At 38.7% G+C, this 121,896-nt stretch overlaps 9 protein-coding genes across 12 annotated transcripts; 6 read left to right on the top strand and 3 right to left on the bottom strand.

Annotated features, from left to right (window-relative positions):
• Nucleotides 1-11,691: 11,691 nt before the first annotated feature.
• On the top strand, nt 11,692-24,632 carry LOC106636231 (uncharacterized). Its single transcript, XM_014348566.2, has 5 exons — nt 11,692-12,082; nt 20,238-20,513; nt 20,964-21,203; nt 22,014-22,290; nt 23,313-24,632. The coding sequence occupies exons 1-5, from the start codon at nt 12,031-12,033 to the stop codon at nt 23,572-23,574; spliced, it is 1,107 nt and encodes a 368-aa protein (XP_014204052.2). The 5' UTR covers nt 11,692-12,030; the 3' UTR covers nt 23,575-24,632.
• A 614-nt stretch (nt 24,633-25,246) lies between these two features.
• Nucleotides 25,247-28,202, bottom strand: barc (RRM1_TatSF1_like and RRM2_TatSF1_like domain-containing protein barc). The gene is made up of 7 exons (XM_014348565.2): nt 27,299-28,202; nt 26,895-27,202; nt 26,433-26,813; nt 26,183-26,349; nt 25,929-26,115; nt 25,700-25,836; nt 25,247-25,568 (listed from the first exon to the last, which is right to left on the bottom strand). Exons 1-7 carry the CDS (start codon nt 27,732-27,734, stop codon nt 25,391-25,393), a joined length of 1,794 nt encoding a protein of 597 aa, XP_014204051.2. The 5' UTR covers nt 27,735-28,202; the 3' UTR covers nt 25,247-25,390.
• A 2,709-nt stretch (nt 28,203-30,911) lies between these two features.
• Nucleotides 30,912-35,266, top strand: Pus7 (pseudouridine synthase 7). Of its 2 annotated transcripts, none has more exons than XM_014348601.2 (7): nt 30,912-30,996; nt 31,172-31,502; nt 32,259-32,705; nt 32,784-33,254; nt 33,348-34,089; nt 34,176-34,327; nt 34,425-35,266. In XM_014348601.2, the coding sequence occupies exons 2-7, from the start codon at nt 31,301-31,303 to the stop codon at nt 34,994-34,996; spliced, it is 2,586 nt and encodes an 861-aa protein (XP_014204087.2). In that variant the 5' UTR covers nt 30,912-30,996; nt 31,172-31,300; the 3' UTR covers nt 34,997-35,266. The 2 variants fall into 2 exon arrangements, with proteins under 2 accessions (XP_014204087.2, XP_089447511.1); XM_089591385.1 differs by having other exon boundaries at nt 30,912-31,027.
• Nucleotides 35,267-35,284: 18 nt separating this feature from the next.
• Nucleotides 35,285-36,246, bottom strand: LOC106636172 (uncharacterized; the record flags this gene model as incomplete). Its single annotated transcript, XM_014348491.2, has 4 exons — nt 35,285-35,489; nt 35,560-35,725; nt 35,835-36,004; nt 36,078-36,246. Coding segments are annotated over 4 exons (681 nt in total), but the record flags the coding sequence as incomplete, so codon positions are not given.
• A 6,615-nt stretch (nt 36,247-42,861) lies between these two features.
• On the top strand, nt 42,862-48,213 carry LOC106636171 (vascular endothelial growth factor receptor 1). Its single transcript, XM_089591328.1, has 13 exons — nt 42,862-42,999; nt 43,450-43,583; nt 44,062-44,233; nt 44,995-45,128; nt 45,207-45,500; nt 45,600-45,759; nt 45,838-45,955; nt 46,068-46,258; nt 46,338-46,522; nt 46,644-46,782; nt 46,866-47,006; nt 47,097-47,252; nt 47,866-48,213. The coding sequence occupies exons 1-13, from the start codon at nt 42,918-42,920 to the stop codon at nt 48,192-48,194; spliced, it is 2,235 nt and encodes a 744-aa protein (XP_089447454.1). The 5' UTR covers nt 42,862-42,917; the 3' UTR covers nt 48,195-48,213.
• Nucleotides 48,214-48,441: 228 nt separating this feature from the next.
• LOC149374956 (vascular endothelial growth factor receptor 1-like) lies at nt 48,442-51,965 on the top strand. Its single transcript, XM_089590745.1, has 7 exons — nt 48,442-48,456; nt 48,569-48,695; nt 50,141-50,365; nt 50,448-50,599; nt 50,828-51,109; nt 51,201-51,532; nt 51,614-51,965. Exons 1-7 carry the CDS (start codon nt 48,442-48,444, stop codon nt 51,963-51,965), a joined length of 1,485 nt encoding a protein of 494 aa, XP_089446871.1.
• Nucleotides 51,966-53,818: 1,853 nt separating this feature from the next.
• LOC106636248 (beta-galactosidase-1-like protein) lies at nt 53,819-58,176 on the bottom strand. Its single transcript, XM_014348591.2, has 10 exons — nt 58,011-58,176; nt 57,770-57,939; nt 57,535-57,685; nt 57,311-57,374; nt 57,114-57,208; nt 56,791-57,021; nt 56,541-56,712; nt 55,494-55,612; nt 54,557-54,973; nt 53,819-54,493 (listed from the first exon to the last, which is right to left on the bottom strand). The coding sequence occupies exons 1-10, from the start codon at nt 58,080-58,082 to the stop codon at nt 54,065-54,067; spliced, it is 1,920 nt and encodes a 639-aa protein (XP_014204077.2). The 5' UTR covers nt 58,083-58,176; the 3' UTR covers nt 53,819-54,064.
• A 5,772-nt stretch (nt 58,177-63,948) lies between these two features.
• On the top strand, nt 63,949-81,798 carry LOC106636353 (organic cation transporter protein). Its single transcript, XM_014348732.2, has 10 exons — nt 63,949-64,661; nt 73,913-74,039; nt 78,021-78,400; nt 78,930-79,033; nt 79,349-79,503; nt 79,876-80,186; nt 80,261-80,573; nt 80,645-80,826; nt 80,942-81,078; nt 81,169-81,798. The coding sequence occupies exons 2-10, from the start codon at nt 74,012-74,014 to the stop codon at nt 81,224-81,226; spliced, it is 1,668 nt and encodes a 555-aa protein (XP_014204218.2). The 5' UTR covers nt 63,949-64,661; nt 73,913-74,011; the 3' UTR covers nt 81,227-81,798.
• A 3,698-nt stretch (nt 81,799-85,496) lies between these two features.
• Nucleotides 85,497-91,084, top strand: Y-f (yellow-f). Of its 3 annotated transcripts, none has more exons than XM_014348736.2 (6): nt 85,497-85,570; nt 87,401-87,668; nt 87,756-87,964; nt 88,691-88,898; nt 90,368-90,703; nt 90,836-91,084. In XM_014348736.2, the coding sequence occupies exons 2-6, from the start codon at nt 87,401-87,403 to the stop codon at nt 91,021-91,023; spliced, it is 1,209 nt and encodes a 402-aa protein (XP_014204222.2). In that variant the 5' UTR covers nt 85,497-85,570; the 3' UTR covers nt 91,024-91,084. The 3 variants fall into 3 exon arrangements, with proteins under 3 accessions (XP_014204222.2, XP_014204221.2, XP_014204220.2); XM_014348735.2 differs by lacking the exon at nt 85,497-85,570 and adding an exon at nt 85,769-85,821; XM_014348734.2 differs by lacking the exon at nt 85,497-85,570 and adding an exon at nt 87,274-87,328.
• Nucleotides 91,085-121,896: the final 30,812 nt, after the last annotated feature.

The raw sequence follows: 121,896 nt of genomic DNA, 5'->3' as shown, positions 1-121,896 counted from the left end.
AGCGGGACTTGGAATTTAAGGCATCGTGTTTGCGAGTCGAGTGGTGCGTTATTGATATAATTGTGGGTATTTTTATGTATCGATATCTGAAAATAAATTTATGATGCTATCGATGGTGTATTTTGTCGTCCAAATTGCGGTTGAATAAATTACGTATGAAAGTCAATGTGGAACATGCTAACAGGTACGTGCAAAATTAATAAAGTCAATTTTTTTTTTTTACGCTATTAGTTTTTTTTTTTTTTTTTTTTTTTTTTTTTTAAGATGTCCATCAAGATTTGGAAAAAATTATATAGGTAACATTCATGTTACTTTCGATGTTAATAGAGTAATGCCTTGAACAATTTTATGTGGATTTTATATACAATTTAAATTATTATACAATGTAATATGTGAAATTGTTTAAATGTTTTAAGAAAAGCATTTCTGCGTTATTAAACGACGAAAAAATTTTGGGTAACAATTCAATGCTAGTATTAGAATTATTGTTGTGGTGCTCTTCTACACGTAAGAGTGTGCATTAATTTTTTTCGTGCCCAGTGTCTTAACCTTAAGTGGATTTTTATCTGTACCTATGTAATTTCATACAATTTTGTAAAAATGTAGATTTTCTATAAAGTATTCACTTCAAATATAATTAGAAAATTCTCTTTAGAAATTATTGTTAAAAAAGTAACCAACGTTGCCAGTAAACTTACTAGGTATGTAATCGTTACTAGGTATATTTATTTTTTTAGTATACTGATATAATACAGCCATAATCTGCATTGTTATATCAAACATCATGTTAAGTTGCTATCTAATCGTCGTTTAGATAAATCCTCTTAATATTACCAATATTATTCACAGATAGTATCCCAACAGTAAGACTATTATACATAATAATCAACATAAGCAGGTATACCGCTTTTACTTCCTTGTGTAGAAAAAATTTATAATCAATGTTAACAACGGTTATAAGCTAATAATTAATGTTATCTGTATTATAGAAAACACTACAACCAAGAATCATAGAAAATCAAGTTAGAGAGGATCCTTGTGAGTTGAAAAAAATTTCAAAAGAATTTTAAATTTAAAAAAAAATAATTTAGTAAAAAAATTACAATGAGTACAAATTAAGATTATTGCACTTACGTTTTAATGTATTTAAAAAATGTCTAATGCAATATTTTGATGTCTTAAATAAGACTTCAAATATTTACGGTTTAAAAATTTATTACAATTGATTTTTCAAATAACATGTGGCTCGAAAAAACTGAAAATTTAATGATTCCAACGTGCCAACGTAAGAAAACTAAGTTTCAATCAAAAGCATTTATAACCAACGTAAAAAGTAGGTTACAGTAATGATAATCATTGTAATGATACAAAATAAAGGTTAGGCGCAATTATAGAGCTTAGTACATGCCATTATTATGTATACTACCAACAATCTCCGAATTGATAATTTGAAACTACAATAAGATTGTTGAACGAGGGCGAAATCTCCGGAATACAAAAAGGTCTAATTGTTGGGCACAACAGTTGACCACGTGATCTCAAAAAGGAAGCGATTGTAAAAAGTTATGGCCACTCCTTAAATATGACGTACTAGTTCGCATAATTTGTTACCCTTCCAAAGCACAAGAAAAGGCCCTACAACATCGATAAATTTCGAATACTTGAACACAGAAAAATTAAAAAATGAATGTACGGTAATTATTACACGCATCAAGATTACAGTAGTGGAAGGTTAAATATAAACGTAAGGTTATAAGGAATGAAAATAAATCGGCATCATTAACTTATGGAAAATAATAAAAATGTCAATCACCATCGTCGAAATACTAAATCCCTTTGAAATTATTTTTTTTTTTTGTCTAAAAATAAACCATCCTAACTGCGAGTATACAAAATTAGTAAACAATCGCGTTTTGAACTTTACAGCAGAAACTATAAACTCCGTAAAAACAAATGGAGTATAAGGAAGAATCGGAAAAGACCAAAGGGGTATAATACATCAACTCAATAAATAAGGAATTTATTACTCAGAGCCAAGGAGGAAGACGAAGTAACAGCTGTAGGTATACATATAATACAGACGTCTCTCTGTTATTTCTCTTTTTTGATTTTACATCGGTTTGACTGGCCCGACGCGTTAGCCAATGGGCGTGTCACGCGTGCCCCGCGTGAAGAATAATCCGGCAAATTTTCGGCCGCGCTTTTGACTACACACCCATGCAGTTTGACAAATGGCCCACGCGTTTCGCAGAAACGCCTGGCGACGCGCGAATTTTTTCGAGCCAAACGAGACTTGACGCACAACAGCGTCGCGGAGCTCATAATTACTCACGCAAAACACATCGGAGGGCTCATTATGTGTTTACGCGGCCCCCACTCGCGGCTAATGTTGCGAAACAAGCTCCGTTCCGGAATCTGAAAATAATTTGTAGGCGCTTTGGTCACGTTTCGCGAAAAAGGTATCAGCGGTTTATAGGTTTCCGGAACACATCGACCCCATTGAAGCGCAACATAACCGAGCGAGCCGCCTCGTCGTACCCCGAAGGCAATTCGCGTAAGAAAAGACAGAAGGGCGAAACCGTAAAACGATGACGAGTGCGCCCTTTGCTCTCAACCTTCATTTCAACTTAACGGTTGTTGTGCAGGGCTTTAACAGTATATAGCTGTGCTCGCAAGTAAGAAGATACGCAAGGCGACTCGCCTCCGTGATTCACTCGGACATAAATCAGATGGAAAAGCGTGTAAAACAAAGAAAAAGAGAGAAAGAGAGAGAATAGCAAGGATTCCGCGTGTGCGAGCGATTATTCCGTTGTATCTGTGGTCGCGGTGGCTCCCGCGTTGCGACGATTGTTTACCGTGTGAGCAGCCTCCGTTCTGGGACATTTGCAATTCTAAAAAGGGCTTACGCCTGCAGTTTGTGCTGTCGTTTTCTAGGCCGCCGCAACGTATGAATACACAACAAATTAATAGTGGTCGACTGTCGTAAAAACGACATGTCCACGGTAGCAGCGCTAAACGCTCTCGTGTCCCCGGGATGGATAGACAATTCTCTTGAGAGAGAGAGAGAGAGAGAGAGAGACAAGAAAAATAAATGCTCTCGCAGGTGGTCGAAATTAATACGCGAACGTCGGGTCAAGGAAGAGGAGAAAGACGCAAACTTCTTCTCGCGGGGCCTCGCGGTTGGGCGAAAAACAAAAGAGGGTAGTAAATCCATCTTCGGCGCGCACTGTAATACCTTTATGTTTCAATGCGCCCACCGTGAGCCACGGAGGGTATTCAAAAACCCGCCACAACGCGCGTTGGGTTGAAAACTCCCACTCAAAGATGAGCTTTCAAGCGGATGTGTGTATTTAAAGCTTCGATGCTCTTTGTTATAGCGAAATTGTATTTCTCGTCTGTGAAATGTACAGTGACTTTGTGATTTTTTCAAAGTTTATTTCGATGAAGTAAAATTAATATGCTGGAACAGTAAACAGTAAGTTTAAAGGATCGGTTAATAAATTTTACTTCCCCACATGGTAATTTTTACTATTCAAACTATAACATTTACTGTCAAAACAATAATCTTTACAGTTAAAAATAATAATTTCTCCTTTTTGTGCTAATGTGCATTCGATTTACTGTGCGAAATGGTAATTTTTTCTGGAATTTCTTTATAATTTTTATAATTTTTTTCTCTCAGCTCTATTTCTCAGAAGTGCGGTCACTATTGAGGTCGTACGTGATGTGTGACGTGATTTTTTTTTAATTTTTCCATTAAAAAACGCAAGAGCGCACGCACGCCCGTCTTAGAATTTCGATGAGATAACGCATGGCCGAAGTAAACGCGGTGGTCGCTCAATCATGTCGGCTGCGAATATCACCGCTTACGTGTTGTAAATACAAGTTAAAATGCCGTTCAGCCAACGAAGACTGCGTAGCAGCCTCGTTGTATCGCACGCGTTTTCTCGCCAGGAAAAATCTCGGCCAAGCGTGGCTCGCGAATTAGGCGGTAAAATTTTTCCATTTCCCTTTCTGAGAACAGTCATCGAGAGATTTGTAACGTGCAAGTGTTGTTTGTACGACGTGTGAGGCATTCACGTCGGTGGTTGCGCAACGGGACATAGGTTTTGCAGGCCTATAGGCGCCGAGCGCGTCGAACAATCGTCGAGCAAGTATACATTGCACTGTGTAACGTGTGGCTGACGACGACGCCTTGGCACACGAAGATTAGAGGAAGAAAAGAAAAATGACGGCTAAATTAACGCGAGTGACATCACTGGGTGACTCTTGACAGAAGCTAGCTTCGCTGTATGTTGTGGGGTCTGTAGCTTTTAGACTGTACGGCTGATATCGTTGTCTACGTAAGGGCTAAAGTAATTCACTTTTTCGTATATACTATATGGGTCATTCTACTGAAAATGGCATATTTCGAGGGGCAGAATGGACAACGCAACATAAACTTTGCCACTGTACTTATATTATATATATAAAACAGCTAAATTTTAACCCGCCACTGGGATTATTTGGAATGCCCAAATTCAATTGCGTGCTTTTGTGACATTATTTTCCGTTAAAATGTTATATTTATAAAATTTCGGTCCCGCAACTTTAACAGCAACCAACTCTAGGATACAATTTTTTTGGCTGCCTGAAATACGTGTAAATATTGTTTGCGTTACTAACTGTAAAATCTCATACCGTAGAAAAATTTAAAACTCCATGTTTTGTTTCTAGGCGTCGTCAAAACTGCAAATTTTCGAATGAGACATGGGCCCGTAACGCTGATTTATCCCTTTTTTGCATCTCAAACTAATGGAATACTCTTTTATGGTCTGAATTCTGTTGTACCTTCAGTAATAAACATCTCTTGAACAATTAAAAAAGTTTCCAGATCGATATCTCCGTAAACGATTTTGTATTCGACTGGGACATTCAATATGCCATTTTCAGTAGAATGACCCATATGTGTATACAATGGGGACAAAATTCGAGGAAACGATTTAAATTTTATGCCATTTTTTTTTATGTTACCATTCGTTAAAAAATAGCACATAAAAGCTGGTATACTAGTTTAATTTACGGCCGTGGCCGCCTTCTAAGGCACTTGACATCGGTCAAGTTTCGTGTTCTACTAGGGATCATGACTTTCTGGGAAAAATACGTCTGATAGGCTCACATTAAAATTGTTCGAGACTGCAGTGTTAAAGACGGAAATATTGAGAATTTTTTAGATTGGATTCATGTTTAAACTGTTTTTCAAATTTCTTTACCTGCAGTGAATCATTACTGTCTCCGTGAGGCTATCGAGAAAAGCAATTTTTTCCAGACTTGCCACGCTCATTTTTTACTGTAATTTGTAAAAAAAAAAAAAAAAAAAAAAAAAAGATTGAACAATCTATCATGGACAAAAAAAGAATGCACGTAATAAAATCCGACTAAGACTCGGCTCGTAGCAAAAAAAAAGGCAACACGTATGTGACATTCGTGAATTAGTGATACCAGTCTTACAGCAACTCATTACGATCATCGCATCATCGTAAGCGCACCGACAATATCTCAAACAGCGCACACACACTTAACATGTATATATACTCGTCACGCACGCCACAGACTTATCGGACAGTCGCAGACACGCATCGGCACCATTCGTTCATCGACCGATGTTTCGACGATAAGACTTTTTTCCTCCGTGCGTATATATAACGCGAGAAAAATCAATCTATCGCGCAGCATCCGCGTCACGTGTGCTCTCGACACAGACCAAACGGTGCCTTTCTGTCTATACCTACAGCAAACTGAATAATGAGACTCGCTGCAGATATGCGTACATATACAAAGTGCAGTGGGTGTGCGATTACCACATGGGATATGTAGGTATAGGTACACAATCGTATGTGCTGGCACATGAGCGGTACCAATGGGAAATAACAGGGGGATTCTATAATAGAGGGGGGCCTGGCTGGGTAGATCTCCTAGCGAAGGGGGTAACGGAGCAGCGAGGTTCTCCCGTATCTTGCGCCTTTCCGAAACATCAAGAGTTATGCCCCCCGGGACTGTGGCTGATGTCTGCCTATATGGGATATCCATCAACGGGCTCGGGGATTGAGACATTTGAAAGCCGGCTTCAATGAAATCGAAGCGGAACGAGAGATCGGTTGGGTTTTGGTGCACCGCGGCCTCGTGTTTGCTGTACACTGCGCGTGGAGCTTTCGTGAATTCCTTTTTCGTTTGATTCATGAGTTTACGGTGCATCGAGACACACCGTTATTTGGTACAATTTGAACTATTGCTGCTGCTGACTAGAGCAAAGGTTCCTTACTTTGCATCACTTGCACCATCGTGGGACTAAAATCCCCTGCTCTCTTTTTACCGAAAATCACACTACAAATACAAATTTACAGGATTGAGCTTTGTTTTGAAAAAAATCGAGTCCATCTCTAAAAAATGTTCGAAAACAGCTCAATTGTTTTGTTATTAAACAAAAAAAAATGTACCTTGACGCGCACAACAGCTACGTGTCTTGATTATATTATCTATAATTAACGGTTGTTAAAGATACAATTATTTAGAAAAAAAAATTATTATTGTTAGGATAAAATATTGTTTTTGGTGAGGTAATTTATACATAAAAACCACGATTAATTTGTTATACATCACACAATTGTCTTGCAAACAACGTGTCATCTGAATCTCAGACACGAGTAAAATTGTCTTGTACCCTTTATTTTTGAGCTCGTATAAAATGTGTGCCACGATCGGTTACGGATTTCACATACATATGTAAGCTCACACCTAAATAATTCATCAAAGTATGAGTCACGCACCCGAGGATGAGAGATCGGAATTTTTTAGCACAAATATACCACCATGCGGTGCATGTACAATACAGATGATGCCAGCGTACACAATACGGGAGTGAGGAAGAAAAGTAGAAAGGCGCGTTCGATACGTGTGGCGGATTTAAAAAAAGCTGCGGCGTAGGAAGGAAGGAAGGGGCTTGCATGCACATTTACACTCAAGAGTGTGGATGCATCTCTTGCAAGTTGCGCAAGACTTTTCACTTGCTTCATCTGCAGACTCTCCGGAGCCGGTTAGCCCGAAGCGGTAGAAACGGTGGAGAGAGAGCACGCGGGCCCTTTTGAGGAAACTGAAAGGATTAATTTACCGATTGCCTCGAGCGGTTCTTATGCAGCGTGTGTACGGAAAGTATATCGATCGAGTAACATTTTTCGGATTCGCCTGCTCGGAAGTTTATAATTTCGGTAATGGTAGAGCCTTCACGCCGAGGAGTTGTATTAAAAATATACTTTACTTTCATATCCAGTGCTTGAATTCGTTTCACTGCAGATCTCTTAAAATATCTAGACTCTGAATTTCACTTTTAGTTTATTCGGTTGGTGAGCGAAGAAGTAACTTGAGTAATCACACTTTTCAAAAAGTAATAAAAATAAAAAAACCATACCCTACTGCCTGAAATCCTACTTCTTTTACTATTTCGATGGAATTCAGACAATTTTTATACTCGACATGAAATGACGTAATTCGAAGCTGAGGCAAAAAGCGATGACACGTACTCACTATGAGGCAAAAAGCGATGACACGTACTCACTACTATTAACAGCCATTCGAGCTATACTGAGAGTTTACCTCTAAAAGCGGGACCGCGAGTACAAAAGAATATAATATTAAATATAAAGAAATGAGTACAACTTTGAACTCGGGCATGTACTTTGTTTTTGTACTTTGAAACGTACGTAACACTCGAGTTAAAATGACTTAAAATCACATTCTAAAATTTTGAAAAAAGAGCATCGAATTTAGGAAAATTTATCAACAACCAAACGTTCTTTGACCACACAAAAGAAATAGAATCATGTGATACGGTTGATATTTTAGTCGAATTTTTACGAAATTGATAGATAAGTCATCAGTACTCGTCCGAAAGTAATATTGCAAGCACTAAAGTAACTTTTCTCTCGGTAGATGTGCATGTGAATAGAATAATTGCAGAGTAAAATGTTCGGTTTAATTAATCATCAAGCTAACATCATAATCATACTCTCTCATACGCGTATCCATACACGTGGTATCAAGATACCGGAATCTGCTTCGTTTGGGGAAGATGAGACTTGGATAAAAGTGTCCCGATAAGGCGAAGCAAAACAGCAGGCTACAACATTTTCTAACGAGGCTATGCACATATACATATACATGAAGTAGCGCCTGGTGGCTCTTTTGAGCGCTTTGTCTTTTGAAACAGGAAGTCGACGTGAATAAGAACGTCTTACTTGATTCTGTAATTTTAGAAACATGCGGGTTTCTTTTGATGATGCTTCGGTGCTTAATTTTTAATTTTTTCTTCCTTTTTCTTTTATGGAAGAACTACGTAAGCTGGTGAGAAGGAGAAGGGGTAAATTTTATGGGTGACATTATGACGCTTGAAAATTAATGTTTGGTGTAATTTACCAGAGTTATTAATTCAAAAATATACATGTACTCAAGTTCAAAATTTGTCTCGAAAACGTATACTAGAGTAACGGATTGTAAAAAAAACTTATAACCATCAGTAAGCATCTTTCCAAACAATTCTATGGTTTACAAAAGTTTGAACGAAAAATAAAAAAAGTTTCACGGTTACTAGCTTCCATTACCTTCTAATAAGTAAATGCCAATACTTAGAGCTCTAACAATATTAATCTTGGTACAGCTCGGAACTTTGTTAAAAATATTTTTGCAGTCATAGTCTTCTTTATCCTGGTGTTAAAAAAGGAATTTAGCATTGCATGTGAGATTAATAGCACAAACGATACTTTAATCAAATTCATCATCATATTTGCCAAAGTTTAACCATTAATTTCCACTAATGAGCAATTGTGAACAATTTTCATCATAACAACCACGATAGCTACTACTTTCATGTATGAGCAGCTATAAGCCACCTTCAAATCAAGAATCGAAGATGCAATAATCAAAACTTCAAAAACCAATATACTTAGTGGAAAGCTTCACCTTTCTCTGCAGCCTATGCCGCACACAATGAGACTCCCTGTGCTTGTCTTATTTTCCTCGAAGGTCCGCCAAAACGAGTCCTCCCGTTCATTCGCGCCTTTCACTCGGCCGCGCTCATTAAAAGCAAAAAAGTGAAAAAGAGAATAAATTGGAGAAAAAAAATGTGTCATTGATGCCACACTTTCAGCACAACAGAGGGAGAGAGAACGAGGAAGATCGAGATGCTATACCTACTTCCAAAAGTCGAGATCGAGGGAGGTCCCGCGATCGCGTGTGCGCGTAGCTTGCGCCGCTCCCTCGCGCATATCCATGAATAATCCAACGCAGCCACCGCAAAAGTTGCAGGCCGCTCTTATCCGATCGGCACACACAAACTTATATATATATATATATATATATATTTGTATATACACACGAGCTCGCGCGCGAGCCCGGAATATTAATGGCCAGCGCACTCTTTGCTCGTCACGGGCGTGTGTGGTAGCTGTTGCTCTCGTTTGCACATTTTTTTTCCGCTTTTCTGTGTCTCCTCCACCTCTTCCGTACACGTCTTACACCGACGCTGACACAACATTGCGCCGTGCGAAACTTAATACCTCTTATCACTTGGACGAGTGACGAATGTACCTACACAGGGTGTCGGACTGTACTTCGCGTGTATGAGCTTGCAAGTGGAGTCTCGGTTTTTATTCCATCCCTAATACCGGGATGGATTATTTTATGTTCAAAGTATACAGAGTAACGGTATGATACATGAGCAGAAGAGTAACAAAAACGTGATATTTTTTCGCTTAAATTGTATGGATGATTTTTTGACGCTGAAATTTTGCACGTCCCCAACAACGCAATACTGGGTATTCAATTTTATACAAAATGACAGAGTACCTTTTTTTTTTTACTATTTTCTCGACATGGGTAACAAAAGAAAGAGTACAAGTAAAACTATACAGTAAGCTGTGCCTAAAATAACATATCGCTTGCTTTTTCACAACTTTCTTATGCCATAATCCTAAACATTACCATTACCACAAAATAAGGTATTAACCATAAAATCACTGCTCTCTTGAATCGGTATTAAATAAAAGGATTGAATCAGTAAAACATGTTAATGTCGCAATAATAGAATATCGTTACGACAAAGTTGAAAGATTTGAAAAAGAATGTAAAGCAAAGATTTATCATGGGCGAATGATACATAAAAATAACAAAAAATTTACCGAACAATCTTTTAATTGTTCAATAATTTCATTCCAAATTTTTCATAATGTGGTTGTATGACTTAAAAACTATGGAGCTTAAGTTGAATAAAAAAAGTTACAAACATCCAATAAAATCAGCATAAGCTTTAAATTTTAAAGGAAAAAATCGTTTTTTACTTTCATAGTCACAAAACAAAAGCTTGTTTGAATGTTTTCTCTCTTCTATTATTCTAAATACGCTCACGTTATGCGCGTACAGCTTAACAGCGAGTTGTAAATATAGATCGGTTGTATATATAGAGTATGTGTACGTGCCTCGAACGGAATCATCAGATTATTTAATTATTAACAGAGCGAGCGAGGAATGCGCTCGAGTGTGCCGGCGTAAAACGTATCGGTGTTTGATGAAAGGGCGTCGAAAGATTTATCGGACGATGATTCACGCACAGCCACCGCCTCGCGCTTTTTCTTCGGATCACTGCACCGGTGGTCCGCTTTATCGATGAATTTTCAGTGCCTTTCCTGTAAATTGCAACACGATCAATATTTTCAAACTTCGAGTGTCGAGTAGCGCTAATATTCACTGGCTCGGCGTACTTATACTTTGTCGAACCAGAAATTAAGTTAGCTGCGAGTTTGAGGATCCGATTAAGGACTAGAAATTTTCCCAACTAAATATCCGACAGGAAAGTAACTTTGGTGCTGCGAGTTTGTGTGCTGTATTTTCCGGCTTGATGGGTCACAAAATGCAATTACGCCCTTGCGCGTAAGTGCACATTTAAATTAAAATTGGGCGCCAAGCGTTTCGTCGATGAATACATAGTTTCTCGTCTGAAGATTGCACCGAGTATACATTTTTGAGATTTTATCTTAGGTCAAACCCTCACAAGTCACGAAAATCAAAACGTACGGCATCTAAATGACAACAGAGCCGTTTTGACTGACGAGATTGTGTCGCCAAAATTTGCGATGATTCAACATCTCGAGAGAGATAATTTAATTTGATACGATCCAGTGTTCCCACACCTATCGTGTTCACGATTCGTTACGTAAAAACGTGCGGATTAAATTCGTCAATTTTTCACGGACGAGGGCATCTCCCGGTGCTCGATACCATTAGCACGACGTCTGCAATAAAACCGAGGGAGATAACGAAATTTTTTTTTTTTTCGCCCACTTCCAGCTGAAATCTTATCAGGAGCACATTGTGTCTTGTAGCGCTACGGCTAACGAAGCCCGACACGGTGCGAAAAATTTGTGCTTTAACCATCTCGTTTCCCGTGAAAAAAGAAAAAAACTTGGACGAAAGTCCCTGCATCGGTACCGTTATAAATAATTATCGGTAGCATCGGTATTAAGGCAAGTTATTGTACGTGAGAGATTGTTCGTGTGACAGGCAACGGAGCCACCTGAAAAAGACGCGAAGAAGAACAATCGAGTGCGGGGATCGGGAAGCGAGGCCAAGAGACGCTCCGTGTGCTATACATCGGTAGGGACGAGCCGCTGACGGCCGGCCACAGCCTCGCTCGTGTATCGCTAGTTCAGTTCAGCGCGAACCGGCATCGAGGAAGCACGCGTCTTCGCTCGCTTTTGTACACTTTTCAGTGCCATACGTGAAAAAAAAGAAAAAAAACAACAGTTTTCCCTCGCTCGATTTATTATTCGATCGACGGGACACCTGTTTTTTTCATAATTGGCAGTTTCGTCCCCTTTCCTTTTAATTGGACCAGCGGTTGTTTGCGGCGGAATTGAAATTCCACCGAGTGCCAGTCTGCTCGTTTCGAAGGAAAAATGCAAGGGGCCCAATTTTAGCGGTGATTGAGCTGTGCTTTCGTTCATCATGCTGGCGTATTGGGTCCTGCCGGTGCTGCTGGTGCTCACGACCACCGCAGGTAATTAATGCTTGCGCGCGTATACCGATATTCTTTTTTTATATCACGTCGCTTGTTCGTTCTCGTTTGTCAAAGGGTCTTCACTTTCATGCGGTGAAATTTGATGTATTTCATGACGGCGAGTGCTATTTTTAATTCGTTTGCAAATCATGAATCACTGATTCAAAATTATACTCTTGCCTCATGCGATACGTTTTCGCGGCATTGCATCGTTCGATGGTTGTCGTCTTTTGATAAGAAGTTACTTTTAATTTTTTTTTTTTTTTTTTTTTTTTTTTAATACGTTCCACGAGCTTCTGCGAATTTCGAGAAAAAATATGAAACACCGATGTCGTAAGGATTCTTTTATTGTGCGAAATAATAAAAAAGATCCAACGATAAATTATAGTATATAGAGATTACGTCCACTCTGAAAATGAGCGAAGCCCGACCGATGCGTCCAATCGAATAAATTAGAATACTTTGCCAGTCATCGAAAAATAAAAGAGCAACGCTGCAGCGAGCCGAGCACGCGTGGAGATGAAATTTTAATCCGCCGAGACACTAAGTCTACTGTGTACACACTCGAAGTATGCACATGGGTACAAACGTTATACCGATGCTCTAAAACATGTGCAAACTATGCGCTATAGGGACCCGAGTGTGCACTCATAGGAGGGCAGGGGGGGAAAGGATCGGCGCAAGTACGAAGACCTCGAGAGAGAGAGAGAGCGTGTACAGAGTTCGATTCGTCGACGACTACGCGAAGACACACGCCGAGTTGGCACTATACTATTTTAAGCATTTCGGCGTGTATAACCGCGAGTATGGGCTGCTGCCTGCGCGTGCAACGATTTCTCGCCTGCACTGCACGAGAGAAAAACCCCACAACGATTTCCTTTCCCCCGCGTACAACATAATAAGCGAAATTGCATTGTCCCGAGCACGCCGCCGAGCAGTTGGGTAGTTTTTCAAAGCCACCCTCCTCTATTTCTCTTCGATCGCCTCGGCTCGACGCGCCTACGACTGACGGCTCCAAAACTTTAGGTCCGTACACGCGCGGGCGACCATAAATCGCGCGCTTAATCCCCGTGACGAGCGAATGGGCGTATATAGGTGTAGTCACTGTATACCTACGCACCGCGGAGAAACGCGAATGGGGAGAGAAAGCGTTTTCGGGAAGAATTGTTTGTTATTCCGCTCCGCGGGATATTGGATTCCCTGTAATGACGAACGCGTCTGGCGGGGGAGGGTAATTGTGGCGGGTCGAAATGCCGATTCTTGCCAGTTATTTAACTGTGATTTAATACTCAAAAGTTGATTGGCTGCAATGTTTTTTTATTTGACAAATTAGTTGTTTCAACTTTTAAAAATTGATTGCGACAGGAAATCACGATTGATTGGTCGCATTTTTGCTGGGATTGCGAATTTTGCGATCATTTGTTGGTTGCGCCAATCAAATTTTTTTTTTGCGAGTTTGCAGTTTTATATAGCCGAAGGGGTCTATCCAAATATGTAAGTTAAATAGTTCATTGAGCCGCGTGAGAGCGCACGAAATTAAGAATTAACAAGAGCGGAATTTGCGATTGCGGCAACGATACGACAACCACTGCATTTTTGTAAAACAATAACACATATTTATTTACATAATCAACTTATTTTGTCATTTTTTTAAAGAAATATAGGGGTAGAAAAATCCAAAGTGGAGCAGTAAAATTCAAAGATTATTGATCGGACCATGTAGAAAATAACATTTTTTCCTGTTTTTGTTAAATCAATGAACTTTTTCATACTTTGCAATGTATCTCCTCTCTGCATATCTGTTTCGTTGTTGGGTAATTAACTCGACGTCAGTTCACAAACGGGGTTATCTTATTTTTGAATTTTAATGCGCTACTTACAAAACTTGTACAACGCTTCCTTAAAGTTCAAGCACCTTCTTTAAAATCAAAACAAGTTAAATTTACGTTGAAAACTCACACTGGTATACTCGTACATTTATAAGATTAAGGTAGATAATTCGTAATCATATGCAAACTCAAAGTTGAATATTTAAACATGGGCTTGCATAATATCAGCGATTGTGGTAAAAAAGCAAAAAATCAATATAATTTAGCCACTTTTATACTTTATTTCAAAGAAAACTATTGGCCATACAAAGATACATTTTATCAATGTAATTAGAGTTCATCGCCCGCTTGCAATCATCGCAAGGCCTCTCGGGAATAAGTATCAAAAATGATTCGACGCACGTACAGCAGCACGAAATACCGGTGTACCGCCTAGACGAAAGACATTGAAATCCAAGCGGGCCCTCGCGCTCCCGAGGAATGAATGGCCGGGACTATAAATACGATATAGCAACAGTACATATACGTACACCCGAGCGCCGATTCGAGAGGAGAGCAGATGCGATTTCTCCGAGAGGGTATTCGACCCCCGATGGCCACGCGCTCCATTTTCAAACGAATTCGCGCCCGATCTCCCCACGAGGGGGATTTCCCCGCACCGCGCACGGTTTTCATCGAGTGAAATCCGATAAACCACCGCCGGCACGTGCACACATCACCTACCCATGCGGCCGGGAGCTTTCGTGAAATCCTTTGTTATGCGTACGGATCGATCGTCAATGTGAAATAACGATTGAAAGTTGTAATAATTTGGAGTTCATCAGTGCGAGGCAAAGAGAAACAATTGTCACACTGGGGAAAAAACGCCAACCAAGCGAGTCGTATCTCGTACGTACATCACTGTAAAAACGCTCGCAAAACCCCAAAAGTGTATACACATGTCCGGGCTGTGTCGTGTACCGCGGGCGCGTTTATAAATAGTCATATACGCGAAACCGGTAAACGAGAGAGGAAAAATCGCCTCGATCGAAACGAGGAGGTGTGCGCGCGGGAGTCGCAGCCGCGATTTATCGAGCCGTGCTCTCTAAAATAGTTTTCCGTTTTGCACGGTAAGAGAAGAAGAGAAGCCAGACCCCATGCGCCAACTTCCTTTGATTCGACGATTAAAACATCTCTCCCGTTCTGTACATGCATACATCCTGTGTTTGCACATCATCCGTACACACGATATTACCACTCTCTCTCTCTCTCCCCCTATTTTTGAAATAAAACTCGATATGCAATTACGGATTAATTGCTGTTACACGCCCTGGAATCGTTGATCGCGATGGTAATGGCCAACTATGCGGCGAGATATTACGTAATTTGTATGAACACCAAAGAGATCCTTTGTACTTTGACGAGAGAGAGATCTGTGCAAGGATTCTGTCGATCGTACGCGCCTCAGACGACTATGATAGAAAAATCCAGATAATCCCAAAGTGGATGTGAAAAACGAGCATTGAAGTGTGCGGCTGGAATAGCACGAAAATCATTGACGCTCGCACGTATACGTGCATCGGACAGACCATCCATCTGCTGCGCGAGTGGCGAGGGGAAAGCGCGTTGTGTCAAATTGGCATATGGGGAATAGCAAAACGACGAGACGCTCGACGAAAATAGTTACAAGCGTCTGTGTATATGTACCGTATGCACCACAAGTGCAAGAGTTGTAACGCGGCAGGATACGCATGGGAAGATGAGCGCGCAGGAAATGGCAAAATCCGTCGATTGATGAGCCCATGGGCGTGTGTGACGGGTTAACGAGAGCTCGCGAGTGATTTGCTCCACATTTCATCGAGGCTCGAGAGTGACGCCAGCGCATTGCTTTTCTTTTTAAAAAAGGCACGCACTAATTTGGGACTCCTCAGCTACTTTTTTTTTTTTTTTATTTCAAGGGCCAACTGTTATTTTCACGAGATGTAATAAGGACCCTCGATTATTTTGCATGGGCGATGTGACTATGTGCAAGCACTATAGAGTTAGATAAATCATCGAGACTCGCGTGATAAAAGCTTTTGATGACTCATCTCACCGAGTATGGGTATCTAACTGTAATCATAGATAACGCGACTACGCAATCATAACAATATTCCATACTATCGTACACTTTGTGTACCATCGGAATAATAGGAATTAAAATGACAAGTGCAAAAATACTCGAAGAAAAAAAAAAAAAAAAAAAAAAAAACTGTTATAATACGTATAGTCAGTGGTAAAGACACACGGCGAGGTGCTCGAGAGCGCCTTTAGAAATTGTCACGTTTATTCTTGTCAATTGGTATACAACACGGCGGCGTTGACTCGAGTACAAATTTATATGCACAGTCAAGATAAATGTGGCGCTTATGTAATGTTTGTTCAAATAATAAGAATACAAGTCACACTCTACATATACACGTCACGACTCTTTTCTCGATTTTTTGCTCATATACACCTGTATAGGTATACCAACAACCGCGGCTATTAACATCCCCGCGATGCAGCATTTGCAGCTGTATATATACATTATATACCCAGGCGTTAGAAAAATAAACCAACGCAGAGCTGATCGAGTCGGAGTCACATGGACGATGTTATGACTGCCTGAAACTATGTAACCTTGTGTCCACGCGAAGATGATCCAATCGCTCCAAGTTTAGGATGCTCGACGCATCGCGGGAGTTGGAAAAAAAAAAAATGCTCGATGAATCTTATATGAAAATTTCTCACGAGAGCATTCGAATCGATCGATCTGTTGGTTCTTCCGAGAAACCCAACAGCATCGCGGGTCGAAAGGTTCGATTGATTATTCCGATGCGACGTCTGCTGCTTAGCATACGCGATATTATGCTCGGTTGGTGTAATTTTTACCGCGCGCCTGGGTAGGCATATAATATACGTAACATGAAAATTTAATGAATCGTCATTACAATAATAGCTTTGAAAGTGAGGCATGGCTCGCTGCGGAGGTAATTTTAGAACGCAAATACGAGCTACGGTGTGTACAGGGGTATTTGTATGTCTTTTGATGAGGAAATTTTCTCGGCGAAAGTTTTCACGTGGATGTGTCATTATTTTGCCACATGTGTTTGCAATCGATTAGCGTTACATTGTACAAGTGTTTTTTTATTTTTATGAAAACTATCCTAAACACGACATATTTCGAGTCGGAGTAATGTTTACTGATCGAGGGGATTAAGTGCTTGGGGCCGTATCTATTTGGGGCTCGTAAGAGAGAGAATCTTTGTTTATACTGATCGCGCGTATATATTTTTGGCTCGATGTCACGCGCTGATAACATCAGCTATGGATGAGGGAAAAATTAGTTTGATTTTCCCCGTATCTGAAAATACAAGCGCAAGAGCCGCAAAAAAAAACACAGCGTTTGCGCCTCCAAACCGCTTAATTTTCTCCTCATTGTAATTGAAGATCGGTATATGATAGAGTTAGCCGAAACAAGAAAAGAAAATTACTCTGATGGTAATCCGTTTCACAACGAGAGAGTCTTATTACCAAGACTCCAGATAAGTCCCTGTTTGTTGATCCGTGAATTTGCGACACAAAGTTGTTCTTTCGGTATATTTTGACAGTAGCGACGTTCAATTCGCAGTTGACCTGTTAATCGCAATACATATTTTGCCTTTACACGATCCCAGTAAATACGTGTATATGTATTATACAGAATATGTTTAACAATATGTGTTTGAACATTTGTCCAAAGTAGGTATGATCCTTGATTTTTCTGTGTTCAAAACATACCTAATCATTGATTTTACAAGTAGCAATTTTAGATGAGGTGCTTTAATTTTAATTATTTGCATGGCTACACTGACAGAGATTCATCATTTTATGTTCCTGGTTTTGCATGTAATATCATAATCATTATGTATGTTTATTAGACATTAATGATTATGATTAAAAATAAAGACAATCAGGGAAAAGATACACTTTAGGTAAACATTAAAACGTATATTGTTGAGCGTTTTTTTTTTAATTATTTACGTACAGAAATCGCGCGATGGCGAAATATCTCGTGATTAACCGGTCAATTGCGACGTGGTGTAAGCCGTAAGCGAATTGAACGTCACTGTAGTCAAAATATACCGAAACAACAAATTTTTGTCGCAAATTCACGGATCAACAAACAGAGACTTATCTGGAGTTTTCGTAGTAAGACTCAGTAATTTTCCTCCTTCGAATCGGCTAACTCTATCATGCCGATCTTTTCGTCTACGCACTATTTTTTCGGCAATTTCTCAAAGAAATCAGATGTTAGCAAATGATGACTTCCGCCATGTTAACCAGCACTAAAGAAGTAATTTGTAGTTGTTACTATTTTTTAAGTAAGGATATCTTCTCTTAGCGACACTCGAAAGCTTCGAACTACAACCATGTAAAATTTCATAAAGATCTGTCAAAAAGTCAGTTACCCTTGTTCCCCATTAAGCAGCTGTAGGTTGACGATTCCGAAAAAAAAAAGTAAAACCATCCGAACGAATTATCCAACGTAACTCACTTTACAGCTCTTAATGCGTGACAGCTAAATTATAATGTATACGTATATGAAGAAACGTACGCAACTCTCCACTCTCGCAAGGGGAAATAAACTAATGATTTCGCTCCACATGAAACGCTGACGCATCGCATCTTTGGATATGCACGATAAATCTTACACACTCTCTCTATCTCTCTCTTTTGCGCTTGAAAATTCTAAGTGGATGCAAAATGCCAGAGCGCATCGTAGTCTTCAATGTCTCGCTATCGGTGTAAATAATAGCATCGCTTGCCTCGCGTGTAAACGTGCGAGGTGGCAAAGCCCGTAACAGTATGCAAAGTATATCAAACAGAGACAGAGAGGAAGGGAACTTGAGCGCATATTTAGATCGCGTACGCGTTTATGTAGTACGTGCAGGCGCCCATGAATTATTGGGTGTTGGTGCGCGAGTGATTGATAGGTCAGTGCACCGATTGCACTAGATACGTTTGGCATTACGTTATATTTTGTTACGTCTCGAGTTGCCGATATTTTTTCTTTATAAAATGTATATCATGCGTCACGGTCTGTTTTGATGGAGCGTCAAGGGAGACTAATAGCATACGTATGTTTAAGTGTCACGCATTGCACGTCCCCGCACTATGAAGGAGTTTTAAACAAATTTATCCTTTGACATTTATTTTTTTAACCGTTTGGAGTCGCACACAGGTACACAGCAAATGAGCTATTTAGGGATAAAAAAACAAGTAGAAAAACATAAGAAGTGTACAAATAAAAATCGAAAGAAAAAAAACACATAGGCAATGAAATAAAGCCATTAGGAGAAGTAAAAGAATACTAGAAGATAGTAGGACGCAAATATAAAAAAAAATTTTTTAAATCTGCAAGAAACATAAACAATAACTTGTAGGTATAAATAGTAAGGGTTGAGATGTAGGATTTTTATATTTTATTGAATTTGAAAAAAGTCGCACAAATATTAAGAATTTTTTTCATTTTACAAGTTTCAGTATAATAGAAAAAAGATACGAGACAAGACAGAGGGACAAATCCCTACAAGTCTATCAATAAGTATACATGCAAGTGCGTAAGAAAGATGAATGATTGTGTGTCGATGGGGTACACTCTACACCGGTGTGTCAGGTTTTTTCGACACGCGGTCTTTTTTACTGCTCAAACAAGCAAATTTAAAAGCTAGAACGGGATTCAAAGAGACACTCGAACAGTAGTGACGTAATATGAGTTTAAAAGTCAGCAAACACTATAAAATAATGCTGTAGCTACTTGTACAGAAAGTTTTTCAATACGCATTTCGTTATGACAAAACAAGCATACTACATTTCATATACAGTTGACCTTAGCAACAGTGGTGGATGATTTAAATTCGTATTTGCGCGTATTGAAACTTATTCACAAAATGTAGGTGACACGATATTTGCCAAACTCATCAGGATTGTCGGATAGTGTTGGCTTAACGGTGGACTGTTATTTGAAGCTCGTGTTTGACAATGGATTTTAAAATTAACTAACATCGGAGTAACGGATTAGCGAGTTAAAATGTATAGATTGTGTGTGCACGTACTTCTTCTTCATCGCCATGAATGTAATGTAAATGAAAAATTTGTGTGAACGCAGGTTACAGTGACATGACGTATTTTAGCATTGGTTAAAGAAAGGATGAGAAAACCGACCCACAATTAAAAATTTTTAGTTACTCTTTAAATCTTATGATGCAATAAAAACACGTTTTATATACAGATGCATCGGAACACTAATTCCTAAAACTCTCTCTGTGTGATTTCTCGTACAGGTATCAGAGCAAGTCCAGCCGAGCCGCGAAGTTTCAACGCCGATACGTCCCTCCAGCAGCAAGTACCGGAGGACGGGACAGCCGACGTGCCGCGCCGTTTCGCATGTCCCACCGGTTTCTTCAGGCTGCGCCGAAACTGCTACTACCTGAGCGCTGGTACCGCGGCATGGAGGGAAGCCTACTTCCAGTGCACGGCGCGAAACGCCACCCTGGCAGTCCTCAACCGCAATGGCAAGGACAGGATACTGCGCAACTATCTCATGGGCGATCAGTTTAGTAAGTTTTTTTTTCTTTTTTTTTTTTTTTTTTTCTTTAGGTTATATTGGGTGATTTGTTTGCGCGATCGAGCTTTTGATTGCACCAGAAATATGTACATTTCATCTTAAGTTTTGAAACATTGTTTGATGACTCATGCATCAAGATTATCTCGTAAATGATGCGTGTCATCGATATGGAATCTGAGTACGCTTTTTCGAAAAATTATCATCACGTGTAAGATAATCGATTGTAAATAATGATTCAATTTGCGGATGAAAAAAAAAGGTGCATTCGAATACATATCGGTATCAAGTGTGGAATGATGCAACATCATCAGTCGATTGCGGTGAGATATCGATAAAGAAAAATGTATTTATCAGACGAAAAAGGTATCGCGAAAATCACAAAAATCGTCGACGGGACAAAAGTACCTTACACATATATATACAATAACAAACTCTGGCGCAGGACGCCTGGAGAGATGGATCGGGGGTATCTACAACTGGCGTCAAATGGACTGGGAGTGGGGCGAGTCGGGCAACAAGGTGCAGTTCCAGAACTTTGCCGACTCGAGCTCCATGGTGTCGGAGAACAACGTGTACCACTGCCTCGTGCTCGACCCGGACCAGGACTACAAGTGGAACCCCAGGCGATGCATCGAGCAAAAGTACTACATTTGCGAGGCCCCGCCTGGACGCATCGCTACAAGTAAGGATGACGCTCCAAATACGCGCCCTCGACGGACAGTACACATCGACTTTGTTTGCCTTGCACAATGGCAATATTTCCGCGCGATTGTAATGGCAAACATGAACTCGACGACCCCCTTTTTCAATACGCGACAGTGCTAATCAAAGAGGTTTTTTAATACGTACTCTCGCAGACGTGTTTACTTACTGTCTAGCACCTATACGTTTCCACGACGCGACAATAGCTGAAAATCCTCGGAAGAGCGAGAACCGCGTTGGGACTGTCGTTGTGCAATTGGAATAGTCATTTTTTTTTCTCTCCCTTTGTCTCTCTACATCCGATGCTTTTGCAAACGAGTTTTCTTCGACGCGACACAGTTTGCCGCGGTAAACTTTTTTCGCAACCGATTCGTTTGATTTAGTCCTTACTCTTGTTTCATCCGTTATCCGGGGGAAAGCCAATGGTTACGAAATCCACTGGCCGAGCAGGCACAGTTGCACAAGACTCGCTACACAATGGTATTGTGCACTCGAAAGAGAAGATGCGAGAGAAATTAAAAATGGACCAAAGAACCGTGAAATTGCGCGTTGAATGCGGCTCTATACCTACATATTATACTTGTGTATGAAATAATGCGCCGATAACGATCTCCCCGATTTACATAACGCGGAGCATTATTATACGGTCCGTAGTTGAGGCTGCCACGATCGCGTCTCGGAATCTTTAATTGCCGAGATCGAGCGCCGGTGGGGCATTTTTCTCTCCGCATTTCAATGAAAAAAAAAAAAAAAAAAAAAAAAAAACCCACAAGGGTCCGTTTAATTACAGGTAGGCGTCGCAAGAACATAACCGATCCCTTGGCGCCGCAGAACCAGCGGCTGAGGCCACCTTCGAGGCGGGACGAGTACAAGCACCTCCACCACAACCATAACCCGCACGGCAAGGGCGAGGCGATCCAGAGGAAGCAGCGCAACGGCACTGCCGCGAACAACCCGAGCGGCAAGCTCAAGTCGATGCGGAAAAAGAATTGGCACCGCCATCGGTCGCACGACGACAATCAGATTTGGGCCCACGGCATTAAGTTTGGCTCGAGGCCTCCCAACGGGTGAGAGCCAGCTGCTTCTTCTTCCTGCGCGAGGCTAAAAGGGCTTTTTTAATAGATCGATTCTCGGAAGCGTAAATTTAATCGCCCGGCACTCGCCTTTTGGCGCTCGCTATTGGTTATAACACTCTTACTCGTGATCGGCATTTAGCGCGCGCTTTTTTTTTTCACGCCTCCACGCGCGCGCGTGTCTCGTTACATACATGTTTTTTTTTTTTTTTTTTCCCCAGAGGACAGTTTTGACGCGATGGTTGATTGATGGTGACGAGTCGGGCTGTTTGAATTTTAATGAGCTGCTTTTTTCTTCTTTACTGCGATGACAACTTTTTTGTCACAGCCGGTGAGTTTTTACATTTGGGGAACATCATTCCCACGGACCATTACATGAAATATAATTTCTTTTTTGTGCATCAAAATTGACAATAATATCGTCATTGGGGAAGAAAAAGTTTATACCAATACAGTCCGAGCTGGATACGAAGCAAAAACGAATGAAATTTGAATGTGCTTGCATGGCTGATTAATTCCAGAGAAATAACGAAAGCTTTATTGGCTTGTATCATTGAAATTTTACCCTTTTGTGACCATAAACTGCGACAACATCCTCTAAAAGTAAATGAATAAAAATTTTCAGCGCGTAAATTTTTCTCGCGCAACGATGAAAGAGAAACGGTAACTTTTCAAATCCATCGAGGTCACAGCGACGCATAATCATTATTGACGCGGTACGGTGGTCGGTGGCCAAACCCAACAATTACCATTAAAACGTATAACAACGCGCGTACTCGGCAAAATCATCAAAACAAAGCCATCTAAAAGTCAGTATCCCATTGCATATATATATATAATATATATTATATACACGCGATGGCAACGAGCCATCATCATCCTTGGGCACACATGGTCGGACGTACGCAAAACATCCCAGCGTTAGCCCAGTTTCCCACGAGCGGCAAATTGGCCGTCGTCTAAGCAAACAAAAGCCCCCCTTCCCCCCCTGACTCAACTCTCTGATGTTATTCCAGATCGCGGCGTCTAAAGTCACCGAGCAAAGACAAGAAAGAAAGGGGCAATGGACGCAAGCACAATCCGCACCACAGCAACAGCATCCTCGAGCCGGCAGCCGCACCGGTGTCCCAAGTCTCCCCGAGCCCGGGCAGTTTGGACGCTTTCCCGGCCGACGGGCGCATCCTCACGGACGAGCGGCTCCAGAGCCTAGATGAGCGCGCCTACTCGCCGCTCTTCGGCAAGGACTACGTGCGCGAGGAGGTCCTCCTGAAAGTCTGAGCTTCGCGTCCCCCCGCGCCTCCTTTGATTGGCAAACAAACGACAGGAGATTAAAGCATATGTATGTACATACATACCTACCGTTGCACCGCACGGGAGATCAAAGGAAGGAGAGAGAGAGAGAGCTCGCGACGTGTGCGGTCGGCCGTGCTACGTGTGGGCCTTGATTATTATTTCCTTGGTGGGCCAAAAGTGTGTGCTGGGGAGCCCGATTGTACTTTCGGTCGGAACGAACATGCGGAAACCATTTTACCGAAATATCAAGTTCCACTAGTCGACTTCGTTTGACCGGATGACTCGTTTAATATTTCAAGTGCAAAACTGTGTGCCGATTCGGGGATTTCTAATTTATACTTACTTGCGCTGTATCCGGATCCCACGGTATGAAATTGGTGCAGTTTTCACGTGTAAATGAAAAACCGAGCGCTTTTGTAATCTAAATAATCAATGCGATACCACCATCGACCTAAGTATCAAAATTAGCTTTTAACGGTAGAAACCAATTAATATCGACTCGACTTGTTTCGTTTGACCCTTGATTCGAACGAAACAACGCAAGCAAGCGAGTTTAATAAAAATATAGGTATTACAAGACTTATCGAGTTGTACTCCGTTACATTGCGTTATTTTATTTTTGCATACGTACTTTTGAATCGTATCTCATTAAGTATTACATAATATTTATTTACAATCGGAATAGCGTGTAAGAAGACCAGTGGCTTGTTTGATTCGCTTAGAATTTTTTTATTTTTTATTTTTTTTTTTTTTTACTGTAATATAGGCGAGAAAATTACAATATTAATACAAAAGCTACTTGTATTTTTGTAGAAATGAAAAAAGAAAAAAGGAACCTTAGCATTAATCATGTAAACTATAATTTTGTTGATAATGAGCGAAACTGACCCTGACATATACGCTCTTCATCACGCAACACCAAAGACCATGAGTTTGATGTCACATTTTTTTTTCCCATTCCCTATATTAACGCAATATTATTGCTTTTTCACAAGCGCGGAATCTCCTGTACCACTACGTAATAAATATAGTTTTTAAATATGTAAAAAAAAAAAATTAAAAAAACAATTTAACTTCTACTCGTTTACGAGCACATTTTTTTAAAACTAAGTTACTTACAGCAATAACAATTAAAACAGTTATTTTACGCGATTTTTTTTTACTACAATGCTTGTAAATAATCTTAATTTTAATAACCTATTGTATCTACATCATAGAACGAAATGAAATGTATGTCAGTATCCTAAGTTCTAATCCAATGAAGTACATAAATACAATACGTAAATTTTAGTTATTAAAAAAATATGATGTTTATGATGATGAAACTTACCCTGTACTTTTTATTTAATGCTGCTTTAATCTCAGGTTAGGCTCAAATATTTGGGTATCTACAAATAAAGAAATATACAATGAGATGTTACTTAAATGAAACTGCATACTTGATGTCGTTGAAAAGTAACAAAAAACGTTTTTTAACATTAATTATTTAGATAATTTTTTTTTTCTTTACATATCAATTGTTATGATGCATCTTAATGTTTTCACAAAACCATCATGTATACTACTAACACTGTAGAAACATAAAAGACAATCCAAAGAAGATCATAACGTTTACTTTTTATTTTTATTAAATAAAAAATAAATTTTACCCACCATATTCTATTCGAATTAAATTGGCGATTTATTTTTCTTGAAATAGATGGATTTAAAATTTTTAATGTTAAAAATATTTCAAAAAATTTCTTCAACATTATTATAGCATCGTTTAAAATAGATCTCAACTATAGGTAACAAGAAAACACTAAAGTGCTTCTGCAACTGATGACTGGGAATGCAAATTTTTATTTGTATCGGCATCATCACCTGTTGTACTTTTTATATTTTCCGCTGCAGTTTTACTTCCAGTTTCATCCTGTCCATCCAAGTAATCATCCCACTTTTTCATTCTTGCTTCGATTTGTTCCTCTGTCTCTTTAATTCTAAAAATAAAACATGCGTATTTCAGTATTCATTGATAAATGTAGCGAAATTCTACAAACAGTTTTGAGTCAAAAGATGTATTTAACTGAGACATCAAAGCAAACTTTGATGCATAGCATCATAGACTTACTTATATTTAGTCCGGCCATCCCATATTTCAGCAGTTATTTTCCTCTGACCGAACCATCGGCCGTTTAACAGCTCTATGCAAGCTTGAGCTTCCTCGATTTCTTTGAACGTCACTTGTGCAACGCCTTCGGGATTTCGCTGAAATTAGGAAAACAAATTACGATCTTTAAGCAATTCAAAAACAAGTCGACAAGATAACAAATAGAACCGATATAAGTTCCACTACTTACATCATAAAGAGTGACTTTTTTTACTTCACCACATTTCACGCATTCAGATCTGATGTCTTGGGTGAATTCTAAAATCAACTTTGGATCTTTATCAAAGTCTTCGGGTTGAAAAAGATTCTTTAAAATGACTATACGTTCGCATTTGAGAGGCTCTCCCAACATCTTATCAGGCCGCCAGTCCAAGAGCCTGCAAAAGATGAGCATTGTTTGAAAAATAATTGTAACAAAACATAATACGATACAAAATAACTTACTTATCGTGAATTTTCTTCTGCTTATCTTTGTCCTTGTTTTTTCGTTTTGGCTTTTTTGATGGATCATACTCCCCTTTCAACTGGAATTTAGCTCTTTGTACACTAAGAGTCTTTCCTCTGATGTTCCAGCCATCTAAAATATCAAGTGCCAACTCGACTGATTCAAGCTAAGAAAAAACAAACATTAGATGCATAAGTGTAACTCCAACTATAAATTGATTTGTAATGGTAATGAATGGATTGTACATACTTTAATATATGTACAACGAGCATCTCCCTTCAGATCTCCACTTTCATCAGCATATAACTTGAGCTTATCAACACCTTTATCATCACGTGCAAGCAGTCCACATTTACAAACCAACTCTTTTAGTTCATCCATGGTTATGTCAAGAGGCAAATTAGAAATGTAAACTGTCAGATTATGTTTTTCATCTACATCAAACCATGTTGGAGCTTCTTTTGCTTTCCTTTTGTTTTCCGCCTTTCTCTCTTCTTTAGTTAATTTCGGTTTTTGGGGAGGCTTTGGTGGATCTTCGAAAGGTAAACTTGGTTCATTCGTAGAACTGGTACTGTTTGAGCCAGTGAAACCATAATTCATTTGATACCTTGCCATAAAGTCATCATCAAGCTACAAACGTAATAGGGAGTGTTTAATAAGTAAATTTACTTATAAACATGAGATAGAAAAAATGTATATAATACTACTCACCTTAGGGAACCACGCATTTTTCTCTTTATCCCAAAAGTATGATGTGCCATCAGCTGGATCAGTGTAAGTATGAGTATCATTTTCAAATCCATAAACACCTTGAGCTGTTGTCTGCTGATCAGCTTTATCCTTCATCACCACAGCACTTCCAGTTTCTACCTCATCATCATTCTTCACAACCCATTCATTCTTTTCCTGTATAAACTTATACGTAACCTTGGTATTTTTATCAGTGTATACATAATGTTTACCATCAAATTCATAATCCTTCATAGGATTCGACGTATCGCTATTTTCATCTTTAGGACCTATTTGCCAAAAAATAATCTCGTTGATTCAAAAAATTTCAGTAAACATTCAGTAGAATAAAAATGAGCCAGTTAAAAAAGTGACCAAGTACTTACACCACTTGTTTTCTGCACTATTCCAAACTAATTTCCTGCCAGTGCCTGGCTCAGTGTATACACATTGGCCACCCTCATAACTAATATTATTAGTGTAACTGTGCTGCTCTTTAGCATTCGTTTCCTCTTCCTCATCAGTATCAAATTCCTCAATGTCGTCATCGTCACGCTTTTTGTAAATTACTTTTGGAATTTCTTTAACAAGTGGCTTTGGTGGCACATAAGAAATCGTTAAAGTGGACTGTTCCAGAACTTTTGGTTCATCAATTTTATTTTCTTGTTTATAAGCACCTTCACCATCAACACTCTCATCCCTTGAGCTTACATCTTGGTTTAGATCATTACTATCACAGTCATTTGATTTGATGCTTTGACCATCCTTTGGGACTGTCGGTGCACTTTCACTTTTTTTTATATCAATTTCTTGTTCACTCATTTTTTCGATGCAAATACTCAACAAAATTGTGTAAGTTCTGAACACTTAGGTTAACTATACATTGTAGGAATTTACTGGAAAAGAATCACTGAAAAACTTCATGGTAACAACTTTGTTGATTAGCCTTTGCATTATACAATAGTTTAACTTGCACATCCAATGTTTCACTACTAAAGTAGCAGTTTACTTAATTTTTAATTTACAATTGTACGATTAAAAATGCAAAAATTTTCTCTGATCTCTGATGGCAATCAGATTATCAGATACCCGACCAAGTAACCAACGGATCTTAAGATATACGTCATGCTTTTATTGCTCGATTAATTGGTTTCATGATTTTATATCATTTTTTGTTCATCGTTGTAGTTATTTATTACCTGAGTACCGATTTTTTCGATATTTTCAGTTATTAAAGTTCTTCAATAAAAAGGTACTGACTAGGTACATGAATAAGAGTAAGTATTACAAAGATATCCGCAACTAAGCAAAGCCATATGGTCGATTTTTTTACATCATATAAGTTGGATATCTACACTTTTTTAGGTTAATTTTCTGATAAAAGATGAATAGGAAACTTGCCGCAAACAGCATAAAAAATGTCAACTAATTATTGTCTATTTATCAAATTAGTTGCGGCTGGTTTATAATTATTTATATGGCTTTACTGGAAGTATGTAGTAATGATTATTTGGATCAGCGCCATCTAGCGTTGCGGATTTTTGAACTAAAAAGTGGCCCTAAACTTTTCAACCAGAGCTTTAGCGCTTAGAAACACTTAGTCTATTATAAACCAGCCGCAACTTATTTTGTAGCTATAAAATGAAAAATAAACCGGACATGTGTTTTTGGCGGCAAGTTAACAATCTATTTTTCACCCAAAAATTGACCTACTATGTATTTGTACTTTTAAAGATCTATTTTCGAGTAAAAGGCAGATTGTTAACTTGCCGCCAAAAACACATGTATTGTTATTTTTTGATTTTATAGCTACAATATAAGTTGCGGCTGGTTTATATTTGGCTAAATGGCTCTAAGCGCTAATGCTGTGAGTCAAAAGTTTAGGGCCACTTTTTAGTTCAAAAATCCGCAACGCTAGATGGCGCTGATCCAAATAATCATTACTACATACTTCCAGTAAAGCCATATAATCAATTATAAACCAGCCGCAACTAATTTGATAAATAGACAATAAAAATTGACGTTGTTTGTGCTGTTTGCGGCAAGTTTACAATCTATCATTTACCCACTAATCGACCTCCTATATATTTATGCTTATAGAGGTAGATGTTGGAGCAAGAGTTTTTATCAAAATGTTAAAATTCTATAATCCTTTTAAGTATTTACTATATGTGTAACGTTTAGTGTTGATTTTTGTTAGCTGAAATAGCTAAAAAACAAGTAGAGCCATATAATGTCGGGGTTTTTAACATTTTTATTTGTTAAGTATTTTTATAAAAATATAAAATAATCTTTCCATTGCATTTATTGACATAATGTTGAGTACATGATAATCACAGCTACAAAAGAAAATCGAAGTTATAAGACCAATTACTTAGGAACATCCCAAATTTCAATGCACACTGAGTATCAGACTCAATAATGTAGTTACTACTGTTTGCAACTACAATTGGATTACCACCTGCATGAAAAAAATTGTAATGTTTTGAAACATAATATATTAAACGTGGCATATGGTTTTACAAAATTTACTAACTAAAATTAATTTTGCCCGGCTTGGAAAATAATGTAACCTTTGTGACTTTTTGTACAATTATTTTAACACAACCGAGTTTGACTAAAATCTGTAATAATTAAGTTTTTAAGTATTAGAGATGATGAGTTTAATCATATTTAAATACTTTTAACTTGTATGCAAGTAATTGCTCGGGGCCTTTTCACTTAGTCATATGTACCTAGACTGGATACACCTGCCTCTTGAGCATCTCCAGATAAATATTTTCATAATAAAATATTCGAAACACCATACCTTCATCAATCCTCTAGTGTCATACGGTTGCAATGCTGGTGAGAACCGATTTTGTACACTAGTAAGAAATAAACCTGGCCTCTCTACAATAACATAATACTGCTCCAAGCATACAATCCAAAACACGCATATTCAAAACTCCATCGATTCTTATCCAAGGTTTTATTACCACTTTGATTTCTTCTTTGCTGCTACAAGCAATTAATAAATTTATCTTGGCCAACAATGAGCGTTAAATATTTCAATGATACAAATTTCTTTTAATGGTAAATATTCGGGTAAAAGATAAATAGTAAACTTGCCGCAAACCGCACAAAAAATGTCAACTTATTATTGTCTATCAATCAAATTATTTGCGGCTGGTTTATAATTAACATAATGGCTCTACTATAAGTTACAGTAATAATTATTTGGATCAGCGCCATCTAGCGTTACGGATTTTTGAACTAAAAAGTGGCCCTAAACTTTTGACTCACAGCATTAGCGCTTAGAGCCATTTAGCCAAATATAAACCAGCCGCAACTTACACTGTAGCTATAAAATCAAAAAATAACAATACATGTGTTTTTGGCGGCAAGTTAATAATCTGCCTTTTACTCGAAAATAGATCTTTAAAAGTACAAATACATGGGAGGTTGAATTTTTGGTAGAAAATGTATTGTTTACTTGCCGCCAAAAACACACGTACGGTTTATTTTTCATTTTATAGCTACAAGATAAGTTGCGGCCGGTTTATAATAGGCTAAATGGCTCTAAGCGCTAAAGCTCTGGTTGAAAAGTTTAGGGCCACTTTTTAGTTCAAAAATCCGCAACGCTAGATGGCGCTGATCCAAATAATCATTACTACATACCTCCAGTAAAGCCATATAATCAATTATTAACCAGCCGCAACTAATTTGATAAATAGACAATAATAAGTTGACATTTTTTATGCTGTTTGCGGCAAGTTTACTATTTATTTTTTATTAGAAAATTCACCTACAAAATTGCAGACATCCTATATATATATACTAACATGATTTGATAAATTTGACCATACCAACATACCATTGACTTACCATCTGAGCTTGACATGTCTAACTTCTTACTGACAGTTAACATTGTCAGTTTCTGTGTTGTCAACGAGTTTTTTATAGTGCCGCGGTAGGGAGGAGGAAGCGGAAAATATAACTTTCACTAGACACTCACGATCTTTATACAAGAACGAGAGTATAGTCGCGAAGCGCAAATCTATCGCACTGTTCGACGTAACCTTCAACGGAAATCGGCATCTTCGTAAGTCTCAACTTCTTGATTCTTAACAAAAGTACGACACTTTTTTCATTACGTTTGCTTCCTTAGCTTTGTTAGACTCAAACCTTAAGCCTGTCACTGTCATCTCACCCCTAACTTTCATCACGATCCCTTGAAGATCCACACGTGTAAACATTTGCTCGATCTGATTTCGCAGGTATTTTCTCTACAAACCATCATCTAGAAGGAACATTCCAACTTTCGTGACCTTAGATCCCACCGAGACTAATCAATCCTGGAGTCGCGGCCGTCGCGATCGGAAAGAAGAAGCCGTAGAGCGGCTAAGATGCCTCGTGGTGGTGCAGATCGGGGTAGAGGCAACAGGCCGTCAACGCCGCCTCTGCGCCAAGACGCTCACGCCGGCGATGGTGAAAGAGCTTCAGGCGGGGGTGGTGATGCCGCAGACTACAGAAGGAGGCCCCCCAAGAATTTCAGGAACTACAACAGGTCTGGTGGAGGTCGAGGCTCCCGTTTCTATGGCAAAAGTCGTGAGTATTTTCATTTTCTATCTTACGATTCTCCTTTCTTGTTTCGCGTTTCGACTCGCGTTCTTAGAATTTCGCGCCAAACATGTGTTGAAATAATGAATTTCTTTGTTGTATTTACAAGTATTTCGTGACGACGATATTTGCGTATTTTCTCTGTGCTCTCTTATGTTTTGTAAATGTACCTAAATACATGGACGCCATGCATTCATCAATAATCAGTGACCGAAAAAGACGGTAAAGGTCATAATTGTTTATCCTTTTACCTTTAAAGGAAAGCGGGCGCGCACGAGTATACTGCGTTTAAAACTTGAAACCAAGTGTTTAGGTTCGTATACTCTCTTGTAATTTTGTTTACTTTCTTTTAGAAACACCCTTTTGTCTCGAGTAAGTAGTGGACGCTGCGTATACGCATTTTAGAAGTAAAAGTTTCGGTTTATGTTTTAAGAAAACATAGTCCTCGACTTTTTTTAACCGTTACAATTTTCAAAACTAAATGATTGTTTTTAAAATCGTTTAAAAAACAAAATAATGTTATATAGAGAATGCAACTATACTGTAGTACTTATATTTACGTAACATGATTATTGGTGTCCACCACATTAAAATTATTTCTAAAAACTTTTTCAAGTAAATTACTTACAATTATGCTTGTACTAGTGTTATGTTTTGAGAAAGAAAACAATAATCAGTTGAAAAATATGATTGGCTGAGGTATATAGGCTGAAGTATATATAATCATTAGTGATTTTTTGTCAGGTAATTATAACAACGAAAATGACAGAAGAAATTTCAAAAAGCCCAAGTTCGATGTTGGAGAACGGTTAAAAGAAGTTGATCTTGGCATCACAGAATACGTTGGAGACACTGAAGGATTCACAGGTACAATAAAAGAAAGGTACTCCGATTTTGCGGTACATGAAATTAATATGAAAGGAGAAGTTGCCAAGCTGACTGATCAAAGAATTCCTGAAGATCCAGAAGATAGTATTGACATCGAGGATTTGAAAAAAAAAATTCCGCAAGATGTATGGGAAAAAGTTGTAAAAATCGCCGAGTGTAGTGATGTTGAAATTGATGTTACTGACATGGACAGAGGGCAAAGAAAATGCATACATCAGTTGGTTAAAAAGATGACCACAGTTTACAGCGAAACCAAAGATGTAGGTGACAAAAAGCTAATGGTATTTACCAAAGAATATTCAAGTAAGTCTTGTAAAAATACAATTATGAACCAATCACGATTTCTACTATAATTTTTTTACGTGATAAATTTTCTTCTAGAGAACACACGTGATAATAGAAAAGATTGGTCAGCTAGGGGTGGAGATTACTGTCATTTCATTTTATACAAATCTAATATGGATACAATGGATGCATTAAACCAAATATCCGGTTCATTGGGTCTGAAGTCCAACATCTTTAGTTATGCAGGAACTAAAGACAGAAGAGCCACAACCACCCAGTGGATTAGTGTAAAAAAAATGAATCCCCAAAAAATCCTAAGGGCTGCAAAGAATATCAGAGGAGCATTTGTTGGAAACTTTAAATTCGAAAAAGAATCTCTGAAGTTGGGAAAGCTCTATGGAAACAAATTCACCATTGCTCTTAGAAATGTCACTGCATCCAACGATGTCATTGATAAAGGTATGATTTCATTGCGAGATAAGGGATTCATTAACTACTACGGCTTGCAACGATTTGGAGCCATTGCAGCCATACCAACTTACGCAATTGGAAGAGCTCTTTTGCAAGGTAGGTAATGTTTCATTGATGTAAATGAATCGTGAGTTATCAATTTATAGTTCAAAAAATTGACAATGAAGTAACGTTAACAATTTTATTAAGGTAACTGGGCAGAAGCAGTAGATTTGATTCTCAAGCCAAGGGAAGGTGAGCAAGACCCTCAACTCGCTGAAGCTCGAGAGGTATACAGTAAGACAAAGGACGCTCGCCAAGCACATGATAAAATTGGTCGCACTGATAAGATCGAAGCTAAGCTTCTACAGGGACTTAACATTCGAGGACAAACTAACTTTCATGGAGCACTGGACGAAATTCCTAGGAACACACTATTAATGTACATTCATGCATACCAAAGTAAGGTATGGAACGATATTGTGACCCGTCGTATCAAAGAATTCGGACTGAAGCCCATTGTTGGTGATTTGGTGTACGCGAATCCTGAGGCAAAAGATGAATTCGTTCTTGTTGATACTGTTCACCCTGAGGTTGAAGAGAATAAAAATGATGCCTCTGAAAATGAAGCTACCAAGACTGTTGAAACTAAAGAAAAAAAGACTGATGCACCTCTAGAGGACTCTACCAATGCAGGCAAAACGAATACTGCAGAAAGGGAAAAAATGGATGAAAAAATAGAGGACGACAAGAGCAGCGTGAATAGTGACGACGATCGACCACCACCTGAAGTCAAGATATTGACGGAACAAGACTTGTCAAACTATACTGTGTTTGATATAGTAATGCCGCAACCTGGATGGAAAGTTGTTTATCCGCCCTATGCAAAATCTTGGTTCGATGAGCAACTTCAGAAGGATTGTCTTACTCCCGAGTTGAAACAAAAGAACAAGTGGGTATCTAAAAATTATCAAAGTATTAAGCATCCATGTTTAATACGTTAACTAATTTATTTTATTTATTTTTTTTTTTTTTTAGAAAATATTCACTTGGTGGATCGTATAGAAAAATTCTGGAAGTACCAAAACACTTGAGCTGGAAAATTATACGATACAAAGATCAAAGAGCTGATTTGATTCTATCGGACATGGATGAGCTGAGGGATATGGAACCAATCAAAGATGAACCAGGTATGTACCATGTGGCAAAAACAATTGTTTTGCCTAACGCTTGCATTATCATGACTAATGAAAATTTGATTTTTTAATTCTTTAATTTTCATGTCAGAGGGACAGTTCAAAGCATTAATTGTCGAAATGTCTTTGAAATCTTCAACTTACGCTACTATGGCATTGCGTGAAGTTTTAAAGTGCGACACGTCCTCGCAAACTCACGCAGCTCAGTCTGCTGCCTTCTATAAAGCTCACGAGACGCAGGAAGACAAGAACAAAGAACCTAACCAGCAAACCCAGCAGAGTACTGACACATCTGAAGCTGAAAGTATCCCTCACGTTGAGAATCTCAGATTGAATGATGGCAGTAGTGATCAGCCAAACCAGCCCGAGGATGAGACTAGCGACAATAAATCTAACTCTTCTACAAAGACTTTGCTCGTCGACTCTGAAGAAGAAGCGTGTCGTATATTAGAGTCCAACAATACGGCCATGAAAAATCCATGTGATGACTCTAGTGGTGAAGATGAGTTAGCAAAGTCCGTTTTGGTCGAGCCCAATCCAATGGGAAATTCTACAATTGATGAGAAGTCAGCTAATACTTCTTTGTTGGCTGAACCTCAGAAACATGAGACTGATCCCACCAATGATTCCGGCATTGACGCCAATGTTTCAATTCAAACATAATGTTCCAAATTTTTTATATACTTATATTACATTCTAATTCTTTTTCTTGTCTTGTTTAAAAACTATGAAGATCAGCTTATTTTAAACTTTAAACTTTAAACTTTGTTATGCAATCAAGATTATCTTGATATTAATTTCAAAGTCGTGTTATGTTTCATAAGTTTATGATAAAAATATAATTTTTTTTCTCTTTATTTTATAAAACAAAAAGTGTATTAATCGTTAAGTACAAGTAAATATAGTTTTTGAATAAATTACTATTTTGGTAAATTTTGGGCGTACATTTTATTTCGTTGCAATAGACAAGGGAATAATCTTTAAATTCTTGGTACATTAGTTGGGTAAGTGGAATAGTAATTGCTGTGAGGTTTCGATCTGTAGTTCTTATTCACTGCCAACATAAAATTGATTCCTACTAGACACACGTGTGATCTCAAATTAGCTATCGAAGTGAATTTTTTCTTGCAAGTATTGCACTGTTTCGAACACAAACCTATTTGATAACAAATTTTTAGCGTCTTATCATACAATACACAATTGTTACAAATATATCTAATGTTTACCACTGTAGAGCTTGATGTGCTGGTGTAAAATACGCTTTTTACAAAAGCCTCTGTGACAAGTGGGACACCTCATGGGCCAGTTTCCTGTGTGAAAATAGCTGTGCGCCTTTAAATCGCCCGGGGTCGGGAAAGATCGTTCACACTCCAAACACTTGTGATGTTTTACCTTAGTTTTTACCAAAACAATTTCATGGTGACTTAGCCAAAACTTAAAATTCCATTTTTAAATTATGCAAAAACAATACATTGAATCAGGTAATTGTTATGATCATTACCTTGTAGTGCGTCATCCTGTGGTAGTACAAGTTTGAGGAGGCTGTAAAGCGCTTACCACATATCGGACACATGTGCGGTCGCTCGCCCGTGTGTATTCTTACGTGCGTATTTAGCGAACTCGAGGTGCTAAACATTTTTCCGCAAACCGTACAACCATGCGACTTTTCTCCTTTTGATAGTTTCAATTATGTTTTATTTTCCTCCATGACTTTTACAAACTTTATTCCTTGTAGTATACGTACCTGTATGCGTGCTGAGGTGCCTTTTTAATAAGGAAGGCCTGTCGAAGCTTTTTCCGCAGGTCTGACACGGCAAACGTCGCCGAAGCTTTACACTTTCTGGTGTTTCTGATTCATGTTCCTTTCGGCAGCTCAAATCCAAAGGTCTTTCCTGTTCTGGTTCATTGGTAAAAATTTAAATTAACTGTTATTGCGACAGAAAGCTATTTTTCATTACTTTTCTACATTTGATATTCTAATTTTTAGGCACAACTCGATGAGAGTGTTTTACAGTATTGTGCTTGCCAAAGAAAAAAAAAATAATACGTGAACCATTGTTTTTCGTGTAGAACGATTTTTAATTTAACTAAAATGGCACGTAATCAAATATTACAACTAATTTAAGTCATTTTAATTCTATGAAACTTGAATCAAGTAGATTCCTGAATTTTATTTTGAAACGTAATCATTAGCAATCTGAGTAGTTTCATCAAAGGGTGAAGAAATTTCTAACCATTTTGCAACTTCATTTGAATAGAAAGAAAAAATGTATTTAATGGCCATATTGGCTAAAATCGGTTTTTTAAAGTTTATATATATTAACTTTAAACATATATTTACTTTGGATTTTATCATTCTGGTACAAAGAGCTCAGTGTAAGATATGATACGTGAAGCTATATGTAGTAATTACAGTAGTAATCACTTCTAAATACTGTCATACGGTCGATTTGATTAAACCATGTAAGAATATCTATACTTTTTGAGGTTAATTTTCTTATAAAAGATAAATAGTAAACTTGCCGCAAACAGCATAAAAAATGTCAACTTATTATTGTCTATTTATCAAATTAGTTGCGGCTGGTTTATAATTGATTATATGGCTTTACTGGAAGTATGTAGTAATGATTATTTGGATCAGCGCCATCTAGCGTTGCAGATTTTTGAACTAAAAAGTGGCCCTAAACTTTTCAACCCGAGCTTTAGCGCTTAGAGCCACTTAGCCTATTATAAACCAGCCGCAACTCATCTTGCAGCTATAAAATAAAAAATAAACCGTACATGTGTTTTTGGCGGCAAATTAACAATCTATTTTTTACTAAAAAATCGACCTACTATGTATTTTCACTTTTAAAGATAAATTTTTGAATAAAAAATAGATTGTTAACTTGCCGCCAAAAACACATGTACGGTTTATTTTTCATTTCATAGCTACAAGATAAGTTGCGGCTGGTTTATAATAGGCTAAATAGCTCTAAGCGCTAAAGCTCTGGTTGAAAAGTTTAGGGCCACTTTTTAGTTCAAAAATCCGCAACGCTAGATGGCGCTGATCCAAATAATCATTACTGTATACTTCCAGTAAAGCCTTATAATCAATTATAAACCAGCCGCAACTAATTTGATAGATAGACAATAATAAGTTGACATTTTTCGTGCTGTTTGCGGCAAGTTTACTATTTATCTTTTACCCGAATATTTACCATCAAAAGAAATTTGTATCATTGAGATATTTAACGCTCATTGTTGGCCAAGATAAATTTATTAATTGCTTGTAGCAGCAAAGAAGAAATCAAAGTGGTAATAAAACCTTGGATAAGAATCGATGGAGTTTTGAATATGCGTGTTTTGGATTGTATGCTTGGAGCAGTATTATGTTATTGTAGAGAGGCCAGGTTTATTTCTTACTAGTGTACAAAATCGGTTCTCACCAGCATTGCAACCGTATGACACTAGAGGATTGATGGAGGTATGGTGTTTCGAATATTTTATTATGAAAATATTTATCTGGAGATGCTCAAGAGGCAGGTGTATCCAGTCTAGGTACATATGACTAAGTGAAAAGGCCCCGAGCAATTACTTGCATACAAGTTAAAAGTATTCAAATATGATTAAACTCGTCATATCCAATACTTAAAAACTTAATTATTACAGATTTTAGTCAAACTCGGTTGTGTTAAAATAATTGTACAAAAAGTCACAAAGGTTACATTATTTTCCAAGCCGGGCAAAATTAATTTTAGTTAGTAAATTTTGTAAAACCATATGCCACGTTTAATATATTATGTTTCAAAACATTACAATTTTTTTCATGTAGGTGGTAATCCAATTGTAGTTGCAAACAGTAATAACTACGTTATTGATCCTGATACTCAGTGTGCATTGAAATTTGGGATGTTCCTAAGTAATTGGTCTTATAACTTCGATTTTCTTTTGTAGCTGTGATTATCATGTACTCAACATTATGTCAATAAATGCAATGGAAAGATTATTTTATATTTTTATAAAAATACTTATCAAATAAAAATGTTAAAAAACTCTGACATTATATGGCTCTACTTGTTTTTTAGCTATTTCAGTTAACAAAAATCAACACTAAACGTTACACATAGTAAATACTTAAAAGGATTATAGAATTTTAACATTTTGATAAAAACTCTTGCTCCAACATCTACCTCTATAAGCATAAATATATAGGAGGTTGATTAGTGGGTAAATGATAGATTGTAAACTTGCCGCAAACAGCACAAACAACGTCAATTTTTTATTGTCTATTTATCAAATTAGTTGCGGCTGGTTTATAATTGATTATATGGCTTTACTGGAAGTGTGTAGTAATGATTATTTGGATCAGCGCCATCTAGCGTTGCGGATTTTTGAACTAAAAAGTGGCCCTAAACTTTTGACTCACAGCATTAGCGCTTAGAGCCATTTAACCAAATATAAACCAGCCGCAACTTATACTTTAGCTATGAAATTATAAAATAACGATATATGTGTTTTTGGCGGCAAGTTAACAATCTGTCTTTTACTCAAAAATTGATCTTTAAAAGTGCAAATACATAGTAGGTCGATTTTTTAGTAAAAAATAGATTGTTAACTTGCCGCCAAAAACACATATACGGTTTATTTTTAATTTCATAGCTACAAGATGAAATGCGGCTGGTTTATAATAGGTTAAGTGGCTCTAAGCGCTAAAGCTCGGGTTGAAAAGTTTAGGGCCACTTTTTAGTTCAAAAATTCGCAACGCTAGATGGCGCTGATCCAAATAATCATTACTACATACTTCCAGTAAAGCCATATAATCAATCATAAACCAGCCGCAACTAATTTGATAAATAGACAATAAAAAATTGACGTTGCGTGTGCTGTTTGCGGCAAGTTTACTATTTATTTTTTATTAGAAAATTCACCTAAAAAAGTGTAGATATCCAACTCATATGATGTAAAAAAATCGACCATATGGCTTTGCTTAGTTGCGGATATCTTTGTAATATTTACTCTTATTCATGTACCTAGTCAGTACCTTTTTATTGAAGAACTTTAATAACTGAAAATATCGAAAAAATCGGTACTCAGGTAATAAATAACTACAACGATGAACAAAAAATGATATAAAATCGTGAAACCAATCAATTGAGCAATAAAAACATGAAGTACTTTAAAAACAAGGAGTCAAACTATTTATGACCTTAATTTTCATGTACTTCATGAATTATTAATGGATTTTAAAAGCTCTTTGATTTCGTTATTAAACGTTTTTTTGTTCATTTTTTTCGTTAAAATCAATGCTCTCATTTATGCTTGTATATAAAAGCTTCAGTGAATAACCGAGAAATTATGTTGGTCTTAAAAATGTTTACAGCGAGTAGTTTTGAGTGAACACAATTTTTTGTTTGTATTGGGGCTCTCCAAACTTTAAGTAATTCTAAGTTGACACCGAACTATCAGTTTTACCGCTATTCTAGTATTGATTTTAAAGTCATTGTAACATTTGATTAAAAGTTCCTAATCGAGTAGAATTTAATTTAGATCGAAACTACTCACTCTAAGTTCTCATTTAAGCCCAATCAAGGCATAATATCTAGAAAATTTTTCTTATTAAAATCCGTTTTTCTTTTTCTGAAACACAAGTTATCCCTGTCAATAAATGTATGATCAACCGCAGATGTTACACAATTGAAATAAACAACCAAGAACTTGCACGATCTTTCACATGTATACATGTTATACAGCACAATGTATATACTTACCAGACATGCTAGTCGGGTGAAAAACTGATGGTCTCTTAATCTACACGATACTTTTAAACGCACCCGCGAATCGAATCACATTGAGGATTGGAAATTAGAGGGAGAGTCTGATGACTGTAGAGGGTTGACTTTGATATTACGCGGCGCGCATGTCGAGGGCGGCGTCGTAGGCGGAGTTCTTTCCAGCCCCTCGTGATTATTCGTACACAGCTTGACATCTAACGTCTTTTTACTCTTTTTTTTTAATTTTTTTTTTTTTAAATCGTTTATTTTTCTCCCTCCATATCGATCATATGTGGTTGAAAATCGCGAAAGCTGTATAGTTTACTTTCTACTTGCATTATGCCTGTAAGTGTTGGCATGATTTTTTATTTGTTTATCTTACAAAGTTATAATTTTCCATTCAAGGGTAAAGCTTTTCCCCACCCAATTTCATGAGATTCTTAGTACTTAAGCTTGAATTTTATTTTAAAAGTATTTATTCGAATCCTCATGGTACCTTCAGTAAAATAATATTTAGTAAATCCAGAAGTACGTAAATTTTTTTGTCAAACACATGATTTTCGTATTAAAATTCCTAAAGTATTACGATTAATTTGTTGCAACATTAAATATTGTATAATATGTTAAATATTTTATTTACAAACGATTCCTTCGATAAGAAAATTGTAAGTGCTTCTTTGTTGTAAAGGAGCCAGAAAATGTGAAGTAATGTAGTCACCTGAAACCCGTTTGCAATATTATCAAATTTTATCTAACATTTGAGAAAAATATAAAAAATTGCGATAAAAATTAACATTTGCCCTCACCGTGAAATTAAAAGCGTGAAATACGCTGCAATTGTAAAGGATTTGATAGCAACAACTATTTCTATGTAAACTCAGAGTCATTCACGAATAATTGTAGCATAAGGTACATCAGTAATCATTTGTCGGGTATTTCGCAAGACACACCATCGTATTGAAGTGACGCGGCGATATTTGTAAACGAGGGGTGGGATGTATTGTTAACAGAGGCATACGTATTTTTCTCGGCCAACATGAAAATTACTGCAAACGTGTATTAACTAAAAAGTTTTCAATGAAAAAAAGTACGTAACTTTACAAACAACCTTTAGGTGGTTAAACATCACAATTTTGACGATAATTCACGATCATCGCGTACATACGCATACAGGATGTACTCTAAAGACTCCATCGTTACTGTTTATTTTTCCAGATATACCATTTAAAAAAAAAGTTACTTGCTCGTTTCTCAGCGGTTGAAGCAAAACTCGTACACATAATAAACGCCAGGATGCATTGGGTAGGTATCCCCCGCAGAGCTACCCGCCGCCAACTCATTTGTCACCTGTGCAGGGGGGAAAACGCTGGTCGGGTATTATCGAACTCTATTGGTTTCTACCATGATGGTGGCGCTTCTCACGTATACGCTTCGAAGCGCGAGAGCGAGGCCGAAGTTTATTGTTGGCTGCAATACAATCGCAGTATCATCGCCGATCAATTTGTAAACGGTAACCCAACACAACGAAAAAATATACATCGCTTAATGCTCGGATTTTGTAATAAGCGCACGTATATATATATAGCTTTCCTCTACCTGCGTGGCATTGATGGAGTGATATGCTAACGTATATCGCCAACTGATATTGTGTACACTTCGACGTAGAAAATGTTTCAAATTTTTATATATACGTATATTGAGTCATAATTACAATTTTTAAGGAGATAAAAAAAAATTTTTTCGAAGAATTCACGTCTCCCCAACAAAAATTGAGAGACTACCACGACGATATGAATTTACCAACTCACATTTTTGGCACGAAAACTTTTTGATACCTAGGTTTTTGTATAGCCGAACTAAATTTGGATTAAAAAGAGAAAAATGTATAATGTATATGCCAGTGTAGTCGATAATTTTGTCTCCTAAAGTAAATTATTGATTATAAATTTTTATGTTTACTGTTTAGAACATCGTAACTCATAAATAGTAGTCAATGTAGTCTATTATTTCGGATACATTTCATTAGGCAAACAATTTAAAACTAATGAGGAACTAACAAAATTTACATGAAAAATAAAAAATATGTGTGTACGTATGTGTAAATATATATGGATATATACACATGTACTCGTGTTACACACGTCTAGTTATCCTAAATCGATTGCATGAAGATTTCTGTAGCTGCACTGAGAGAAAAAAGTAATAAAAATTATAGGAAAATTCCAGCAAAAATTACCATTACGCAGAGTAAATCGGATGCAAGGTGGCAAAAAAGCAATAAAATTGTTAGTTTTAATAGTAAATTGTTTTAAGAGTTAAAATTATAGTTTGAATAAAAAAATCATGGCTAGAATAATAGAAATTACCATGCTGGAACAGTAAACTTTAAAAGGATCTATAAATTTTACTACTCAAAAAACCATTGTTTACACTTTTCAAACTATAATTTTAACAGTCAAAACAACAATTTTTACTGTTAAAAAAAATAACTTTTTCCTTTTTTGCCAACTTGCATTCAAACTACTGACCTGAATGGTAATTTTTGCTGGAATTTCTCTATAATTATTGTTTTTTTTTCTCTCAGTATACACTAAAATTCAAGATACAAGTCTTCCAGTGTAAACTAGATTTTAAGTCGTTAAATCGTCAACGAGGCTATATAGTTGTGGGTGTCTCATTTATCAAAATAATTCACTGATACCTATATCGACCGCTATATAATGCGTGAACGATTCGGCTATTTGTTCCGATCCTCAGTTCGACTGTGACTACGTGATGCAGTAGCATACGTTAGTTAAAACGTCGCAACAGGTGAACGATAGCACAGAGCAATGATCAGCCCCCGAGGGTGTAAGGGCGTTATTTCGCCAATGAACTGGAAATTGTTAATCCTTGTCATACAAATACTCTCAGGCAAGTACATTTTTACTAATTTATCTCCTTACTCAACAGATATAAATATCTAGCGATCACTTTTAATGAGCTACCAATTTTCACTACTGCGCGGGGTGGAATAAAAATTGGTGAGAAAAGAGTTTTTCCGCTGTACGTTTATTTTTTTTTTGGCGAATCTACCCATGAATTTTCCCTGAAGTAAACTATTGGATGTGTTAAAAAGAGCATATATATATAAGCTAGAAATTTTATAGACCAAAATATTCAATTTTTGTCAATATACCATCAAGGATGACACATAACTTTAGGTTATTTAAGTACTAATGGTATTAATAATTGCTAATAATTTATCTAAAATCCAATACAATTCTACACCAACTATTGGCTTTATTTCCTATTATTGGTTAATATCAGAAACTGTAGCCACTTGAATATTTACCCATGATATTTTTTATAAATGAAATACAGGCTGCCATGGATTGAAACCCATACTTGATACCAACGTGACAGAGTTGGTGCTAAACGAAGGCGAAGCTTTGAGTATAAAATGTATAAGCAACTACTCTACCCGTTTTCATTTTTTGATGGAACCCGAAGATAACGTAAGTTGCAACACTTCATTTTTTTGTGTTTCTTGTAGTTATTAAATAATCCTTAGTATAATTATATGAGTAACTTTTAACTTGCACGAAATAAATCCTACTCACATAGGAGTAAAAATCTCTCGTGCAAACAAAAAAGTCTACCACAGAAAGAGACAATTTTCTCGTGATCGAGTAAATAGTCTCTTACTACGTATGCAAATATAAATGAAAGTGAGCACGCTGCTCTGCATCTTCAACTTAGGAAAGTTATCCGATACTTTTTACCACTATTTGTTATATAACACTGCCCACTTTTGTACTGTACGATTTCTTTTAGTTTGCATGCAAACTGTCGTAGTTACGTTTTCACGACTTTTACAATATGAAGAAGCATTTTCCGCAGAGCATAAGATTTAATTTTTCAAATACTTTTGTGTAAAAGATTTTTTTTTTGTTGTTTATACATTATAAAGATTTATTTTGTAATTCTATGCAGATAACGGTTTCCGAATATGATCTCATTTATAGTGAGACAAGCTATGACACTACACTTAAAAAACCATCAACCGTCTTTGGCGATACTGGCTGGTATGGCTGCGCTAATGATTGGGATGACATTAAGACGGTTAACGATCCACAAGCCGATTGGGTATACGTTTATGTTCAAAGTAAGAAAATTTCTCAATTTTATCTCATTTGATTATTTTTAAGTATTGATTGGTCTGGATCAATATAAAATTTACGAAAAAAAAGAATGTCATTGGTTACAGGTAAAAAAGATCTATTATAACAATATCTTAATGAGGCAATAAAGATTGTGTTATTTATATAGAAAAGACTGGGGTTGTCATAAAACATAGTAGGTATATACAAAATATCTTAAAAACTAGGGTTACCATTTTTATAGATTTTTGTGAATGCGAAGAGAGTTAAAAAACAAAGTTTAAAAAAGTTCATTAAGATTGTCAATCCATTAAAAAAGATGGTGAAAAAATAAAAAAAAAGCTTAAACAAAGGGCTCATAACTCCATGTTAATTTTTACGGTAACCTTGTCAATCTACATTATGATAAGAAACGTAGGTGTACGAATAGTACAAGCACAAACAATTTTGACCAATGGTTATAATTTATTATAAACCCAAGGTAAAACTTACATAAGTAATTTAAGCTAGAGAATTATATAAAATCAATTATATATCAAATTTAAAGTGATTTTTTAACACTCAAATGTACGCTCATCTTATTACGTACGACTGGACATTTTCCATGCATGGACATTGTTCAGCTCAGGGAGGTAAAATAGTTATTAAAAAAAAAAAAAAAAAAAAAACTATAAATCGTATGTTTCAAATTTTTGGGACCAAAAAACTGCTTTCTCTTCGAAAAAAAGCGAAAATCGACTTATAATATGACATCTTTTTTATGCAGCCAATAAAAGTGCGTTCGTACAGATTTACGATGGTTATCTACGACGTCAAGTTTCTTTCGGAGACGAAGCTATCCTGCCATGCTGCCCAACTTCCCCCAAATTTAACGTGACCCTCAAATCGGCCAACAACTTGGTATGTACTTAATTTTCTTACCTCTAATCTTACAGGCACACAGCCAATTTGTTAAATCGTGTTAACTAATTACTCTAGAATCTCATGCCAAGCGAGAGAATAACATTTGATCCGAAATTTGGATTCATCATCAAAAACTCAACGTACGCGGACAGTGGCGACTACACTTGTGAAATAAACCAATATGGTTTTACACAGAAAATACGCGTCACTCTCTTGGTTACCAAGGATTTAGCAATAAAAGTAGTGATGGAAACAGATTACTTTCCACAGGGGCACAACAAAGTGGGCTCGACAATAAACTTATACTGCCGCGTTAGAATAGATCTCAATAACCCCTACGAAATCTCTTGGGTAACCCCTCGCCATACGGTAAGAGAGAAATCATGCGCAACTCATAACGGTTTAAAAAGTTTCCGGATCATTTTATAATGTTTTTCGTTCGTTGTTTCATGGGCACATGATTTTTAGACCGTTCGTCCAACTACTGCATACGTCAATACACGGCTGAGCGATGTGACAGCTAGGCTTGTCCTTAGTAACGTTACCAAGGCTGACGAGGGCTATTACACTTGTCAAGCAAATACGTTAAACGTGACGCTGAGAGATATTATTTATATCAAGGTGTACGGTGAGTTACAAAATACATGTGCATTCATTGGTTCTTGCAATGCCAATTCTTTCATCTTCGTCATGATGTTCTCCGTAGGTCCCATTGATCCATTTATTTTTCTGTCGGGCACATGCACATTGATGGCCAATGTTGTTGGTCGGCCACATCTTTTGGTAGCTTACGTTAACGCGTATCCAAAACCAACTGTAACCTGGTAATACATTTTTCCTGAAATACAATCACTACACTTAAAATAAGAGCTCCTTCAGAATGCATTGCCATAAGTACAACACATTTATACTGATAAATGTATAATAAATTTTCAGGTTGGACCCCCTTGACAAAGAAATGGTATCGCCGGAAATGAGAACGACATATGATAACGAATTGTCGACCACTTCATTATTTCCAGTAAAAGGCGGTGATAATCCTAATGGTTTTTATAAAGTACGAGTAAACAATAGCGCTGGAGTCAAGGAGACCTTATTTGTTTGCGAAACGAGTCCTTACGAGAGAAGTAAATACCTCTTAATAAGTTTTTCTTTTATTACAATGGTGTTTTTCGTCTACAAGAATTATTTTTAATTTTGTTACAGTGTATGAAATAAGACTTCGATTTGTTAAAGACAATGTCAAATCCATGTACTCTCTCAACGACAACGTAACTTTCACTTGTCAGGCTTATGGTTCAGACAAACCCAAAATATCATGGTTCTACACAACTTGCCCCACATATCATTCACTAAAATCTAATGATAGTTGCAAGACATCGGAGCTTAAGGTTGGAGTAATTTAAAAATATTATAATCATTTATTACTTTGAATTTCGACAATTTTGTAAATGTATTGTACATACAGGCAACAATAACGCAATAACTTTTATTATGATTTTAATGTTGAAGGGTGTAGAATTAAATGTGGACAGTAAAGTGAAAACTTATTCACAAGTAACAATGAATGTGACAACGTTTGGACGATTGGTATGTGAAAGTGGTAATGCTTTTGAAACCAAATCAGACGGAATAAATATATTACTCACTGGTATGCATATTTTTTCATTCTATTATTTTTCATTAATGTTAACTTTGTAACCTTTTTTTTTTTTTTTTTTTTTTTTTTCAAAGATGGTGTACCTGAAGTCGGTATCGGAGTTATTAGGCCAAAGGAAGACGTATACACAGGTGATAACGTGACCTTAATTTGTGCTGCTGTTATTCACGAATTTTCTTCGGTAAAATGGCTGCCAAATAAAGCCGTGAATTTCGGTATGTTCTAATACACTGGATACTTCCATGCGATGATATTTTATTGAACCAGATTTTTCTATAATTTACTTAATATTCATTAAATTACAGATAAATTAGACCTCACATACGAAACTACCTCATTCACCATTCGTGCTATTCTTCTTATTAATAACGTGCAGGATTTAGATACAGAAAATTATGTATGCGAGGGAAAAACTTACGCGAATATAACCGTTACAACAGATTACTATCTTGACCCTAAAGGTAAGAGTCTTTTGCGTCACTAATATCGAAAATGCACTTTTCAGAATTCTCAGTGGTCTCAGGTGAAGTTCTAATAGATCGCATAAGTGGTAGTGTAATGTATAATACCAAAAGGTTCACTTGAGAGGAAAATGCGACACTTCATCTATATGTAATGTTTTTATGTTAAAATGTGCAGAAAAGTACAAACAAAATAAATATATAACAATATTTAGGCATGAAATACATTTACGTCGAATTGACAGTTTTTGATGAAACAAGCTAAAAGATCATTATAACATTGATTTCAATATATTTTGAGATTTTTACGTTAAGTTTTTAAACTAATTTTCAAACTTTTTGGGTAAAATTACTTAAAAATGGGTAACATGTGATTTTTGCTACTATGCTCCCACAAAATTCCATAAAAAGTTGATAAAACGATTTTTGTAATAAATTATTCCTTGCCAAATAATTTTTTTCGTGTATGTGAGAAAATTTCTCTGTGCATCCCTAAAACTATAGGTAGAATACAGAATTTTCTGCAATATTTAACCAATAATTTATTTTAGGAGTTCACTACACTTCATACATTTAAACATTGGTTTTCTTACCGAAATTTTTCAATTTATAGTTCCGCAAAAGCCAACCATTGTCAAGACAAATATGAATAACACTGAAGTAACTTTGACAGCGAGAGATGCTCAAGAGGATTTTGTTTTACAATGTTCCGCTGAAGGAAATCCAAACCCTAGTATAACATGGTATAAAAACGAAACACCTTTAGAGATATTGGAACAACAGTATAGTCTTGAAGATAAAAATCAGAAATTGATAATGAGAAACCTTGTCAAAAGTAATAGCGGCAATTACTCTTGTCGTGCTAAAAATCGCTATGGAACAGAACAAAAGTTTCAAAAATTAATAGTAAAAGGTCATAAGCTCATATGTTATTATTCATAATTCATTATTATTATTATTATTACTGCTATTATTATTTTTGTGATTATTATGAGTATGGCATTTTATGCACCATTTTCAAATTATCAAAGTAAATAAACATTCATAAAACAAAATATTATACAAGCCGTTGAATTTCATTTTAGGAATTGGAATGTCTCTACCTTGGAGTGAAATTATATCTGGGATCATATTTATCATTATATTATGTTTTTTAGCATTGTTTCTAATGAAAATTCAACTCAAAAAGATGAAAAGTTATTGCGTTCATTGTTATATTTCTCTGTTGTTTTTGTTGCTTTAAAAACATAGACATTCTTTAATAAAATTAGAAAGAGATTAAAACATTTCATAAATTATTTGATTATTAATTAAAGATAAAGAGAAAGCACTTTGAGGAAGGAGCCGTAAGCAGCATAAATCCAGAACTATCGATAGGCGACCAAGCGCAACTTCTGCCATATGATACTAAGTGGGAATTTCCCAGGAGAAAGATAAAATTAGGTATGAAATCATAGAAACGAACGGTAGTAAAATTGTTGTGAATCGAATTTCCGCGTAATTTATCAAATCGATGTTATACAGCAATTTAATTATGAAATTCGAATAAATTTTACTAGCTCAAAAAAAAAAAAAAAAATTTGACCCTGGCCTTGGTAAAATTTAATATTCATCTCTAGCAACTCTAGCAAACTTTATTATAGTTGTAACGCCATGGGTACCTCGGGCCAATATATTTAACATACTTTCTTGTAGTCAAACTAACTTCAGGGATGTGGTTTGTGCTCTTCGATCATCGATTAACTTCAAAATTCTCCTCTAGCCCCCATCTGTCTCCATCCACTTGTCTCAGTTCAACTTACAGATGTATTTCCATTAGCGTACTATCATTTTTACATTGGATGCTTGCACGTGTGTTTTTGTTTCGCCTACTTCTATTACATATGCTGGGTAGAGTCCGATTATCGAACAATCTAATGCTGACAACTTTTCTTATAAGTTGGATGTTTCCAGTAAATTTTATCTGCCACGAGGACAAAGCTTATTGCGTGGACATTACAAAAAAAAAAAAAAAAAAAAAAGTATTAAATGAAAAATTTCGGTCACTCTGTAGCTGCCGATTAAGTGCTCAGTGTGTAGTTGTTCATTCGTGATATTAAGTGTATATACTTTTACTTTACTTTTTCTAATTATTTTTTAATGTGCCCAAAATGGATTTCATACTCGTGGTAGACAAAATTTTTTGTAGACATCTAGGCATCCAACTTATAGACAATTATATTTTACTATGGAATTTTACTTAGTCTCAACACTAAGTTGGCTACTAATCGGACCCTACCCTATCTGCTGTGGACTGAGCAACTCTTTTTTGTATCTTTTACATCCACAGTAGAAACCAACGGAGGCAACAAAAAGAATGTACTATAAAACTATTTTATTTGAAAAATGAGACAAAGCATTTACGAATAATACCAATCGATGCACGGAGAGAAGAATTCCACTAATTTTTACCGTGAAAGTTGGGACGATATCCCCAATGTCAAATCAATTCTACTAGCATTCACATTATTTTTTGTAGTATAGATAGCGATATAGATAGATTATCAGGATTCATCTACAAATTTTACTGTAGGCTACGGTAATTTTTTTCCTCCTAAAAAACCAGGAAAACCGTGGCTGATATTGGAGGTTGGTACAGTAGGGCCTTATCGTACTCACCTGCAGGGAAAGCAAACCAGCAAGGAAAACATTACCATAGCCTACAGTAAAATTTTTAGATGAATTCCGATGAAAAATGGTACTATCTATTAAAAATTACCGTGAATGCCAGTAAAATTTATTTGGAACGTGTATAAAAAAAAAAAAAAAGTTGCTTTTACGGTAAAAGTTAATGTAACCTTTGTCTTCGTATGAAGGTATTAATATGTCCTGGTATTTATAAATTGAAGGGAAACAATTAGGAAAAGGACATTATGGAGTGGTGATGAAAGCCAAAGTTTTCGGAATTAATGGCAAGGATCAAGTAACAACTGTAGCCGTTAAAACTGTTAAAAAAAATGCAGATGAAACTGAAATTCGTGCTTTAGAAAGTGAATTGAAAATCATGGCACATCTCGGAAAGCACTTAAATGTTGTAAATCTTCTTGGTGCTTGTACGAAAGATATTGCTGAGGGTAAGAATTCAATTGGTAGTTCAAATAGAAGGGAATCTGGTGATTATTATTATTATTAATTTTTTTTTTTCAAATACTCAAGGTCAACTGTTGATAATCGTAGAATTCTGTAAATTTGGGAATTTGCGAGACCTATTGCTACACAACCGAACAAATTTCATTGATCAAATTAATCCATCTACTGGTAAAATTGACCCGTCCATTGGAAAAGAATCAATGTGGTATCAATTTAATGTTTTTGTATAATTTAATATTAATCATTCAATATAATTATTGATAAAATCCAACCCTGCAGGTATAATGATATTCAATCGAGTTTTACAACTGAAGAGCCAGAAAGGTGATGCTTAAAATTTTTTTACACTATATACTTATAAATGATAATTAATATTTTTATTCACAAAGAGAACGTTATGAGAAAATAAATTTTATACTGCAAATATAGTCGAAGAGAATTTCAAGTTTTCTTTTTTTGTTAAAAAAAAAAAAATACCATTGACATGTCCTAGTAATCTGAGCTCGGCCTCAAGTAACGAATCCATTGTATACTGCGACAGAACTCAAAACTTAAAATATCCAATTGACCTGAATAGTGATAGTAACAGCAGTGACTCCCAATCAGACTCGTCCTTCAATTGCATGTATGAAGACAATTATACTATTTTTAAGCCAATTTGCTCCCAGAATCTTATTTCTTGGTCCTTCCAAGTTGCCCGCGGGATGGAGTATCTGTCCTCGAGAAAGGTGCGTCCTTATGTACACGACCACTTGTTCGATTGCCTCAAATGTATGTATAGCACTTTAGCAGTTTTCTGATATTTTTATATTTGCGTAGATTTTGCATGGGGACTTAGCCGCTAGGAATATTCTATTGGCAAAAAACGACATCGTCAAGATTTGCGATTTTGGTTTGGCCAAATCGATATACAAAGATGGCAATTACCTAAAGCAGAGCGATGCGCCATTGCCTGTCAAGTGGTTAGCGATAGAATCTTTCAGGGACGGGATCTTCTCTACGCGGTCAGATGTTTGGTCATTTGGTGTAGTGATGTGGGAATTTTTCACTCTCGCGGAGACACCCTATTCCGGCATGAATGTCGAAAACCAATTGCAAAAACTTATCGATGGTTATAGGCTGAAACAACCGAGATATGCTACCAACGACATGTTAGTGAAAGATCCACCATGTCTTAATATTCTTAATTTTCCCAAAATACAATTACTTTACACCATCAATTACAATTTTAGTTACAATATTATGCGCAGCTGTTGGGAAGCCAAACCGACTGATAGACCAACTTTCATGGAGCTAACCGAAATGATCGGTAAGCTTTTAGATGATTGCGTAAAGGTGCACTACGTTAAACTAAATCATGTTTACGAGAAAATGAATAAGGCGGATAATCTCACTGGCACAAACGACTATTTGGCCTTGATGTGGGTGCCATATTACGTCACGATTGCCCCGTCCCAGTTCGTTAACGTCAACAACTCCCTTCAGGTTACAAATCCACTTTACGTTAATACGAACCACGACAAATCTTTGAACACCGACTGTATTTCTGAAACATCGGAGAAATTCATCGTGCCGTGCCAGTAATATTAAGTTGAGACGAAACAATAAGTGGAAATGGATACCTAATTCAGGATACCTTATGGCTTTAAGTACGGGTGGCAGGAACTAAAATGGGGTTGGAAACTAAAATTGATGTAACATCGATAATAGATGCAATCTGTTTATTGTATTACACATAAACAAAAAGTTTGCAATTTTTATTAAGTAAAAAAATCAAGGAAGAGAAATAAATATCGTTTTATTTTTTTATAATTCTATCGTATATAATTATAAAATACCAACTTACTGCGACTCGGACAAAGCATCACATAAAGAATCGAATTTTTTCAATATGTTGTACATATTTTATAACAGTTATATATTATTATCTACGCTGAGTACTCGAGCAAATGTAAAAATGCACGAATAAGGCATCAAAATCGGTCGAAAACTCTTTTGTGTATTGCGAAAGAATTCGCATTACTATAAGAATAACATATTTTTTTTAGTTTTAATTTTTTTTTACCATATCGTAGCATAGGTTCTGTCATTTAAGTTTAGTAACATCATGTTACGCCACGATTAATATGTAGATTGACCTGTAACAAATACTAAAGTAATTTTTAGTTACAATACATAAAGTAGCTGAAATTTTTAATGCTTTTGTAAGGCTTTTACAATTTCAAAAAAAATTTTTGTTAAAGTTATAAAGTATCGAAAATAATGTTTTCAAAAGATTGTATACAATAAAGCTGTAACTTAAAATTATGTGCTAATGTATTGTTAAATTATTGTTCTGTAAATTCATATTTTCGCAATAAACAAGACTCTTTTTTATACGTTCATAGGATGAAGAAATAACTAGTCATTAATAATATATTACAAAAACTTCAAATTAACTTTATTATTTTTCGTTAACCGTTGATAAGCTAGGGTTTGTAACATCTTTTTTTTTATCCAAATATTATTAGAAGTTAATGTAAAATAGTATTGGAAGAGCTACATATTTTTTTTTTTTTTCGGCACTATTTTTTATATCCGTCGTGTTAGGAAAGTAGGTACATGTAGTTGGTTATCATCATAAGACCAACTATCTGTCAGCGATACAACCTGCGAAGACGCGACAAGCTTTCCTTACCCTAAGGCATACTCATCTATAATACTTATGTGCCAAGCGTAATCGAAATCTATCAACGTCGTAAGATTCTTTGTCACAAGCCGCTTTTTTACTGATAATAATAAAAAAATGATGTTAATAAATTGTTTAGAAATCATAAGAAATTTTTTTTTTTTATTATCTCATTAAACATGTTTTTTATTATTAATAAACAGACTTAAAAAAATTTGAATATGTTCACCAATCAAAATTTAAATAATTTAAGGCATGATTCTTAATTTAATTAATAATGTAGGTGCAAGAATTTTTTTTGTTAAGACTTTAGTGGTATAAGTTGATTATTAGGAAATAAATAAGTAATTGAATAATTTTTTGTTAAATTCCACGTTTCTTGCTATCCAAAAAAATTATTTTTTATGGGATCGTTGCAATGTAATACAATTGCTTGAAATTTTGTGAGTTGCAATAATTGATATTGCAATAATAAGATTAATTAAGAAATTAGGGTATACGAGTGCTTCCAAAGGTTTTTCCCTAAAATAATTAAATCAATTATGATTGATTTTTTTTAATTAACGTAGTTTGATGGATAATGTATATTTTTGGGAAAATAACGTGGATTTTCAAAAATACGAAAGTAAATTTTCTTTTTCATTTTTACAGTTTGTTATATTTTATTCAAGCTGAGCTGAATAAGACGATCTTTCGTATGATCCTACGCACAAGCAAAATTTAGAGATTAATTTAATTTATGATGATTATAACTAACTAAAAATAAAGTTACTCGAAAGATATTTTTTTAGTAGAGGGAAGTGAAAAATAAACAGAGAAAAAGTAAACATAAACATTTTGATTTGATGAAAAGTTGTACTTCAAAAAGTAGAGTAAAAGAAATGGCTAGTTACAATCCTAGAGCAACAAGTAAAATTAAAATTTATGTTTATTATTTTATGGCCATGGTCAACCCTTACAGAATATTTTCATCGAAAAAGTTGAAAACCGTGCATCAGCGATCCTTCGAAGAGAATCAGGCAGCTAACTTTGGTTTCCTAAGACGATCTAATACTGGCGCAATCTGGAAATTAATCTCACGATTCTCGGGCACGTACTCCAGCTCGACCAGCACCAGCTTGTTCAGCCCTTCCTTCAGATACGGCGCTGGTACGTACAGTGTCATCTGCGGCCCCATCAGAGCCCAATACCGGCCGACATTGTAACCATTGACGAACGCGATCCCTTTACCCCACTCGGCTGTATTCAAATAAGTATCACGCGGATCTCCGGAGACGTTGAAGTGCCCGACGAGAATCTGCGGTCCACTACTCAGGGTTCTCACCTCCATGTACCTTTTGACCTCGACAGCGTCCAAGCTTGATTCAAAGATCGTATCGAATTTAAAACCGGTCGCGTTCCACGGTGAAATTTCGACGTCGTTCAACGTCACGTTGAATATCCCCTGGAAAATAATCATCGTCAGCAGCCATCATATGTTTATTCAAGTGCAACGTAGATACCTCACCTTGAAGTCTTCAACGTCGACATTGCCAAAGTTGACCCGGCCTTGATTTTCCACCAGCAGCTTCAGGCTTCTGGCCCCAGGAGTTTTCAGGTGCACGCTCCTTACGTTGTGCGTCCTACTGAGCACCCCGGACAAATTGTCATCGAAATAAACGAGGGCTCGGTCTTTCGGAGTCGCGTGCAAAGTAGAGTCGTCTCTCGAGCTTTCGCCCACTGGTAGGTCCGCGGTGTACAGAACGAGCCAATGTGGGAGGTTCAGAGCTTCGAAGGTCGGCGGTTTTGTGGAGTGCACTGTTTTGCTGCCAAACAGGTGACGTGCTTCTGGATCGAACAGCCGCAAAACTGCCGTCATTGGTACAGTACCGTAGTCTCCTTTTACCGATACGTTGGGCGTTGGTACGTTGGGCAGTGGAAGGTACTGGAGGGAATGGCAACGGTTCAACAATCTAATTTTTAATATTAATTTTTTTATGTTTTTAGGTATTTGTAGCAATAATTATCACGAATCATGCGCCGAGTTTCGTGTCATGCACATGCTGATTAATCAAGTGGTACAAAATTTTTAGATCAAGTGACAGAAACAAAATAATTATATTATCTAGAAAACAAAAAATATTACTTGATTTCAACTTCCATGATTTATTTCGACACGTGGTAAAAATATTGTTTTCTAATTAGTTGGTAAATTCTTTTAACAGTGTTTTTAAAGTAATTATTGTTGAAAAATATATTTTGATTAATACTTATAAATTACTGGGCAGCTCAAATGCTAGAATTAAATTATTTCTCATTAAATAATTTATGTACGATGATTAATGTTTTCAATTAAAAAAATAACATGTCTGCAGTAAAAAGTACTTTAAAAAATCAAGTAAATTTTTTTACAATAATAACGTTAATAAGTACTGGATGCAGGTTAACGTAAAAATTGTAGATACCTTGGAAACGGTTTTTCTAATATCAAAATATTTTGGGGTCGGGTCACCAGCTTCGGTCAAAGGTGCATCGTAATCGTAGGATGTCAAATCCGGTATGTAGTTGTCAAATATGTTAGCGCCTAGAAAAATTACAGTGTTTTAAAAAGTTATATCAAAAAGCAATTTCATAATTAACGATTTACGTTCAAAACTGGTAAAGGGCACCAACAGTTGAACAGAAATTCATGAGTCACTCACCAAATCGTAGCAAATTGTTGATGCTACTACTGTTACAATTATTAGTGCCTCTTATCGACTGTAAGAAGTTGAAAATTAAATTGCTTTCTCATCGTCAGAATAAAGCAATGTAATTTTTTATACACTACCATAACTGACAACTAAATCATACCTAATATTTAAACTCATAGAAAATTCAAATAAACTACATTCTACAATCAAATCAATAAAATTGAAAATTTTCACTCTTTAAAAATCGAAATAATTCCTTACACTTAACAAAACTGTGAAAGAAACAAATCGTCATTTTGGAACGGCTGTGTATTTAATAATAAAATAAATACACTATTCCTAGAAGTAGTTCCAACTTTTTCAGGTTTTACACATTACCAAAGGTACTTTCATGTCATAAATAATCCAACCTAATATTTAAATACCGTTGTACTAACAAAAACAAACATAAACAAAAACCGTGGTAACATTAAAACTTCAGAACACCACAGTTATTAGTTACTTTGTAGTTATAATATAGTTTTTTAATTATGTATAGTCTAGAAACCTTGAAAGATTAGTGGTGCCATAAATATTGTACATATTTGAGCTTATAAAAAATTTCAGTTTCGTATACAACAGTTATATACTTCTCAAGTTGGTAATTGTTTATAAATTTAATGATAGAAAAAGGTTCTTTATTATGTGTAAGACCCGACATACTAACGCACCATGACGCTAGTCTCTTGAGATATTTTATCCATTTTTTAATATACAAATATTCTTAAAAAGTAGAAAATATTTGTTTAGTGTTTAGTTTCTTTACCCAATTCAAATTACCTGCAGTAAAGGCAAAGTTAGTTCCACCGTAGAACATATAAAAATTGACAGATGCTCCGACAGATAGCATCTCGTCGAGTTTTTTCGTCACATTGTAGCTATTAACTCTCGGGAAGGGCTCCTCCCAATGGGCCAGCCATCCGGGATAGAATTCTGAGTTTACCAGTGGCCCCTGAATCATAAAATTGACAAGTTAAAAAAATGGATACTGATAAAAACAAGCGTGACTATAGCGCCAGGGTTTCATTACTTTTGGTTCCGATTCTCGCATGAGCTTGAAGTTATACGTGACGTTTCCAGAAGTGCCAAAGTCAATGGTTGCATAAGCTCCCGGGACGGATCCGCAGCGTAGCGCTTGTCTGGACGATCCGTCGGTCGTATACAAAACGGCGTCACTTCCGACGTGGCCTTTGATGATATCGCGCAGTTTGTTCATGTATTTTTTATCGCACGCTTTGAAGCTTCCGTACTCGTTTTCCACCTTTAAATGCACGAATGTAACGGCTTGCCGTGGAAATATTTTAGTGATCAACGATATCCGTTGTCATTGGGCATATCGCTGGTAGATTTTACCTGAACCATAATAACCGGTCCGCCATTGCCTCTCAACAACGGCTTCACTCTCGTTAAAACTTGATTCAAATAGTCCTCCGCGTACTTTAGATATCCTTTGTTAAAAAAAAAAAAAAAAAAAAAAAAAAAACATTTTCGTAGTTGTGGTTCGTGAGCTTTGTGGATAAGGTTTTTTCGATTGGTGTTTTTTTACGTACTTGTATCGCTGGTGCGCAGTTTGATGTCAGGCACTCGACTAAGGAGCCAGTATGGAAAACCTCCCTAAAAAATATTACAAACAAGTAACTCAATATCAGAATCGTACTGTTCTGAACACGTGTAAAATCCAAATTCAGGTATATTGTGTCTTGAAGCGCGAAAAAAAGTTTATATAATTTTACATCTAATCAGTTTGTCGATTAGCGTTAGGGTAATCTCTTACAAAATCTCTTTCAGCGCAGATGTATGGCCCTGGTCTTAACAAAACCAACAAATCCTCTTCTTGAGCTAGTTTTATGAATTTTACGAGATCCGCATCCCCATCCCACACCCATTTATTTGGTTCAGGTTGGTGTAAACTCCATTCGACGTATCTATCGGTATTTTTAATTTTGCAAAATTGATATTTTTATAACCTCTTAAATGTCTTCATTATTTATTTGAAACTACGGGCTTACGTTGAAACAGCATTTAATCCAGCAGCTCGAATTTTTCTCAGTCTGTCTCGCCAGTATTGATGGGGAGTGCGGAAATAATGAAAACTGCCACTGACATACCTGAACGGCCTACCATCGAGTAAGAATTGATTGTTTTCGTAGTCGATGGCAAAACTTCGTTCATTATCGACCTATGAATAAACCGGACATGTACAATTACTAATACTTTATGATGGAATGATAAAATAAAAAATATACTTGCATGATTTTCTGCTTGAATAGAACTACAGCAAAGTAGTGCCAAACACAGGAACAAAAATAACATTTTCAACATATTTTTTTTTCTACCGTAACTGTACTAATGCTCTTACACAACAAGCTGTCAGTCACGAACTGGTATTTCTCTTTCCTACTAAATACTACCGTAATCAGAGTTCGTGCGTTTAAATAAACATAGACAACGAATCAACTGGGTTAATCTCATTGATAATACGCTATCTCAAGTATTGTTGATTTTTCTTTCTCCCGTTGCTGTTACTATGTGAGCTTTAATATATCTAAATAACTATGTACATGTTATTTAAAAAACAAAAACATAAATATACGTTTACAATGATGAATATCTTAATGTGGAAAACTTTAAAAGTATGTAAAAATTTTTTTTTGTATTTTAAAAAGTATGAATATTATATTTAATTTAAAAAAAATTGTGTACACGTACTATATTATATATTTATAATTATGCATACTTCCTTGTTTTTAAAATTATGTGTTAAATTTAATTATTTAAAACAAACTGTTGTTTGGATTGAAACATTTAAAATAATTTATATTTATGTCACGTTTTGCAATACTTGACATAACTTAGAACAAAGGATTTTTAAATATTTTATTTTCTTGGAAGTAACTTTTATAACATCGTAAATAATGTATCAAATGGCTATTATTGATTTTCTTATACGAATGCATTCTTTAAATTAGAGAATTATTTGCATAATTAAAAGTTTTCCTCTATAATTTATTTTTATTTTGTCTTCAGGGTATCGTTGCCCTTATATACATATTTTTTTTTTTTTTCACTATTTAGTTAAAATAATTATTATTCTTTTTTTTTACAAGCAACTTTTTTCGTTATTTGTTTTAATTTTATTTAAATATTAGTTTTTTTTATTTATGTGCCTGTCAGCCAATTGCTGTTTATGTATGAAAAAGTCATATTCAAATTTCTTTTTCAACAGTTGTTTTATAATTTCTCTTTAGTAAGAGCTTATACATTGACCCCTTCTTTTATTACCAATTAAATCTGATATAAAATTTTTAAAATCTTTCTAAAGTGATAATATAGATAAGCCATTTCGTTATGTTAGCTAGGATAGTTTAATCCATTCAAGATTATTAGTGCAGATTCTTCGAGAATTAGAAATCGTCTTTAACATCATGGAGCATGTGATCGGAGGCTCTGTGCTTTGATCTACGGTAGATAAACTTGTGGATAGAGAAATTTAAATACTTTCTTCTTATACAACTGAAGTCAAATTGTAATAAGGCAATAATCGAACATATAATTGCAAAAAGCATTAATATTTCTTATTCAATCTACTATTTCAACAATAAATTAGTGAGATGACTATTATACAAGTAAAAAGTTGACAGTGAAATAGAAAAATCAGTGTTGTGTAGTCAATAACGAGAATCGTTCCTAAGAAAAATTTTTCAAATATTAGGGTGATTAACAATTAATTTCTCCAACTTAATGCTTAATTCTTGAAATTTTAACAATTTTAATATCACTGGACAGATGTATAAATATAAATGTTTTGAAAGTCCAGTACCCTGACTTTGCGCAATAGACGATATAAGTTGGCTTTTTAACACATATCGATGACTCGAAACTAAATTTTTTTTTCTCACAAACGGATACCTAGTCATGTATTTTTTAATGTTCTTTAAGTTTGATTAATTGTTGATTCTGTAAAATTTATTTTGAGTTGCTTTAAATAATATCAAATATGGTTTATTAAAACGTTTTTTAAATTTGTATAATTCAATTCATGTTCAGTACATTTTTTTCTCTTGGATCTATTTTATTATATTTTAAATTGTAAGTTTCTTTTCACGTTGAATTTTATAAAGATCTTCTACGATTAACACATGATGCATTTAATATGGTTTTTAGGTACAAAACATTTTTACTCTTTTGTTTAAATTAAGAAAATAAATGTAGTAAAATAAGGGAATGAATGAATGAATAAATATAAACAGAAGGTGATTTTTTTTTATTTGATGATTCATGAAACTACTTTATCAGCAAGTAAAGTAATATTAAATCATATTTAGACGAACTGTTAACCCTATACTATTGCTACGTTAAATTATTCAATTAGAAACGCAATAATTTGTAGCACAATCTTCCAATTTTAAGGTAAATTTGGTCACGCATCCTACTTTTGTCTTTAACAGTCTTTATTTAATAGTTAACATCAGATCTGTAGCACAATTTCGTGTGTATTACGTGAGTCATTATAAAAATTTGTGGCTACCAATTGCTAATAGTTTAATCCAATTCACTTCAAAAATTAACTAAGTGGCTCACTAGTTATCTCATTAGGTGATTTTATTTTTCAAAGAATTAACTTATAACGGATTATTCGTGCTACACAAAAAGTTGCCGGAAAAATTAGAAAACAACAGACAAAAGTCATGGTTGAATTCTGTTTCGTCACGTCATCATGTTAAAGTTTTCCATGACAGTAGTAAACAAGTTTTGTGCTTATACTTTTATTTACCGACAGTATGAAAATGTATGTATTACGTGATTGTGATAACCAAAATGAATAATGTATTCGGCGATATGTCTGTATCGTATTTATCTGTACGAGTTATCAAATGTACGTTTCTATACACTTCTCGGCTTGAATTTTTAATTGATACACTAGCGGATTCTTGACTACTTTTTATCAACATTGGGGTAAATTTCCGTTGAGTTCATTCAAGGCATCCTAAGTGAATGGATCTACATCATTAAAATTTTTAGGTATATATACAATTCTATTGAATTTTACAATGTTCTTGAAACTACATTTGTTATGAAAAGTCGTTCTATCCAAACTCTACTTAAATATGATGGAATTCTTACAAGTAGTCTCGGGGGAGGGAGGGTGTTCGCAAGTACATTGGTCCTGCATTTTTAGAAAGACTTTCACAAGGAGTGCTTGCGGGCGAAGGAGGTTACATTAGATAAGACAAGCACAGCAGGGTTTCGATAGGAGCTCATCGACCTCGTCGTTATCCATTGTTCAGGTTATACGTATCCAAAGTATGTTCAATTGCAACCAAAAATCAAATCTTCTAACGTGCTCGCGCTGGATAGAAGTGGTGTTTCCAAAGCTTTCGAGCTTTCAGATGTTGAGGTAATACAAATTTTACTTAATACCGAGCTGCCTCGGAAAACAATTAATAAGATTCAAAATGTTCTTCGTAAGCTTAAATAAGCATAGGTAATCAATCAGGTGATTTTTCATCGTATGCTATAGCATACCCATTTGACAAATTTTTACTCCAAAAGCAATGTTTATAAGAAATGTTTGATACGTGAAAAAGATTTCTTGATCATTTAATACATTTGTCCATGTTTTTCTTATTTTCCAAATATTGAATTATAAGTATCACCTCGAGTACAGAGCTAATATGACATGTATTATTTGTATAATCGAACATATACCATATAATATTTTAGGATTCAGTTTATAATTGTGACTGAGTTGTAAAGAAGTACAATTACATACTTATGATAATGACTGAAATTTATACAATTCCTTATTTATTATTTTTAATTCATACGGCAACATCAGGTAATTGGTACATAAATTGTCGTACTTTACCCTAAAATTTTAACTTTTTTCTTACCCATAAGGAGAAGGAGGGATAAGAAGAAATGAAGCTTTCCCGTAGATTTTTTCGACGTACATAAATAAATACACTCTTCTCCGTATGTAGTCTTTTTAAGACACTATTTGGTGTAAAACCTGTCCTGTTGGTAGGACAGACATTTAATAAGCTGTCCCCAATCTCAAGGTACCACGAATCAAGTAGCCTTAATACGTCAAAATGGGAATCAATCACAGTTGGTCAGTGTATACATCGTTCATTCAAAAGAGAATGAGAGAAATACAAAGAAACTTTAAATACACATCATGGATGAAGTAATTAGCTGGTGATTACATCACGATGTAGGGAGTGACGAGCAGATGCAGCTTCATTAACAAATACGATACGTAGAGTTACTATCGTTGCACGGGGTCTAGTAAATAAAGCAACATGTATTACGGGAACATAATTTATTGTCTGCTGCATAGTGTCTGATATTTCCATTGGTGTATACATATTCCGGACCCCCCCTTTACTCTTTACGGGAAGAGCGTCAGGAGAAAACAGTAAACGCAAATCATAAGTTGAATAGTGTTTTAAAAAATTTTTTTTCTCTATAACTTGTAATTTTTCAGAGATTTCAACAATGTGAGCATATATACACACAACAGGAAATAATTTTCCTCACATTTTTTCTTGATAAGATTTCAAATAAAGTAGGATTTATGGTTGAATGGAGAAAAATGATTGCAGCGGATGTTTTCTAGATCCAGAAAAGGTTTATTAATTTTTTTTTTATTCATGGTTTGCGTAATAACAAACATTTTTTTTCCACATCCAGCACCTTCAACGGAAATTCATTTTTTGAAAATATCTTTAGCTTACAAACATTTAGTATGCACGTAGGTATATTGCTGAATTGGAAAACTAGTTCATTTTCATAGTTAAATAATCAATTTAATTCCCAATTTAAAAAATTAAAGCTACTTAAGTTATTGATATTTATAAGCGCTCAGATGACATGAAATTTTCCAAATGATAAATTAGTTGAATCCAAAACAAGTCATTCATACTTTTTCTGCATGTCTTGCTATTTCGTTCATCTACAAATTTTGTTATAAAAAAAAAACTACGCTTTATACCTCACCTTTTTAAAAACAAAACGAAACAGAAAGGAATAATTATTCCGAATGCATGAATAAGCATGAAGCTCAAAGTGCCTCGCATTATCAAAACGAATCATTTTGCAGTATTGCAAAAGCTGTTTTTTTTTGCCACTGGTCCAGCTTATACGTCATTATTAAAACTTTGTCGTTCACTTTGAATCCAAAAATGAGGTCCTTTCAAGCAACCACAAGTAAAACCCGCTACCAGCTGAGTTGACGAACAATCGTCGAGAAATCATTTACAAAAGGCAAGATGTACGTCCTCATTTTAAAAAATCGTGATATCTCAATTACGGCGTGGGCCCAATGTAGCTCCATTTTGAACCGATCCTCACAATTAACATCCAAGTTCTAAGAAAAAGAAGGAAGAAAGAGAAGAATAAAGCGAAAAACAAACACGTATAATTTTCGAAAGGGCATTTCGAAAGCCATAATTTGCGAGTACAGCGCGACACTGGCGCCGATCGCGTAGACAGGAGTGAAATAGAAAAATATACGGAGAGTCTAGGCGCTCACTGCTTCGTGGAAAACGATTAAACAAACACTTTTCAGAATCGTTCAAGCTAATGGGGTAATAGATACAGCATTGGAAGCTGATCATTTTTGACGTGTATATATAAACGCATCCGTGCATGTACATGTACATGTGTTTCGTAATCCCATGAGAATTACATTGAATATATAGGTACGACAGCGCAGTTGAGTTGAATCGATCGTCCGTCACTCCCAGGGAGCGCCTCGCGTAATTACACCGCGCGCTCGTGTAAGTAAGCATGTGCTCTCTTTTTCGCGACTTGCTGCTGCCGTTGTATCGCGAAGACAATTACCGGACCAATCATCATTACCGGTGCTCTTCTCTGCTTGACATCGAAAGAGGGAAAAGGAGGCGACTTCATCCTCTCGTGCGGCGTCTACTGCGTTTAGCGAGCCGAATGACCACTTTCCGATATACATGCGTGCGGCCCACGTTTTTCCGCACGCCGATCTCCGTGATGTGTACACGTATACATTGGTTTTAATGGCATCCTTCTCTCTCCCTTGCCCTCTTCTTCGCGTTTTTTTTCTCCTCCCTCTCACTCCCGTGGTGACGCAGGGGGGAAGCACTGGCGCGCGCTTTAACACGCGCGCCGCTCGCCTGGAGAACTCATTGAGTGCGCAGAGCGACGCGCGAGTGCGCCGACTTTTCCTGCGTATGTGTGTGTACTTTTCGATCTTTCGTATCGTACAACCATCCCGCATTGATCGTTGCTTCTATCGATTTCATTTTCTCGGTTATAGTATCTTGCCGATTTTTGCCGATTTTCGGTGGCTCTGGTCACAAAAGTATGTGCGCGAGGCAATAGCTCCATTTCTGTATGTCAAAGGCAGCACCGGTAGACAAGAGGCGATAAAAGTGAAAAGGAGCGAAACAAGAAGAAGAGGAGCAAAACCGGCAGTGCCTGTCTCGACGTTCGTACACACACGTACGAGAGACATTGAGGCTGCATTATTTACTTTTTGCTCCAAGCGTACTTACTTACATCGAGAAGACAAGCTTTTGAAAAGCGACAGCAGCGGCTACTGGAAGCTGCCGGTTCGGTCCATGCTGCATAGAGACGCGACGACTCAAAGAGGCGAGTCTGGCATTAAGTACTCGCATCGGTTGCGCGCCATTGTTCGGTAAAAGGTGGTGTGCCAAGGGAGGAAATCGTCGAAACTTATTGCACGTATTGCAAGCGGAAGAAGAATCAAGCTCTTGCACGTAAGTTGGCAGTGGAAGGAGTAGTCCAGGATTACCTAATTCAGATTTCCGAAGAAATCGGTACCGATTCGAAAGAGGAGCCAGTCAGTGTTACGGGCACTACAGTCGCCGAGAGGTGGCCTTCAAGGAAAACTCCGAGGTGAGCCAAAGGCATGAATGGACCGACTATCGTACACTCTGGCGCTTGACTTTTTTTTTTTTTTTCTTTTCAAAAGGTCGTCGATACCGATTTCTCAATGCCGTCCGCGATGCTGAGCCCCCGGCTAAATGTATCGTGTCTCGGTCAACGCGTTTTGAGTGAATCGTTTTATCTCCTGTCAGTTGGCGTTTTGAATTTTTTTTCATTTTTTTTCCATTACAGTTTAGAAACCTCAATTGAAAAATTTCGTAATGGGACCTTTCTTTTTTTAAATAGATCCAATCCCCTTTTTTTTAAGTCCACATTGGGATTTTGATTGTTGGGAAGACGCAGACGCCGAGACGATGTAAAAAGCTGTGTTTGTATATACTTGGCGCCACCGTATATGCTGATCAAACAAATGTAAATTTAATATCGTAATATCAAACAACTCGTCAAAGTCTTAATTTTGGTGTTAAATTTCATTTGTGTGATACGCAAGTGCAGTTGATTCAACAAAGAAAAAGCTAATAAAAGAAGACAGTTGGATTTTGATACTTGAAAACAATTGAATAAATATTACAACTAACTATGGAAATATTATCGAACGTTGATTGTTAACTAAATGACACTCTGGCGAATAATGTAAACAGCTAATGTAAAGAAATTATTTAAAAAATCTCTTGTAAATGTCTCGTAAACAACAACAGCTTTGTTAATCGAAAGTTTTGTCTTGCGACTAAGACTAGACCTATACTCTGAGAAAGGTCAACCAATCAGTGGGATATCTTCTAGTCAATGTTATACATATTTGTTCCACAACGAAACGATGTTTTAAAAATAGCTAGAGTAACAATAACATTTACCAATACACAACTCTTTTGTAAGATTGCCGTTTACGTTGTTGGTAGATATACGTCATCGAGAACCAAGTTTTATCGCACATTGGTGATAGTACAACGTTGAAGGTTTAACGCTAGAAAAAGTAGAGTTATTCGCATACGAGTAAAGTTTCATGGTTAGCAGTAAACTTACTTACATCCTTGACTTATTCACTTGAAAAAAGTTTTAAAACTCTGCCAAGATCAATAGTCTCTCAACGCTTCATTAACAAGTGGCTCCAGAGACTGAATGTAGTAAAGTAGTGTCACTTTACATGTTTGAGTATTTTTTTTTTTTTATAGTTTAGCTTGTATTTGCGCTGTCGAATTAATTGTGCCCCACTTGTTTTAAGTTATTATTTCTAAAAAAAAAGGGAGAACCTCGGTAGGAAAAATCCATGTCAACACACATATTCCGAAATGTAACTGGATAGCTATGGAAAAATCTATAAAACTTGTGTATATGCCCAGACTGACCTCATGCACTTTACTACGTGTGAGAAAATACAAAAACTATATACTCGCGAAATTTCTCACTGGCAAGTGTCACTTTCGTCAGGATACTTGACGTAGGAAATGTTAACAGATATGTTTGTGAAGGGTATGTTATGATGCAGTAGTTATCTAGTACGAACAGTGTTATGACATACAAACGATTCCTTAATGGATGAGAAAAACATGTTTGATTGGCGAAAACCGCGAGTAGAGTAATAAAAAGAATAGTAATAGTCTGGCGTATGTTGTCTGGTCAAGCGCATAGAGCCATGGCTCTAAAAAACATAAAGTATTGCGTAATCTTGTGATGACGTTTGTGTGCTGGACGAGCCTCCAGGGGTCACGTTGGAGCATGTGTAGTATCGTTTCGAAACGATTTCTTCCACGCTTCCTCGAGATAATGGGCCTTTATGTGTGTTGGAGTACAGTATACATATTATTCAAGAATTAAATTAAGATATTATGAAGAAAATACATTGAATGGGATAAGAAAATGGAAGTTTCCTCTATACTTATTTTGATTTTAAATATATCAGCTTATCGGGAGCAAAGCTTATTTTTGGAGCTTGATTTCGTGGACTATTTTTTTTTTTTTTTCCAATGAGAGATAAAATGTAAGCACTAATCTTTGACGATTTCTTAGTATTTTATAAATTTATCGTTGTTTGGGGGTTTTTAACGTTATGATGAATCGCTACATAATAACTTACATAGATTGCATTTTTCAATAGTATGACATTTATACAGCAATAACATGACACCTGAGTGGAAAAAAAGCAGGTATCTCATTTTTTAAACTGGAAATGTAGTATTTTTTGTTTGATGAAAAAGCTATTATCTTGATTTTTCATGAAGAAAGGTAGTCCGTAGACTTTTACTACACAAAGTTAAAATTTCACATTTTTAGTGGATGGATATGTAGCATTTTGATTTTTAGTGGAGAACCCTTGCACTTTAATTTTTTGAATGGAAAATAGTATCTTGAGTAAAAAAAATGTGTGTCCCAGCTTGATGAATAAAAATTTACATATTAACAAGAAAAAAATGATTAATAAATAGTGAAGCCTTTTGCTAAATTATACGGTGTAATCTTTAATTTTAAAATGCACTTAATATGCAGAGGCTCGAAAACAATAGTAGGACAATTTATTTAGATACTCACAATTCTAAGAAAAATGATCGCTGTTGAAATTCGGTTTTACTTTAAAGACTATACCTTCTATTGCATTAAAAATTCATACGCTGTGTTTTTATACTAGAAATCGTGAAAGTACTTCAGAAATAACCCTTTTCCCTCTCATACTGCGATTATAACAAATAACTACAAAACTAGGAATGGTTAGACTATTTATAAACATACAACATTCATAAAAAATCGAGAAAATTCTTAGGATGTACTGCTTCGGTTGCACGCAAAGTAAAAAAGTTGCGAATCAAACAACAAAATCCGGTTTTCATCGTTACACTAATATCTGTTAGCTCCCAAGAGATGATGAGCCACGTAACATTTTTGTATCACATTCAATGTAATAAAGTAGACAAGCTCAGCAGGTTTAAATAAGCTGTTGACACATCTGAGATCACAGCTTTCAATTAAAGTCTAATAAAATCAGACGGGAGGTGAAATAATTGCATCAGACATCACTTGTAACTATCACGAGTAGAATTTCATAATTCAAATAGACAATTAGTAACGTAATCACTTAGATTTTTTTTTTTTTTTTATAAAAACATGCATACTTACGTTTAATTGCAAACGATGAGAAAAAAAAAATGATCGTCACGCATAAGTGAGCATCAATAACGGTATGGATAAATTATATATAGCCCCATTTATCGGAAACATACGCATCTATTTCTCTGGCTTACGTGCAACACATGCACGCCCGAATCATAATTAAACTAATATTGCATTCGTGTGCGTTGTGTTTCAAGACACGGACAATTTGCACTGCGGCAAATTAAGTTTGCGTCGTATATTTTCAGCTATTCGAGTGATTTTCGAGCACCCGCTTATTGTAGTGGGTGCGAGTGAAAGGAGCCGTTTGTAAATCGCGTACAAATATACTTTTACGATTTGTACAGACTACTGCTACTGCTTTTTCGTAATCCGTTGCGAGCCAACGTCTCTCTTTCGAACAATTTGTTTTTTCGCAGTTGTAAGCGAAACTTGTGCGGCGCTTGACATTGTTACGCAAAAGAAGTAGGCACCGCGAGATATTTTACCAATTACTCGGGTCATGTAGGTGAATTCTTAGATTTAGTTGTGCTACAGAACAGATTTTAAAGGATAATTTTTTATTTTATTGCTCTCAGTCAGTGTGAATCGGGTTGCAGCCATAATTTTCATCGATAGATCTTGGAAATAAATATTTACGAACAAAATTATTCATACGACAGCATATCTTAATGACGTGTACACATTATTCTGAATAAAAACATTTGATAAATACTATCGTACATAAAAATCAAGTTTACTCAAACGTGAATCGAGATCCATTCATCTAAATTTATGAATCAGGTTAAGTGAATAGCGATTAGTGATTCTCGACTCAATGAATTGGAATTTCAGATTCGCTGCCTTGATTTGGTGTATCGTGAAAATGGAGTCGCGGCTCGTGTATTCCCTTTCACGAATCGGGTGAAGAAAGTAAGATTAAAATTTTCAAGTGATTCAAAAATTGTTGAAAATTTTTTCAATAAATATTTGAATTTTCAATCGAAAATAAGCATTCAATCTCTCGATAGCTCCATATGTTCATCCTATTTTTTTTTTGCGAATAAAAAAGTTAATTTCATTTGACAGAATGGCATCGTCAATCTGCCGAAACATTTTCGATCGAATGAATCACGTTTCCTCGTATTTACAAACACCAATGATTTCATAATGAAGTTGAAAAAAAAATTTAGTTGCCGTAATCATGAATTCCGAGAAACTAATTTTCCATCTATTCGTCTGATGAAACAGTAATCAAGCAAGACTCGAGATTTCAACAACAGTTTGATCACAATGAAGTCAAAATGATTACATATCGAAAAATCAAAGCTTAGACCAAATATACTCAAGCCAGAGGACGTGTCACAAAAATTTAAAAATATACGGCCACTAATACTCCCAAACTCAATTCCTGGGTACATCAGATCTATCCCAAGGGGATGCTGTCATTGCTCTTCAAGTCATTGAAAAAGTCTATAAAGTCAATTGAAGTCACATGAGGTCTTTAAGAGTCTCTAAAAGTTCATGAAAGACACTGACAGTCTACTGAAAGATTTCAAAGTTACCTAATTATTTTTTCTGATTTTTAATTCTCCTAATGTCTTAGAAAGACCGTAAGAGATTTCGGGCTTTTTGTCAAAAATTTTACAGCCCCTCGATATATGCATCTATTGTTGACAAACCATGAAATGCGTTTTCACCGCACGCAACGTCCTCGTCTGCGGATGATCCACGTGTATATGAAATAATCACCAACGCTATTTTCCCAGACGCTTCATTAAAATTCGCATAAAAACTGTAGATACTTTGCGAGTCGACAATGATCGGTACGCACGTGCGACTGATTATTTCAAGCGGATCGGCCTCGCCAGCGCGCCTTTTGATTCTATGAAATTTCCCTGTTTGCAGTGTGCAAGCATCACTGCTTATCTCTTTAAAAGAAGCGCCGACGATGTTCCATATCTAACGATTACGCGACGAGTGAGAGCTTAATCCGAGAGCGAGAAAAAACGAGAGACGCACGCGCGCACGACAGCATTTTCCTCCGTGACTCTCAGTGGGTACAACGTTGTAGGTATAGCTCTAAATCCATACCAATTTTTACTCTTTCCCTCCGATTGCGCGCCGTGAGGCTACACAGCGACGCTTCTTGGCGCCGAGTTGGCCCGAGAATGCGACGCTCGGAAAGAAATTCACGCCCGCGACTTGATAGTGTCCGCCCCTTTCCCGCTTTTGCACCGTCCCATGGTGTGCTGTAACGGGACGATCGCTGTGTCCGATGGGAATTTCACGTGGCATACGCTCGAAAAAACAAAAAAAAAAAAAAAACACACTGGGTTGCGCAATTCACATCAACAATTTATTGATGAACCGAATGAAACATTATACTGACACTAATTTTTAGAATAAATGGAACAGTTTAATTAAGGGTTATTGTAATAGATAAATTATTTTAAAATATAGTTTTAATAGAGCCAAGTAGAGCCAAATAAAGTTGAATCAGCAAAACTTCAAAAATCGTTTGCTCAATCCTGGTGCTTTTGTGGGTGATGATTGTACCAACTTGAATAATTCTAGGTCACGAGTGTTGTCACTTGCGTGGTTTATTAATCAGTCCAAGCATCTCGAGTCAAAAGACATTTTTTCCAATAAAAAAAAAAAGAAAAAAAATCAAAACAAAAGAGAAAGAAAAATTCATCAGCAACCACGTCCCCGTCCCCCCCTCTCACTGCATCGCGAGTAGGTATTCGCAATTAATCCAAGCGCACGGACGGCGGTGCGCTCAAGCCAGACGAGAGATCAGGTTTTCCCAGCGCTCCGACGAGGGGAGGCTCGCCTCTCGCACCGGAGCTCCCGACGGTCACATAATTACCGGCGCGTCTCCCAAGCTTGCGGCGCCATCCGCGCGAGGACTAACGAACTCGGACGGCTGTGCATACACACACGCGCAAGTAAGTACCGAAAAGCCGATTTCCCCGAGAAAATTGCTTTTTCACTGCTTTTTCGCCCCCCCCCCCCTAAATAGCGCCCCCTGAGAAAGAGACCGATGAAACTATAGCCGACGCTCTCTCGCCAGCTTGGCACGCGGTTTTATAATTAGCCCCGGGAGACGACGACGGGCTCTGCTCCGAGACGCTCTATGTATACGTGTGTTGTACACCAAAGATGACAGCAATAAAGAGCCCGCGACCAAACAATGACTTTTTTCGCGTGGATGTAGTAATGATCGCTACACTCCGACCACGCGTGCGCTCAATTGTTGCTCTCTTTTTTTTTTTTTTTTTTTTTTTTTTCACGCTCCGTGAGCGACTGACTTCTCGAATTTCGTTTAATTGGGCCTCGGGTTGCGACGGATAGGTGATGTGTGTATGCGAGGAAAACAATGGTATACCTAGTGGGTTGGGTGCGTGCATGTGAGTGCATGTTTTTTTTTTTTTTTTTTAATGCACAATGTTCGGTAGATCTTGTCGATTCGTTTCGAAATGATATCGACATGGCGTGGTTATAACGATGAGAAATAAAGATCCAAAGTTTTGGTTGATACGCCGCGTTTGTTGGTAAACACGGTAAGTATTGAATTTGCTCGCACAGGCAGCTATTCGCTAAAAACGCAAAGCATCCCCAAGTCCACTGCCAAGGCGGTTGTCGCCATAAATCGCATCGCAACGGGCGTCACGGAATAGTACCGATCATGTGATTAATGGCGCGAGAGAATCGAGACCTTTCGTATATTATGATCGTGTATATATATATAAATTATTGAGGCTGATGCAGAACAAAGAAAGATTACGACGGATGAAAGGGTTTGTTGTTGGTTAGCGGCTAATTTTTCATCGACGGAAAATTCGAGAATCCCTGCTACACGCATCAGCAAAGCCGGTGATATCGTGGGGCAAAAAAAAGGCGAGTTCAACAAACTTATCGCCGGGTTCGCGTGAGATCGTTCGCCCGTGTTCGTATCGCATACGCATAATGAGCATGAAATACATGCGGCCCGTCTGCGCATTCAAATCCGGGATGTAAGTACTACGATGCAGCTCTTTTTTTTCGCGCGCCAATGTATTCCTAAGCTCGGCGCGGCGCATTTAATCGGAGCAGACCCACGTAACGCGCATTGCAAATCCAATCGGAGTCCATAATGTCAATGCCGGCGCGAGGCGAGCCTCCGGATTGTCGTTTCCCGAGTATTGTTTGTGTGGACTCTTGTTGGCGGCGATTTTGGGGTCGAGGAAAAAGTACAGTGCCTCCAGCAACTAAGGGAAATTTATCAGAGGACAAAAACTAAGCGTAATTACACAAAATTTATTGGCTGTTTTGATGTATTACGCACCTACCATGGTGTCGGAGTGACTGGAGTCGCAAAATTTTATTTGTGTCGGTCGAGGTGCGGAGAGCTATGTTTTGTCTTTGAAAGAGTGACATTGGCTAGTACTTAGTACAAAGCACCGACTGGAATGAATGAGTCTATCCGTAAAACGTGGGTAGAGGTTGGAAATGCACTATTTGCTTGTTTACCCCAACGAAGAAAAAAAAAAAAAAAAAAAGATTGTCAAGAGTTTATTGGGTGACTAGAATCTTTTAGTGAGTTTTTTTAGAGCTTTTTTTTCAATTTCTAAAGTGTTAAATATACCCTGTACATTATTATGTAAAAAAAGAGTAAATTATTAAAATAGAAAACACGTATTACCACTGTGATGATGAATATTTCAAACCCATTTTACGATACATAAATACTATAAAACCCATTGGAGGACTCATTTTACCTAACATAACAAATTGAGTTTACTAAGAATAATAATGAATACACAACGATTCACTCTTTAACTAAATTAAAATTCATTATGAGTCGATTTACAATCTAAAGAATGGATTATCTTGAATTTAAAAAAGAATTTATTTAAAAATTGATTATATCTGATTTTCTACGCCTTCTGGATTGATTTTCTATTTATAGAATATTTTTTGTAGAACTTACTGGCATGACAAGCATTTTTATCTATTTTTGTTTTATAAATAGTTAGTTGATTAACATAAATTACTGTACGAACACACAGCTTATTCTCTACGTATGAAATTCTAATCACGAAAATAACATTTAGATTTTTCTTGGTGCAAGCATCTTCCTACTTATTCACAGAAGTAAGTAAATATAACCGTTACTATTGCACAACATGTTTGTTGGTATCGGTTGGTATGACAAAAGATCGGTCGAAACGATGCGGAAGAAGCAAGATTCTGGTAATCAATTTTGCGGCATCTGTTTTGTGACCGTCATCGCGCGGTGCACACATTATTAGAAGTGATCGTTTTTAAATTTATTTGCTTCAAAGTGAACGGCTTCTCAGTATTGTCGATGTTCACATCAGTTTTGCTTTCAAATTGTTTTTATTATTCCTATCGTACGTACGCATAAATAAAATGTTTCCAGTAAATTATTGTTCTTCTGAATATGAGAAATATTTATCAGTTTTTTGAAATTTAAATCGTACTAATAAGTTAGTCTCAAGAAAAGATTGGTGACCTTCAGTCGTTTTAAACTGTTGAATTTAACAATGCATTGTTACAGTATTTATTGCTAATTTACGTAAATTTGCTAAGTTTTTGATCAATCTATACCTAATTTTAGTTATATCATTACCAAAAGCAAAAAAATAACAAATGAGTTTTCTTTACATTTTCGACACACGAATTTTTTTTCACAGCAACTTGAGGTGAAAGATTTTCGACGCTTGTTCCTGTGCTACATAAGTTGAAAGAAATTAAAACGGCTGCTAAGTAATGACCATACCAATCTTTGGTAAAATCTCAATGAAATCTGATGACTCAAACTAACTTGATTACTAACTCCCGAAAAAGAGCCATTGTGACGCTTACAAAGACCCTTACTCCTTTGACAAAATTACGCGTTACATAAATTATTCATTGAAAGAAATGCATTGTCGTTGAATCAAAACGACCAGCTAAACGAAACAGTATAAGTATTCTAATCAATTAATGATTTTCCTTGGTTGATTACTCAAACTCGATAGTAATCAATGAACGAACAAAGTGTTTCCAACTAACTTCCGTAAAAATAAATTGTTTTTACTTTTTCTTTGCGCAATTCTTTGAAAAAAAAAAAAAAAAGAAAGAATCAACTCATCATTAATGAAAGAAACTGTTTGCTTCTTATGTTGCAGATAATATCACAAATACAAGAGAAAAAAAAGAAACAAAAACCAAACTCGTCCTTTATCACAAGCGCCTAATTTCGACGTCCTGCATCACCAGGCGGTGTAATGAAGAATTTGCCAATCAACGAACATGGTATGTGCAAACTTTGAATCATCTACAAAAAAAAAAAAATATCCGCATAACATTCGCGCGCGTCACATATACCTGCTTACACTCTCACGCGACGTCGCGAATACCCGCTCGACTGAGTCCTTCGGAGCGAAAAACTGAGGCTACAAAAACGTCGGCCGAAAGTTTATGTACACCGTAAAATGTAAAAAGGAAAAGAGCTTCCCATCAACGAGGCCTTAGCCTACAATTGTTGGCAAGGTGGCAGACAGGCCTCGCTCGATCGCTATGAGAAAAGGAAAAAAAAAAAAAAAAACATATACTTTATACATATACCTTCGTGTCTATAAGGACGCGCAGGACTAACGAGCCATTGGTATTTACAATAAACACGCGCGATCCTTAACAGTTGGCGGCTAGAGAGAGTCGAAAAACGATCCCCTCCAAGTGAACCAGCGCATATAAGTATACGCAATAGTCACTTTTTGCGACGTACCCATACGTAAGTATACTCGACGTCGCGCCGATATCTCGAAGGCTGCTTCCGATCGTCTCAAGGCCCTTTCCCCTTTGCCTGATGCATAAATCGCTGGCACACGAGCGCGTACTTAAAGACATTCGACTCGTTTCGCGACTAACGTCCGGTCGCGCGTCGACACTCGATCGGCTCCGTTGTCGCTCGTTTTTCCCCTTTCGGGGGGGTGCCTTAGGATGGTTGTTTTAAGCGACGACGGAGACTCATCGTTGCTAAAAGCCTTACAGTCGCTTATTTATTTATTATTTTAATCCATAGTGTGTAAAACCACGCACCACATAATATTATATGCAGTGGACGACGCAAAAATCGGTAATTTTTTTGTTTTCCTCGTAAGGCTCGCCGACTGATTCTGTTGGCTAAATGGTCGCGGCGTTTATTGCTTTTTCCTTTCGGTCGGCAAAACAACGTTAATTGGGATGTGCCTTTTGGACGATTAACGCGCGGTGCTCTTGCATCCGAGTGCGCTGTATATACGTGTGGCTATTATTTGGAATTACCAGTTGTATCTTGATGATGGCGAGAGATAACGTGACTGTTTTTGAAGAACCAATTCAATGCTTTTTCAGGCAGTTTTATGTACAAGACTGCAAGTAGGTACCGTCATATCTTATTAAAAAATAGTTCAAAACGAAAATTTAGTAAAAGCACTCGAATAACTGAATTTACTTCGTTTCCTGGCGAGAATTCAATCTTGAGATACACTGATGGACAAATTACCGTAACATTACTCGTAAAAATTACCGAACATCTCGTAAGGAAAGTCTTTATTTCTGGTTTCATTGCCGAGCCCACACCAAATTTTACCGTGCAGTAACCGGTAAAAATCGCCATCTGTACAATTAAATTTTTCCTCACTTAAACTTATACATTGTTATAGAAATTTTCGCATGAAACATTACACAAGCCATGTTCTTCAAAATGTCCATTTTGCTTCGTACTATTTACAAAATTCCAGAATGTTGTGTAGTTTGGGTATAAAAAATTATGTTTGCAATAAAAGTGATGATTCTTGCTGTGCTATGCATGGTAAAGTTTAGTGAGGACTCGGTAACGAGGTCAGAAATAATGACCATGTCCTACGGTTAACAAACTAAACTTTAATTTTCATCAGCTCTGTCACGCTTTAATTCGTGCCATTTTTCTCCTAGTACACGGTGAACATTCTTATTGTGTACAAGTATGTTTTTTTGTAGCTTCTATCCTTCAATAGGATGAAAGCTAATTAAATGTTGTATGAACGTATTCTTCGAGCCGGTAGTATATTGTATGCCCACAAAAAAGGCATAAACGTCGAATAATGCGAAAGAAAGCATACAAGTAGAAATTACATCTACATATATTTGATGCACACAAGTGTACCCACTTGCTATGGTAAAGTTTGAGAATGTACCTATACACCGACCAGCAACCGCACTAATTTGATCTTATAAAGGTATTACATCCAATTACTTATTATCTCCGTACTCATTATCATAATCTACTATCACTATCTGCCACGTCAAACTATGCACTCTCCATACAATATATTAATTCAGCTATCATGAAATGTTTTACTGCATAGCACACAAGTACGTTAAATCTTGATAGACATTAAAATATGTATATACCCTTGATAAAAGGTAAGTAGGAGAACTCGTTGTCGTGCCTTTCGCTGACATCAACGTGTGTGTCGTAAATAGTACATTCTTGTGTATATCAAACGGTTCGATCCATCGAGCCGAAAGTGTTGTCAGTTAATTGCACTCACGCTCAGTTTAGTCGAGCACGTGTTAATTAAAATAATTAATTTTTTTTTATCTCATACAATTGCAGTAAATTGAAGATATTAGCATGAAAATTTTTATGGGGAAATCAATGAATACATTACACGCTGCGATACCCATAACGCGACTTGTGGGGATAATTGCTTTTGAATTTTATTGAGAGTTATATTATGTGCTTTTATTACAATTCTTCGGATAAATTTAGCGATACGTTTAACACGAATGATTTGAAGTGAAGTTTAATTTTTTTTAGATAAACTTTGAGTGTCGAAGTGGCTTTTATTTTGAAAAACTTTCATTTGTAAAAAAAAACCAAGCCACAACATCAGAGTAAATGAATAATTTAATAGCAAAAAAGTAATAGCCGACTGGTATCCTATTACATATACAAGTATAATAATTTTATTCTAATGCATCTTATCTAAATTAAACTAAGACGTAAACTTGATGCAAAATGATACATCTAAATACATTTATCTGATGTGTTTAAGTGAACATAATAACGTAAGGTTGAAAAAACTATCATCTCAACAAGCCATTCTACTTTTTTTTACCTTGAAAACAGACTGTGCAAATACTTAGTTCATAGAAGTTTTTCTATACGATAGCATTAGCTACATTAAAATGTATTTATCAAGAATTCCATTACCTAATGGTTGGAAATCAGTTGATTCATAGAATTTCTCGCGAGATCACAATCAATGAAATAGCTACTACTGAATGCAATATAAATAACTGCCGAATCGTATAATGAATTTATTTAAGAAGACTTACTTGGAAAAATAAATTTCATGTGGATGAAAATAAAGCACTTTTGGTTTGTTATAGCTGTGTCATCTTCTTTAATGTACTCCATAATTTAATAAACAGTTGACACACTGTTGTGAGAGAGTATTTTTAATAGTACAAGTTTTCGTAGAAGATTTTCTTGAGAAACTCTGACAGATATTCAGATTACTTTTGTAAAAATAAATCGACAATTGTTATTCATCAGCATAATTAAACACCTTAACTACGAAATAAATAAACAAAAATTTTAACTGGGATTGAGAATTTCCTAATGGTTTTATTGTTGTCAGTATAGTCGATCATTGATCACGTGTTTTAAATTTTAATAAATATAATAACATATAGTTGAGTTTCAACTGTTAATTTAAAAAATGACTTATCGAAGAGAAGGATTGGTTCTCAGTGGATACAAAAATAGTCTCGGTGAAAATCACAGAGGTCAATCGACTTCTCATTTCTGGATCTTGTAGTAGAATTAATTACTTGATCATGTTTTTTTGAAATAAAAACTGAAAATAAAGTATACCCAACTCTACTTTTAAATGAGGATTTTACGACACTATTTTATAATCTTGAAAAAAAAAAAAAAAAGAAGAAGATAACTATACGAAATTGGAATTCCACGCTCGTGCTACTCTAGACATGAATATTCAATGAATTTTCATTCACTCGATTCAGCATTGGTAACCGAGCCTGGATTACCATTACTATCGCAAAGCACGTTTTTACACTTTGTTAAAAAAAACTCTATTAGCTCACTGCAAAATTAGAATGATTATCGTAACTCAAACAAGTACTGGCGTAAATAGTATTTTTGCAAAAAAGATTCCGTGCATACTGTTCCACGCATAAATGGGGGTGGAGTGTAAAAAAAAGGAAAAAAAAAAAAAAGAAATAAAATTGTTGAAATTGCAGAGTTGAACGGTAAGCAACACCACATAGTCAACGGCAAAGATGCCGAGGCTGCGGGTGGTGGTAACAATTTAATCATCAACAAAAAGCACATGAATGGAAAATGTGATAATGGCAGCAGCATCGACGCGATCCAGCGCTCAATGGGCGATCTCGGACGCTGGCAGATCTTCGTCTGCACGGCCATATCGTTGGTCAAGTTCCCGGTTGCCTGGCACCAGCTGGCCATCGTCTTCATGGCACCCAAACAGGAGTTTAGTTGCACAGCACCGGGACGTGGCAACGGGACGGACCAGTGCCACGCGATGGTCAATGGAAATGTCGTCGACTGCACGGAGTGGGAGTTCAACAGGACAGTTTTTCCCGAGACGATAATATCACAGGTTAGTTAGGTTGATGAGGCGTGTGTTTGTTTGCACTTATATACATGCAATTCGATTTTTGTACTATAATGGGTGGTAAGTATACATTCTAATTACAAAAGTTTTTGTGTACACCGAAGAACGATGGGCAAAAATTACTGAAAAATATGACTGGATCGTGATGATGGGCTTCATAATCTATGTTGCAACGGAGACGCGATAAAATCGCTCGAGAGTAATTATACTGAAGTTCAAGTTTGCGCGAGGCTGGTCGTACATTTTTCGAGATACTTAATTCAGATAGACGTCTTGCATTTGTTTAAAAATACATCGAATTAGATAACAATTCATCGTCAATATGCTTTGGACTTGGTTGGGTTTATCTCGAAATTTTTTGGAACTAGCATTGTATTGTGCCATACTTGAAGTAAAAAAAAAGTACTGTCAAGACACAAAAAAAAAAAAAAAAAAAAAAAAAAAAAAAAAAAAAAAAAGTTGAGTAACACTATTATTTTTTACTCACTCGCTTGATGTTTGTTTTGTTTTTTAGTGGAACCTCGTGTGCTCACGCTCAAACTACGCTGATCTCCAACAGTCCATTCTCATGTTTGGAATTTTGCTTGGTAGCATATCCTTCGGCTTTTTGTCCGATAGGCAAGTTTATTCATAATTTTATCATCAGTTGAAGCATATCGCACCATAATACGTGACGGAACGTAAAAAAACTCTGCTAATACTCGTACATATTGATATAAAGTAAGAGTGCACTGATTGACATTAATGTACGGTAATTATTACGATTTTTTGTTCCTCCGTGCATGCCTCGTCCCTCGATGGAGTTCATCAATCTGAATTCCTCGGGAAAAACATCACGTCGACGCGTCAAAAAATCAAAGCGAAAAATCGTCGCACTCGCACTTTTGCGCGATAACATCGTGCGCGTGACGATTGCCATTTTTATTTCCGCAGGTTCGGCCGAAAGCCCCCCCTAATGTTCTCGATCGTGCTCCAACTGGTATCTGGCATCGGCTGCGCCGTCGTCCCGTGGTTTCCGGCTCTATTGTTCCTGAAATTTTTGAGCGCCGTCGCGACAGGCGGTACAATGGTCACCAGTTACGTAATATGTAAGTTTCCCCCGAGATTCGCATCTTTGACTTTGAACTCATCACGATTCACTGCAATCTCCCATCTCCCTTATATCTTTTCCTCTCATTGTTAATGCTCATTTTTTGTGCAAGCGTTAAAAAAAACTCATTCGTCATGCGTTATATGCTGCGATTGTAATGACAACTTTGTCATTACTGGATGTTATAAAGGAAAATTGGTATTCTCCGGAGATGTATAGTCAAATCATTTGCAGCAGAAAATTTGAAACACCATGTATAGAGTTAATAGGGTGTACCAAAACGAAAGAGCAACAAACTTCATTTGCACACGCTAATTGAATCGCATGTTATTTCAACACCGTGATGATTGCTCATATTCGCTTGGCACAGGTATGGAGATAGTCGGGAAAAGTTGGCGGGCCGCTATAACCATCCTGTACCAAATCCCGTACAGTCTGGGCCACATGTCGCTGGCCGGTCTGGCTTACTGGTTCAGGCACTGGCAGCACCTGCAGATCGCCATGACCCTGCCTTCCATCGTGTTGCTGGGCTACTGGTGGGTCGTGCCCGAGTCGCCCAGGTGGCTCATCGCCATGGGCAAGCAAAGGGCAGCCTGCAAAGTCATACGCAAGGCTGCCAAGATCAATAAACTGGGCGAGCAAGACGTGCAAGAGATCGTTAGGAAGCATTGCTTGCATCAGGTATTTATAAATGAAGAAAAAAAAAAACCTCCCTTTTACTGTACAACCGATGAAAATTTATCGTCTCATCACAGAACTCCAAAAGGACAGAGACCGACGGTAGGGCTTCGTTCATAGATTTGTTCCGTACGCCCAATATGAGAGTGAAGTCGCTGTCGATTTTCTTCAATTGGATCGTTTGCGGTATGGGTCTGTTCGGGATGACTCAGTACATAGGCCACGTGGAAGGTGACATTTTCTTGAATTTCGCGCTGTCCGGCATACTGCAAGTCCCGGGAAATTTTCTTGCCTGGTACACCATGAACGCGTACGGCAGGCGAGTCACGCTCATCGGGAGCAACACGTTGACCGGCGTCGCGGCAATTTTTTTGATATTCGTCGACAAAGGTCGGTACAAAGTAAGCGCCACGTCGGAACCTTTTGCCACAACGTAAATTTTTTTTTTTTTGCCGTTGCAGAATACGATTGGCTCAAGTTGTTGTTCGCCTGCTGCGGCATCGTAGGTATGTCAGTTTCGTTCACAACTGTCTACCTGTACTCCGGGGAACTGTTTCCCACCGTGATACGGAACATTGGAGTGGGAACCAGTAGCATGTGCGCGAGGATAGGATCCATGCTGGCGCCTTTTGTAGTCTCACTGGTAAATTACATCATTCTTTCGTTGCAGTGTCACACAAACGATTGATGGTTGAATCTATCATTATCGTATGGATGTCACAATTGCTTGTTAATATTGTTAATGTTTGTTTATGTAGGGGAGCTACAAATTGTGGCTGCCGCCACTTATTTTTGGAATACTGCCGCTGTGTGGGGCTCTTTTGTGCTTTTTACTTCCGGAAACTGTTGGCTGTGAGCTCCCAGAGACTTTGGAAGATGGAGAGAATTTCGGAAAGTAAGTATAGTTATTATACTTCATCTGAATGTATCGAAATGTTGTATGATTTCACATACTTAACTACGAATTGACAATGTTTTGTTGCAGATCGGAAAAGTTATTAGCTAAGAGCAAGGAGCAGAGCGAAATCGAAATGACCCTGTGAAGGTGAAGAAACTGAATTCCATAGCAAAAAAGTGCCTTTTGACATGTTTCGAAAAACCAAGGAACGATGTCAGAGCTTCGCTTTTGCGATAAAACAAAAAGTTTTGCAATTTTTTTTATACTTATTTATTGCATTGTCAAACAATACAAAAAGTATTCGATCTGTTGTCGAACTTGCCAATTATTGTACTTTTTACGTATGATGTTTGCAACTGTAGGGAACTCGTGCGTTCGTAACGTGCACCACGTAGAATTTTCATCTTCAGCCATTGTTAAATGTTTCTAGGTATTTTAAGTTAAGAAATTGTTCTTCGAGTTATTCATGTGCGTAATTGTTGAATACATTTTTAATGAAGATGGAAATTTAAAAATTAATATAAAAGTAGGAAGTGATGCAATTACAATCTGCAACATACTCAATAAATGTTTTTTAGTTATTGTAACGAAAGATGTATATTTGAAGATTTTTATGAATTTCTAAATATAAAATATTTTTGAACTTTCACTGACATTTCCTTCCTGTTAATTATTATATATTTTCTTTAAAATGTTATCTGACATCACTAAAGTAGATTCTGTTTGTAACTTGAAAAAACAGTGTAGATCAGTAAGTTACCTACAGCTCTTGATATTAAACTTACGCTGTCAGTAGCGAGATGCCGCTAGCCACATGAAAATGCAAGAGATTGTCTTAGAATTGAAATATTTTTGACATAATCAATTAGAATTTATTTCATTCTAACGTATACACTATAAAACTTTGTTAAATAGTATTTCAATTTTTTTAAGTACAAACAGTTTTTTTTTTCAACTATTATACGTGAATCTCTTTGTTCATCATTCATTTTAAACTAGAAAACTAATTAATTTACCTATTTATCCTTTTATAGATTCTAACATCCTCGTTTATACGTAAAATTTATATAAAAATTTGTCTTTACATTAATATACAAAAAAAATATTCCACAACTAAATTCAACAATATCTACTTTTATGCTAACAGTAAAAAAAGGATTCTTAGCTACACGTTATGCTTCTACACATATCTTATCAGTTCTTGTTTCAATTTTTCTTATTTATCCCTATTTTCGAGGTATTTTGTAATTTCAAGTACTGTCTGGGTATAATACATTTTTCAGGAAGCTTAAACAGAGCTTTCGCCTCCTGCAAAGGATTAGGTGTTAATATTTAAATCTAAGGCAGGCTGTTGGTGCAATTTTCATAGCGCATTCGAGTGAAACAATCCTCACGAGGCACGGAAAGCATTCGGCTTGATCGAAGACTTACATATTAATGAGCCAACAAGCTCTTCTCGTCCTGAGCACTTCCTTCGTTTTGCGATTCTATTCCACTGGTACAATTGCATGTTTATGCTACCGAATGAAGTAGTTTGGGAGCACTGCGATGCGAATTTCGTAAATAGACTGAACAAACACTCGGATTTATTTGATGTAATTGCAAACGAAAAAAAAATTTTTTTTTTAATTAATCAATCTTGACAACGTTTTACGTTATCATCTAAGAAAAAAATATTTGATTGTTTGAAAGTATTTTGGACGTATAGAATAAACAGTTTTGTACTATTAATTTGACTTGTATATGAATTATATGTTCGTTATATTTTGCTGGTAAAGGCGTGTAACTATACTGATCAGCTACAATGTAGTTCTTTGTTTCGTACGAATCTCAAAACTTTATTACTGTACATGAGTGATATCAATCTTCAAGCAGGTGTATACACATAACACAAAACGTTGATTGCAACATTCAATGTATGAGTAGGGGAGTAATTTGCAAACACGCTTTTATATAAATTACCGCACTGGTACGTGCAAGAAAGTGATAGTATAATTTCTAATTGTAGAAGCAAGGCATTTTTTAATGTATGTACAAAAAAAAATCAAAACTTGTGAGATAATTCTTAATTGCTTTTATTTATTTATTTTACAACTAAATTTGGCCAGTGAATTTTTTTTTTTTAACTTATTGCAAGCGAGCAAGATAGAATTAACAAAAGTACTCACGAGTACAATACACCATAAGCTTACAAGTATAATCAAACTAATTACTAATACCGATTTCTCGGTTAATTTCACGTCTCCAAATTTTAATAGCTTATTCTTGGAAGTTTTTTCTTTACTTAGAAATACATTTTATCCGATTCTCGTTGTTGATTCTGCAACCAATAGAACTACCTGCAAAAAAAATTGTTTTCGTTTCATTTGGGACATTCATACATCAAAATAATATATTTATGTTCATTACATAATACGTTTCAAAGTGAATTTAAGTATTTTGTTTTTGTTACATTATTCATAAGAAGTAAAAATCAAAACGGTTTACTATTTTAAGAGTATTAATCAACATGGCAAAAAAATTGATACGTTGATATTAGTTAAAAGATTTATTTTTTATGTTTAGGTATACTGGACTGAAAAAACCATGGCCAGTATTAGTTACCTCAGCTAATTAGTCCTACAAGGGGTTAATTGCGTGATTTGAGTTGGCCACGAAATGTGAGATGAGTATAGTTTTCTGATTGTTGTCTCGTCAATGGTGATGGAATTAGATAGGAAGTAGAGCTAACGTCCGTAATGATAATTTCCTGACTCACTTGTATCTATTTAATTTAAATATTATTTTGTCTAAGGATCCGGATTTGTGGTATGTTTCTGGCATAGTTCAACCATGTAAAGAGCTTACATTTCCGATACTTTTCATTTATTAGCTCAATGTTCACCTCTCTTAAAATCGTAAATTGCGGGAAAAGGGTATCAATGATGATAATCTAATTTATTTTATCCTAAAAGAAGAATGTACTGATTAACGCACCCATGGTGACCATTGTTCAACAGAGTCCGAATTACTCGAGGCCATAATTAGCAACTGTGCTTTGTAACCCAGCACCATACTTGCCACCTGATTTAGCTTACTATTATCAAACTTTTTTATGGTAGTTACGTGACTCGAACTTCATTTATTCGACCAGTGCAAACCTTCGACCTCCAAATCACGTGTTATGTAGTTATTCTTGTATTTTTTCAGCGACCTCTCTAATGATCGTTTTAAATTCCTTTTCGTTACAGCCATGGGTTGGGGGTCAAGGACATTCTAGCTTATTCTAGGTTTTCTTGATCACACATATCCGGTTGTCCCGATTGAAATTCATTACATTAATCTTTACCGAGTTAATTTTATTAATATTGATCCACTGGGCAATGAAATGCTTCCTCAATAAATAGCAAGAAAATAAGTCTCGAGTTGACCTGTTTGACCGCGTTGTGCCGTAGGTGTTTTTATTGTTTCATCTGTACTTTACAATTTCAATTGTACTGAATTTTTTTTTTTAAATGACATACATTTTTATTTCTCAAATTTGCGCTTCGATTTTTTTTTTTTTTTTTGAGTAAAGTTTTATGGGTATCTTTTTTATCTGATTGGACCCAATTAACTACCAAGTACTTTTCGTAATGTTATCTAACGTTTGGCGAATGACAAAACAACATACATTAATCAAGAAAATAATTATAACTATAGAAAAGAAAAATTAGACAATGTACAACGTACAACCATTTAGAAGCTGATTTGAATTGCAAGGTGTAGCTGGAAACCGAAAGCCCTGATACGCATCAAAATAAAACCGAAACCCCAAACAAAGATCGGGCTCGTGATAAAACCCCGCCGTGACCAAAATATACCGATCGGAAAGCCCAAACAAAAAATTTATATCAAATGTATACGAGACTATCAACCAACCTCGCTTAGATCATTGACACGCAGACGTGCCACTGTTATAGCCCATGTTGGTATACAATGCAAAAAAAAATCGGCAAGTGTCTATGGGGACCGAGTCTACGGCCGAGCAAACACCCACACCCTCCAGACATTCATATGCGCACACAGACACGTCCGTCTCTATTCCAGTACAGCTCGGGCATGAATTATTCAATTGATCGTCGGATGCAAAACGGCAATCGTTGCGGGCAGGTTTACGCGTACACACACACGTATACGCCCAACAACACGGATATGACGTATATAAACGTTGGCGCCTCCGACTCCCCGAGTCTCTCGGGCGTATATATATAGACAGGGAGTCGCGTTGGGAGAGCAAACGAAATCGAGTTCGCGTACATTCCGCCCATTGAAACACGGGCTTCTCCATCTATAATGTGCGGACCTAAACGACCAGGTGGCCGATCTCTGGATTCAGCCCTTTAATGCAAAGAGGCGCTTTTGGTCCCGAATCAGGTTACGCCGGAGTGCGTGTATACGTCAGAGTTTGTGCGCCTCGTCGTTTCGGTCTCTGGGCACTGGCGCGTGCAAGTGTATACGGTTGGTGTGGGTAAGCGTTAGTGAACGCGAATCGCGGATCCGTACGTGATGTAAGAGATACACGTATATATATACCCACGCACGGCGCGTAAGGCCCCGCGACTATAAAGTCGAGGCTTGGCGAACTATAGCCTCCATTCCGAGTATTACCGTTCTCCAGGAGGCTCGGCTCCGTGCACTCTCTTTTAACCCGCACGGTTGTGCACGTGTGCCCCTTTGCCTTCACTGAAATTCTCGCTCTTTCGATTCGTGTGTGCACCAGTGAGTATTTATCACGCGCAGCCTCTTTAAATTCCTCGATCGCGTAAAAGAATACCTTACCTTCCCCCCACGGGCCATACCGGTTGTATTTGTTTTCGGTGGTGGTGGTGGTGGTGCGGCTGTGGCGAGAAGGGAAAAGAGTGTTGAGTTACCGGCCCATTTGTCGCTGAGCCCATTGCAAGGAGGAAGGGAATCGCAATTGAGAGGGAGGGGGATAAAAAAAGGCGCGAGGTTGTCGAGATGCGTGAAATTTCTCAAATGAGCGGCTATACGTGTATGCGAATACAGTGCTTTTCGCTGTGGATTGTCGGTTTGGAGACTTTTGGTTACGTCGAGTTGGAAACGAGTTCTCTTTCAATTCATCCTGCCGATTCAGAATTTCTTCGCTTTGTCATTACAAAGCAGCCTTTTTTGAATCCAATATCAAATATCTAAGCCTTTTTTTTACATCGTACGTATTGTTAATGTTCTTCGCTCTGTACTGAGAAAGGAGGCTTCAGATATCATGGTCTTTTTTTTTAGATCACACGTACTATTAATTTACAACAGATATATAGTCTTTATCGAAAGTCGTTCAAGCGCAAAGGTTCCATGACCTCGTATGGAGCACCGATACTTATGCATTATTTATAATTGGAGAGTTCATTAGAAGTTTATTACATTGAACGCAACCGGAGGGGTAATTTTGGCGCTTGTAACACCGGGTAAATTAAAAAATTAAACCTCTCCACGTTGCGTCTGTAAAAAATATAATGGCACCCTCATTGTCAGACCAATTACAGTGCGAAAATAAAAATAAATTGCCACTGCGTGTATTTCCAACGAATCGCAACAGCCTCGCGAATGGGTCGCACACATCATGTTATTATCAAAGATTTTGGCAAATGGACGCAAAGGACAGCCGGATAAATGCACGGCTGTTAAATTAATAGCGGAGTAAAATCTGGCACAATGGCACTTTGTTGCTGGGAAAGGCAATACCCCGTCGCGAAATCGCCGAGTAATTCCTCCTCCTCGTGGGTACATTTTTTATTCCCGCGCGAACATTATCGAGAACCGGTTTCCACAATTACGCACGGCTCTTTTATACACGACGGACAACTCGTGAAAAAAAAAAAAATCGTATTTTCAAGCGGTGCTGAACGCATCCCGTGTGGTGGACGGGCTTCTTTGCATCGAGATAAATCACGCGGAGCCAATAAATTAGCTAATGCTAATTTCCCTCACCTCGGGCGATTCTTCGGAACCAATTAATAGCCCCGAAGTACAATACGAGATTGCGAGGATCTTGATAAACCGTAATTGTGCAGGTGATCGTTTGCAGATACGGCGAAAAACTAACTTTCTTCGTATACGCCAGTCATGCGTGTGTGTAATCTACGATGAAGATATTTATATACGCCGGTCAGTTGCGAAATCGCGATTCTCGCTAAAAGCGATGCATCTCTTGCCTTAGGCATCGATGCGCGAAACCTAGTGTTGCACAATGACCCAATTGATCGCACACGTACGCATTTGCCGATCCGTAACAACAATTGACGCTCGAGCTTGGAAGTTTCAGTTTCCGCGAATGTTGCAGATGATGCGGCGGATAATACTCGCGTTGGCCCTTCTGACAGCGGTGAGCTGTCACCCGCCCGAGGTGCAGTACTCCTGGGACAAGCTCGACTACAACTTCCCGAACGAGTCCATGAGAGCGGCGTATCTCGCGTCCGGGGATTTCGTGCAGAAGGACAACCTTCCGCTGGGCGTCAGCGTGTGGAGGGACAAAATGTTCATTACGGTGCCCAGGTGGAAAAAGGGCGTGCCGGCCAACTTGAATTACATCTCCATGTCCTCGGCCACTGGTAAGGTGACATTTTTCCTTTTTTGCTCTCACGTGTCGCCAATTAAACGAGAATTTCGAACTTTTTTCGGCGCGTCAACGAGGACAGACAAGTCCCCGAAACTAACGCCCTACCCGAGCTGGGACGCAAACGACCTTCACTCGAGCAGCGACGACGTTATTATCAGCATCTTTCGCACGAGGGTCGACGCCTGTGATCGACTTTGGGGCGTTGACACCGGCATCGATGACATACTTGGTGAAACCAAGGCGGTCCGGACGCCAAGGATCATTGTTATCGATCTCAAGACTGACCAGGTGATTTTTCCATCCTTTTTGTTTTATGTGTTAACTATAGCGCTAGCATAGATATAAACATTTACGTAACACTCGTTGAACAGATAACAGACAGTAAAGGAAACTAATTTGAATGGAATCGTTACAAAGTTTCTAAGATTTTATCATTGTCAGAATAAAACATCACTTATAGTTTTCATAATTTGAGGTAGAATTGTGCCAATGAATTTATATGGAATGTATAAAACGGATTATGGTTTTTCTTGTAAATCCAAAACGAAAATAATCTTCATTTACCGCGTGAACTTATTGTATATTGTCTACGATGCAATGAAGTTGATTATTAAAATGTAGCGTTAACTACCGAGTAATCAATTTTAATGGCGAGCAATAAAGCACGAGTAGTCAGAAGCGCCACAATGGTAAATGACAGATTAAAAATTGACTACCAAGCTTATACCCATATTATATACTCGAAGAGCTCATAAAATTAATAATCTTTGAGCGGGACAAAAAGAGAAAAAAAGGAAAGATCGACGTGTTACTTTGATCGATAACATCCGAAAAAATTTGAGATGAAACTGCACACGCGTGCCCTCGACCTTAGTTAAAAAATGATAAATGAAGCTGATGGTCGGTCGAGTGTACCTATATAGGAAAGAGGGGCTCTCGCGCGTGAGGATACATGGTATTGACGACGCAGTAGGAGCCCCCTAACGACGCAAAGATTCATGTTTCTGCCCTCAGATAATTCGTAGCTACACCTTAAAAGATTCGGATCAGAAGGCCGACTCGTTTTTCGCCGACCTCGCCATCGACGTGGACAAAGACGCCTGCGACGACGCCCACGCATACTTATCTGATCTCGGCGGCTTCGGCCTCGTCGTTTACAGCTGGGCGCATAATAATTCCTGGAGATTCCATCACAATTACTTCCACTTTGATCCGCTCAACGGTGAGGGCTGATTTTGGTCTCGCTTGGGTTTTTTCACGGTCATGCGATACCTGCCTCCACACCTTCGCCCACATATACATATATTCCCGCAGCTCGGGCGAATCCGACACTCGAAACAACAGATTTTTCTCTGCGTGGCTTTTTTGAAACAAAACAAAAAATACGCCCTTTATCACCTGCATGCGGGTAGAATAATGCCCTTGTCTTCTTTATGTGGACGCATACGTGTGTGTGCAATATTTATTCTGCGGTATCGGTTTTCGGAAAGCGTGTGTTCATCGATTGCCATCTTGTACATGGAGATATATTTACAATGTGGGTGTTTGTAGACTTGAAATCGCGTTTAACATAATTTTGAGGAGATTGAGATGCACGTGTATGATATTTTTTTCAAATGAGATAAATTTTAACGCTTTTTAAATTAAACTAAATTGAACGTTTTTTTGAATCAAGTTTTTTCTCGTGTATTGTTATTTTTTCTACCTGTGTCTATTGAATGAATTTAAAACAAATGAAATATTACGTAGGTATGTATGCATAAATATTTGTGGAAAGACGAAAAATTAAACTAGAGGAAAATGGTGTAAAAGGTTAGATCGCAGACGAATGACTGAATTAGAATCTGATATCGAGTGATCGCTTCGTTGAATTATTTACAATAATATCTTGGTTCAAAAAGTTTTATTGAATTTCGAAGAGAAATTTGAGAAATAGCCAGAGTATGTTAAGAAAAATGAGATGCGCCAATAATTACGGTGAATTAAGAAGGTTGGAGATATTTACTAGAATTTCAGTAATCGTGGCTTAAAAATATCAATCAAGGAACAGAGATAACAAGAATAAAAATAAAGAACAGGAATAACAATAGAATAAAAAAGCAAACAATGTGGAGAAAACTGAAAATAATAGAATAATACATAAAAATCGTAATACCTAAAAAAAAAGCTTATAAATTGAAAATCGCGAATACCTGTTACTTTTTATCCAAATCAAAACTGGACCGAAAAGTTGTAAAGTGTAAAAAAATCACTCGTATTTTCTGCGAGCTAAAATTTTAATTGAAGCAATTGATTGATTCAAAGCATCCAGAACCATACGGTAATAAAAATTGAACGCCCATTTTGATTCCCGAGTCCTCGATGAATTGGTCTCGCACACACGAGGTACATTGTCCAAGAATAGTAAGTTAATGAAATTCCCTCGCAGTAACAAGACACAAGCAATTACCGACATTGTTTCAAAAACTTTCTCCCATTGAAAAGAATACAGGTGTACACGGCGCGTCTCTCACTATTTTGTCACAAACCTCCTCGTCATCCAACTAACGAGAAAGTTTCTCACCCATGTAACAATAGAGCCACCTGCTTGCCAGGTGTGGATTTTCCCAACCTTGTCTCACCACGCGCTTGAATTATATAATTACACGCTCCTTGTGCCGTTCATAAAATTAACTCACGCGATGAGCACAGGTGACTTCAACGTCACGGGGATAAACTTCCACTGGACCGACGGCGTGTTCGGCTTGGCTGTGTCGCCCAAGCGCCCAGATGGCTCCAAGACGCTGTACTTCCACGCTTTGTCCGCCATCCGTGAATTCTCAGTGCCAACTTCCGTCTTGAAGAACGAGAGCCTCGCCTCGGCGGAAAATTATTACTTGTTCAGGATGGAGGGCGAGAAGGGACCCCTCACCCAAGGCACCTCCTCGGCCATCGATTTGGAAACCGGCATCGTTTACTTCTCGCAGACCAACCGCCATGGCATAGCTTGCTGGGACACAAATGTACCCCTCACCCCAAGCACCTTTCGTAAGTTTATGTTTACCTGACCTCATCGTCATCCACATTTTATTTACAATACAATTTTCTGATTTTTTTATAAATACAACGAATCTGTGAACAATTAGTACAACGTTATACAACGGTAACTTTCGCTTTCAGATTTAATAACTCAAGATGAAGAGAAACTGGCCTTTCCAAACGACATAACGATCGATCCTGCGGGTAAAAAATTGTACACTCTGATGAGCAACGTGCCGAAACTGATGTACGCTCGTTTGGACGAAAACAACAAATACTACGTATATTATCAGTCACTGGACACGGTGGCTCACCATTGCAAGGTTTAGAGGAAATTATGTGAATCCGACAAGTGTGACGTGCGTACTTTGTAAATTCATTTTTTTTTTTTTTTTTGTAAAGTGCATAACAACAGTGGTCAATCAGAAGATTTTGAAAAACCACAAAATTGATGTGTAAAATTTACGACAGGATAGTCCACGTTATGTATGTCCTCGTGCAATATTACAAGCATTAAAAACCATACACTTCGATAGAGTTGGATAAACAGTTATTTTTCAAATGCTGATAAACACCGTTACAAAGCGTTTTGTAAACACGAAGAAACTTGCATTTTCTGTATATCTGACAATACGTTGTTCAAAGTTATCTTCATAAAACTGTTGAGTTTATCTAAAAACATAGCAAACCTTTGTAGTTACGATTTATTACTTTGTTTGAATACTACAAGTCAGTGAGTTTTTTAAAAAGCATGTGTCTCAAATAAAATTAACCTGTTCTGAAACAATGTTCATTTTTAAGTCCATCATGGTACAAAATTTTAAGGCCTTATATTGTTTTCAGAGTGAAAAGTTGAACCACGTACAAATACATCGTCTATTTGACTAAAAATTTTAACATAAGATTTCCTAGCTTGTTCACTATCGAGATCTTAAGAAAAAACTCTACTTTTTCTTACTCTACCATATCTCAATAGAGAATAACTTTTATCTCGACTTTATCGTAGGAAGTCAAAACATTTTTTATTTTAAATACTCGCATTTTAAATAATTAATAAAAAGGCACACCAGGTGCAACAAAACGCACTCAACCAAAACGCCTATCATGGCTAAACTCCATCGGCAGCCATAATTTACACGCGCCAGTCCCTTGAGAGACGCACGTAAACGCTCGGTAATTGCTGTACACGAGAGAAGAGCCTCCACCATACGCAGCCTCCTACTTGACTCCACATAGGCACGCGTGCATTAAAACTTCCTCAGCTGAAGAGACATCGACGGGTACGTGCACGATGACGAGGAGACGAAAAACAAGGACAATAAGAGCTAGGAGAAAGAAAGCGGCGTTTAATGGCCTCAAGGCGCATCGCACGCGCTAACAATGGCAAATCTTTTCCGAACAACGACGACGGCACTCGAAAAAATTTCGAGCCCACGCGTGCCTCCACCCAACCATTGCCATCTTCCCCCTCTATACGATGGTAAATACACAGCAGCAGCAGCACGTCTCCTGTTGTACGTACATGTATATTTTTCTTCTCCCTATACTCCCTATGGCGAAATGACGCGGAAGCCGATCGCAAGCAAGAGACAATTAGCCGAATGAAAATGTAACACGAGACTGCACGTGACTTTCGTCAAGCTTCCGCACACGATGGAATAAAGCACGAGGCCCCGCTTCTTCTCCTCTCCCTCTCCGGTCGATTGTCACTTTGTCAACGCGTCAAGGGCCTCGCGTTTTTCGAGTGCCCTCCTCGAGAGGAGGCGTCGCAGAAAAGTTCCGTCCCCGAATCTCCGGCTCCGTTACACTTTGGGTCGTGGTGGCGGCTTTTAATTGCCTTTCGCGTGGGCTTCGCCGTTTTTGACCCTTAAAAAAAAATCTCCTCGCACAAAGAACGGCCCTGTGTGTTAAACGTACGCTCGGGACTTCCTCTTTATTCCTCGGCAGTGCTGCTGAGTGTGTGTGTATTGCGCTCTGTCTTCTTTTTTTCTTTCTTTTTTTTTTTTTTCTTCCTATTCTTCATCGCTGTGGTAACCGCGTGTGCGACGCACTTCTGTATTAAAGCGTTTCAAGTGCGCCCCGAGAGTCTTTACGCGTCGAGTGTTATACACGTCTCGGTGAAAAATGAATTTCGAATTTCACTCTCGTGTGTGTCGCTGCTTTGTGCGATGTCGGGCTTCTCTTCTTTGTCGGCCTGTCACTTGACACGTGAACGAAAAACACATTTGATTTTGCTTTTGTCGTTGGAGACGTTGAGTTCACACACAGGTGGAAAAAATATAAGGCCACGAATTATGCAATCGGTCAATGGCTTTGACAAAGTAAAGATTGTTTGAATGGGAAAGATGATTTTTTTTTTTTTTTATTCAAAACACGTACCTAATTCAAAACCATATATTACGTAACGCAATTAATTCTTTACATTATTTCTCAACGCAATATACTTTCAATTGACAAACAGTTTTAACACTACAACACAAATTTTTGTTTGTTGTTGCATATTCTTTGTGTATAAACTTTATATGTATTGGATATTGTTTTCCCTGAAAAAAAATTGTACTTCGTAGACAGTAGTGGAATTTCGATAATGTTTTACTGAAAAATGTGATGGATGTTTTTAAGATGCTTTTATGGATTTTATAGATCAAGAGTATATAAAAAGTATATACGATAAAAGACGACAATTGAGCTTTTAGATAGTACTTGATGAAAAAAATAAAAGTTTGATATATATTTAAATTACAGTTTATCCCGTTTCTACGAAAGGACTACAATTATACTACAATTGCTCCATTAATACGCAGTCACGCACGTATTATTAAATAACTCGGATGGTGTTGGTGAAAATCAGCGTGAAAATTGACAGCAGCAGCGTCGACATGCCGACATTTAAGGTCTCATTACTCTTGAGCCCAAGCTTACTCGTCAACGCCCCGTACAACTTCCGAAGAAGTACAGATGGTCAAAATTGGATGTAGTTCAGTTCGTTTCGTTTCCAATCGATGTCACTCCCAGACCGGCATGGTCGGGGAGCATAGTGTGGGAATTTCTTTTTTAATTGCTCGTTCCACGCACGTCTCCCGGATAATTGCGGCAAAAACCCAGGGAAGGGAAAAATCTTGAAGTGTGTTCATACGTACACACAGTCCCTCTCTATTTCTGGCTCCCGGAAAATGTTATTAATTTTTTGCCTGTAAATCATCGCGCCTCGGTGAAGCACTCTTTTCCGCACTTAAGTGTCTCGAGCTGTCAACGCACGAGGTAATTTATTGCCTTGGAATTGAAAAGCTCGTTCGGTTCACAAGAGTCCAAATGGACGCAAAAAACAAAACGAGTAAACGCCTCCTAAATAATTCGACAAAAGCATACATTCTTGGGCTCGGAACGAAAAAAACGCACAACCATAAGTTACTCTAGATAATGAAAAAAAAAAAAAAAAAAAAAAAAAAAAAACACACACAAGTGTCCATTATACGCAAAGTTAAAAAGCCGAAACGACCGACCGCAAACTGTAAAACCGGCCGCAAATCGCTTCTCTCACCCGCCCCCCTCGTATGTATACACATTCGCCGTCCTCGAAACTCTATGCGGGAGGCCGAGTGAAAAAAAGGTCCTTGTCGCAATATAATTCACTCTTCTCCCGTTCCTCTTCTTTTTTCCTTCGCCCCACACACCCACGGTAGATCTTCTCCCCGTCTCCCCCGGTTATACACCCCCCTCGTTCACATTCTCTCTCTTCCTTCTTCCTGTACTATCGGACTCTGTCGAAAAAAGCGCTTTGCGAGAGAGCGAACACACACTCGTACCTACACATACACATGCAAACGCTTCATCCGGGTGCAAGTACCTAGCCTGTAGAGCTTTTTTTTTTCATCCCCATACAGCGCGCAACATGCAAACTGTATGCGGCTATCAGTGCACTCGCCTCCAAAGAAAGAGAAAAATGCGCCCGACACATGGCGAGTGTATAATATGTACTGCATAGTGTGTATTACGCGGATTATCCGTGCAACGCTTCACTCGATCAATGGACTAATTACTTGCGGGGGTCGTGCGTACACGGGTATACCCTCGAGTCTATATAATACGCACTCCTTTTTTCTTCACTCGCAGCTCTGCTTGTACCTACAGCAGTTAAGCTCCCCCTTGGAGGCCCTGAGTCATCGAGGCACTCGAAAGAGAGCTCCCGAGTTCGTTTAACGGAACATCTGTTATTTCCTATTTTTCTCCTGCTATCGCTGCAGCAGCTTTGGTTCTTTTTTTTTCTTTTCCATTCCCAAGAAAGAGAAGGGCCTGGAGGAGAGACGATGCGTGAGGAAAAAACTGCAGCCCTGCTTTTTCTTGGAGATATTTTGCAAGAGTTGTGTATATGCTACCAGGGCGCGATTTTCCGATTACCGAACGCGGCGAAACGGTCATCCTTTACCCACTCTTACTCTGAATCCCGTTGGGGCCTCTCCTCTCCGTCCCTCGACGATCGCTTCTTTTTTGGTCAGGTGGACATGCCTGATGTCCAAGGAGGGAAAAATAACTACCTATTTACATCCGGGATAGAGAAACAGCTAGTTAAGATATGGCTAGTAAAAGCAGCTGATTAAGATTGGAGTTGAAGAAACAGCTGATCCAGATATGAGACGAAGAAGCAGCTGGTTTAGGCTTGGAGTAAGGAAATAGTTAACCCAGGGGGGTTGTAAAAAATGGACATTTAAATTTGACGTGAAAAAATATAGTAAAATCAATCAAATTTGTTTTATTGATGGAGAAACATTGAATCCGGATCGGGGTGAAAGCAATAGCAACCTCAGATTAGGGTTGGAGGGATAGAGAATTTCGATCGGGGATGAAGAAAGAGTGAATATAGTTTGGGGTTGAAAAAATAGAAAATTCAGATATCTATTTCGGATAAAAAAACGACCAACTTAGATGTAAATTTAGTAAATAGTAAATTAATATTAATAATAAAGAAACAGCGAACTAAGATTGGGGTTGAAAAAACACAAAATTTAGATTGGGGTAGGAAAAATAGCCAATTTTTATTGGGGATGAAGAAATAGCGAACCTAGATTGGGGTTGAAGAAATATAAATTTTAGATATCAAATTTAGATTAGGGATAAAGAAACAGCCAATTCAGATTAGTATTAGTCAATAGTCAATTTGGATTAGTGACGAAGAAACAGTAAATCCAAGTTGGGGTTGAAGAAGCAGCCACCTCAGATTGGGATTAGAAAAATATCTAATTGGGATAAAGGGATGACTAATTAAGATTGGGGATGAAGAAACAGCTAATACAGAATAGGTTGATTAAACAACTGAATCAAATTTGCGTCATTAAAAAATTCAGATTAGGAATAAATGAGCAGCTAATGCAATTTGAAAATTAAGCAAAAATCAAATCAAATCCGAGAGGAAAAAATATCCAATCAAGACTTAGGATAACGAAACATCCGAATTAGAGTTGGATTGAAGAAACAGCCAATACAGGGTGAATGGAAAAAACAACTGAATCAGATTCGCGTAGAAAAAACAGCTAAGATGGAGAACGATGAAATAGCGAGTGTGAACTAGGGTTGAAAGAATAGCGAATCCAGTTCAGTTAATTTATATTTGGGATGAAGAAACAGATCCGATGATCTCAGTTTATGATGAAGAAACAGCTTACTCAGATTCGGAGCGAAGAATCAAACAACTCGGAGAGATTTTTGCCAAATTTCAGAATGTAGGCACGTACAAGATTTTGCTTCACCAACTTGCTTTTTGTCATTGTTATTTATTGATTTTTGTCATTTTAAGCTTCTCTTGACACCTGCGTCCATTCGCGTCGGACGAAGAGTCTTACGTCACCGTTACATCCATTGAAAAAGAGTTTCTTTGGAAAAGGCAACACACGCGCGCACAAGGCGTCAAGAGCACGAGTCAAGATCGCGTGGGAAGACGCGGGCCGGTTTTTCCTTCGCCCCCGTTTATTACGCGTGCTCTTGACGTTTTTCCATCGAACCCCCCCTGTCGACCGCGCTATACGTATAGTACCCGCGCGCACCGTCCGTCGGCGGTCGGCGATTTAGAGAACTGATTTCCGGGGCTCTCGTCATCCCTGTCCAAGGCTATATAACACGTCTATCTCCCTCTCTGTTTGCGCGTGGGTGCGACTGACGTTCAATATCGCCCCGAGACGTACGTAATATGGTCTACATGGCTCCGTAGCTTCCGTGTACGAGGTGCACGTAGCGCGAGAGATCCGAACGATCGGCGAGGAACTTTGCGGGCGCGCTTTCTCTTTTCTTCGTTCTCTTATCTCGGGTGTACCCTCCTCCTCTCGGGGCTGTGTATGTACGCGTTGAGGGGAATCCATTGTGTTCCGCCGGAAGTGCGCCTTTGACGATACTCCGCGAGAGATGTGACGCGTGTGACACCTTGGGGCTTGACGCGAGTGGAGAAAACAACTTTGGCAGAGGAACTCGGCATCTGCTTCTGATGGCTATATCGACTGCTTCTCGCCCTGACAAAGATGTTCATTGGCTTTTTCGATCATTGAGTAAAAAATAAACGTTTGTTCTCGAAACAGCGGGGCAAAAAGGTCCTTATTATGACAAGGGCCGAGGATTATGTAACTCAGCCGATAATCTCCCGGGATCTGTGTGTCCGAGGGTTACGCGGGATAAAAAGCCATACTACCGATCCGATGGTTAGATACGCGTGAGCGGGGCCGCGTGTAGGTACATAGGTGGCCGGCTCATATATAGAGCGCAAGTCCCTTACGGAGCGATAATTGACAATGGGCCGCGTGTAATGCCCACAATTACACAGAGCAGGGCTAGGGGGAGGGGGGGGGGGCTCGCCTTTTTCCACCGCCAACAAAAACGAGCGCCGACAAATCTTGTTTATTTTTTGCGCATTACCATTTAGCTCCATTACGCGCTGGTATGTACGCGGGTATAAGTAAGCACACGTGCCCGCGTGTATATGTGAACCTCTGCGCCGCGCGGCCGAAGGAGCGACGACTTGGAAGTGAGTTAAAAAAGAAGAAGAGGAAGGCGGGAGCGCCCTGCGCAGGTATATATATACCTACATGCACGCAAAGAGCCGTTGCTTATCGGGGGCGTCCATCTCGCTGACAGCCACCAATTAAAACATGCTAACGAGCCGATCCAGGGCCCCGATATACATATAGACCCTGGCCGTCGAGACTAATTAAATTCGCGAGTGGGTAAGCAAGCGCGCCCTTATAAACGAATCGGACGTTATCGCGGGGGCAGTGGATTCTGGTACACCATTGCGAAGAAGAAAAAAAAAAAAAAAAAAGAGAAAAAGGGTATAGGGACGACGTAAGAGAGTTGCCTGTGGGGCGAAAGGGGGGGGGGGGAAAGAGTTACGGAGACGTCGTCTGGCGTAGAAGAAGAATAGCCGGGGAATTTGTTTCGGGAGGGGAAAAATTTGTATATTGAGTCGTCCTCGGATGGCTAGCCGTCCCGTTCGCGAATGCCGAGAATTCGGGAAACGCCGCGATACGTATATATATACCAAAGGAAATCCGCGATGATGATGTGTGCGCTCGTGGGTGTATATCAAAGTACAGAATTTGTTCTGCGTTTTGACTTGGAAAAACGAAACAAGTTTTCAATGTCTACCATCTCACTTCAGGATATATGTATACATCACCAGATCTACTTTTAATGGACTCGCTAATACACTGCTTGAAGACGAACGTGTACCTGAAAAATTAATTCAAAGGGGAAAAAAAAAGCAAAGAAAGCAGTAGATGGGTACAACCGAGGAAAAAAGGGGGTTGGCAGCGAAAGAATAATGCGGAAAGGAGCGAATCGAAGGGGCGGAGAATAGGCTCTGCGTATGCAAAAGCTCGGGCGTGCATTTTTAATCAGCATTAAACGTGAGTGGGGGGGGGGGTCAGAGAAAGAGACGTATCCGCCTAATCCAGTGGGTCGCGAGTCCCCCCCCCCCGGAAAGTTTAATACCGCTTAATTAAAGCCTGCCCAGACCGTCCGGTCGTAGGTACCTACTTTCCGGAGCGTTTTTTATTCCGCCTCCTCGGAGTCATCCTTTTCGTCGTGCTTGCATCTGTATGCGGGATTTATGCAAAGTACAAAGTGAATCACTTAAACAGCCCACGACGAGGAGGACGGAATCATGGCTAGAGCGAACCGTTAATGTCTCGTTGCTGCAAAAGAGAATGACTCTCGGCTGCTCTTCGTTGGAAGCCGTGTGTGGGAAAGCCGAGCGTGAGCACGTTCGGCTCGGCCTCGTTTTTTTTTTTTTTACAGGAATATCTTTTTTTTTGCGCGAAAGGGGGACGAGTGCACGGTAATTATCCCGAGCTGCATCAGTCCTGATTGCGAGTCGAGGGAAGAGGAGTGTGTTTTGAAAACGGAAAATGGGGATTGATGATTTTAACGGGTGCGCGTTGTTTTTCCACGACGGGGTATTGTTTACGCGTGGGGTTGTGGAGCGCGTTCCACTTTTTTGCTTTTTTCTTCCATCAACGAATCAGAACTGCGGGAGAGGCGATCGTGTCGATGCACTCGTTGCCCTTTGCGAAACAAATGTTCGTTGCCACGATGGGAAAATATTTGGGTGCTCGTGGGTCGGGTGGAGCTCGTTTTGATTTGAATACTTTTTGGTGGAAAGAAATGAGCACGAGGCAGGAAATAAATGACCATCGGATTTTAAAGCAGACGTGTGGCTTGTACAATATATGATGACGAGGTTTGTGTTTTATCGCTAACTTTTACAAGGTTTCTTTTATTGATAATGTTGAAACAAAATTTTTTTTTAATGTTTTTATGTACTTACATTTTTTCTGATGAGTCGTCTTTTGTATTTGATCCACCACAGCATGCCCGTTGTAAAATCTGAAAATAAATGAGGTTTTTTTTTAAATACATGTTTTTATTCTTCAAATATTAAGTATAGAATTATGAATATGTAACGTGACGTTTTATTTATGCTTAGAAATGCACATTGGTATGTGAATACAAAATTGATACAATTTTCCCCAAAAAGTAACTTAAAAATACATTCTTGTTAATGTCAAGTTAGGACATTTCAGAAAACACCTTACCAAACACTTGACACTGTACATTTAATTAGTTACATGTATTGTTATATGCCCCAACTAATAATAACAATACCAACTGCAAGACACTTTAATCATGAAAATCGCGTGCAATTTTACTGAAAATTCATTTAAAGCGTCAGCTGAGAGTCGGAGGTTGTGCACCGCAAGATCATACTCAAAGCTCAAAGACACTCGCCAGACGTTAATGAATAAAAAAAGCACTCGAATCTTTCAAGTATCTAATCTCTGCTCTCAACACTACACGGTACGTACCATCATATTATTATATTTATCCTCATGTATACGTCTACAGTCAAGTATTCAGTTGCAGCTATAGATGGATTTAATGCGCTCTGCCATGTTATTTTAAAGACCTAATTGATTCGTTTGAGGTTTGATTTGAAGTTTAAAGACTATACGAGCTTGCACCAAAAATAAACGTATAAATGACTCATTGTGCAAGTAATGCTGTAACAAAATTGACAGCAGATGCTCGTAAAATAATCGATGAGCTTCCCATATCCCCGATAATAACCAGAGCGCAATTACTGGTGTCACCATCTGCATTCCAGTCATCTTCATGAAATTTACCCGGCAATCGAGCCTCGAGCTCATTCCCACGAAAAGCAGACCCAATCGACTCGCGCGAGTGTCACGAAGGAAGCACCGGGCATGTTTTGTCCCCTGATTGATGCAAACGCGGGTAAAAATGACGACCTCCCCGCCCACCCGGTGCCAACGAGCTGTACCAAGTGACAGACGACCCTTTTATAAAAAGAGAAATGAAGACGAGAGGGGGGAATAAGCCCCAGCTGAGGCCCTGCGTTGCGTAATATCGGTCTCCTCGCGATCTCGAAACGACACGCGGAGGGAGTCAGCACAAGCACGTCCAGGATGGTTAAGTGGCAGCAAACGAAACAGCAGCAGTGACATCACGTCCCTGGCGAGGCTCGCGGCTAGTTCCTGCGCCATTATATCCCCCATGGGCGTGCAATTTTTGCCCGCGCCCTCGCACACAATACCCCGGCTGATTAAGCTCCCTCTCCCCTCCTGCTACTCCGCAGCTCTTGTAATCATCGAGGCACTGTGCGCCAAGGGCCGCTTCCGGCGATCTCTGCGCTCCTCCTCCGCTTTTTTTTTATTTTTCTGTTCTGCCTTCGCCACCTAGTTTCCGGCCGACGCGCTCGAATTGTACTTGCACGTGGATGCGCGATTGTTACAACACGCGTCCCCAACAGCGGTTTTCGGACCATCGATTTTACACTGGCTGTCTACTGTGTATTTATTGTCTCGGTGGATCGTTCTGACAATGACGATAATTTTGGCTTTTTTTTTTTTTGTTCATCATTTTCTTTTCAATCATTTGTTTACAATGATTATAAAAAACTAAGGTTATAAGTTATTTTTAACAGAAAAACAAGACTACGTGTAATTAGTTTTAGGTCAGCAAAAACATGACAAGCAGTTATTTTTTTAGTAATTGTGAGTATATGTGGGTATGCAATAAAAGAGATAAAGTACGCATCCATAAATTGGTCCAAAATAATGATTGTAATCACCAAAAAAAAGCATAGCTGATTTCTCTCGTATTTTGATGTACCACACGTATAGCTACACAAGACATCAAAAAAGCTTACCAATCACTGTACAAGCGAATGAAATAATGAACAAAGCGAGCGTGATCGCGTGCAAGTACAGTAAAAACAGTAAGAGTTCGTGGTATCTATTGGCGAGTCCATACCGATGCACCCAAGAAGAGAGAGACAAGGGGTATGAAAAAAAAAGCTCCGGCTATATACAACTACACACAATGTCGTAACGAGATAATTGCTGTGTCTTTGCACACATACGACCGTATAATCTCATACATACATACAGATCTCTCCCTCGTATTCTCGTGTATAGGTCGGTATGGGTATATATATACATTTGGCAGCGACCCACACACACCCGGGATGCTATCTCTCTCGTTGTAAAGCGAGAGAGTGAGTAAGTGCCGGCTCTCAAGCGCATGCGGCTAGATCCTCTCCGGCCCTGATGCGTGTGTGCACGGGGATTGGATCGCATTAGATCAGATCGAAGCGGAATGAATTGGTCGGCGATTACTTGACGGATACACCCACACCTCCCTGCCACGTGTATACATATATACTCTCTTCTCTTATACATATACATGTCGCGTGTTCTTTGGTTTATACACTCACACGCCTATACATTTGCACACGTGCGCGAACTTACAGGTTCATTATGTACAACGAGAAAGGGAGAGAGAGAGAGAGAGAGAGACAACATCCCTGTAATTCTTCTCGAGTCCTTTGCTGTTTCCATTTGTCTGCTTGAATGACGGCGCGTCTCTGTTTGCCGATCCGCGCTACCCCGGGTTTACTCGCATTATCAATTACCACTGCGAGGCTATACTCCATCCCCGGGATTGCACGGGACGTGGGGTTATTTGTTAACGCTATTATCACGCTGGCAGTCTCGTGTGTGTCTGTGTTTCTCCTATCTATATCTGGTCTATGTACAGTGGGACTGAAATCACGACTTTTTGGGGAGGCGTGAAGAGGAGTATAGGAGCGCGCCGACTTTCGCGTTAACGTTGACAACGGTATACAGACTCGAGTAGATAATATATATATTATATGTATGGTTGGGGAGCAGCGATTGCGTTTTATTGCCGCGGCGGTCGAGTGGCTGAGAGAATTTTCGGGACTGTTCTGCTCTTCTCTTCTCTATATTATACCACCGGCTTATCCATGTACGTGTATCATATATATATAAAGACGCCCACTTTCACGAGCCACCACGGCGTCATTAGGCGAGAGGGAGGGTGTCCCTCCTCCACTTGTGGGAAAACTCGGGTAGGGAAAATGTAAATACCGAATCGTAAACGACGCCGCGTCGACGAGATGGCAATAAATAGAGCAGGGACGTTTGCGCCAGCTCGCGGTCTCCAACTGGCGTTTCTCTCTCTCGCGTGTTTGAATTTTGCGAGCCGTAATTTGCGCGGCTTCAAAAACTTTCGGGATAAATACCGCGGAGCGCCATTTGCTCTGCCCTCCTTAGGAGTAAGTTGTTTCGTGGTTGTTGGAGAGTACCGGAAAGTGAGCTTTTCTTTTCTTTTTTTTTTTTCATGCAAGCAATTAACTGTTAACCTCAAGGCTGGCAGGTTTCTCGCATCTGCCCATGATAAGATCGGATGGATACCTTATCAGGGAAGGGAGTATACCCATAGATAAACTGCAGATCTACGACCTATAACAGTTACTGCGGCTCGAAGCATTTAATTTCACCCAGCGATAAATTCCTCGACCGCACTGCAGGCAGCAACGGGGATGGACGTATTATATGGGGGAAAGAGCAATAGCACTGTGCAGAGCACAAACAAAAAAAAAAAAAAAAAGGAAACCATAAGCGCTGTCGTTGATCGGTGCACTGAGATACGTATACGTACACAAAACATAATAATACTCCCCGCGCCCATTGAAGATCATAAATCGAATATGCAAATAGCATAAATCATCGAGCAATTCGCTCTGTACGTATATGGTACGTATTCCCTCGACCATGTCATTACGATCGCATATTACGCTTGTATATCCTCTGGGTCAAACTTTTTTGTTCCAACGCGCGTGAGCTCTATACATGTGTTCACGCAAAATCACAGGTTACGCGTATATACGCGTACATTACTCGGAGAAAAACACCAGCTGCTCGATGCGCGTGCAATAATGCGGACGATCGGCATTGATCAATATATAGGTGTATGGACTAATGCACGGAGGAAGGAGTAATTGTACATCAAAATAGTTCATTTCCCTCGCGACACGTAAAGCCACTCGCATTAGGAGTACACGTAAATGGTAGGCGTGTTTATGCATACGCACATCTCCTAATCACGGCCCTCTTTTCACGCCTTGGCGATGCCCTAACATTCCTCTCACGTAATCGTTGCAGTGGGTAAGAGTATCGGCGCACCTCGACCGCACGCCGGGAGAGAGAAACAGGTGGCACAAAACACAAGGGAGATGAGCTTTTTTTTGTCCTTTTGTCTTCGCCCGAGGCGAGCCTGTGACATACACCCATGCACATGCACGTAGGGAAGCATCGACGGCGGAGAGCCGTTAAACAGACGTCGAGAGGGCGCCGCGATTAATTCCCCCTCACCATCACGCAATGGCTCCTTCGATGGCTCGACAGATACGTGCAAGTTTATATACGTCTGTAGCCTCGTCTAGCCTACAGCGGCTATCGATAGATCGTCGTAAACGCCCGTACAACTGCACCCTGCGATCGTTATTATCATGTACACATGTGTACGTATAGGGTACCGCCTTTACAGCTTCATGTATACGTAACGTGCACGTGTATGCACTACGGATACCTGTTAGATGCCAGCTCGTGTAGGTATGTACCCGAAGGTGTTTTCAATCATTCGTGAATCGTTATTAACGCGTGACCGGAGGGTAATTGCGGAAAGGCAATCCCACTCGGCACCGAGTATGGCCGAAATTCGATTATACACGCAGCCTCGGCGTGGGTGTTTTCGCGTGTGCGCGCTTACGTGGTACAAGTGCACGCTCACGCTCGTATATGGGTTCACGGGGCGTATATGCAGTACGTACATGAGTGAGAAAGGGAAGTAAAGAGGAAGAGAATAAGCCATAGGCAGTGCACAGGGAGGGCAAGGAGGGGTCAGGGGTGAGGATGCATAGGTCGCCGGAGGCCTCGAAAGCGAACCACTTAATAGGGTGTGATAGATCGGGTAAATTGCATCGATGCTAATGGGATTGCACGCGATGCAGCCATAACCATTAACGTTGTCGTGGCGAGGTACACACTATAGACACGTATCTCGGTAATACGAAAGGGCGAAGCGCCAGGGTTAGACACAACTGCACGGTTACGGGGCTTTAGCCCTCTCCTTGTGTGTAGATATATATTATACGGAGAGATCTACATGTATATATATATATTATGTACTGCAGTGACTCCTTGTCCTCTCACGGGGTGCGTCCTCCTCGACGTTTCCTCTGCCCGTCCTTCCTTCCGTCGCCGACGTCGTCGCATTGTCGCGATCCTGCCAACCAAGCGGGCTTTTGTCCGTCCTAAGCCCTCGACGCCACTGTACTCCAGGCCGGCTTTTCAGGGATATTATATACATACTTTTCAAGTGGAGCGGGAGGAAGAGGCTAGTTTTCTTCCCATTATTACCATCGGGTATTCTTCTCGAGCGACTGGGAAAAGGAGCCGGTTTCGCGGACCGGAAAAATATTTACCAGGTGAAAGGGGGGGGGACAAGGGGTTGCTTCGTGCTCGTGGCTGTTTTCGACTCTGCATCTCGTGAATGCGGCTCGAACGGAAAACTCGCATCGTTCGCGGGCGATTGTGCGGTGGTTTGTAAAGGTCCTTCGAGGAATACAAAAAAGGCGGTCGGGGTACACGAGGACGTATATTTATACACAAGGTTTGTGGTTTTTATCGAATGCATCGGACGTTGGAGTATTCAATAGAATAATTGCCGTGAGTTTCGTGGGAAAGAAGTACACTGTATGGAAAGAAAAGAAATTAAGATAAGACTCACCAAAATCCATTCATTTTTATGTCAAGTGCAACAATCATTGATGTACAAATTGGTACACCTACTTATAAGCCGTTGGTGGAAAGTAGTTTGTTTGTTTTTTAATGAATGTGTAGAAAGGAGGCATTTTTTATTTGTTGACTTGAATAAACATACGTACATCGGCAGGCCCAAATCATGTACCCTTGCTCCGTATGAACTCGGTGGTCGTAACGTGTGTATGTTTGAGGAAAAACTTACGACAGCCGTGCAAAGTTGCAATATGAATTCAAACACTTGTCAGGCAGTGTGTCGCGGATAAATACACGATGAAGTTCGAAAATTTGTCAGGATGAAATAATCACGATAATGGGGAGGGATTCGTCTGTTGAGGGTGTGTTTACCCGACGTATAATTGACAGTTACGCGTTGAATTGTTCAATCCGTGGGGCAAACAATGGCATTTAATTTTAAATGCCAAAGCTTACACCGTATACACTCGGACGCGCAAACACACTCGTTATTCTCACTGGTAACATGTTATACAATTAGCAAACAAAGTATTGAGAGTCAACAATTAATAAGCTCAACGGGAGAGACAAAATCATCTTGATTACGACTGTGCACGACAGCCTATGGTCACTTTACAAGTTTTGAATGTTGAAAATCATTGCACCTTAATTGGGCCAAATACAAGGCTAGACTAGATAATTTGCCAACGTATAGATTAGAAAAACCTGAGCTTGTTTAATACTTCCAGTCGAGCAGGTTTGTTGTCTTTTCTATTCTATAGACGATACACTCATCTGGGATCAGTAGGTGTGAGCAATTTAACTGCTGTCGAAATCAAATCTCCTTACGATGCGTACAGACACAGCCTCGAGCCACGAAAGCACAAAGAGTAGTCCACCTCGTAAATGAAGTGCGCCTAATCGAGCTGGGGATTCGTCAATCAGGATTATAAATATTTGCCCATCCCCGGGCTTTGTCGAATCTTCCGTGAAAAAAAGTAGAAGAAGAAAGAGGGAGGGAGGATAAAGAAAAAGCGTCTATACATTCGCGCCAATGGTGCCCTCGGTCCCCTATACACCACCGCCGTTCGTCCCGACCATTTGTCCTCGCGAATCTTTGTTTCCGAGCCCATCATCGAGCAGGTCCTCCTCCTCGGCTCTTCTACTCCATGGCTTCGACGACGGCGGGCCGCGATCATCCAGAAGAGCAGAAATTAGGAATGCCCCCCCCCGCCTCTCACCCTCTCGCGGGGCTCCTGTACAATAGAGACGAGCTCGTCGATCTCCGCGAGGGACTTTTTAATAACGGGGAGCAAAAAAAAAAAAAAAAAATCATAATGGAGACGGAGAACGCGAACAGAGGAGCTCCTGTCATGACAATGGCTCGAGTATTATACAGCAGGGATGTCGTCCCTGACGTGTATCCATATATACGTATATATACGCGGTTGGCGCTCGCGCCGATTAAATGCTGGGCTGGAAAACCGGGGCGAGCAAAAGGGGGTAGCGAGCTCTTCGAAAGTTGGAACACTCTCGTTGTGCTCCCCCCCCCTGTACTCTTCTTGTTTACAAGGGAGGGGAGAAAGAGGACTGTGTATAGAGCACGAGAAGAGCGAGGACTCGCCAAACAATCGGCTCACCGACGCCCGCTGCCACCGAGGCTTCGTGATCCGGAAGGAGGACGTGATTAGCGACATCGATTATCCCGCTCGCTCTTTTCTCCTATACCTCGGCTCTTTTCACGTATACACCTAACTGTAATACAGAAACCAAGTACCTATGTATGGTTTAACAGTGACGACTTCTCTCATTTTGTACCACGTATAAATATATACATGTATATTTTTGTTTCACCACATATTATATTATATTTGTATGGACAAACAAGAGGCTTAGGCTTGCTTGGTTTCAATACTCGGGGCGTCATTCTCGGCACTCGTACCCGATGCACCATCATTCGCCCCTTCTACCCGAGTCTTGCGGTCGGAGATGACTGAAGTAATCACTTTTCGTCGAGGACTTGACTTTGAAGTCCCGGTCAAAAGACAAGCTCCGCTTTATGTTGCTGACGAGTGAGCGCGTGCGCGTCACGTGTGCACCCAGATACACAATGGCAAGCGCGTTGTGTTTCAATTTTCAATTACGGGATTGCAGTCTGGTGAACCTTTTCCGGTGATTGCTTGGTGTACGAATCGTTTGGGTCGCGGAGATTTTTGACCAGTGCCTGTGTGTGCGTTTTTTTTTTGTTTTTAAAGTTAAACGTCTCTGTCTTTGGGGCCATGGTTTTTTCGTGCACAGATTTGATTTGATCGCTTCAAGGAAATGTTCATCGTAAATCCTTGCGTTGTGCTATCTACAAAATGTCCTGTTACCAACACGATGTTCGTCCATCCGAAGCCTCAGCTCGTATATCACCATTTACTCTGTGTTTATAAACACCAAACTGTTTTCACCTATTGAATCTGCTCGATCTATCAAACTTCCGCTCTATTATCTACAATATTTAAAATTATCGCCTTATTCAAGAAGACACCTACTCCAAAGCGTATTCTACTTCCTCATCTTTAGACTGAGCCAAGTCTATGAAACATAATGGTGCAGAGCCTACCTGAATAGTCTTGCGTATTCAAATACAGTTTTGAAACAGCATTACTTCCAATGCAGTCTATTTTCATCCCCTTGTGATCCGTGAATTGCTTGTTAATCCATACTCCTAACTGTAACTACTACCGTATGTATGCATTTTATTGATCCAATATTTTAAATTAATTTATTCGAGACATAAACAATAGGTGCTACTTAACATTTAATGTAATTTAGCAATGGTCATGTTGTGACTAATAGACTCACATGTCAAATGTTGTCTAAATTGACCAGATCAGTTTTATGTTTTAACAATCTTTATACACTTCAGTTTTTCTTTACCTTATGGACATGTCATTTGTAGCCCTTGAGTTTCAATAAATAAATAAATACAACTAGATAGACCGACTGATACAGTTTACCAGCTGAGAACCTAGTTTTTTGCTCCAAAAATTCAAGTTAAGTGGTAAAAACAACGTACAACTTGATTTCCAGAAATGACCCATTAAGTATACAGTGCTCGGACGAGCGCAAGTAAAATTGTGCATTTCGCGCAGTGCTTTACATGATTACACGGTTTAAGTGATTCCGAGCGGCAACATTAGTTTGTCAAGCTTCTTTTAATTAATGGGTCACGTAAATTCAGCTGTCATTAGGGCACCGCGCAATTAGCATGAGATCTCCCTCGCCGTGTTTCGCTGCGCCTCTCGTTACCGCTAATTTAAACCTTAACTCAAGCGAATGGAATAATGAGTTTAATTTCCCGATTCAACAAGACGTTTTTCCCGTTTCCTTCCACGCTTTTGTGGATCAAGTAAACAAGCAATAAACAATAAAGAAAACAAAAACCTAATCACCAATGCCTACACCATTCGTATATAAAACTACAATTGCACCTCGTGTGTACAATTTTATCGTATGTGCAATGTTTGCAAACAAAGCGCGTGTAACATCAGTAGTACAACGTACATATGGAAATTAGATCTCCGTTTGACTCCGCGCAATACATGCAATAATCCGAACGATCGATTAATCAAATACCAGAAATAGCGTCGGTGAGGTCAGGCCGATTTGTACATTATCGCGAGCGCGAGCTCTACAATCGACACTAATTATTGATAGGCACAGCCGCCGCACTGACCACCACCAGGACAGAGAGAGGGAGAGAGGGAGCAAACACACCCGAGAATCGTCGATTCGATCAGCCGATAAACTAGTGCTGCCCGTGTGCGGCCTCCATTATTCAGTTGGCTGCATATATACGTATACACGCGAAAAAAAAAAGAGGGAGGGAGGGACTCCAAGAGAGTCTTTTTGACATCTGGCCCATACGCGCGCACGTCAAACGGACAACAAAGTATATAAAAAGCGCGACGGAGAGGTATATTATCGAAGGGGGTAAGTCGAGGAGTTCAGGGGGTGGAAAAGAGTGGGATGAGCGGCAAAACACTTCGATCGGCAAGGGAGCGGGATACGCGCTTCGTTATTGCGAGTCGTGCAATTACACGGATTTCCGAGTCACGTTACACAACGGAGCTGCAATGTACGTTCCCGGGCTGTGAGAACATCAAGTTGGCTTAGAAGCCGGATTTCACGGGTGATTGAGTTAAATACCAGAAATTTCTACCACCGGGACGCGTGCGACGCGAGAAGCGCTCGCGACTTTGAGGAAATGATACGAGGACGGTGTAGCAAATTAGCTCCCTTCCGGAATATACGTACAAATATATATGGCTTGAAATTATGGATCGTAATTTTGTTTTTCCCCTCCGTAAACTCGAGTTTCCGAAATATATTGCCATGGAAAAACATATTTAATTAGCCACGTGCAATGCAAGCTTCGATGTCAAAGTTTGTACACAAGCGTATATTTTACAACACCGATGAACAGCCAATCACATACGATGCGTTTCATTCGATTGTGTTCTATACGAATCATTAAGCGTTTGCCTGGTTTTGATTACATTTTAAATTGAATCGGCTAAATGAACAAAAAAAAGCAGAAACAACAGGAAACGCGTGTATACTCACGCGTACAGTAGCGGAACCCATGGAAAAAAAGGGGGGTAACTTCGATTCAATATACAATAAATTCACTGCACGTGCAACACCAAAAAGATATAAGATAACCAGCTTCTCATCCCGGGCACGGTGTACGTGGTAGGAGCAAGCGATATCCATCCTTACCCAGGAATATCGGCTTTTTACTCGCCACTTTATCAGTGCAGCACACGAGAGCACACGCCGAAGCAATGCCAGGGGGGCTAACCAAAGAGTGGAGGAGTAGCCGGTGTTATATTAGGTCGGTAGGGATCGGGAGAGGCAAAAAACGCGAACGAAAAATACATATAACAATCGCCGCGGTCCGTACAACAGGGAGCCCAACGTTCTATACTGTGCACACGTGTGCACGTTGCATATATACATGCATCGGTGCAGTAGGTACATTCTTTTTTTCTTTTTTTTCCTTTTTTTTTATCATCATCGATCGACGTACGAGCGTTACACGTGTAGCTTATATATATACAGTCAGTGCCGGCAGCCCCAGAGCCTCTATATCCTCTATACACATATATATAGCGAAGTGTATACCAGACGAGGGTGGAAGCGGCAGGGCTTTTATATACGCGTGTACCTAGAGCCAGTAAGGGCCAAACGTCCCTCCCCCCCCACCTACTGTAGGTATATACGTGGGGCTGGTCTCTCGCTAATATCCGTGTATATTACTTTTATGGCGCGGATTATGCCACGAGATATCTATTTAACGCTCGGCACATAATCGCGCTCATCTAGCTGCAACCCACAGGGAGGGTGTACATGTACATATACGTATACGTGTACAGGTGCGGGAGTGCGCTGGGCTGCAGGAGCGATATCAGCGCAAACATTTGAGCGCGTTATTCAGCCGCGTTTGAATAGCGCGCTTACGTCGCTGGTACCTATAACGGGTCGAGGGAGCACTAGGAGGAGAGGAGGGCTGGGGATCGATCCTCGCGCACGTACACTAGCGATGCACCTGGTATCGGAGGAGGTGGGGGAGGGCAGAAATCGCGTGGGGCTTAACAACGGGCTCTCTCGGCTCGTATAACCGCACTTTGATTATTGGGCGTCGATTATGACTCCCCCGCCGACGCTTCCCCCAACCCTTCTTTTTCCCTTTCTCGTTTCCGATGGCATGTGCCCTCCGTGCCCCTCCTCGTTCGATATATATAGCCCCGAAAATTGGATTTCGCAGTACAAGCGGGAGGCGTCGCTGTAACTTCCATGGAGGTATCCGTGAATGGAGCCGCGACTTTGCACGCTTTGCGTGTCTGTATACATATATATTGATTCCGCGAGCTTTTGTGCTCGACGGTGCGCGCGTGTGCGTCCAAACGAAGCTCTGTGTGCTAGCATTTTTTTTTTCCATCCTCAAATACCTACAGTTTGGCGAGAGAAAAACCGTGGGTGGAGGAGCCATTCATCCGACTACTGTTGGGAGCGCAAACAAGCGGCGGCCGAATTTTATAATTAACCACCCTCGGGCACGCGTGAAAATTCCACCGAATTCCGGGGCTACGCCGTTCGCGCGCGGATTCGGTAATTAAAAGGGGAACTGCGGTTAAAAGGGACTCGTCGGTGGGCCTTTTTTTTTGGAATAAATACATGTATATATTTTTTTCTTTTGTTTTTTTTTTTTGACCGGAATGGTAGAAACGCTGCGTTGCTTAACGGAAAAACTTTGCGTGCTGGCGTAGCTTGGGTTTGGGGCAAACATTTTAATGGCACGGGTGAACACATCGCATAGTTGGTAAAAAAACACAACAAAGTTTCATTGGTACTCCGTAGGATTTTGTTTTATCGTGTGCAAAAGTATCTTTGAAATTAACGTATTATTTTGCGCTGACAACGGTATGTTGTAGTTTTTTGTAAAAAAAAAGGACGCTTTTCGATACAATTCGTGAAATGTTAACTTTTAACGATCCTCCGTGTAAATTATGGAAAAAAAGACTCGGTCGCACCTTTTCTACATTGAACCGCTTGAATAGTCCCACGAGAGAGGGGATGCATTCCGAGGTGTGAATAATTCAAGGCCCTTTCAACGCGCGGCAATTATAGAACATCATTATTCCTCATTTCCTTGAAATTTTCTCCTCCACTCCGCGCTTTTTTCTAGAATTACCATTTTTCCGCTCGTAATTCTGCTCCCTTTGTTTCTGTTTGCTCATTTTTTTCAGTTAACTCGAGTGAAGAGCAACCTCGCCTATTTTACAATGCCATTTTAGCTGAATGCACCGTTTTATTCGAGGCGTTGGGGGTATATATTTTGTTCCAGTATGTCTGGTGTAATATTTGCTAAATGCTTTTATGCACAAGTGTGAAAATTGTATTACCCACAATTTATTACACATACTATGAGAAATAATATTCTACATTTTAACAGTTACATTTTTGACTCTGGACATAATGTATAGAGCACTTCTTGTGTATCAGTAGAGCCATTAGAGCCTAAGAGGGTAAATAGCTGAAGAAAAATGACACTTTTATTGACTACAGCTTTCTCCAAAAAAAAATTTCAATATAATAAAAAAGTTATTACGATAAATCCACCAACGAAAGTTTTCAATAAAATATTATGAATCAAAAAACTAATAAAAAAAATAAGAGTTATATTTTTGTATTTAACAAGTAAAAAATCGTTTTTTACGTACTTTATTTACTTATATTCTATCACGACTGACGTTCTCTGCTTAACAACAATAGAATAGAAAAAAGTTGATTTTTCCAAAGTTGTCAAATTTTAATCGTAAAATAAGATTATTCCGAAGCAACACAAAAAACTTGTTCACCATTTGATTGATTTTTTTTCTAATACTATACAAAGGATGATTTTTATGGTATTACTCATCCAAATTTTTTGTCAATTTTATGGGGAAATACAAATCACATTTTCAATGCTACGTTTAAATAAACAATAACCAATGAAAATTAAGCTAAAATTAACTCCTAAATAATATAAAGTGTTTGTATTCAATAATATCTGATGCTTGAAAAACGCCACAGAGGACCAATCGCGCTGTTCAACACTTGAAATTTCAAGTTGCTATAAAAAAAATGAAAACTTTTTTGTCCATCCATGTATGAAAAAAAGGAGGAAAAAGAAAGAAAAAAAAAAAAAAAACAGAAAAAACAAGCGAGTTCTCACGGGGATAGCTACAAGAAAGAGAAAAGAGGAGAGTGGGTCTCGCAAAAACATCCTGAGTATAAAATCCCCCTCGATGCCGCAGAAATACATAAGCAACAATCGGCCCTCGAGGTATTTTCCTTTACCGTAAAGCGGAACAACACGCAAAACAACATAAACGATCGTTGCCTTCCTCCCTTCGTTCCACCTCCCCGAACCGTGAAACAATTCACTTGCTCTGTTTTTTTTTCTTCCTTTTTTCAAATAATTTTATTTCCTCGTATCTCTATTCCTATATATACTTGCTACCGGGCTCCTCCTCGTGTGTCCCTTTACGGGCTGCGGAGTTTCAACTTACTTTGCTACACAGCGAAGGGAGGAAAAACGGGGAGGAGGACGAGCAGAAAAAGGAATAAATACATAGACATCTCGGGAGGTCCCGACCAACTTCGTACATACAAGCCAAACGGACAGGTGAACTTTCACTTCCGAAAAGTACACCGTGTCCGCTCTTTCTCCCCCACGTGCACCCTAGGTATACCCCCAACACGGATAGACGGGGCACGGACGGGTCAGATGAATTGACCGCCAAAGTAGATTCGATTCGCCGAGTCGAGCAGTTTTCCCTCCCTTCTCGTGTATATATACGCGAGCTCGTCTCTTTTTCTTCTTCGTCCCGCTCCACCCCCCGATATTTATCGATTTTGAAGAAACGCTGCCAAACTTCTTCCTCTCCTTTGGAAAAAGTAAACGTGCCGGGTAACAGCCGCGTAACGATTTCTCTCCATCTTTTTTTCTTCCTCTTCCTTCTTTTTTTCGCAAGTTTTCCACTCTCGCTCTACGTATAGGTACACACAGACGTCGCGAACGAGTTTTTCCTCTCGAGCAATAGTAACGGTGTAGTTTGGGGGCTCATTGTCGGGTTGAATAACGAGCGCATGGATTGCTTTTCTCCGCTCGGCATCTTTCCTCTTTTTTTTTCGTCTTATGTATAGGAGATAGGGCGGTAGGGAGTAATAAGAGAGAGAAAGATCCAATCGAGCCCGAGCTTTTGGATTAATTGATAAGGTCCACGGGGGGAGGAGAGAGAGAAAAGGAGGATAAACTGCTCGAAAAATAGAGACTTGGATCGTTGCTTCCTTGGCGTCTCTATGGTACACCCAGTGGAGAAATGAATATAACTTTATAATGAAATCCAAAAGAGAGAGAGAGAGAGAGAGGGAAGAGGAAGACAAGATGAAGGTCGGAAGCAAATGGAGGAACGGAAGCGAGGAATCCCTCGTATTTTTGCAGTCCGCGATAAATTATGAAATTCACATTCAAATTACGGAATCCGGGGAATTCCACGGTCGTCGGGCGCCGTAGTCGCGTGGTCCTCTGTTCCATACATATATGTATGCGAGCTTTTAATGAGCGCCGCTATTTTCGAAGCGACGAGCGATGCAATAAATGCTTTCCTATTATATTGTGTTACTTATATGATTGTGCGTGTACGGGCGCGTTTTGGTACGTGACGTCGTTGGGGTGCCATCAGAAGTTACGTCCCTTGTTTAGGTTGTATCTGTATTTATATGTTATGCTCAGTGCGGCTAGTCGAGTCGAGTTCTTTGTGTACTTGATTAACCGATAGCCATCTCGGCTAGGAACTGGTGAATTATAGTACATTACATCTCATACCTACGTTCCACTAGAAATGGAAATCCAAACAGGTCCATATATTTACACGTTGTGGGATTTTTTTCTAGAGTAGTGGACGATTGCTGTATTGCTACCCACTGTACCTATGTATTGTTGGAGCAACGAAACGATGATTCATATAACAGCAATTAATGATTCAGGCCGAAAGATGCAGTGGCAATATTTTTATCAATTTGCGAAAAAAAGCCCATGGCTGCTGGTATCGTTTATTTTTATTTGTTATCATTATTATTATTTTTTTTTTTCCATGAAAAAGTGCTGTAATTAATTAACTTTTTACCCCATGCGTATGACACGTGCACGCCGATAGCAAAAACCGTGCAGCAAGTGTATATATATTAAGGGTCGTAGGCATACATTATGCGTCAGACGCACGCGAGGGAAAATCTATATGCTAAATTTCATCGATAAGGCTTTAATTTATAGCTCCGCTCTTTCGGGGGAAAATTATCGTTTGAATTTTTTAGCCAATTGCAGTATTTTTTGTTAATTTATACGAATACATATTTCAAACAATTTCATGACAAAGTCTTTAAAGTTATTTGCTTCATTATGCAGACTTACGAAAAAAAAAAAAAAAAAAAAAAAAACACCGCTCCAAAGTTTCAATATGAAGAAACAAAAAAATCTATTAGCCTACATTATTATCATCAGTCGCCCAGGTAATTGTTAAAAATTTCTACGGGTGGGTGTACCAAAACAGACTCACACGTTCATCCTACTTGTACTTGGAGCCCAGCAAGTCAAAGCTTTAGAGCCCGACTAGTGCGCTAATCCGACGCAGGGAAGAAAAAAAAAAAAAAAAAAGGAAACCGAGAAAAGTAAAAAATACAGACATTGTGCGCGAGCAAGTAAGTACTTTTGAAAAGAGAGCGGGCGAGCGTTGCGCAACGCGGCTGTGAAAAGGCGTGGCGATGTGCATCAGCCGCAGGAACTTTCATTTAGCAGAACTGTACGCGCGTGTGTACCTACACTCCCATGAAGGATTCAAAGCACTCGAAGAAGAAGGCAGCAGGAGCTTTGCTCCCCCTCCCCTCGCGCAGGCATCAAAGCTTTGGATGTGTTTACCGTCGGCGGAGAAAATCCCCCGAGTGCGACAATGGAGCCGCGACGGGCTCTTTTCCCCCATACGGTGGCGTGGAACGAGGTTTTTCAGATTTCAGACACGCGAAATGACATACAGAGAGCCGTTGTTCCTCCCCCGTGCCACCACACCGTACACGTAGCCACTGCAGCTGCACTTCCGTCCCCGAGTCCATGAATGAGGGAGATGGATGATACCCGCGTTCGGATATGCCACAAATATACCTGTACGTGCTCGAAGCTGAATACCTACTCTCCCCGTGCTTGGGAATGCTACAAAGGGTCTGGCTTGGCTCGCCAAAGGAGCGGAACAATACCTGCTGATGATCACGGTGTGGCTCGGAAATGTCGGCTATGCGCTCCTTTTCGCGCCGGGAATTACTGTTCGTTCTTAATTATGAATGAGCTACGCTGAGCCTAATTTACGTTTATTTTGCATAGTTTTTTTTTTGTGTGTGTTTTTTTTTTTTTTTTTTGTGTGTTTGTTAGAGCCTCGTACATCCGAAGCTCATACCTCGATTTATGCGTGCAGTATGTAAAATGTCGATTTCTGGTTGGTGGTGGAAAAAATTTTCAAAGTCCGCGAAACACGTCGATAGGATTGGAGGGTACGGTCGCGGGAAAGGAGAAAAGGGAAAATTAATGAAAAATAGGGTTGCGCAACGTGGCTTTGCGTAAAACCGGACGGCCTATACGCTCGCGATAAATACAAGGTCGGTTTAATTGGACCGGGTGTGTTATCAGTGCTAATTCCATCTGTAATCCGAGCATAAATTGTGCGCCGGATGCAAATTGACCGTCAAACATCGTAACAAATCCGATTTGCTCTCGAGCTCGGGAAATCGATGTTGTTTTGTACGCGAGCGGGTCGAAGCGAAAAATTAATCAACTGCAGATCAACGCTTCGTTGCGACCGAAAGATCGAAATTATTTGTTTCGGACGATTTGGGAAGCTAAATCTTTTTTAGTTGCATTTTTTAAGTCAGAGTTGGCTGGTGAATTATCCTTTGCTAAAAATACATCGTCAGATCAAATTTACCGATATTTATTTATTGATACTCAGAGCATGAAGTTATACTTCTTGTGCCTATGATAAACGAAAAAGTCACTCGTCTAAGTGTCAAAAAATAGCATAGGTAAAACTTTTCGCGAGCACGCAGTGATAATATTCACCTGCTTTGAGTATACTCGTCGCATAATGTAGTATGCATTCATTTATTGTGTTAATAACCCACTCCTCTGTGGGATCACAAAGTTTCATAATGTCACGACGAGAGATTTGCTATAAGTTACAAATCACCGTACGAGCATAGGTACAGTAGTTGCACATGAGATTCATATGGAATTTCCAAAGTTCTGAATGCAATACAAAATAATCAAGCGAAATCGGTGAGAGCACTCGATAAAATTATTATAATTATATAACACTGAGCGTTAATGCGACTCTGATGAATATATTCAGCTCCGATCCAACGACGCAAACCTCATGGATCAAGTACAATCGATGGCCAAGAAAAGAAAAGGAAAGAAACAAGCTCCAAGGGCTCAGCCAAAGAAGCACCACCTCGCGTCCTTCCCCTGCAAACGAGAAACTAATCCTTTCCTCCTTTCGTAACCCGATAACCCGACTTTCTACACAGCCCCCCCTCGATCCGAGCGAAATTCACTCTCTGCACGAGCTCCGCCGTTCAATATTCCACCTCGAAAAGAAAATAAGCGTCCGAGAGCTGCATATACCTCGTCCACCGTATTTACATAAATATTCCCCGATACCTGTTCCTCCTTCCTCACGGCCACTTGACTCCCTCGCCTGTCCTCTGCCACTGTAGCAAAGCCAAATCTATAGACACAAACACACGCACACACGGGGACAACAAGGACGAGACCTGTGCCATACAGTACCTTGGAAAACCATGTATAAAGGGGTTCGTGGACGCCGGTGCGGAGAGGAACACTGGAGGTGGAGTGCACTTAAAGCGCACCACCACTACCCTCCACAGTACGGCGGCAGCAGGAGAAGCGTCGACGGATTTTCGCCGATCGGCTTAGCACGCTCTTGACTATACGTATATACATATATTATATACCCTGGGTAGGTACCATACAGATCTCAAGGGTCGAGGTATGAGTGCAGCGCGTATGTAGGTGCAGAGGCCCGTGGCAGCTGTCGCCAACTCGCCATCGTCGCCCACCCTACTCCTATCGTCTGCCGTTCCTCTCGTTCGACGCGCCTACACGTACACTTGCTATACGTCTCTGTATACGTAACGTATGTACATATACAGGAGCAGCCTGACAATGGATTTAATTTTGGTCTCCCTCGAAAACTTAATCTCCACTCTCGGCCGTACGTCCGAACTCTTTTCTCCCTTTCTTTTCGTCCGCGCTGATGTCTTGCTGCATCGCCCTCTCCTCCTTCGTTTTCGGGCGGTAAATCTCTCCGCGCCGACCGCCATCTCCAAGGCCGGCCGTTTCTCCTTGCGTTTCTGCTCGTCTCTCTTTCTCTATATCTCCCACGCGCTCTTCCTTCGCATCTTTTCGTTCGCTAAAACAGGATGCCCTCCCCCCCCCCCGTGTGTTTTGTCTCTTTGTCCCACTCTCTCTCTCGTTTTTTTGCGTTTCGCTCATTTCCGCGCCACCACCGCACAGAGACGTGGCGGTAATAAAGCAGGCGTCTCTCTACGTTGTTTTTTTTTTCTTTTTCCTTTCTCTCCGATGCTCTTTGCCCCGCGTGGGGTTGAACGGGGCTAATCTCTCGCCGAGCTCGAGCTTTTATTTTTGACTCTTCGATATCTCTCTACGCGTAGCGTTTTAATGACCAGATGCTTCAAAAATAGAGATACATACTCACTTGCGGCGTTCATTATCATTCACCCTCGATTTAGTGCTGCTATAACTCACGATCTCGTTTCTCCTGGGCAATTAAGCGCTCGAAAGAGTATACACACGCCACGTCTACTCGGGTGGTTCTCTCGGGCCTTGGGTGCGAATATTTTGCCAGGCGGGGCGTTATGATCTTTCGAAAGACGGAGCTTGAAAAAGCTCGCAGTGATCAAACGTACCGTTTTTTTTTTTTTTTTGTTTTTTTCTGGTAAACGTGTGTATATAGTACAAGTCGGCAAATGAATCGTCGAATTTCGGAGTAGAGAAAAATACGAGAGGACGGGGATGGAGACTCCAAGTGGATTTTTTGCAGATTTTCTCGATTCTCTCGAGCAAATTGAGCCGTAAGTAATCACGTCGGACTTCATTAAGGGGAGGTTGCCGCGAAAGATGAAAAAGTGCTGGCCCCGGCGTTTTCATCAAAGTGCAATTTCAGTGGTCTAACGAAGTGACGGGGGGAGAGAAAAACTTCCTTTGAAAAGGAGGGAGAGAATCAAAGGAAAATCGTATTTATCCGAGAACTTTATCCACCCTTTCCCGCGAATTTTCCAAATTTAACTCGGAAAGTTAAAATACGAAAAACGCGAGCAGTGTTGGGTTTTGAAAAAAAAAAGGCAATTTGTCCCGCCGAACGGAGTGTATACGACCGCGAATTCCGGTACTCACGAATCAGATATACCTCGTTTTTCCCTCGCGCATAAATTGCCCGAAAGAGAGAGAGAGAGGCCTTCCACACACGTCTTTTCACGGCACCTAGCGATAAATAAACCACGTGTATGTACCGACTCGCGAGAGCCGCGCGTGACGTACGAGTTCGTGACATTTCTTTAAAGGCCAAAGAGATATAGTACACGTACACTAGTGCCACCGGCAACGGGAGCGAGTCAATCGGGCGCTCGTAAATCGAAAGCTCATCCGTGCGATTAAACCCTCGCCATACAGACTGAAGATGTATGTATATATACGTGTTCACCCGCGGACGAGCGGAAAAAAGGAAAAAAAAACGCCAAATAGTACAAGGATCGAGAAACGACGATACCGTAATGCATCGCTTCCTCCTGGCGCCTTCTATATACCCGCGCGCCCGTTTACTCCCGTGACCATAAACGTACATCATCGTAAAGAGAGTGAAGGAATTGTGGGACGGGGGTGCCGCAATTACATGGAAATCCTGTTCGAAGGCCCTCGAGGGCCCAAAAGAGGGAGTCCATTAAATCACCGTCTAGAAATAATAGCCACACAAATTATTAGAAAGTCCTCTCGTGCGTGCATAAAAGCGCGCGTCGTCATTGTGTCGTCGTTCGAGTGCCCGTCGTCGGGTGAAAGCGAGCGAAAACGGCGCACACATTAGGTATAGGGACGATGATGGCTCCCGGAGAAGAAAAGCTCGCGATTTCGGAAGCGGAAAAAGGGGAGGGTGGGTCGTCCATGGGGATTGATTACAGAGCCATACATACACAATAAGAGCCCCGAATCTTACCGAGCGGATGTGCCGAATCGACGTATCCGTCAAATTATCGGGTGTATATATACCTATACCTATACGACCAAAGGGAGCGTATACTCTCGTACGGGGAGCTTTGAATCATTGACGAAGGTATTGCACGCGCCTGCGACCATATACATCGAGCGCTGTTATAATTAATTCAAAGGGATGTATCCGGAAATAGAGCCACAGTCACGCGACGAGTGCCCCACCCCCCGCGAGCCTTATTAAGTACTTGTATAGCCAACGGTAGGGAGGCAGTAAAGAAAGTCGGAAGGGAGGGCCGGCCGATTTTGCGGTCGACGAGAGCGTGGGATAATTTAATTGCGGAACTTGGTGGAGGAGAGCGCCAAGAGTGCACTCGTTGGTGGGTGGGTGTATACACGGTTGCCGGCGGCGATATACCTTCTCTGGCGGCACCTCTTCAGGAATCGATGGGCGAAAGTTTCGGCGGGTGCTTGAGTTTGCCGTGTTTTCTCGATCGCGGCAAATACTCTCTCTGGAATGGTCTGTTATTTTCGATAGGGAGAGCGACGGTGCTGGTAATCGGCCGGGCGCTGCTGGCTCAATGAGCGTGTGATTGAGTTTTTGACTTTGAATGCCGCGACGACGCTACCCCAAGTACACCCTTCGAGCTCCCATGTGTGTTTACACAAGCTGCAGGGAGAGAGTTTGCCTCGTGTCTGCGTGCAGACGCGATGGTAAATATCATTTCGCGGGAGGGAATCGGCGCGTGTGGGTGTATTGTTTCGGAGCTATCGTTTTATTTTTTTCCCCTCCTCTCGTCGTTATTCGATTCAACCCTCACCCCCAACGAGCGTGCGTCTTTTCGAAGATTTTTCGATCGACCGAAAATCGGATTCCCTCAGGGGAATTGTATAAACCGGCTGGGTAAAATGGTGCGTGGTATTTGCAAAGTGAAGCATATTTGGTTCGTGTTTGGAAATATTTTTTTTTTTCCCTTCAACAACGGTACCTAAATAACTTTACTGGTGTGAAAAAAGTGAGGGCCCATCGTGATATCCCTAATGAACTATTGTGAATCTACTGTGAATCTTAACATACGTATGGTTGCTCCACCTGGTTCAATAAATACTACTTGTAATTACGAAAAAAATCCATTAAATCGAGCTAAAGTTTTCTTTTTGAGTACTCAATTGGGTAATATTCTGTAGGGTAGTGATCAAGTTAAGCTCAAACTCATTGAAAGCACAAAGGAAAATAATGCCACAAAGTTTTTGCATCAGTATACAGTATTTAACGAACGAAAAAATCAAAGTAGTAGAATCAGTACTTATTTAACAAGGGTTGACAAGATACGTGATACTTCCTGTAAAGTTTCAACGATCATTTTTGCGTTTCGAATGAAAGTAAGAGCACACGAAGCTCGCGTTATTTCGTGTTAGTTACAGGAAAAAAGTTTCCCCATCGAAGCATATATTCTACCCCCAAAGATGAGAAAAAACCTTTTTTTCAACGAACGACTCGGAGAAATCTCGCGAAAGCATTCCGAAGGAACATCTCCGTCGTCGGCAAACATGTCTGGTCTTTTGAAACGGATTCAATCTCGGCCGTGCCATTGGGGAAAAGAAATTTCGCTATGATTTAAAAATCTCACATAGAATCCGGTTACGCGTTACCGACAGAGAGAGGTAGCACGCGT

The sequence above is a fragment of the Copidosoma floridanum genome, unplaced genomic scaffold, assembly GCF_036245765.1.
Source record: "Copidosoma floridanum isolate Cflo_tuat_1 unplaced genomic scaffold, Cflo_Japanese_pri ptg000013l, whole genome shotgun sequence".
Classification (NCBI taxonomy): Eukaryota; Metazoa; Arthropoda; class Insecta; order Hymenoptera; family Encyrtidae; genus Copidosoma; species Copidosoma floridanum.
Note: the sequence above shows the minus strand (reverse complement) of the source record. Positions and strands in the feature narration are given on the sequence as shown.

What these genes read in the sequence shown, in the direction of transcription:
- Y-f (XM_014348734.2), top strand. Translation starts at nt 87,308, where the DNA reads ATGACCCAATTGATCGCACAC. An exon ending in CTCCATGTCCTCGGCCACTG is followed by an intron (nt 87,669 to 87,755) that starts GTAAGGTGACAT and finishes CAACGAGGACAG; the next exon opens with ACAAGTCCCCGAAACTAACG. An exon ending in TCGATCTCAAGACTGACCAG is followed by an intron (nt 87,965 to 88,690) that starts GTGATTTTTCCA and finishes TTCTGCCCTCAG; the next exon opens with ATAATTCGTAGCTACACCTT.
- LOC106636353 (XM_014348732.2), top strand. Translation starts at nt 74,012, where the DNA reads ATGAAGAATTTGCCAATCAACGAACATG. An exon ending in TTTGATATTCGTCGACAAAG is followed by an intron (nt 80,574 to 80,644) that starts GTCGGTACAAAG and finishes TTGCCGTTGCAG; the next exon opens with AATACGATTGGCTCAAGTTG. An exon ending in CGCCTTTTGTAGTCTCACTG is followed by an intron (nt 80,827 to 80,941) that starts GTAAATTACATC and finishes TTGTTTATGTAG; the next exon opens with GGGAGCTACAAATTGTGGCT.
- LOC106636231 (XM_014348566.2), top strand. Translation starts at nt 12,031, where the DNA reads ATGCTGGCGTATTGGGTCCTGCCGGTGCTGCTGGTGCTCACGACCACC. An exon ending in TCTCATGGGCGATCAGTTTA is followed by an intron (nt 20,514 to 20,963) that starts GTAAGTTTTTTT and finishes ACTCTGGCGCAG; the next exon opens with GACGCCTGGAGAGATGGATC. An exon ending in GCCTGGACGCATCGCTACAA is followed by an intron (nt 21,204 to 22,013) that starts GTAAGGATGACG and finishes GTTTAATTACAG; the next exon opens with GTAGGCGTCGCAAGAACATA.
- Pus7 (XM_014348601.2), top strand. Translation starts at nt 31,301, where the DNA reads ATGCCTCGTGGTGGTGCAGATCGGGGTAGAGGCAACAGGCCGTCAACG. An exon ending in CCGTTTCTATGGCAAAAGTC is followed by an intron (nt 31,503 to 32,258) that starts GTGAGTATTTTC and finishes ATTTTTTGTCAG; the next exon opens with GTAATTATAACAACGAAAAT. An exon ending in ATTTACCAAAGAATATTCAA is followed by an intron (nt 32,706 to 32,783) that starts GTAAGTCTTGTA and finishes ATTTTCTTCTAG; the next exon opens with AGAACACACGTGATAATAGA.
- barc (XM_014348565.2), bottom strand. Translation starts at nt 27,734, where the DNA reads ATGAGTGAACAAGAAATTGATATAAAAAAAAGTGAAAGTGCACCGACA. An exon ending in AAAAAGTCACTCTTTATGAT is followed by an intron (nt 25,837 to 25,928) that starts GTAAGTAGTGGA and finishes TCCTAATTTCAG; the next exon opens with CGAAATCCCGAAGGCGTTGC. An exon ending in GATGGCCGGACTAAATATAA is followed by an intron (nt 25,569 to 25,699) that starts GTAAGTCTATGA and finishes TTTTATTTTTAG; the next exon opens with AATTAAAGAGACAGAGGAAC.
- LOC106636248 (XM_014348591.2), bottom strand. Translation starts at nt 58,082, where the DNA reads ATGTTGAAAATGTTATTTTTGTTCCTGTGTTTGGCACTACTTTGCTGT. An exon ending in CTATTCAAGCAGAAAATCAT is followed by an intron (nt 57,940 to 58,010) that starts GCAAGTATATTT and finishes GTTTATTCATAG; the next exon opens with GTCGATAATGAACGAAGTTT. An exon ending in TAACTTTGCCTTTACTGCAG is followed by an intron (nt 55,613 to 56,540) that starts GTAATTTGAATT and finishes TAATTTTTCTAG; the next exon opens with GCGCTAACATATTTGACAAC.
- LOC106636171 (XM_089591328.1), top strand. Translation starts at nt 42,918, where the DNA reads ATGATCAGCCCCCGAGGGTGTAAGGGCGTTATTTCGCCAATGAACTGG. An exon ending in GGTATACGTTTATGTTCAAA is followed by an intron (nt 44,234 to 44,994) that starts GTAAGAAAATTT and finishes TTTTTTATGCAG; the next exon opens with CCAATAAAAGTGCGTTCGTA. An exon ending in TATTTATATCAAGGTGTACG is followed by an intron (nt 45,760 to 45,837) that starts GTGAGTTACAAA and finishes TGTTCTCCGTAG; the next exon opens with GTCCCATTGATCCATTTATT.
- LOC149374956 (XM_089590745.1), top strand. An exon ending in AGTATCTGTCCTCGAGAAAG is followed by an intron (nt 51,110 to 51,200) that starts GTGCGTCCTTAT and finishes ATATTTGCGTAG; the next exon opens with ATTTTGCATGGGGACTTAGC. An exon ending in AGATATGCTACCAACGACAT is followed by an intron (nt 51,533 to 51,613) that starts GTTAGTGAAAGA and finishes TTACAATTTTAG; the next exon opens with TTACAATATTATGCGCAGCT.